At 38.8% G+C, this 123,193-nt stretch overlaps 3 protein-coding genes across 5 annotated transcripts; all 3 read right to left on the bottom strand.

The window, feature by feature from the left end:
* Window positions 1-7,378: 7,378 nt before the first annotated feature.
* LOC145799013 (epoxide hydrolase 2-like) lies at window positions 7,379-19,421 on the bottom strand. Its single transcript, XM_082888561.1, has 4 exons — window positions 18,957-19,421; window positions 8,705-8,872; window positions 8,380-8,615; window positions 7,379-7,968 (listed from the first exon to the last, which is right to left on the bottom strand). The coding sequence occupies exons 1-4, from the start codon at window positions 19,239-19,241 to the stop codon at window positions 7,719-7,721; spliced, it is 939 nt and encodes a 312-aa protein (XP_082744687.1). The 5' UTR covers window positions 19,242-19,421; the 3' UTR covers window positions 7,379-7,718.
* An 11,735-nt stretch (window positions 19,422-31,156) lies between these two features.
* On the bottom strand, window positions 31,157-46,619 carry LOC114277285 (epoxide hydrolase 3). Of its 3 annotated transcripts, none has more exons than XM_082888565.1 (4): window positions 46,294-46,619; window positions 32,669-32,836; window positions 32,149-32,384; window positions 31,157-31,587 (listed from the first exon to the last, which is right to left on the bottom strand). In XM_082888565.1, the coding sequence occupies exons 1-4, from the start codon at window positions 46,444-46,446 to the stop codon at window positions 31,539-31,541; spliced, it is 606 nt and encodes a 201-aa protein (XP_082744691.1). In that variant the 5' UTR covers window positions 46,447-46,619; the 3' UTR covers window positions 31,157-31,538. The 3 variants fall into 3 exon arrangements, with proteins under 3 accessions (XP_082744691.1, XP_082744690.1, XP_028074985.2); XM_082888564.1 differs by having other exon boundaries at window positions 31,157-31,682; window positions 46,294-46,617; XM_028219184.2 differs by lacking the exon at window positions 46,294-46,619 and adding an exon at window positions 34,115-34,458 and having other exon boundaries at window positions 31,157-31,682.
* A 20,144-nt stretch (window positions 46,620-66,763) lies between these two features.
* Window positions 66,764-122,858, bottom strand: LOC114277280 (epoxide hydrolase 3-like). Its single transcript, XM_082888560.1, has 4 exons — window positions 122,423-122,858; window positions 113,029-113,196; window positions 67,654-67,889; window positions 66,764-67,169 (listed from the first exon to the last, which is right to left on the bottom strand). The coding sequence occupies exons 1-4, from the start codon at window positions 122,705-122,707 to the stop codon at window positions 66,920-66,922; spliced, it is 939 nt and encodes a 312-aa protein (XP_082744686.1). The 5' UTR covers window positions 122,708-122,858; the 3' UTR covers window positions 66,764-66,919.
* Window positions 122,859-123,193: the final 335 nt, after the last annotated feature.

The raw sequence follows: 123,193 nt of genomic DNA, 5'->3' as shown, positions 1-123,193 counted from the left end.
GGTCGGAGGTTGATGGTTTGCGAAGGAAGAGTAACAGTGGTGGTTGGTTATGGTGGTCGAAAAGGGGAGCTGGTAGTGAAGGTGATCGCAAGGAGATGAGGGCTAGGCTTGGGGCTTGCTGGTAGAGAAAGGTGGTTGCAGTTTGATGGCCATAGTCGACGGCAATGGCTGCCTCCGAAATCGTTCGCGGTGGCTTTTGGCAACTTTGAATCCGGTTTAAATTTTTTTTATTTTTTTTATTTTTTTTGAAATTACTAACCAAAACGACGTCGTTTTGGTTAGTTAGATTCTCAGCCATTGGATCAATACACTTCAGGGATCACTTCAGGCCAATTACTTCAGAGGATCCTGATACGTTCTTGCAGGCCTTCGGGTCTACTTTTAGGCTTAATTTTGATAATCTGAACCGTTCATATTTTATGATTTATTCAGTATATCATACCTGTAAAAAATCAAGTTGATCGGATATCATAAAGCATATGTTCGGAAAACTGTTTATTAAATTCTTTAAAAAATAGTGTTTAGTTCAATTTTTCAAACACATACTTTTTGATATCCGATCAACTTGATTTTTTACAGGTATGATATACTGAATAAATCATAAAATATAACGGTTCGAATTATCAAAATTGGGCCTAAAAGTAGACCCGAAGGCCTGCAAGGACGGACGCAAGCACAAGCTTGCAAGGAGAGGCTCTTGACTCATTTATTAGAGGTGTTTTTAAGAAGATAAAAGCCTTAATTTAATAATTTTTTAATTATTTAATTAAAATATGAGTTAAAAAATTAATATATTTGAAATGTGAGTGAATTTTTTTTTTTTAACATTTTGTTATGAGTTGTTGACTTTTTAATTTTTTTAATAATTTTTTAATTAAACAGACTAATTCTCAAACGAGGCCTTAGTTAAAAATTAGTTTTTTGATTTTTTTTTTAGATTGTTTTGTCTTTTGGGATTGTTTGGAAAGTTGGTTAATTTTTTTGACTTTTTATTTTTTTTAGTCTCGGATTAAAAGTCTTGTTTAGAAAGAACTTTTTGAATTTTTTGATTTTTTTATAAGAAAAAGATTATAATAATTATGAATTAGATGTAATATTTTATTTTATTAAATTAAAAAATTTATTTTACCTTTTTGTAATTAAAATAGCTCAAAACTTAACCCAATCCTTCTTTCCAAACAAAATCTTTGTGAGTAAATTATATTAAAATAGCTCAAAATCCAACCCAACTCTTCTTTCCAAAGAAAACCTTTGTGAGTAAATTATATTAGAAATAATGTAATCCAAAATAAATTAAAAAGTGAAAAACTAATTTTTAACCAACCTTCTAAATGGACGTCGGTAGAAATTTCGCTCTTTGAATTCGTGGGGCATATACCATTCACTGGTTTTGATAAACTAAATTACTTATTTTTAATTTCTATTTATTTATATTATTTATAAAAAAATTAATTTGATTCAATAATTATAATACTTTATTATATTTATCATTAAAATAATGAACTATACATGTATTTTTTAAAATGAATCATTTATTTTTTTAAAATTAAATGTGGTAAAATAAAAATGATATAATTATCGGATTGATTTAATTTTTTTTTTATAAATGCTATACGCGAATAATCCTAAAAATTAAATATTTAAATTATCAAAACAAGATTCATAATGAGCCCCACAAGTTGAGACAGTGCCTCTTCAATTCAAACGAGGATGGGAGAGATCTCTTTTCCAATTATTGGCATTTAAAAAAAAAATCTCATATGGATAACTTATGATTCATGTGGTTTTTTTTTTATATTTTTAATGTAAAATTATTATATTACCATTAAATAATTAAATACTATAAGTTATTTTAATATAGAAACAATTAAAATAATTAAATATTATAAACTATTTCAATATGAAAATAATTAAAACAATTAAATAGTATAAATATTCATGTCAATATGAATATTATATGGTATAACATTATAAATATTCATATCAATATAAATATTCATATCAATAAATACTATATTCAATAACAGCGTGAATATTTATATCATAGCATAATACTCGCATGATAACTGTGTTTATTATTAAGAAAAAATTAGTAGAAAGTCCATTTTCAAAAACTTGTTTAGTCATAAATTCAATGGAAATACTTGTGATCCGATAAGTCTTATATATTTGAAATTGTATTCTGGAATATCTTTTTTTTTTTAATTAAATGTTTTTCCATGACAGTTTTATCTTTGTGTTCGTCAACATGTTTATATGGCAACATTTTCTTTTATATTTTAAAACTTTAAAATTCCATCATCTTTAAAATACATTTCAATTTTTTATAAAGATTTTTGAAAACTACTGACCGAGATCTATTAAAACAAAATCTCAATTGAATATTGTAAGAGTGGTTAACTTAAGTCCACTAATTAATTGGGCCCAATCGGAGCCCAATCGAAAAGCCCAAAATTAGTGCGTCCAGAGAAATTATTGCCAAATGGGCTCAAGTGAAATCCATTGAACGGGCTCACGAGAAAGCCAACAAATTAGGCCGAGAAAGACACATCAAGTAGATATCTCTAAAGAGAGTCCAACAAGCCTATTCGAGGAGGCCCAGATCATATGGGCGTTCCAGAAGGTTAAACATTACTTTCAGAAGAGATAAAACCCTCGGGGGAGATCCATTCTCCGAGGTATTGGCTTAGTCTTGAAAGGGTTCGGAACCACGAACTTAGAGATCTATTTGAGCTCAGACTCGAAAGGGTTCGGATCCACGAACTTAGAGATTCGAAGCGCTTGGCTTCGAACGGATTCGAATGAAATCTAGAAGTTGCTCCGTTAATGAGTCCCAGAACACTTGCGGACTCAGAGCTTTTCGGGATCTATGCACCAGAACCATGAGCGTGTTGGAGTTCGAACAAAGGACCTGATCCTGAGGACGGTGAATGGAGATAAATTCACTCTTCGGTTAAACTAGCCTATACTCGGGTCGAGGTGGCATGATCTAGGGGGTCCTTGAGACTCGACAATATTTGCGGTAGGGCGTCCTTTGGGAGTACCCCTGACCCTTTAGGATGATCGGGGATTATTGGTTAGGTGTGGCTAAGAAGAAAGGTTCACCGAGAGGTTGATCTTCTCTTCGAGGATTTTTCTCATCTTTGGAGAGGTTACCTCGTCGGATAAGGTGGTTAGAGAGAATATTCCTCATGTGCCTTGCACATGGGCTCCATCCTACATCATGAGGTGCCTATAAATAGCACCCACCCATAGCTTTACAAGGGATGGATTTTAGAGAGATAACTCTTGGGAAAGAACTAATTTCCTTTCTCCATTATCAACCTCGAGAGTGAAAGTGAGAGATCTATGGGAGAGCCATGTCATTATTCTCTCTCTAATTACTTTGCCTTCTTCTTCACCAAATCTCTTATCTTCATCATCTCTTTGCTTTTGTGTTCTTAGTTGTGACTATTGAATAATCTAAGCTTCTCATCATTTTTCTAGAGAATTCGAATTTTTCTTCAAAGATCTTCGAATTTTTCAACGATATTCTTGAACCCTCTCATACAAATATAAATTTATGTACAATGAAAAAAAAAAAATTTTACTCTTTTTTATTATTATTTGGAAGTGTAAAATTTTTCCACTTCTAAAATTTCATTGATTGAGAAATGTTTTTCTCATGAGGCTCTTCTTCTCTGCGTTTATAAATGTATTAGTGTGAATTTTCTGTAAATGTGAAAATTATAAATATGAATATTCATACTTTCAATTAATAAAATATTATGAATTTTTGAAAAGTATAGAAGTTGGTGTGAATATTCATATTTTTTAAAAGATATTAATATTATTCTAAATTATTAAAAATGTTAATATTTTTAATTTTTAAAATTTTACATTATTCTTATTCATAGAATATAATATGAACATTCACATATTTTTATATTATATAAATATATCATATATACTTACATATATAGATACCCTTGTTTTTTTTATTAATATAGATACTCTTGTTGGATTCCAAAAAAATGAGGGATACTCAACATTTTGTTCTACTGGCTAGGTATATTTTTGAAATGGATAATCCTATTTTAACAACACATTCATGGACAATCTTTAATTTAATCTCAACTAATATTATTAGACAGAGCATTGCTATATCTATCGAATTTGGACTCGTTTGAATTACTCGAATTTGTGTATGCGAATCATTCGAGAGGTCATCTGGTTGGTCATCCAATAAGATGCCGGTTGACATACTAGTAGACAAAGGTGACAATCACGGTTATCGGTGTGTCAAGGGTGACAACCGTGGGTTGACGAGGGTGATGTTGATCATTCGGGAGGTCATCCAGCCAAACGTCCTGCTTATATAATTTGGGTGAGTTCAAATTCGATGAGTCAATCATTTTTGTATTAGATATTAAGTTTAAGTAAGAATATATATGTTTAGTTATTACTATCTATATAATTGGTGGCAATAGGGATGGTAATGGGTTGGGATTTTTTTGGGTTCCACGGGTGCATTGTTGATTTTAAGCTCAACTATTTAACTAATACAATTTCATATTTTACTCTAACTTGAAAACTTTAACCTACATATCCCTATACTTGACCCGACCCAATCAATACTCTTCCAAACCTTTTTTTTAATCTAATGTCCTTATCCCATTTTTAGTAATGAAAAAGGTCCACAATATTATTTTGTGATATCTAAGGTCCCTCAACTCCAACACTTTTATATCATAGAGAAATTTGATTCCCTCAAATCAAACTGGCCTCTCCCTCTCTTCCTTTCTCTCTGCTCTTCTCTCTCTGACGAACATGAAGACAATTCTAAAAACAACTCATTGAAGACAATTCTAAAAACAACCCATTGAAGCTCAGAGAAGATGTGAATATGTAGATTAATGAGGTTGTTTGGATCAAAATACTCCATGAAGCAACTGTGGATTTGGGGTTTATCAACAACCCACAAGGCAAAATCATGATTTCATACCACCAACATTCAAAACACACGGAAATGCAGCTCAGAATCGCTAAATTCATGAGTGATTTCCAGCCTCTGAGACACTCCATAGATTGCCCACCCCATGTTTGTTTATATGTTCGAGAGAAAATTATGTATGTGATCAATAAAACAATGAGGTTGAGGTTAAACAAAACCCCACCAAGAGCAATGCCTTTGATTCCAAGAGAAAGATTGGAAACAAGAAAATAATTGATAGGTATGTGAAGAATCGTTGTTAGAGTTGCACAGATTGTTACAGGTGAGCTTATAGATTGTGTTCGATGATAGATTCATAATGGGTGAAGAATAGATTGAGCTAAGAGGTTTGGAAGTGAATACAAAAGGTATGATTGGGCTTTTGAAGCTATAGACTCATCTTGACCACAAAAAAGTAGAATTGTCTTCATGAGTTTTTTTGGATTTAATTATATGGATGATTCTCTGTTCTTTCATCTCACATTTCTCTACGATTAATTAGGTTTCTTTCATGCCTTTGTTTTTTCTCCATCCAAACTATAATCTTGATTTTTCTTGTTCTTGGTAGAGAAATTTTCTAGTTTGAACCTAGAGAAATTCTTGCGAAAACCAGAGAAATTCTCCTGTTAGTGAGTCTCTCTCTCTCTCTCTCTCTATATATATATATATATATATGTATATTGTTTGTTGTTGCTTATTTGGGTGATCGATTTGTGTATTGTACATCATGATTGGGAAGGCAATCTGGAGAAAATCCAAAGAAAATCTCTAGACTAGAATCCAAAGAATTTATTTGGCCTTCTCATAAATTCTCTGGAGAGAAATTTTCTGAAAAGTCCAAAGAAATTCTCTAGATTGATGTTGAGGGACCTTAGATATTATGAAAATATTGGATGCCATTTGAGCTATAAAATCTCAATACCAAGGACCTTAAAAAAAATGTCCTATTATTATTATTAAAATCGATTTGAAATAAATACAATCGGGTCAGGTAAATTTGCCATTCCTAGGTGGCAATAATGCTAGTTTTAATAGGATTAAATGGGACATAAGTCTCCTAAATAAAATTTACTAAGAAATATCCCTTTATAGTATTTAATTATTTTCAGATTGAAATATTTTATTGTATTTATTTATTTTAATTGTCTTATTTAATTATTTTCACATTGAAATAATTTACACTAACCCACCATCACTGTCGCTCTCCCTCTCAGTCATTCATCAATGTCGCCACCCACAAAACAACCCTAGAGCCCTCCCCCACGATGCTCATGTTTGATTTTTTTTTTTATTTGAAATCATTCCGCCTGGTTCGAAAAACCAATACCAAACAAATGGTGGAGATTCGGGTGTAAACTACTGAACAAATGGTGATAGTTTGGTTGAAGACCGTCAAACAAATGGTGGTGGTTCAACCCTAAACTACCGAACCTAATGAGAGAATACAATTTGGTGCAAACACAAGCAAGTCTAGCCTAGTTTCGAGGATTGTCTTCAAGCACGAAGAAAATGTTGAGAACGTCCTTGAAGAGCTTTGAAAACACTATATTGGTCATTTTCGTTACAAACGGAGAAATGGGTATTGATACAAATCTTCAATTGTTCTGTTTTTCTAATCATCCTCCTGCTCATCTTCTTCTCCTCCTCCTCCTAGAATCCCAACCCTAGATCTAGGATTTTTGATCTAAAAGCAATAATCTGCGCTAGAGGTAGAGAAGTGGTGATTGCTACTCTCTTTCTCTCCCTCCCTCCCTCAATGGCGGTAGTGAGGGGGCTACAAAGGTGGTGGTGGTCACGATGGTGACACATCGGAGGAAGTGGTGGTTGCAGCGACTAGGGGCTGCTGGATGGTGGTGACTGCGGGAGGTGGTGAGGGATGAGATTAGGGTTAGGGTTAGGGTTTGGGTTTGGAAAATTAGGGTTAGAAGATCAAGGGTAAGGGTAAAAATGAAATTTTATATTTGGACAAAATTAGTATTTAAAAAAAAATGGAGGTAATGTAGGGGCATTTAGCAACCCTCTAAGAATATGAATAGGGCCAAATGAATCATAAATCAAACATATTGGATTACACAAAAATGCCCCCAAACAAAAAATAAATTTTAATAATGAAATCAAATAGAAGCTGTGAAGTTTTTTTAGTAAGTGATTGTACACTAAACTTTCATTTTTTTATTTTTATTTTTATAGATAGGCACTAAACTCTCATTATCACCATGAAAATGGACGCACAACTAGGATGGTTATCACAGGCAATTCGTCCATCAAATTGGTACCAAAAGTGCCAACAATTGATAATACCAAACAAAGTTATTTACTGGGTCATTTCTTGAAATTTGGCAAAAAAAATACGAGAAGCTCCATAATTGACATAATTACACTAATCATCCTTTTAATAAAGTTAAATGGACCAAAACGAATGCAAATGGTATGAAAATATAAGGATCAATAAAGAAAAATATACATTTTGGTGTAAAACAAATGACAACATCATTTCCCATCATATTACTAACGATTTATAGATGAAAAGGGGCGAAACCATTAAAAAGAACTCAATGTAATTATTGCAAAACTGTAGAGCTTGTGTTTTCTCTAAATCTGAGGGGAGGTTGGTGTAATTTACCTTTAATTATTCATGTCACAAATTGCCATACTAATATGTGACTAAACAGTATTCCTGAGCTCCAAACCAAACCTTTCAACACACTTCAAATGACAACAACAAACCAACCTTCAATGTTTGAAATCAACAACTATGCTTACTGAGGAAGGTGAGCATGAGCTGGTTCACCTGATCGGGGAATTGCTCCTGAACAAAATGGGTTCCTTCTGGCAAGTATGTTATCTCCAAATCAGGAACAAACACTTTCACCTTTCCACTCCTTATGTAGTCCTCTATTCCTGGAAATTTGAAAAAATAATCCTTCTCAGCCATGATCAGCAATGCTGGAGCTTCAACTTTTGTATTTGGTAAGTTGAACACTTCTCCAAAAGACCTGTAAAATGACATATCAGCAAAGCTATATTATTAGATGGTGGCTTTAGAAGTTAGTTGGCCAAACCTATTCAAAAGTTTCAATTAGCCAACCTTTTGTTCAATCAACATAGTATACAAAAGGACAGGGAAGGAAGATTGGCAAGGGCCTTGTATTAAGTACTTAACTAACGTGAAGACAGGACTTGAACCAATGTTTGGTTTAGTTTTTGAAAATTATTTTTGATTTTTTTTTTGTTTTTTTTTTTGTCTTCAATGAATTTTTTTCGAAGTTCTTCACAAATATTTTACTTATAAGTGCATCAAAGAAGTTAAAAAAAAAAATTTGACTAAAATATACAAAAAGTTCATTAAAAAAAAAACATGGAAAACAAAAAGCCCGAAAACAATTTTTGAGTTTGAAACTATTTACCTGTAAGGAGTTTGCATGGCAGTGAGGACTCCAGATTTCTTGTACAAAGCTTCATAGTTTTCAAGATCTTCCTCTGTGAACCAAGGGGGTAGAGGAGTAGACGGTTCCGCCAAATCCATGATCTCTTGGTTTTCTCCCGCTATTGGTATTTCACTTTTGGAGAAGAGAATGTAGATGTTCCGCACAATTGTTTTAACATCAAAACGGCCAAAATCAGCTTCAGCTCGTCCAGGTTCCTAGTATTGAGATTACAAACATCAAATTGCAAGAAGCTAAAATTGTTTCTTCAATTCTAAGCAAGTAAACTGAAAAAGTTACTACTCACCTTCCACCTTGAGATGTAGAAACCTTCAGGTAGGTACTTGTGGTAAGTAGAGGGACTTGGGGGCACAAATGGCACACCCAAAGTTATAATTCCCGAGACCCTCTCTGGGTAGAGAAGGGCAAAAAAGTAAGTAGGCCGAGCCCCAAAATCTTTAGCAACGAGGAAAACCTACGAATAAAATGTGTGAAAAGACAGGAAAGAGATAAAAGGTTAAATGCTATATTACATGGACTCGGGTACAAGTATATAGTGCTGTGTCAGATCTTCCTAAATCTAAAGATTAGGATGGTGAGATATGCATCAAAACATTAGATTGGGGTACGTGAACACATCTTAAACTATTATACATATTGCATATTATATAATGTTTGTAAATAAGATGCTTTAAATTGTTGAGAAATGTATTTCTCAATGAGATTTAGGAAAAATATTGAATTTATATCTCTCATTAGTGTGGGAAGCTAGATATGCTTATTCACCAATAAATGTGAGCACGTATTGCTCTTCAAATATCATACAGAATTAGAAGATGTCTAAATTAAATCTGGCTGTCAAACACATATCACGTACCCTTCTAGACATGGGTATACCAGGGGAAGTAGAAGCATTCATATAACACAAGTTAAATGGCTTTTGCTTTAAAAAAAAATATTTAATTAATTAAAGGACAAATTACATTAACGGTTCCTATAGTTTTAAACTTGTGTCACTCTGGTTAATGACTTTTCAATTGTGATACATTTGATCTTGAATTTGAATTTCGGTCCAAATAAAGAGAATTGAAGACATAGTTGTTCCATTTCAAGGGCCAATTCGTTGATTTGGTAAAATATAAATTAGTTTGACAAAATAAATGTCAACAAATTATTTTTGAATTTTTAAAAATTATTTCTACCCACTAAAGATAAAATTATATAAAAATGATAAATCTTTTACATTATTATTTTTTTTTATATTTTTTTTACCAACTTAATTTCTAGTATGTGTTTGAATAATGATCATGTAATGGGTGGTTGTTTTTGTTAATATTTTTGGATGGTTATTAGATAATACATGGTTGTATTTGTTATTAATAGATATTTTTTGATAGTTATCGTGTAATAAATGGTTATTAAGTTTTTAATGTATAATCGATATATTTAATTTATGAAATATTTTAAATTTTAAATTTTTTGATTTAATGGATGATTTAATTAATAATATCAAAGTTGTCGTCATGTTTGACTTTTGAAAAAACAAAAAATAATTTAACGAAAATTAATATAAAAAAAAATTATTTTTAAAAATTATTTCTACCCTTCCAAACCAAACCAAGCCTTAAGTCCCATTAAATGGGGTTGGCTACATGAATCCTTCTTCTCCACGCGGCCTTATCAAAGGCCATTTCGTTAGTCAAATTAAGTAGATTCATGTCTCTATTTACAACGCTAGTCAACGTTAATCTAGGCCTACCCCGTCCCCTAACACTCCCATTTATCGTTATAGCATCGCATCTCTTCACTATTACCTCTGTTGGTCTTCGCTGAATGTGACCAAATCATCTCAATCGATTCTCTTTCAACTTATTTTTTATCAGTGCTACCCCTATCCATTCCTGAATACACTTATTCGTAATTCTGTCTTATCTAGTCTTGCCACACATCCACTTTAACATCATCATTTCAGCTATTTCTACCATTCCAAAACATAAAATTATATAAAAATGACGTATCTTAAATTTTTTTTAACAATTTAATTTTTAGTTTCTTAGAAAAAGTTTATGAAAATAAATTCTAATAACCAAACAAAACAGAACTTTATAACCAAGAAAATTTTAATATTATTCATTAAAAAGAGGCCATTACATTTCAAATAACATACAAGCTGATCAATACAAAATAAGTTGTATGACGACTTTGCCCTTGAAATGAACCGTTTGCAAAGGAAACATCTTTGATTTCCTTATTTGGAACAAGATTCAAAATTTATAGTTAAATATATCACAATTAAAAAGTCATAAACCAAAGTGATATAAATCCCAAACTGCAGAGACTGTTAGCGTAATTTGCCCTTATTTAAATAAATGTTATTGTAAATTTTTTCTTCAAACACTTGATATGGAGTTAACTCTGATAATTGACTTTTTCTGTAAATATCAACCAAGGCTCCAATTGTTTCCCCCATGATGTTTAGTAGAATGCAAAAGGTTTCCAACCTAACATTTTCTTATGAGTTTGAGATTGCCTCTACTTTCTTAATGTTTGATTTGATTATAATCATAAAACTGTCATAGAAAACCAATTACATTTCAAGAAAATATCCATGCTACTATGACAAGGTGTATCCAAACAATTATAAATAAAAATTACAAAACTTCAACCATTTTCATATATATATATATATATATATATTTGGCTATAATTTTGTCATTTCAAGTGAAGTAAAATTTCTAGTAGTTTTCTAAATAAACAAATTTATTGACATGTTTTTTATTGTTTCCCAATTTCTTCTTCCCCAATTTTTTGGATGTATTAGAAGAAGAAATTCCAAAACATCCCCAAAAATTTTGCATCTGTTAAAAAATACTCTGCAAAAATAGTCAAAAACCCAATATGCTCAACCACAAATGATGTCATAATCACATCTAAATAAAACAGGGCAGAACGCAGATTCATCCATAATTTAATTTCTTAAAACTAAATTTAGGACAAATATCATCCGTGGTCTCTATAATTTGCCTCGTGTTAATTATAATTGCATCAATTTTACTTCTAATTTTTGGAAAAATAACAACAAAAAAAAAAGTCACGAGTTTGACCCTTGCAATGAGTTTTTAATTTTGTTAATTTAAACTTTAATCTTTTGATTTATTTTTAATTTAAGCTATCTACTTATTTTTGTTATGTAATACTGACAAGAAAAAAAAGGTATTTTAATTATTAAACTCAACAAAAAAAGAGTATTTTAGACATTTTATGTACACTTAAATTGAGTTAAATGACTAAAATATTATTTCTCCATTAGTTTTAATTAATTGAAATAGGCAAATGCTTTTGATTAACAACAAATCAAATAATTAGATAAAAATTAAAATTCTATTATTTATTTTGTTATGTCAAACTCTGAATTTTTATTTTCTAATTTTCACTTAATTTTTTATATTGTATCATTTTAATCAAATTACTAATATATTACTCTCCTCAAAACATTAAAAAATTGACGTACAATTTGAAATGGCAATTCCACTTAGACTTGATCATTTGGCCCTTATTTATTTCTGTCTAATTACACAACTACGCTATTAATTAGACTTAATTCACACAATTTTTTTTAAAAAAATTAAAAATTTAAATTGATGCAATTGAAACTATGGACCAAATTGATAGGCAAAATTACATTTACCACAACTATAATTTGCACCAAAACTTACTTTATTTTCCTTTCCTCTATTTTCTCGGCATCCAAACACAAAGTAACGAAGAAGAGCTTGTTGGGAAAAACTACTCACATTACATAATTTCACATTGCATATCGCAAAATTATGAGATGAACAAAACAAACCTTCAATCCCAAGAAAAATAACAGGCTGAATAAAATACAGATAAAATATAAAATGGTTAAAGGAAGCAAACCGAAGCCTGTGTGATACCATAGTCTCCTTAAAATAGATTCGCCGCCTCACCGTTGGGTGCTGGAGGTACGCCGGCGTCTACTTTCCAGGATACGACGGTTTTTACCAACTACAACAGAAGCACCTTCTGATTAGCTTAGCGAACGGACAACGTCAATACTCTCTCTCAGGAAGAAAATTATAGGAGAAGTAGACTGACAGTGTATGGATGTCAAGGAAAAATTCTATATCTCTTTTCAAGGAATATGGCCTCCTTTTATACACCATGGGGGAGAGGGGAGGAGCCTCTAGCCATCAAGGCTGGCAACTAATGCTAGCAAAACTGGCCAATCAATTTTGTAAAACTGATGAGCCTTAAATGTGTGAGTTATATACACATTTATGAGGCAATTTCTTATTCAACCATTTTTCTCCAACAATCCCCCACATGAATAAAAATTGACCGAATACAGCAAACGCTCAACGTTTATCAACAAAGACTCGGAAAGAGAGAGAGCACATAGACTAACCCTGCATCAGAAAAGGTAACTGTTGGCCTTGAACCTTTCGTAGTGAAAGCCTATCAGATTTACTGGCTGACCAGTGAACGTGATGTCTTGAACTGTACTGCCGTTTATGTAAACCGAGACAATAGACCTCATACAGGAGTTAGTCCAACCATTGTTCTTGTTTTCACTGGTGTATCCGGTATGGCTCTAGACTTGACATAGTCTAGAGAGACAACTCCATTTGAGAGTAGTTGTCGTATGAAATTATGTCTACGACGGATATGTCTAGACTTTCCATTATACATATTACTCTGTGCCCAACCAATCACTGATTGGCTATCGCAATGAATACTGATAGCTGGCACAGGTTTCGGCCAACGTGGAATATCCTCAACAAACTGGCGAAGCCATTCAGCTTCTTCAGTTGCTTTATCTAAAGCAATAAACTCAGATTCCATCGTTGATCTCGAGATACACGTTTGCTTGGCAGATTTCCAAGACACGGCTGCCCCTCCGAGGGTAAACACATAACCACTAGTGGATTTGGAATCTTTTATATCAGATATCCAATTTGCGTCACTATACCCTTCTAGTACCGCTGGGTATCTGGTATAATGCAGCCCATAATTCAGGGTGTAACGGATATATCCCAACACCCGCATAATGCCCTTCCAATGAGTAGCATTAGGATTACTCGTGTATCTACTCAGCCTACTAACAGTGTAGGCGATATCCGGCCTTGTACAACTCATCAGATACATCAAACTCCCAATGACTCGAGAATATTCTAATTGAGAGACACTCTCACCATTATTCTTGGTCAAATATAGACTTAAGTCTACCGGTGTCCTAAACATACTTGTATCTGACTTTCCAAATTTCTCAAGTATCTTATTAACATAATGAGTTTGAGAAAGTACAATACCACCAGATGTTCTGGTGATCTTAACACCCAGAATGACATCTGCAAGGCCCATATCTTTCATGTCAAACTTAGAGTTTAACAATCTTTTGGTAGCTTTAATCATTTCATCATTGCTACCAACAATGAGTATGTCATCAACGTATCGACACAAAATGGCATAACCTTTGTCAGTGTCTTTAACATATACGCACTTATCACACTCATTGATTCGAAACCCATTTGAGAACATAGCATTGTTAAACTTCTCATGCCATTGTTTGGGAGCTTGCTTCAAACCATACAATGACTTGACAAGCTTACAGACTTTCTTACTTTTTCTTGGAGCTGGAAACCCCTCGGGTTGCTCCATGTAGATTTCTTCATCTAAATCTCCATTTAAGAAAGCTGTCTTTACATCCATCTGATGTATTTCTAAACTACGTAAAGCTGCTATTGCGATCACCATGCGAATGGATGTAATCCTTGTCACAGGTGAATACGTATCAAAGTAATCCAGGCCTTCTCGCTGTCTGTATCCTTTGATAACTAGCCGAGCTTTATATTTGTCAATTGACCCATCCGCTTTCATCTTTCTTCGAAAGATCCACTTACTCCCCAAGGCGCTCTCAAGTATGGTTCTGTAAGATGGAGTCAATCTCATTTTTAATTGCTTCTTTCCATAAAGGCCTTTCAGGTGAAGTCATAACTTCATGAAACGTTCGAGGTTCTCCCTCTAACATATAAGTCAAGAATTCTGGACCAAAAGACTTTGTGGTTCTAGCCCTTTTACGCCTTCTTGGCTCATCTATTTCATCAGCTTGATCATTTACTTGATCAGTTATTTGATCAGCTGTTTGATCATCTATGTGATCATCTATGTGATCGTCTTCGTGATCATCTATTTCTTTCATGGAACTCGGAATCCTGTCTTGGGGACGACACGAAAATACATCTTCAAAGAAAGATGCACTTCTAGATTCCATGATAGTATTCTTGTGTATATCGGAAATATCAGACTTGTGTACGAGAAATCTATATGCACTACTATTTTGTGCATAACCAATGAAAATACAGTCCACGATTTTCGGACCTATCCTAACCCGCTTGGGTGTAGGTATCGCCACTTTTGCAAGACACCTCTACATTCGTAGGTATTTATATGAAGGATTGTGACCTTTCCACAACTCATATGGAGTCTTGTCCACTTTCTTCCATGGTATTCTATTAAGAATATAATTCGCGGAGAGAATTTCTTCCCCCCATAAGTTCTGTGGCAACCCAGAACTTATCAACATTGCATTCATCATCTCTTTCAGCGTCCTGTTCTTCCGCTCAGCAACACCATTTGACTGAGGCAAATAAGGCGCTGTGGTTTGGTGAATAATCCTAAATTGAGCACAAGTCTCGGCAAACAGGGATTCATACTCACCACCACGATCACTTCTCAATGCCTTGATTTTCCGGCTTAATTGATTCTCAACTTCATTCTTAAAAAGAATAAATTTATCAATAGCTTCGTCTTTGCTTTTAAGCAAATACACATAACAGTATTTAGTGCAATCATCAACAAAAGTGATGAAGTACTTGTTACCACCACGTGATTGTACAACTTTCAAGTCACACACATCACTATGCACTAAACCCAAAGGCTGGGTACTTCTTTCAATAGAATGAAAAGAATATCTTGTCAATTTTGCTTCTACACAAGTTTCACACTTGTGTTGTGGATTAATCTTGAAAGATGGTATGTGATCTAACTTGATTAATCTACGTAAAGAGTTAAAATTTACATGACCCAATCTACCATGCCATAAATTAGGGGACTCAAGCATATAAGCAGAAGAAGAAGCTTTCTTATTAATCTTAGGGATAAGTGTCATTACATTCAATTTAAACATACCACCTGACATATATCCCTTCCCCACATTGACCCCGTCCTTGGTCAACACGACCTTGTCTGATTCAAACATCATGCGGAAGCCATGCTTGCTTAGGAGAGACCCCGAGACAAGGTTCTTACGAATGTCCGGCACAAAAAAGGACATCGTTCAAAGTCAGTTCTTTTCCTGAAGTCATCTTCAGGATCACCTTGCCTTTACCCTCAACAGCTGAGGTTGCAGAGTTTCCCATAAACAACTTCTCCCCGTTTGAAATCGGTTCGAAAGTTGTGAACATTCTCTTCTCTGCACAAATATGGCGAGTGGCCCTAGTGTCCACCCACCACTCCCTCGGGTTTGACCCCACCATGTTCACTTCTGACACGACGGCTGACAGATGCATGTCGTCCACATCGTGTGACAATTCCTCCATTTCAGCTATATGTGCCCGATTTTTGTGTTGGGGAGGGTTTTTCCTGTAGGGCTTTTTCTTTAGACAATCAACTGCCCGATGCCCGTCACTTCCACAGTTGAAGCATTTACCATCGAACCTAAAAGTAGGCTTCTTTGGCTTGTAGGCTGGCCTTTTGGAGATTCCTCCTCTAGCCCCCAACTTTGAGCTTTTGCCTGTCGGTGGTTTTTTCCTCGCCCCCAAGGACTCGCCATGCTCAACCATGTTGGCTTTGACAGTGGAGGTACTCCCTCCTTTCTTCCTGTTGTCCTCTTCAATCCGGAGCCTGACAACGAGCTCTTCGACTGTCATCTCCTTTTGTTTGTGCTTCAAGTAGTTCTTGAAGTCTTTCCAGCCGTTAGGCAACTTCTCAATCAAAGCAGTTGCCTAGAATGACTCACTTAGGACCATCCCTTCTGCATGTATCTCATGCAGAATCACTTGGAACTCTTGGACTTGACTCAGGACAGTTTTAGAGTCCACCATCTTAAAGTCCAGGAACCGGCCGACGATAAATTTCTTTACCCCAGCATCCTCGGTCTTGTACTTTTTGTCCAAGGCATCCCACAACTCCTTAGCCGATTTCTTTGCATAGAACACGTTGAAAAGCGAATCCGTCAAGCCGTTCAGAATATAATTCCGACATAAGAAGTCAGCTTGTTTCCAAGCGTCCAGAGCCATGAGCTTTTGTTTATCTTGCTCATTCTCCTCTATGGCTGGTATATCTTCACTCAGAAACCTCGCAAGGTTTAGAGTAGTCAAATAAAACAGCATCTTTTGCTGCTATCTCTTGAAATTCACTCCCGTGAACTTCTCCGGGCGCTCATGATGATTAAGCGGTCCTCCCGGAACAGCCGGAGTAACAACAGGAGGATTGACCACAGAGGTCACAGCAGGGGTTGGCAAGCCAGTCACCCTGGGGTTCAGATCCCCACCAACATTAACAGCAGCAGTAGCAGCATCAAAGACAATTGTCATTTCTGAAAAATTACAGCAGAATTTTTACTATTTTGTATTTCCAGAAATCAAACTTAACACTAGAAAATCTCACAATTGGAAATTTAATTCAAAACTAGTCTCACCACGCAACCTAGAATCGAACATGGTCAGGAAAGTTTCCAGAAAGACTGGAGGGGTCACACCGGTCCCACTTAAAATCCAGTTAACCTTAGACAAAACTTTCAAGAGCATGTTGACTCCTAGTCCATGGGAAACAACTTTAAGAATTAAATTTTCCAAGGGATGAACTAGGTTAAACACACCAAGTTCCAAACTGTACAAGCAATTACAACAAAATTGCTACAATAATTACAAGCAAATAAAACGCACTTTACATATTGGTGAATAACCGCAAATGAACACTCAAGCAAACAATTGCTTCAAATATTTAGTTCAAATTAATCCTTTTTCCCATTTCCATAGGTATTCCTGCAATAAAGAGTTAGCAGCAAAATACAACAAAACCTCCCTCAGCTTTTCTTTGCTTTTGGCAAAGTAGTGATTGAAGGGGAGGGTACTAGCAAACAAACTAATAAATAACCGTAAGTAAAGATTAAAACCAATCCTCAAGTTACACATCTAGAATTTAAACTAAAAAAAACTGTAAAAAATTAATTACATAATAAACATGTAATTAACTATATAAGTTACAGACCTAAATTAAATATAATTAAACCATATTTTAAATTGGTAAAGGTTACATATGAACTTATGGTACACTAAACATGTAATTAATTGAGGCAAGTTACAAACATTTTATAACTTCTAAATACTTAAATCACATTACTAGGCAAGAATTGCAAATGACATGATTAACATGCAAATAATTCTAGAGAAATTAACATGAATTTAAATATAGGCAAGTTATAAACTTTACAACTCCACACCTAAATTAAAGATTAATAGGTACAAGTTACATGAAAAATTTACTACCTAATAGACATGCCAGAAATGTAAATTACACTAAAAATTAAACCCGAATGAACATGTAATTTATATTGTAAACTAGAAGCATGTGTACTAGAAGCATGTAAATTTAGAAATACAAGGCATGAACCGGTACACCATAAATTAATAAATTAAGTAGAAAATACAGTGAATTAATGTTGCACCAATGGAACTCTTCTTCCCTATTGATAACGGTGGCCTATTCCATGCCATGGGAAGACCAAACAGTAGCATACACAAAATGGCAAAATCAAAAGCTTAACCCTGTGTACATGCATATAATAAACCAATTAACTCGCTAGTACTACCAGTGGCCAATTACATGCAAAATTATTACACACACCTATGAATCTATTAATCTAATTCTATGATAAACGTCGAATCTATTTTAAGCTTGTTGGGAAAAACTACTCATATTACATAATTTCACATTGCATATCGCAAAATTATGAGATGAACAAAACAAACCTTCAATCCTAGGAAAAATAACATGCTGAATAAAATACAGATAAAATATAAAATGGTTAAAGGAAGCAAATCGAAGCCTGTGTGATACCATAGTCTCCTTAAAATAGATTCGCCGCCTCACCGTTGGGTGCTGGAGGTATGCCGACGTCTACTTTCCAGGATACGACGGTTTTTACCAGCTACAACAGAAGCACCTTCTGATTAGCTTAGCGAACGGACAACGGCAGCACTCTCTTTCAGGAAGAAAATTATAGGAGAAGTAGACTAACAGTGTATGGATGTCAAGGAAAAATTCTATATCTCTTTTCAAGGAATAGGGCCTCCTTTTATACACCATGGGGGAGAGGGGAGGAGCCTCTAGCCATCAAGGCTGGCAACTAATGCTAGCAAAACTGCCCAATCAATTTTGTAAAACTGATGAGCCTTAAATGTGTGAGTTATATACATATTTATGAGGCAATTTCTTATTCAACCATTTTTCTCCAACAGAGTTGTGGGGATGGCTACCTTAGGAAGGCTGAGGGCATCAAGGATAGCGAGGAGGTCGGTGATGAGGTCACCAAAGGAGGCATTTCTGGGTTCGGGTGGTAAGTCGGACAACCCGTACCCTCTGTAATCGGGCGCAATCGCTCGGCAACTAGGGCTGGAGAGGGCGATCATCTGGTGGCGCCAGGAGTACCATATCTCGGGAAACCCGTGGAGGAACACCATAACCGATTGGCCCAATCCGATCTCAGCTACATGGAGCTTCAGACCTTTCACTTCAACGTACCTGTGCTCAATCTCATCCATTTTTGAGTTTTAGAGAGAGAAAGAGAGAGAGAGAGAGAGAGAGTTGAAGTGTGCCTCTCAAATAGTAGTTCTTCAGTTGTTTAAGTGGTGCTCTCCGCTGCTCTTCGTCATCATTAGTAGAGAGAGAGAGAGAGATTCTGAGGTCCGTCAAGAAGTATTTGGTGAGACATCATGTTTGTCCTATCCTCTATGAAAGGAAAATCATATATAAATTAATAATAATTGAATAATGATTAGAAAATATATAAGAGATTCGGAAGAGCTTTTTCGTAGGTGATTTTTGTCCGTGTTCCCGTGATGGTCCGACAACGATCCCGTGAACTCCTTTACCCTTGTAAAATGTCGAGTATATATTTGAATATTTTATGTGAGGAATAATGTGTTTGGATTTTCGACATCCATAATAATTTTTTCTTTTTTCAATCATTTTTTCATGTTGTTGTATGTGTTTTTTTATCTTTAATTCTAGTTTCTGGTAGTGTCTAAAGTTTGACAACGACAATGGCAAAGTTGAGCAGTGACAACAACGACGGTTGGTTTAATACAGATCTTACTTTTTCAAATCACATCCTGGGCAAATTGGTGATTTTTCTTAGATGGTATTTTTTTTTTCAGCTTTATTTTTTTGTTGTTTGTAGTTCTTGTTAAGTTGTTTATTTAGCCCTTTAACGTCTTATTGTTTTTCTTTGCTTGATTTGTATGTTGCTCACAAATATATTTCTTAAGATTTGCTTAAAATACGGATTGTCTTCTATTGTTTGAAAAATTATAAATAATCTCTTGTTATAATTTTTAATTTATAGATTAATTGAAAAAATAATTTTTTTAATTGTTCTCTTATACAATAATAAAATTACATAAATTATTAATTAAATAAATTTCTGACATCATTAAAAGTTATTAATTAACTTGACGATTTATTAATAAAAGAGACTATTCGTTATTAAATTTGAAACTTTAAGGGGCGAGATGTAATTTTTAAATCACAGGAAATAATTTGTATCTAAAACAAATTTCAGGGAGTGTGTTTGTAATTTACTCTTTTTTTTTTTTTTTAATGTAACTTCTTTATATTTTCTCAAAAAAAATATTCAATTTGATTGCCACATTAATAGATCTAAAAAATAAGTTTAACTTTTACCTCAGAATAGCAATGCCTCTCAAAAATTATAAAATCACATGGTCGTGTGCTCATTTCGAGTCATCTAAATTTACTTCAGGAGCATTAAATAATTTCTTTGGAATGAGAGAATGAAATAGTGGTTACTTTTCTTATGGAATGATCATTCGCTTAAAATTATGTAAGATGATTACATTTATATTACATTTGTCATCATTTTGTTAGTCTAACCAAACATGAAAATGAATATTTTGATGAAATGATTATTCCATTCTATTTTATTCTAGTGAACCAAATGCTACCTTATTTCTCTACTATTTTCTTGTTTTTGAGAAATTTTTGTATGCCAAGAGGATATTACATGACACTGGTAAGTGGTATAAATGCATGTCTCTACTATCTCTCAAACACCAAACATAAATGTAATAGACTCCACTATCAAATTTAATCACAGTAAAAGAAAATATTACATAACATCTATCCTCTTGACATCCAAAAATTTCTCATTGTTTTTAATTATTTCTGTACGGGGAAGAAATAATTCTCCTCGTATAATCCTGTTGACTAAGTCCACGCTCCTCCGTACGACGTCGCTTTGTCACCTGAAAACACAAACGTGAGCTAGCCGGCGGGTGTGTGCCGGAAACCTCTCCGATGCCTAAGTCAGAAAACTTGACAAATAGACAAAGCTCAATGTATTCAGGAAGCAAAATTGTATGTTGTGTTATATTACCTCCTCCAAGGTGATGTTTGTGAGCTTTTATAGGTTTCGAGTGGCATAATCCTAGTAGGACTCATACTCCTCCATGCAGAGTCCTCCTAGGATTCATACTCCTGAAAGATTATGCTTATCCTTCAACACCCCCCTCACTGCTTAAACCAAGTGAGATGGTTTGTACCATGGCCGAACTACCACATGACCGAAGTAACACTGGCTGAGCCACAGAGAAGGCCGAACTATACTTAGTTCGGTTTTCTCCTTCTACTCCTTATCTCGGTTTTCTTCCGTTCAACCATGGTGTGTTTAGATCGGGCTTCCGGGTAGCAAAGTTCTGACCGACCTAACCAGATCACGTCATGACCGAACCAACTTGTAGACTGGCCTAACTCCGATTTGTCCAGACCGAAGTAACTTAACATTCCAGAAGGACCGGAGTGACTTTATCCCCCTTGGGCCGGAGTAACTGTACCTCTCTTGGGCCGGAGTAACATTACGGCCTTTTTACACAGTCCGTACTTTGGGCCAAAAAGTCTATCTCACAACTCGGCCCAATTTTCACCAAAAATTACCCTCTCAATTTCCCTACCATTCTCTTATTTTTAGGACCATATAATTCTTAGACATTCTGTAATTTGTTGGACACACTACACGTAACTGCACAATCACGTTGAAATATGTAAGAAAATGGTATAATGCTGTGTTTGGTTAGGGGATTAGAGGAGAGATTTAGAAAGAGAAATGAAAATGGTAGATGAAATGTGAATAAAACATACTTATATTTTACCTAGTTTCACACACTTTTTCCCTTTTCCTTTCCAAATTCCTCCATAAATCCTCCAACCAAATACAGCGTAAAAGTATATAAAAATTTGCATTGAAATGAAATTGTTTCTTTTTGCAGTACTTGATCATTAACCATGAAAATAATTTTGGTTCACACTTTTTTTTTTTTTTTTGGTGCACGTAATTATACATAAAATATGATTAGTTTAAATATATAAATTGAGAGGGTAATTTTTGGGAAAATTGGGCCGAGCTTCGAGTTGGGTTTTGAGGCCCAAAACGCAGAGGACTAGGTAAAAAGGCCGTACTGAATACTCCGGCCTAGAGGGCAAGGTTACTCCGGCCTCGGGGAGACAAAGTTACTTCGGCCCAAGGAGGTGAGTTTATTCCGGCTCAAGAAGAGATAGTTGCTTCGGCCCAAAGAAGAGTAAGGCTACTCCGGTCCAGAGACAACTCGGATTAGGGCCGGTCTTAGAGTTAGTCCGGTCGCAGTATGTTCTGGGAAGACCGGTTTCGGAATTAGTCCGGTCGTGACACAATCTGGTTAAGTCGGTCAGAACTTGTTACTTGGAAGTTTGATCTAAGCACACCAAGGTTGAACAGGGGCAGCCGAAGTAATGAGTTAAAGGAGAAGACCGAGCTAAGGATAGTTCGGCCTTCTCTGTGGCTCAGCATAGCCAGTGTTATTTCGGTCGTGTGGTAGTTCGGCTATGGAGAAAAACCATCCCACTTGGTTTAAGCAGTGGGGGAGGGTGTAAAAGGATAAGCATTATCCTTAGAAGAATGAATCCTAGGAGGACTCTGCATGGAGAAGTACAAGTCCTACTAGGATTGTGCCACGGGAAACTTATAAAAGCTCACAAGCATCACCTTGGAGGAGGTAATTGAACACAATCTTTCTGAGAACTTAGAGCTTTGTCTATTTGTCAAGTTTTCTGACTTAGGCATCGGAGAGGTTTCCGGCATACACCCGCCGGCTAGCTCACGTTTGTGTTTTCAGGTGACAAAGCGACGTCGTACGGAGGAGCGTGGACTTGGTCAACAGGATTATACGAGGAGAATTATTTCCTCCCCGTACATAAATCACATATTCAAAAGTGTAATGATATTAACAAAAAGAATATATAAATTACTCATGTAATTCTTATACTCTATCTCTTATGTAATTTTAATTGACTCGATTTTGATTTTAAATTTTGAATTATGTATCAATTTAATTCAATTAATAACTTTCGATTACATTTTTAATAGAAAAAGTGCATGTGAACAGCACATGCAGTCTTTTTAAGGGCAAAATAATTTATTTCCTCGCACTCCATTCAATTCAGTGGGTCACTAATCTAAAACTGGATGGGTTATTCATAGTGAGTTAACTCACTAAATTGTAACTCGCACACAATCGTACATATAATTAAGGATAAATTACATTTTGCTTCTTTTATATTTATTTATTTTTCTACATTAGTTCTTAAAGTTCTATTATTTTACTTTCACCCTTCATATTTCAGTTTGTTTTCAATTTACTCCAAAAAAATTAAACAGAAATTGACTCATTAACAACCACATAGTACAAAAATATTTTATTATGTATAACTTATATCTCTAAGTCAAATCCAAATCCTAATATGATAATATATTTTTTATGTTATGTGACAATTAACGTATCATTATTCCTCTAATTTTGAACAAAAATTAATTTTAGAAATAAATTGAGAAAATTTTGAAATATGAGAAATGAAACAAAAAAATAAAATAAAATAAAGAATCAAAATAAGAAAATAACTAAACATAAAAAGATCGTGTAATTTACCTATAATTAAATTTCTCTGCTAATATACAGAAGATATAGACAGAGGAGTAAGAGGTTGGAGCTTTGAGAAATCAAATTCCAAAAGCCAATCATATATATCTATATAATAAAGCAGAACGAATTTTGAAAATATGTTAGACACAATTGTCCTACTAGGACATTTCAATGGTTATGATTCATTTGTCTATTTAGATAGATGGCTGAGATGACCCCCTTAATTTGTTTCTAATTTGTTTCCCGTCCAAACACACTCTACTCTCTCTCTCTCTCTTTCCCACGTCTCCTCTCCCTTCCATCTTTATCTCTCTCTTCCTTTCTGTTGCATGTCTCCTCCCATTTCATCCTTATCTCTATCTCCCTCTTTGTTTCGTCTTTGTTCCTCTTCTTTATCTCTCCCTTCTCTCCGACTGCAGAAAAATATTTCAGTTTCAGATTTTGCCTTCAAAGGCTTGCGAAGAAAGCAGAAAAATATTTCAGGTGAAATTCTCATTTCTGTTTATCATCATCTCCCTTCTCTCCGACTGTATCTCCCTCTCCCTCTTTGTTCCTCTTCAGTTTCAGATTTCAATTCGCAACCCTTTGCTTTGAATTGCGATTTCAGATTTTCTTCTTCTCTCCGACTGCAGAAAACCCTTTGCTTTGAATTGCAATTTCAGATTTTGCCTTCAAAGGCTTGCGAAGAAAGCAGAAAAATATTTCAGGTGAGATTCTCATTTCTGTTTATCTCAATCCCTCTTTGTTCCTCTTCTTTATCTCTCCCTTCTCTGCGACTGGCTTCAATTCGCAACCCTTTGATTTGAAATTTTTGAATCATTTTTGTCATGGAAATCTTATAAGCCTCCTCGAGTTCTTGAGTAGTTAACATAGTTGTTTTTTCTGAAATCTATGCTTTCCAGATTTAGCTTATTTTATGTTGTTTATTCTATTTATTTCTTTTGTGTAGTATAAGTTTGGTTGTTGAGAAATTTGGAAGAAAAAAGGGGAAAAAGAAAGAGAGAAATAAAAACTCTATAATTTAGAATTAGAAGTCGCACCCATTAAGTGTTTGTTTGAATGGGTCTGAGAGATTCTTCCATTTTTTAACTGAATCGACAGTTGGGTTTTCTTGAGCTGTCCATTTCATGGGTTTGTGCTGCTGGGTTTTCTGGTTCGGGTTCAAGATTATAAGCCTCATCGAGTTCTTGAGTAGTTAACATAGTTGTTTTTTCTGAAATCTATGCTTTCCAGATTTAGCTTATTTGTTTGATACCAATATGAATGAGTTTATGTTGTTCATTCTATTTATTTCTTTTGTGCAGTATTTTTGTTGCTGAGAAATTTGAAAGAAAAAGGGGAAAAAGAAAGTGAGAAATAAAAACTCTATAATTTAGAATTAGAAGTCACACCCATTAAGTGTTTGTTTGAATATTGGTGTTCAACATGAATACAACTACTATCTAGAAGTGTCAATGCGATTATCAAGGCTATTGGTTTTATGAACCTATTGTTGTTTGAATTATTTACAGTGATAAAGTGTAAAGGCAAAATTAAGAGGTCATGTTTCCTGCAAGAAGGTTGGATTTTCCTCATCTTGCAAACCAGGGCAGTTGGGGAAGTAAAAACACCCCTGTGAAAGGAACTCTTGGAGGGTCATTGGGCCGACAAAAATCTACGGGTGGCAGACCTGCTGAACATTCTCCTTCATCATCACCTGCCTCTGCTCGGTTGTCCCTGAAAGGGAAAAAGGATGCCATGACCAAGCAGTTAGGTAAACCATTATGGCTGGTAGGTTTTGTAATTGAATAAGTGACCTTTTAACCTCCAATCCTTGCAGAGGCCATGGACTTCAGAGATTGGTGTGAGAGTGAGTCTGTCAGGCTTATCGGGACAAAAGGTATTGTATTGTTATTTCCATTGGCATCTCATTTTCCTTGATTTTTTTATTGGTTGTAATAAATAAATAAACTAACACTTAATTTTATTTTAAATAACAAACACACAAAATTAAGTAAACAAACAAATTTAATTTTAAACTACTGAATTTATACACAAAAAAACAAACAAAAGCTTAACAGTAGTACACTTAAAGTGTTAGATGATTAGTCCATAAGATTGAATGTAGTTGATTAGTCTTTCTCCACCAAATACAAAAAAAAAAGGAAAAAGTTATATCAAAAGCTGAATAGTGTTTTCCCAAAAGAGAAGAAAAAGTTTGTGAATAGAGAGGGAACTCGAAAATGGCTACCAGCAGCAGTTGTTTTGTAAACATGGAACTGTACCATTTTGTGAAACGTGGATAGTGGAGGTTATTCAGTTTGTGAATTAATAATTTATCATGTTACCCTTAATTAGAAATTGATATAAGTGTAAAAATAGTACGATTATTTACAAATTTAAGGTCATTTTAGGAGAAATAGGAAAAAATTTCTTAGACAATGGCTTCAAGACTCCAAGAAAGCTGTTCCCTTTTAATAATAGAATAGAAAAAATACTATTAGTATTGTCTATTCTATTTAAAATAAAATATTAATATTGTCTATTCTATTTAAAATAAAATAAATAGACATCGCGTGTATAAATAGTATTTTAAGAACAAGAATTAGTTTGCACAAACCCATGTATAAATTCAGTATTTAAAAAAAAAACATTTGTGGGATTACATCTTTAACATGTCATAACTTTGCACTTGGTAATCTATTTTGGACAAATTTTGTTTTGTTTTGCTGTTTTTGTTTTTAGATTTATGCATATGAAACTACGAAAGGCGATTTTGAGTGATTACTTTCGCCCCAAAAAAAAAAAAAAAATTCAACATTAGTCTTATTTGAAAGATCTTGAAAAAACAAATTTACATATATCAATTTTATTAAGAACAAATTTGTAAAACTCAAGTTATGAGGAGCAACTTTTAATTATTCGAAACGTTCATATTGTAAGGTCCGTTCAGTAGATCATCTATAAAAATAAAAAATAAAAATTAATTGGATATCTTTAGTCCCATGATTAGTTTTTAATTGCTTTAAAATTGCTGAGTACTGGTTGGTGTGCATTATTTGATATTTAATTTTTTTTTTTATATTTGATTTGTTTAGAATTGTTGAGTGTAGTCTATTAAATATATTTTTATAATTGCATTTTCATCTTAAATTTAAATAGTGGTGCGATTACAATTGTATTGTAATCCTAACATTATTTACACCGTGCCTTCAGGCACGGGCATACACTAGTATATATATATATATTATTCAAAGAAATGTTTTTGCCTTACTTAGGTAGCTCATTATAAGGCCTTATTCTTTTTAAGAGAGTCATGTCATTATATATTTTATTAATTACATATTGAGTTCTACACAAACTCAAATCTAATTTAAATTATATTAATTTTACTTATTTTATATGGACTTTATTTGACAAATATTTTTTTTATCATTTTTCATGATAAATTGAGATAATCCACAAACTCAATATCAATTTTACATTTCACATTTTTTTTTTCCTTAATTTTTTCAAGGGTATTAGGATTTTTTTTAATGCTAAATTGCCTTTTTTTTCTTTTTATTTTCTTGTGCATTATTCTATATCCAATATCAATTATATATTATTTTATATTATGGATTTATCTTTTAAATTTTATAGTAATTCTATATATGAAATTATATTTCATTCTTTATATTATTTTATATACTCACAACACACCTGAGAAAAAACCTACACAATAATAATACTCTCGAGAAAGCTGTAAATTTTGGATTTACTACTTGAGTTATTTTTTTATTTGTTAAACAATAAGTTCTTTTATGTTTTGGCATCATATAACAGATGATTAATCACTTCTCACACTGAGGTGTATTTATTGTTCGAATGTTTTCATTATTTTTTCTTTTTGAGTTTAGATGTTGTTATGTGATTCTTTCTTGGTTAGTCGTTATTGAATTTCTTTTATATAGTTATATTTTAATTTAATTAAGAATGTTTATTTTACAATCTTATAATTTAATATATATCATATAAAATCATTATATGATAATCCAACCACAACATATTTATATTTGATTATTTTAATAAATTTTATATAATTTCTATTTCTATATATTTTTATTTTTCAAATGAATATAAAGAAAATTAAATAATTAGAATTACTTTTAATTTTACGTTACTAATTCTTCTTCTAATTAACTATTATTTTTAATATCAAAACGATTATTTATTTTACTATTTTATAATTTAATATATATCATATAAAATTATTATATGATAATTATATTTTTATAATATAATAGAACTAAAATTATTAAAACATACAAATAATTTAACTAAAATTAATATATATAAGTATTCAAGTAACAATTTTGTAGAACGATAATATCAATATTATCAAAATAATTAATTAAAATTATACTTTAATTTTAATTTTAATTTTTAAATTAATATTAAAATCATACTTTTATAACACATAATCAAATAATTAAAAAAAATAACACGTGGATTGTTCGGGTCAACGGCTAATTAACCTCAAATCGTAACAATGTGAAGATCTGGATTGCCGTGCGAAAAAGGTTGTTTTCACCTCAAATAATCTTACATTGTTTTTTGGGAGAGGTCTCCAGTTGAGTTTTTAAATTGGAGGATATTGTTGGGTTTTTGTAGATTTATTATAGAATTCGTATCAATAATCCAAATCGTGAATATATAAAATTTGTTAAGTACTTTATCTTTATAAAAAATTATATTAATTGGATATCAATAGCTATTTGATCAGGTCACATTTGTATCAACAATTTATTTTAAAAATTATACTTATCATTGACATAAATGTGATATAATCAAGTGGCTACCAATATTCAATCAACGTGATTTTTTGTAGGGATGAAGTACTTGACGATTTTTACACATTGAACTGTTTGGATTATCGATAAGGGCTCCATAGTAAGCCCATGGAAGCCCAACAGTAACCTTCAATTCAATTTGAACTGAAGAGAAGCTTTTCCCTAATTTTTTGGGGGTAAATTTTGATTTTATTAGTGAGTTTTGATTTTGTTTTGAATAAATTATACTTTGTCCCTTTTAAATTTGACTTTTTTATTTTTCTCCATCTGGCCGTTACATTTCAAAATTTTCCCAATACATTTATAACGCTAACGTTTGTCAAATTTTGGACAAAAAATGCCACATGGAAGCCATGTGTCATTAAAAATGCATTATTGTATAACCCAAGGGTGATATTAGGGATACAAAATTTTCTACCAAATGTGGGTGTAGAGTCCTCACACTCATGTAAGACATTTGGTTATTTATTTAGTAGAAAATTTGAGACTTATAACATTTTTCTTAACCCAAACCCCCCAAAACCCGAATCCCTAATATCTGTTGCGGTTTCACAATTTTGGTATAATTATATTAAGTTTTCTTGAAATTTTAATTCATAAATTACTTAATTCCTTTTTTATTAATAATTTGCTAGTTTATAGATTAAAACAATGATATTTATTATCCCTTTTACACAAAAATATATACTCATATTATTTATTTTTATATTTTCACGCCATATACTGTACTTTCAGTCGGTTTAACTTTAAAAAATCAGTATAATTATCTAAAACTATAAAACTTATTTTATTTGTTTCAAATTTCTAAAGAGACCAGTATAATTTATCTCTCCTCTTTTTTTTTTTTTTTTTTTTTTTTTTTTTGAGGTAAAAAGCACTTTATCCCATGTAACTTTGGGTTATTGCAGATGACCCCTCTTGAGACTTGAATGTATATAGACACCTCTTTTGTAATTTTGGACTGAATTGCAATCATAATACCGTTAATAGTAAACATTAAAAAGACTAATTTACCCTTAAGCTTCTCTCTCTCTCTCTCTCTTTCTCTTATAATTTTCTATATTAATCACATATTTAACAAATTAAATCATATAATAACTTATACACCCTAATCCATTATCATAAAATCACCTTAATTTCTTATTTAATAATATTTTAAATTATATATACATATATTCATAAATTAATCTAAACAAATTTATTGCCATAAAATCAAACCATAAAATTACTTTAATCTATTTTTAAATTTGTAACCCACTTTTTTTATTTAATAACATTTTAAATATATAAAAAATTAAATCATAGATTAAACTAAATACTCTAATTTATTACTATAAAATTACCTTATTTAATAATATTTTAAATTAAACATATGCATATATAAATTATAAATTTATCTAACTTCTTTAATTTATTATCATGAAAATGCCTTAATTAATTATTAATTTTTAACTTCATTTCTTATTTAATAACATTTTAAATTATATATACAAACACCTTTTTTTTTTGTTGATTTCTTTAATTTTTTTTTACTCTATTGTGCAATTTGTTAGGAACATTACAATATCTACTATTGGTTGCCTCTCTTTTTTAAGTTTTAATTTTAATTTTTTTGATTTGATTTTATGGTAATAAAGGTGTTTAGATTAATTTATGATTATATATATATGCATATATAATTTAAAATGTTATTAAATAAGAAATTAAGTTAAAAATTTAAACTTAATTAAGGTTTTATGATAATAAATTAAGGTAGTTACATTAATTTATAATATAATTTGTTATACATATAAATATATGTATGTTTAATTTAAAATACTATTAAATAAGGTAATTTTATAGCAACCAATTTTTATGATTTAATTTGTTATATATATATGTTTATTTTAAAATATTGTTAAATAAAAAGTGGGTTGAAAATTAGATTAAGGTAATTTTATGATTTAAACAAAAAATAAACCTAAACAATAAAACTAAAAAGTAGAAAAGAAAAAAGAAAAAAAGACAGTCATCTACTAGCACAACAGAGTAGAAGAAAATAGAGTGGAAGACAAATTAATATTTGATTAAATAAAAAAATAAATAAGAGATAAAAATATATAAATAAAATAATCAATTTGGGTTTTTGTGGATGTTTTAACACCCATTTAATAGTATTGTCTTATATAGTGAAGGGTAATTTTGGTCTTTTGGACAAATCATTTTTGGACGAAAATTTGTCAAACAGAGCAATACTTACAAATGAGACAAGTGCAATCCACTTACCGTTTGTTTGGATGAAAAAGATAACAGTTACAGATCAATCCAAAATCATAAAGGAGATGTCTATATATATTCAAATCTCAAGGGATCATCTGCAATCGGCCAAAATCACATAGAGTTCAGTGCATTTTACCTTTTTTTTTTCCGGGTTAACGGAATTGCTATCGTAACCATTCAATGGGCGTTGAACATGTAGTATATCATTTTATTCATTTAGTAAAGTTTACTTTTTAGTTTGTAGCAAATATTAATGTGCTTATATTTATTTTTGATAAAAATAAAATAAAAAAACAATTTAGTATGCTAGTATTTTAAAATTTTATTTTTGAAAATAAATGAAAAATATTATTTGCAAGAGCTAGTGGATGAAGGTGGTTGCCACTGATGAAAAAGCTAATTTATCATGGCAGATTCTTTACCCATAAAAAAGAGAAAAAAATGATGCACAGCTAGAATGAATATCACAGGAAATTCGTCAATCAACTTTGTTGCAAAAGTGCCATCAATGTCTTACACATAAATTACAAGACATACAAAAGAACTACAAACGCCTAACATAGTTAATTATTCATGTCACAATTGGCATATATTAATGTGACTTCAAATTTCTCATAGTATTATCTTGAGCTCCAACCAAACCTTTCAACACACTTCAAATGACAACAACAAACCAACCTTGAATGTTTGAAATCAACAACTATGCTTCTTGAGGAAGGTAAGGACTATTTGGTTCACCTCATTGGGGAGTTGCTCCTGAACGAAATGACTTCCTTCAGGCAAGTATGTTATCTCCAAATCAGGGACAAACACTTTCACTTGTCCGCTCCTTATGTAGTCCTCCACTCCTGGAAATTTGAGAAAATAATCCTTCTCGCCCATGATCAGTAATGTCGGAGCTTCTACTTTCATATTTGGAAAGTTGAACTCTTCTTCGACAGACCTATAAAACAACACATAAGTGAAGCTATATTATTATTATTATTATTATTATTATTATTTGAATAGATGAAGCTATATTATTAGATGGTAGCCAATCCTGTAAAAAAGTTTCCTTTAGCCAACCTTAATTCAATCACATAAGTTATATACCATGATTTAACACGCAGGCGATGAGATATGATGAGATTATTGATAGGATTCTAATGAATAAGTTATACTATGGATTGAATAATGATAGAATTATGGAGATAAGTTACAGATAAGCGATTGGATATAATAAGTTATTAGTAATAACCTTTTTTTAACAAAAACATGATTGCTATCCACATTTTAACGTAGTTTGTGAAATAAGTTTATCAACACACTAACTGTTTAATTTTGAATAAAAAGAAATATAATCAGGTCAAACAACCAGGGCCTAATATTAAGTACTTGACTAATGTGAACACAGGACAAATCCAATTTACCTGTAAGGAATTCGCAAGGCAGTGAGGAATCCAGATTTCTTGTACAAAGCTTCATACGCTTCAAGATCTTCGTCCGTGAACCAAGTGGGCAGAGAAGTAGACGGTTCCACCAAATCCATCATTTCTTGGTTTTCTGCTGCTATTGGTATTTCACTTTTGGAGAAGAGAATGTAGATGTTCCGTACAACAGTTTTAGCATCAAACCGGCCAAAATCAGCTTCAGCTCGTCCAGGTTCCTAGTATTGAGATCACAAAACATCAAATCGAAAGCAGTTAAGATTGTTTCTTTAATCCTCATAAGAGGTAGCTCATATGATCAGTAGCCCAAGTTCTCATCCAGGAGGTCTGAGGTTCAACACCCCTCCGTTTGTCCAACTCATTGGTTCATAGGCTTAGGGGATGGCCTTTGAACCCCTAGTTTACACACCTGGGGTGTGTCCAAAAGACCCTGACTAGGCGGAGTTCTCAATCATAAATAAAAACTTAAAAAAGAAAACAAATTGATGAAGTTACAACACACCTTCCACCTTGACATGTAGAAACCTTCAGGAAGGTTTTTGCCGAATTCAAAGGGACTAGGGGGAACAAATGGCACACCCATAGTTATGATTCCCGAGACCCTCTCTGGGTAGAGAAGGGCAAAAAAGAAACCAGTTCGAGTCCCAAAATCTTTAGCAACAAGAAAAACCTGAGAATAGAAACAGGTTTGATAATCAACCTTTTTGTGTAAAAATCAATCGAGGCTCCAATTGTTTCCCCATGATGTTTTGAACAAAGAAACAGGATTTGGCCTTGAAACATTTTCCTATGAGCTTGAGATTGCTTCTACTTTCAAATGTTTGATTATAATCGCAAAAACAGCTTGGAAAACAAATGCAAAAGGTTTCCAGCATCGAAATATTTTCTGGTTGGTTGGAGATTGACTCAAAGTTTCTTAATGTTTGATTATAATCATAAAAATAGCTTGGAAAATCAATTATCTGTCAACAAAATATCCAGGCAACTATGACAAGATGTATATCCAAACAATTGTCAATGGAAGTTGCAAAATTGAAACAGAAATTTCCTTCAAATATATATATATATTTTTTTTAGCTAAAAGTTTTGTTATTTTTAAGTCAAGTAAATTTGCCACTAGTTTTCTAAAATAGATAATTGGCTAGTCTAGGTCTTGTGTCGGCTGGGGCGTGCTTGGGATGAGATACATATTTTTAATATATAGTGCCAATCCAACCCAATCCAATGTTTGTCCACCCCTACCACACTACTATCGACACTCTCACCTCTACCACCATATCACCACCACCAAAACCAAATGGTAAATTATTTTCTTCGAAAAATATTTTGTAAAAAAATTTCCGTAAAAAATATTTTCCCTTAAAAAATATTTTCGGCTCAAACAAACGGAAGGAAATTCTATTTCCACACACCATTTACTCTCTATCAACACACTTAATGAATTTTTTTTATTACATTTTTGTTCTAAAATAAAACTCCCAAAATACCCCTTTCTCCTTCAATCAAAACCCTAACCCTCAATCAAAACCCTAGTCACTACCTACTACCAGTAGCCATCGCCGACCACCACCCGCCACCTCTACATGGATATTTACTGATTCTGTTGTTTCTTTCTTCCCGTAAGGGCACTGTATTTTGAGAAAGAAGCAGAATTGTATTTATTTGGAACTTCAATTTTTGACAGGAGCATTATATGAGCAAGCACAAGCGATGTTTGACAATGCCATATACACATGGTTACTAGCAGTTGTACATATGGCAGTCAAACAAGCCAAGTTTACAAATAACAACTTTGAAGCATTCAACCCCAAAATCACTGAAACCTCGACTGCCACTGTATTTCTTTTTCCTGGCCATAGTATACAATGTTATAAAACAATATAACAAAACATAAAACATTTTTTGTGCTTTATCTTTTTTATTTTATTTTATTTAGAGAGAACATAACTTGAATTATTGAGTTGGTCCGAGTTTCCACCGCAGATGAATTCTTGATGATGAAATTCCAGCTGCTTTTCTCCAGGGACATATTCCACCTGTGCAGCGTACTGTTCTAGAAATCTTACCATTGTTACATCCGACAGAGCATCTTTCGTCAACGTGGTCTTTCTTTCTAGGGGAACTTTTGCATTACCTTCCAATTTCTAATTCTTCTGTACAGAGTGTAGAGGACAAGCCAGAGCAAACCAGCACTGCACACCATATTCATGGTACAGAATTGGCACCTGACCTAATAATGGTGGTGCTGCGTCGCCGCCGACTAGGTGGTTGCTGGATAGGGTTAGAGTTTGAAAGATGAAGAAGATAAGGGTGTGCACACATTTTTTATTAAATAGGTATATTTGGAATGTGGGGTGTGTGAACTGAGATAAATACCTAAAAATCAAATTATAAAGTGAGTGGAGTGAGAAATGATGTGCAAAGAGACAATGTGGTGTGTGGAAATAGAATTTCCCACAAACGGACTATAAATTAAACTGACACAATGTAAAAATGGTAAATTACACTTCTAAACTAATTTCTATTAAAAATTAAACAAAAAATGACACAAACAATCACGTGGTATAAAAATATTTTATTATATATAATTCGTACATCTGACATAAACTTAAATCCAATGTAATAATATATTATGTTATGTGACAGTTATTGTGACATTTTCTATCTAATCTTAAACAGAAATTAATTTTAGAAATAAAACTTAGAAAAACTTGAACGTGAAGGGGCAAAGTGAAAAAAATAAAAATATTAAGAGTCAAAATAAAAAAAATAGCCAAACATAATAGGGGCAAAATGTAATTTACCCATGTACAAAATTAATAGGTAAAATTGATACGTTGTAACTGGGTAATTTTATTTCCACACACCAATTCTCCTTAGTTCACACACTTAATGAAAATTTTCATTAATACAATTTTGTCTTAGAAAAAAAAATACTATAATACCCTTATCTTCTTCTACTCAAACCCTAATTCTAAAAAATCACAACCATTTTTTATCGCCAGCCCCACTTCTCTCATCTGCCATCCCCTCCCATCGCCTCTTTCCCTCTTCGCATGCTATCACTTTTTGCCACGAATCATACACTTGCACAAGTCTTCCACTGCGAATCACTCACAGGTTGACTGTTGAGGGCTAGGATGAAGGGGGATGAGTTAGAAGTGGCGGCGGCGATGGAGGGTTGAAAGTGGCGACAACGGCAATAAAGGAGTGGGTGAATAAAAAAAAAGAAAGACTATGTTTAATCTAGTTTTAGAATATATTTTCAAAAATAATAAATAAAAACTTCTCATTTCAATATGGTTTTATCTTTCTAGGAGCAAAAAAAAATTAAAATTAAAAAATATTTTTTTGCTATTTATTTTTGTCAAATTAATTTATAAATTTCTCAAAAAAAATTCAAAAAATTGATTCAAACATTGAAACCAAACATAGCCGTAAGGTAATATTGGAACATAAAAATGTATACTAAGAATTTATAATTTTATAACGTATATTGAGAAAGTGTTCATTAAATGTGTACTGAAAAGAATTAGTATGTGAAAATAGAATTACTTGTTGTAATTACATGAACCAAACTTGACACAAGAGGCTATATAATTGACCACTAAATTTACTTTATTTCCTTTCTGTGTGGGCATATTTTTGTGATTGACAACACGTGGCCAAGGTAGCATCGAAGTGTCAGCCGAGGTGCCACGTGTCTTGGTCATGGCACCGAGGGGATCTCGGCTAGGCATAGGTTATCTACGGAGATACTGGAATCTGAGGTGAACGGATAAGCTATAAGAGTCCTAGAGTGGGGGAGGACCTCAGCCTGGATAAGGATAAAGCTTCTAGGAAGTTTATCCTTATCTATTGGAGAGTCCAGGATGAGCATTGAGCCAGAGTCTAAGAGAAGCTAAGCTTCTATAGAGATCAGGTTAGTGCTGGCTATAAAAGTAAGGCACCCTCATGGGTCTAAGGTACGCTTTTTGTATCCTGGCTAGTGAGTTAAAGCACTATTTGCTATCTTTGAGAGATAATTGAGTACTAACTTGATCGTCGGAGTGCCCCCAGGTGGACGAACCACCGTCGGAGTCTTATTTTTCGGTGATAGGTTGTTTGGATGCCATCTTTTCTGCCGGTGTTCTCCAGCTGAGTACTTGTTTGGCAGTGTGGTCAGAAATCAACACCTACAATTTGGCGCTGTTTGTGGGAAAGAAAGGAGAATAGATGGCCAACGACGGACAAAAAGAGAAGATTGGAGACGACATTCCTACTGGAAGTGGTAAACACATTGACCCTAACGTAGAGGAGGATAACTGCAACGAAGAAACTCGAGATAAGAATCCCGGAGAAAAAGACGTCGGCTAGGAAGGAGACATACCAAAGAAGGCAGACCGATGTGAGTATTATAATGAGAATGACCTCCAGGAATAGAAGGATAGATGCCTGCGGAGGGACGGCGAGATGAAGGGAATGGCGAACAAATTGGCGGACCTGCAATCGGTTGTTAATTTCATGATGCAGAACAACGTCATGCAGCCACCGTTTCCGTTACAAGACACGCCGATTCCAGCGGCCAAGAACGATGCCCAAAAAGGGGGGCAGAAAACAGTTCCTGCAGTCCCTCAGCATACCAGGACCAAGGAACACTCTCGCTAGCCTTCACGGAAGCACTGTGCCTACCACAATAAGGATGGGCATTTGACTCAAGGGTGCAGAGCCCTAAAGGCACATCTGGAAGACCTGGTAAGACAAGGTCATTTAAGGGACCTAGTAGATGAGGCCAGGATAAGGGGAGAACAAGCAAGACTGCCCCAGCACCAACAGCACCACCTCCACCAGCACCACAACCGCAAGTAGGTGGATCTCGAGTGATTAATGTGATTTACTCAAAGGTCAATGAGAACGAGATACGTGGGAAAACTCAGAAGGTGAAACACTTACAACATGTGTATCAAGTCCGGCACAAGAGACCTAGGGCAGACGAGTGCCAGGGACCAATGGTGTCCTTTACTGAGGACGACCTAGAGATGGTGCAACATCCACACAACAATGCCTTGGTAATATCCCTCAAGATTGAAGAGTGCCAGGTAAAGCGCATTCTAATCGACTAATGCAGCTCTTGTGACATCATGTAAGTCAAATGTTACAAGGAGCTTGGCCTTCACCAAGATGATCTGGAACAATCCAATAGTTTAATGGTTGGGTTTAACGGAATGCCAACATGGCCCTTGGGAGTAATAAGTTTGGAGGTGCAGGCTGGCACCAAGAAGGTAAATACAGAGTTCAAAATAATTGGCACCCCTTCCCCTTACAATGTTATCCTGGGAAGGCCATGACTGCATGCAATGGGGGTTGTTTCCTCAACACTGCACCAGCTGTTGCGATTCCCAACAGAACATGAAATTGAGTATATTAGAGGGGATCATGTGTAGGCAAAGAACTGCTCCATGGCAGCAATGAAATCCACTTGCAATATACGAGAAGTAGAAACAGTAGATATTGAGGATGAAGACATGGAGGTCCTTGAGGACGTCGGCAAAGAACCGGCCGAGAAAAGTGAGGAAGCCCTGAAGAAGATCCTAATCCAGTAAGGGGATGAGGAGCACTTCTTTCTTCGCGGCTTAGGCTTGTCCGAGGAAGAGGAAAAGGAGTTAGAGGCGTTCTTAAGAGCAAACATTGAGGTATTTGTCTGGACACCATACGAGATGCCTGGCATTGACCTCGAGGTCACTTGTCATAGACTGAATGTGGATAGGCCGGCCAAACCTGTCATCCAGCGAGCAAGGAGGCCTACGTTGATGCATGTTGAGGCAGTAGAAGAGGAAGTGGATAAGCTCTTGGAAGCTAGAGCCATTCGAGAGGTAAACTACCTAACATGGTTATCAAACACAGTTGTTGTGGAGAAGAAGAATGCGAAGTGAAGGGTCTGTGTGGACTTCATCAGCCTGAACAAGACTTGTCCTAAAGACAGTTTTCCACTCCCCAAGATTGACCAATTGGTGGATGCCACTTCAGGGCATGGAAAGATGAGCTTCCTGGACGCTTATAGGGGGTACCATGAGATAGCCATGTACCCCCCGATGAGGAAAAGACTGCATTCATCACCCCAAAAGGGCTGCATTGCTACAAAGTGATGCCTTTTGGGTTGAAAAATACAGGAGCAACTTATCAGAGATTAGTGACTAAGATGTTCAGACATCTAAAAGACAAAACAGTGGAGGTATACATTGATGACATGGTCGTGAAGACCAAAGAGCCTGGGGATCATCTGGCCGACCTGAAAGCAGTCTTTGATATCTTGAGGACATTTCGGCTCCGACTCAATGCGTCAAAGTGCGCATTTGGAATTGGGTCAGGAAAGTTCCTGGGATATTTGATTACCAGAAAGGGCATTGAGGCGAGCCCGGATCAGATCAAAGCCATCTTGAACTTAAATAGCCCAACATCGGCAAAACAAATGCAGATATTGACTAGAAGGACTGCAGCCCTGAATAGGTTCATAAGCAAAAGTGCTGACAAATGTAAACCTTTCTTTAGTTTAGTGAAGAAAGCCACAGACTTCTTATGGACAGAAGAGTGCGAAGTCGCCTTGGCCGACTTGAAAAAATATCTGACCACAGCTCCAGTTCTCTCAAATCCAGTACTTTGAGAGGAGCTGTTCTTATACTTGGCGGTTTCAAAGCATGCAGTAAGTGCAGTGGTAATCAGAGAAGAAAAAAGAGAACAAAGGACAGTTTACTATGTGAGTAAAACCCTAGTAGATGTAGAGACCGGATACTTACCCTTGGAGAAACTAACACTGGCCTTGGTAATGGCCTCCAAAAAGTTAAATCATTACTTTCAAGCCTACAAGATTGTGGTATTAACTGAGCATCCTTTGAAGTCCCTGTTGCAGCAAGGAGATTTGACAGGCATGATAGCCAGATGGGTTGTGGTGTTGGGCTAATACAACCTAGAATTCAGACCCGGAACAACAATCAAAGGTCAGGTTTTGGCCGACTTCGTAGCCGAGTTCACCCTTGGCGCCATCCCACGTGGGATTGGGCTCCGTTGAGTCGCGGTTTAGGATGGCCAGGTGAACAAGAAGAAACCTAGCTGGGGATAGCGGAACAGAAGGAAGAAGAGAAACTCAGGCCCTACGATATTTACATCGGTGACTCCTTCCGCCTGTTTGTTGATGAGAGTTCAAATCGTCAGAGAGTGCGGGCAAGAGTAGTGCTAGTATCACCAGATGGGCGGATGTTGAAACAATCTATTCATTTGGGATTTAAAGCCTTAAACAACGAAGCAGAATATGAAGCATTGATCGTAGGATTGAGGTTGGCAACAACAATAGAAGCCGACGAGGTGGTGGTCTTTAGTGACTCCCGGCTTATCATCAACCAGGCAACAAACGAATATGCAGCCCAAGATGAAAGAATGATGGCCTATATAAAATGGTTGTCAGACTGGTAGCCTTATTCCAGGATTGCCGACTACTGCAAGTTAGCCGAGATGACAACAGCCATGCTGATGCCTTGGCAAATCTGGCCAGTGCAATGAAATCATGAGAGGCAAGGACAATAATGGTTGACTATTTGTCAGGCCCAAGCATAGAACCACTTAACACAGAGTATGAAGCAATGTGTGTGGAGATGAGACCAAGTTGGATAGATGCGATAGTAGTGTTCCTTAGAGATGGGAAGTTACCAAATGATCACAAAGAAGCACACAAAACCAGACTGAAGTCAGTAAGGTTCAGTTTGACAGCAGAAGGACATCTCTACAAAAGGTCTTTTACTGGTCCCCTTTTGAGATGTGTGCATTCTTCATAAGTTGAAGACTTCCTGTATGAAATACACGAAGGAGTATGCGAAAGTCATGCAGGCGGCAGGTCACTTGCTCATAGGGCCATTACTCAGGGGTACTGGTGGCCCTATATGCAGAAAGATGTTGAAGCTTATATCGGAAAGTGTGAGAAGTGTCAGAGGTTTGCACCTTTGATACACTAACCAGCAGCGGATTTAAACCCAATGTTCAGCCCTTGGCCATTTGCCCAGTGGGGCATAGATCTTGTTGGACAACTACCTTAAGCGACTGGACAAAGGAAGTTCCTACTGGTGGCAACAAATTACTTCACCAAGTGGGTAGAAGCTGAACTCCTTGCAAAGATTCAGGACATTCATGTAAAGAACTTCATATGGAAGAACATCATCACTAGGTTTGGGATTCCAAGGGCAATAATAGCAGACAATGGTACGCAGTTTGACAGTAAGCTAATCAAGAGCTTCTGTATAAAGTATAAGATCAAGAACTACTACTCCACTCCAAGCTTGTCTTAAAGCAATGGTCAAGCAGAAGCATCCAACAAAACTATCTTGAATGGGATTAAGAAGAGGCTGAAAGCAGCAAAGGGGAAGTGGGTGGAAGAGTTGCCCAATGTACTTTGGGCATATCGGACTATACCGAGAAGATCAACTAGGGAATCCCTATTTGTCATGGTTTATGGCACAGAGATAGTAATCCCATTAGAAGTCGGCATCCCAGGGATCAGAACCCAGGAAGTAGAGAATGAGACTAATGAGGCATTTTTAGCCCCGAGATCTGGACCTATTGGAAAAAAGAAGAGAGAAAGCAGCCATTCGGCTGGGGGCATACTAGCAGCAGCTTGCTAGGGCTTACAATAAGAAGGTCAACCCACGAGAGTTTCAAGTTTGAGACCTCGTCCTGAGAAAGGTCGTTGGTAATAAGAAGGATCCCAGAGAGGGAAAGCTTGGCCCAAATTGGGAGGGACCTTATAGAATCATCTCGGTCACCGGCAATAAGGCATACAGGCTTGAAGACAGCGAAGGCAAAGAGTTGCCAAGACCCTAGAATGCTTGCAACTTGAAGTTTTTTTATCATTAGATTTTTAGTTTTTTAATTAAAGTTTTTTGTTATTAGCCGAAGTAATAATAAAATTTTAGCTTGATTTTTAATTTCAAACTTGTGTAATACGACTAACCAGTCTCTTGGCGATGTTTCTAAGTGAAACATGACGAATAACTTAGACTTATTATATGGTAGAGTTGAATTATACTTGCATATAATAGAGTTAAACTAAGTTGGTGATGTTTCTAAGTAAACATGACGAGTAACTCAGACTCATTATATGGTAGAGTTAAATTATACTTATATATAATGTAGTTGAACTAAGTTGAATTAACTTGGGCTTGCCATATCGGCAGAGTCAAACTCAAATTGGAACTAAGTACATTTGAGTAAGATTAACAGAGAAACTAAGGTTGAAAACCTCGACTAGTCTCTGTTTGAATCTAACTTCGACAACAAGGTCATAGCCACATGCTTAATGAGAACCTAAGTGAAATTTAAGTTCACATTAGGGGGCAGAGAATTGGAGAATGATGAGAAAGTTCAAAGTGCTTAGGGACTTGTTGAAATTTTATAGAAAAATTTACAAGTTAAAATCAAGCCGAGGTAAATTCGAAAGACTTGGAAAATATGAAAGACTGAAGTCTTGATAGAAGACAATAAGTAAAGTGATAAGTTCTAGATAACACTTGTGAAAATATTTTTTACAATGTTTTCAAGTGTTAAGACAAGGCTGAGATAAACAAGTTAGAAGTTACGTCCGAGATATTTTACTCCGAGGAGACTATATAGCTAAAGGAATAAACTGAAGGCATGCAAAATATTCTAAGTATGGAAACAGTGAAGCATACAAACATACAAACACTTGGAAGAAAATGTAATGACTAACATTCAGATAAGAAAGTTGTTCAGATACAAAAAGGCACTTTGGCCTGCAGAAGGATTACTTGTTCACGTACAAAAAGGGCACGTCGGCCAAATATGAAAAGTAAAACATAGTTCAAAATGTAAAAAGTACTAAGTACAAGGAAAAAGCTTATAGTCAGACTACTCGGCGTCAGTGGTAGGCTGTGTCCCGGCCTCAGAAGACAATTGGGAAATTTTCTCGGCGACATTCTTAGTCTCAAGCTCGGCGTCAATTTCTTGTAGAGTTTGATCGAGGCTCTTCTCGGCGATAGGCACCTCGGGCATAGTCTTCTTGGGGGAGGCACTTTTGGAGACTTCGTCCTCCTCATCCTGAGTCAAGTCTAGGACTTTCTCATTCAGAGTTGGGGACTTGGCCCCAACAAAAACTTCAGCATCAGCTGACACCTTGGCCTCTTCGTTTTCCCCTCCATCTTCTTCATCTCCCTCTTCCCCCCTAACCTTAGCCTTAGATTGGCTTGAAGCAGGAGGAAATGACAGTGCAAGTCACCTTCATCTTTGAGAGGAGAGTCCTCAGGAACAGCCAACTCCTTCTGAGCAGCCATCCAACCAAGGGTGTAACCCTTGTTGTATGTCTGTCTGACTTGTTTCTTGTACTCCTCGCGGACGTCGGCTGTCCCCTCGACATAGGCCTTTTCGTCTGCTGCTTTGATCTTGGCGGCTTTTGTGGCCAAGGCATCTCGGAGCTCGGCTTGGGCTTCGGCAATTTTTGCTTCGGCCTTTTTTTTCTCGGCTTTGAGAACCTCAGCAACAACCTCTGCAGTATCTGTCTTTTCCTTGGTCTCGTCTTAAGCTTGCTTGGCTGCCTTGGCCTGATCTATCAGCACTCTTATCTTGGCCTCAACCTTGTTTAAAGATTTGAGCAAGCCAGCAGCTTCCTTGGTCTTGTGGACCAACTCCTTCTTTATGTCCTCAGCTTACATCGTAAAGGAGTGGGCGTGCTAGATCGCCTAGAAAAAATAGAATAAACAAAGTTAGTAAACTTAAGTTTAAAAACAAAGAATGGAGAGTACCAAGTGTTAGGGATTGACCAGTACAGAGTGCTGCACCATCAAAGTGAAATTTTTATATTCGCTGACCTCGGCCATATGGTTAAGGTCATTGGGAAGGAGCAACGCAGTGGAGAGGGCAACGCCAACCTCAATATTAGAGGCGCTATCGCCGGCTCTGACTGGCTTTTCCTCAATCATAATGGAGGGGGCCCAAGGGTCATCGGATTTAAGAGAACCTGAGGTGGCTGCAGAGTTCGACCTCAGCTTTTTTGACTTAGTGGATTCGGAGAGGTTAGCCTCAGCGGGCCTTTTCTCGGCGGTAGAGGAACTTTTCTCGGCCTCGGCCAATTTCGAAATCTGCAAGGTGTCCTCAGAATCGATCTGAGTCACCGTTGCATTTACTTGGGCCTTCTTCAGCCTCTTTGGCTTGGCCTTTGGCTGGGACTGTGATGGGGAAGATCGGACTGTCACGACGCCCGGGATGTCAGCCAAAAGGTCTTCGATTATGGCCTTGCTGTGACCCATTTCGTCGGCGGTGGCGGCAACTGTAACCTTGGTTCCAAAGTGAATTGCTGGTAGTGTAGTCGGTAGGTTTGTTGGATCGTAAGTTGACGCCTCAGAGGATTGGCGTTTTCGTCTACGAGTTCTACCTATAAGAGCAAAGATAGGAACTCGACGACAGCGTTGGCACAGAGAAGGTGGAATAAGTTGTGGAGCAGAAGTTGATGGCTGTTCTGCTGGGTCAAATGTTGAGGCTTGGTCAGGCCGTGGTGACGATGTGGTAGGTGGAGTTGTTACTAAGGGTGGTGACTTGCTTTTCTTGGGGACGTCGGGCAATGTGGATTTATAGGTCGGGATGTAGTTGAGCAGCAAAGGGGCCTTGTGCTGATTGACAAGCAAGCCCAGCAGCTTCTTGAAGTCTTTGCTGGGATAGAAGGTTTTGCGGAAGTCCTTTGGAGGTTGAGGTAAAGTTGCAAAGTAAAAACAGACATTAGAACATACAAAAATATCAAAGTAATAAAGACCTGAAAGTAAGTAAAGTGACGCTTGGTTCTTACCATTACCCTCTTTAAAGGCTGATCGGCTCTAGGGGTAGAGATGGAGGTCATTATCTAGTAGGAACTCCTAGTTACCCGAGACGATGAAGTAATCATCTCTAGTACCTTTGTTGGAGTCTGGGAGGTCGGCAATAAGTTTGTACTCAGTCGACCTCGGCTTAAGGTAATAGATGTAGCCTTTTTCTGATTTAAGGCCACGCATGGTATAGCAGTATTGGATGTCGGCTAGTGTTATCCTAGCGTTTTCTCAGCTAGCTAGGGCAATTTTACCGTTTATGACTCTATAAGAGTTAATGGCCAATTGCATCGGGTTGAGCTTATAGTAGTGAAGGACTTCTCGGAAAAGGATGTTTAATGGGAACCTAAGTCCGTACTCTATAAAAACGACTACTAGAAAGGGCATGAAATTGTCGTTGGGCATGATGGAGTCCTCCTCCTTAGCCAACCTAAGATGGACGTCGACAGGGATGGAGAACTCCTGCCTAAAGCATTCAAGCTTCTCTGGGGTATCTACCCTCCACCTAAACATGCCCATGATATCAGCTAAGAGGGGCAAGGTGAGAGAATTCAGAAGAAAGTGGTTTGTATGGGTTTGAGAGACCTCGGCTAAACCTAAAACAGAAATTGGGGCAAGGGTTTTTCAAGATCAAGGGGAGATTGTTATAGTTTTCTTAAAGTTTGTGATTTCTCTACCAAAACCCAAGCCTAAATCTACGGAAACAAGATTTGAGGGCAAGAATCTGGACAATACAGCAAGAAAACAAAAAAAAGAATACGATTCAGACTCAAGAAGAAAATAGGAAATCAAGAAACACTAACGAAGTGTGTGCAGGAGTGCAAGGCCAAGAACAGTGGCAATGTAGCAAGTGTGTGAGCAATATGTGTATATTTATACCCAGAAAAAGATTGGATACAAGCAAGATCACAAACAAACATGATGAAATTTAAAACACAGACAAGGGTTCGAGAACATGATGGATTCACAATGGCAGTATACAAAGCGAAATAAAGTTTGAAGTAATTCTAAAAAGAGGGGGAAACAGTGGCTTACCAAAGAAAATGATGCCGTATAAGGTCGCCGAAGTCAGGCAATAATGGTAGATGCAGCAGAATGGTAGATGGTTTGCCAAAAGAAGGTGAACGGAGTGGTTGTAGGAAGCTCGAAATGGCAACAATAGAGGTTGGGGATTTTTGTTAGAGAGAGAAAAACTAGAAAACGGAGGGAAAACGAGGATGCAAAAGTCAAGAGACGGAGAGAGAGTGTGATGTTTTGTTAAAACACGAAAAGGCGGCAAAGTCATAATTAGTGTGCCTAGGATGACGTGTTTGTCAGGCGGCGTACGCAGAAACGACGCGACCTGATGGCGCGTGCCAGGTACAGATCAATAAGGAAAAGACACGTGGCGGAAACGGTTGAGAAACCGTGCGTGACAGCTTATGTGCATATGGAACTCTTGGAGTTCTTGATTTAATAAAGCAAAGACCTCGGCTAGGGGGACGATCTTGGTGAAAAAAAAAAAAAATTGGTTCTTGGTTCTAAGGCATTGATAAAACACACTGTAGTCTTGGTCATATAGATCTGACGAGTGATGACCTCGATAACGAGGATAGAGCAAGTTATAGCCAACGTGCTATGTGGTCAAGAGATATAAGTTCCATCACCTCAGGATGCCGAGGTAATAGAACATAGGAGGCAATTGTGGGGGCATATTTTTGTGAATGACAACACGTGGCCAAGGTGGCACCGAAGTGTCAGCCGAGGTGCCATGTGTCCTGGTCATGGTGCCGAGGTGATCTCGGCTAGGTCGAGGTTATCTGCGGAGATACTGGAATTCGAGGTGAACAGATAAGCTATAAGAGTCCTAGAGTGGGGGAATACCTCAGCCTGGATAAGGGTAAAGCTTCTAGGAAGTTTATCTTTATCTATTGGAGAGTCCAGGATGAGCATTGAGCCAGAGTCCTAGAGAAGCTAGGCGTCTATAGAGATCAGGTTAGTGTTGGCTATAAAAGTAAGGCACCCTTGTGGGTCTAAGGTACGCTTTTTGTATCCTGACTTGTGAGTTAAAGCACTATTTGCTATCTTTGAGAGATAATTGAGTACTGACTTTATCGTCGGAGTGCCACCGGGTGGATGAACCACCGCCGGAGTCTTATCTTTCTGTGATAGGTTGTTTGGACACCATCTATTTTGCCTGTGTTCTCCAGCTAAGTACTTATTTGGCAGTGTGGTCAGAAATCAACACCCACACTTTCATCTACTATTTTCTTTGTAACCACACACAAAGTGACAACAAAGAAGAGTTGTGGGCTACCTTTGGAATGCAGAGGGAGTCGAGGATCGCGAAGAGATTGTTGATAATGTCAGCATAGGAAGCATTCTTGGGTACAGGTGATGGGTCGGACAACTCGTACCCTGTAGAATCCGGGGCGATCACACGGTAACCAGCGTTGAAGAAGGCAATCATCTGGTGGCGCCAGGAGTACCATATCTCTGGAAACCCATGGAGGAAGACCACAACCGATTGGCCCAACCTGATCTATGCTACATGGAGCTTCAGGCCACTCACTTCAATGTACCTGTGTTGAATCTGATCCATTGACTTTTAGAGAGAGTGTGAGAGTTGAAGTCTATATGAAGTAGTTTTTCTTTTGTTTTTAAGTAGTAGTTCTTCAGTTGTTGAAGTGGTGCTTTCCTCTGCTCGTTATTTATTTATTAGCAGAGAGAGATTATGTGTCGGTCACCACCTCATTGGTGTGTCGAAATTTAAAAAATTGTCACAGTTTTTAAAACGTTTTTAAAAGGGTCGGGTTTGTTTTTAGTTTATTTTGTAGGTTAGACAGTATTGATGGATTTATGGAGTTTATCACGAGTTATTTTGATAATTCAAATTATTAATATATAGAGTTTGTCAAGTATTTTATCTCTATAAAAAATTACGTTGATCGGATCAGATTTTTATCAATAATTTATTTTGAAAATTATATTTATTGTTGATAGAAATCTGATTCGATTAAGTAACTATCGATATTTTATTAAAATAACTTTTTACAAAAATAAAATAGTCGACGAATTCTATATATTGAACGATTTGAATTATCGAAACATGATTCGTGGTGGACTTCCACGAATCCAATAACACGTTTCAGTCTGAGATCATACTAGAAAGAAACCTAATCCTTTTTAAAATTACTCCATATTTTGTGATTATTTTTTTTCATGTTCCATTTTTATTGGCGGAACATACTATTAACGTGGAATTTTATATCCATGAATAACTTTTTGTTAGGGAGGCAGTTGGGAAGGAGTAAAACTTCATGATTATATGGGTGCAGCTTTGGTTGGGTGTAATCTCTCCAAATCTCAAGTTTAATTTTCACTATCGTATTTGGAATTACATTGGCAGAGATTTTCCTGATTTATATGGAAAGACGTTTTATATAAATTTTAAGATTAGTCGAAATAGGAATAAAAAGACTTAAATATCTAATAATAATAAAAATAATAAATAATAAGATGATAATACTAATCAAATGAAATTATCTAGATCATTCCAACTTTTTCTGAAAATATGGCATAGATTACTTCAGTAGCACCTAGCACATGATACTCCAATTTATCTAGATCGTTCCAGGGCTGGCCCTGAGTCAAGGTCATTGAGGTCTGTGTCTAAGCTCCAAAAATTAGGTTAAAAAAAAAATTCTTAAATTAATTATGTTATAATTTATCAAAAATTTAAAATGATCAAAATTTGTTTAACTAATTTAGGCTATTTTAAAATGCCTTTAAAGTTCTATTTGGCCCAATTGATAAAAGGTCTAGTTAAAAAATATTTATAAGTGTTGGTTGTTAGTCCAATTAAAAAAATAAAATATAAAATTTATGTATATGTCTGTGGGGCCTATTTTTCTTTCTTATTTTTTTATGGCCCAATTATGTGTTTTTTAGTGTTTTTAAATATTTTACGCAATTTTATTTATTTATTTTGTAGATACATCTAATTTAGATACACTTAAAAATTATAATATTTGTGTTTTTTTTGCGAAAAAAAAAGTTGCCAAATACAAAAAATATAAAAAAATACGAATTGTAAACTTAAATAATTATTTTTCCAAATTCTAAACTGTGATTTTTATTTTTATTTTTATTTTTATAAATATCTAAAAGGCTCCAAAAACTTATTTTGTCTTAAACCCCAAAAAACTAAGGGCTGGCCCTCGATCGTTCCAACTTTTTCCTGAAAGTTTGATATATACTTCAGCACCTAGCGCCTGGTACAACATTAGCTCTAGACATTTTCTAAGTTTTTTTCCAAATTGGATGGTACAAATCCAAAATAAAAAATTAAACAAAATGGAGTTGACTAACAAAAGCAAGGAGGGGATAGGACCAAAAATGTTTAAGAGTACTCAAATAGAGCTTTAATGGGAGTCCTATTTATGTGGCAGTTGGTCTCATTTATAAATGATTTGATGTATGTTTTTTTTTTTTTTTTTTTTTTTTTTATCACATCATTAATGTCATTGTTAAAATTCTAAATTTAAAATTATGAATTATGAGTAATACTATAGACCCCAAATATTCTACCAAAAGTTTTACCAAATGTCTCACATGGGTGTGGGACCCACACAATGTGGGTCTCATGTGGGTCCCACACCCATGTGAGACATTTGGTAAAACTTTTGATAGAATTTTTGGGGCCTCTAGCATTTTTGATGAATTATTACTCGGGATATGACAAACCTGGTGCCTAATCTCCTCTCTCTCTCTCTGTGGTGCCTGAGGAACTACTATTTAGAGTCGGCCTGAGGTATTAGGTTATGGCGAATTTTTTAAATTGTACCATTTATATATTATTATTTAAAAAAATATTTGGATAAAATAATAGTAAGACATAAAAAATTATTATAAAAATTAGGGTAAATTATACTGACATTTTTTAAGATTTTTGTTTAATATAGTTTTCCTATTTATATTTGAAAAATTACACTAACCTTCTGTCAAATTAAAACCATATGTTTATCCTTTAGTTTTAATACATATAAAGTAATAAAATAATATAGATATTTTATTCATATCATTTCAAGAGAAATAACAATCATCTTATTTGATTTAACTCACACACACAATAAAATTTCTTGTGTTTTTTTATTTTTATTTAATTTTTTTATATATTTTAAGTAATTTTTTAATTTTTTTTTAGATACACCTAATTTAGATATGGTTAAGAAGTATACTATTTTGTGATTTTTTTTTTTTTTTTGTAAATTCACCAAATACAAAAAAAAAACTATAAAAAAAATACGAAAATTCAATACATTATCTTATTTTGATGTATTCAATGAATTTTTTTTTAAAAAAATTTTTGTATAAATTTTATAATTTTAAAATATATCTAGATTAAATTGATCTAATCTAAATATAATGGGGAAATAAAAATGAAAAATTATATTCATATATAAAAATTTATACAAAAAATATCATAAAAATATTATGATAGTGATATTATTGTAAATATAAATCATGTTCATGGGTATTTTGTTTTAAAGTGAAATGTCACTATTAAGTTATAACATTGTATTTGAAAATTCTATATAAAATTTATATTTATGTATCATCACTTAATAAGAATATGTTCAGGTAGAATTTAATGATTAAAAGTTGTAGAATGTAATCATGATAACAGGAATAAGAAATGGTAGGAAAAAGGGCAAGATAGTCATTTAAAAAATTTTGAGCCATGACATCAACAACCCGGGGGTAATTTGTAATGAGATTACAAATCTTAGAAAGGGAAATATAATTTTTTTAAATGTAAGAGGGATCTGTATTAAACAGAAACTCAAGGAGTGTTAGTGTAATTTAACCTAAAAATTTGAAAGGATAAAAGTATAGTCACACTGCTTTATAATTTAACAAAATTTAGACCAAAAAAATAATTAAACTTTAATTAGTTGAATTGAATCTTTATTTGTTAGCATACCAATGTTATAAAAACTCAATTTAATTGTGGGGGGTAAGAATGAGAATTTTTGACACAACTCAAACAATTTATAAATTGTTGAAATTCATTTTATCCTTTATGATTTAGGCCCGAAGCACTTTACTCCTGTAGTTCAAATATAACTAGAAAGTTTTCATGTGATTTTGGATTAAAGTGTCATCGTTACTTTTTCCATCCAAACTAACGGAAGGTGTATTGCACAACATTTTTTATAGTGGGTTTTGTTTTATGAAAAATTAGAATGAAATCAATATAACAAAGAACAATTTTACCCCTGTTTGTTTCCAAACCTAAAATTAAATTAATATATTAATTAAATTAAATTAAATTACAATATAATTAATAACTGATCTAAAATATATAATATAGTTAAGAATTGATTGAAAATTTAATTAATTAAAATATAAAATAAACAATAATTAAGAATTGATCTAAAATGTAATTAAATTAAAATTAGATTAACATGTTAGAAATTATAATAAAAAATTAAAAAATTACAATTAATTGTGACGTAAAATATAATTAAATCAAAAGTTAGTAATTATAATAAATAGTTAAAAATTTAGGATTAATTGTGATATAAAATATAATGAAATTTAAATTTAAGAATCACAATAAATAATTAAGAATTTATAATTAATTGTGATTTAATTGAATTAATACTAGATATTATAAATTAATTTGTATGAAAGATGAGAGAGAAAGAAAATAATAAAAACTACATAATTTGAGAATATTATAGTCATTTAACATCTATAGTTAACGGTTACATTTTAGTCCAAAACACATAAAGGGCATATGGCTATTTTAAAAGACAAAGGGGTAAAATGCAATCAAGCCAAGGGTTGGGTATAGGGTTATCTGAACCGCACAAATGTTTCAACCTAAACCAATCTGCATACAAATAGGCAGTTTCGCAAACACAATGCGGGCGGATGCGATTTGTAATATGGCATTATTGTGTGTTGCGGGTTTACCCGCACCTGAAAGAACCTACCTGAACTTAGACTCTTTTTTTTTTTATAAAAAAAAATTGGACCATTGATTTCATTCATCCTATCCTAGATATTTTTGAATTTTGAATGATTTTACTTTAATTGTATTGTTGGGTAGTGAATAATTTTGTTGTAGGCCGAAAGGTACTACATTGAGGTCGTTTAAGTTACATTTATAGTCTTTCAATTTTGTTTATTTGGTGGAGATGATGCGTTTTGTGCACTTGTATAGATTTGGCAGGAAATATGTAAATTCAATCGAAAATGGTGCAAAAGCAGATTCTTGGTGCGAGAAGTGAAAAATCCGAGCCTGCCACTTCACCTCACGTGCGACCAAGCTCCACTGCATGTGCGGCCCACCACCACTTGAGCGGCCCACATGGGCGCTCGAGCAACCCACCTAGGGATTTGTGCTCGGAATAAAAAGAGGCTAAAAAAGGGTTCAAAAATATTTCAGAGATAAGGGAGAAAGAGGCTAGGGTTTGAAACAAAAGAACTTGAAGCTTGAAGAATATCTCCCATGGTGGCTTCTTATTCCTCCACCTCTTTCCACTCCTCCATAAGTGGCTAGTCTTCCAATTTTAGGGTTTTGATGAAACCCTAGCCATGTAAAAGGATTTTTCTTAAGTTTTGATTGTGAAGCGGTTTAAATAAATGTATGGACATTTTAGAAGTTTATAATAATTTTCTTTTTCATAAAATAAAATAAAAAAAACAGTATCTTAAACCCTAATTTCAATTGTCAATTTAATTTTTCAATTTCATTTAATTCTCGTTTTGTCATAATATGTCACGACCCGACCCCAGGGGCTTAGGGTTGGAATCGTAACTTACTAACTTATTTTATTTGTATCAAATTAAATTGCGCAAGCAGAAATAAAAATAAGTAAACATAAATTTTACTTCATTTTACTATTTAAGAAAAAGAAAATACATTTATAGGGCTCTAGTTATTTTATTATTCAGTGGCCGGCCCCGAGTAGAACAAAAGGGAGCGATACAAAAAAAAAAAAAAAAAAAAGAGATAAAAAAACAAGTGGTTTAACAGCAATCCGTGAGCGGGTTCCACTTTGTGGGGTTATGGGTTTCCCCTACATCTCGTCACCTGAAAGAGTAACAGCTATAACCACACAACAGAGTAAGAACTATTATGTCAAGAGTATAGGGAATACAAAATAACCATGAATAGTTAGTTAAGCCAAAACAGTTACATAACTTAATTAGGTAAATAAATCATTTAGGTGGTAGAAACTGAAATACATAAATTATGTAAATAACTATCCATAACCACGATACAGAACAGAACAGAACAGAGGTCACAGAAGTGACAATCAGAACAAAGGTCAATGGATCCATGACAAACAGATGACCACAAAGTGGCCAAACAGGAGCCAATGGTTATTTAAGTCCCCCAAGGCGTGGGACTCCCGTGGTGGTACTTACAAAACATAATTGTATATAAGGTCATAATCAAATATTCTTTAAAAGTAAAACAAACATATCCATCGGTTTCCTTTTAAGCAAATAGGATTCAGAAATAATCCACATAACTGAAATATTAATATAGTTTATAATAATTTATAAAACATAAATTGTATAAAATAAATATGGTAAGTTAAAACATACATAAAATACATTATGGTGACTCAAGGTATAATATAACTCACCTTAATATTGACTCTTAACCTTTTCTATATATATTTTGTTTTGCTACCGAGGCTCCTTCCTTCTTCTCCCCCTCTTTCTTTTCTTTTTTTTTTTTCCTTTCTTGGCTGATCCTAATTCCACAGCACCTTCTTTTCTATTTATACACACGGCTTGCGGTGATGACTCACCTATCCATGATGGCCTATGTGATTCATCACCTATCCATGATGGCCTATGTGATGAATCACTCCCCTCTCCTAGCCTCGATGTACATATGGCATCCTTTTATTTCTTTAACAATATTTATAAATCTATTCATTAATGCTTAATATATTTGCAAATCTATTCCTAATTATTCAGATTCGGAAATCCAATATCGTCATTAATTAAAGATCTGATATCACTTATACATATATATATATATATATATATATTATTACATTTATTATATTTATCTATTTATTTATTTACTATTTTTAACTTTAATTTGACCCAACTAGTATTATAATTTCATATTTCTGTTAATTTGGCTCCAAATAATAATCCCTAATTAATCCCATATAACCCAGTGCCAAATTAAATTCCATATTTATTATTAATTATTTAATAATATATTATCACATATACCCACAATTATATATAACTATAAATATTTATGCGGTGTTTAATTAAACATTCAGGGTGTCACATAACATCCCTAAATCTTTTTATCAAAATTAATTTAGGAATTTAACAATTAAATTAGTTTAATTTCCCGTTTGTTGCTGTGGATCGATACCTGGACTTACCATTATTCTAAAGAATTTAGTATAGTTTAGTGTTTCTATTTAGTGTGTGAAATGACCCACCAAATTTTGGCGCCATTGCCGGGAACTTCTGGCTAAATTAATTAATTTAAAGTCACATTCTTATTTTAATTTTTAGTTTAGGATTTTATATTTTAGTGTTGCTAAGTGTGCAAAGTTTTTGCTAGTGGACCTATCACCTAAGTACAAGCGGAGCGCAACCGAGCTTTAAAAACAAACTGTAGCACTAAAGTGCTAAAAAGCAAATACTCGCAAGCAAATAACCAAAGTGCTAAAAAGAAAGAAAGAGCACAAGTGGAGGTTGGAAACAACGGTCTACACAATAAGCACCTGCAAGACGAGTAAAGCATTTTTGTTAAGCCGCTGTGAGTATTTTTCCCTTTGGTATTTTGTTTTCATAACTTAGTGCACAGAGTCGGAACTTAGTGTGTGTGTGTGTGTGTGAGTAGTGTATGCACGGGCGCCGTTCTTATCGCCTTGAATTGTGAAATTTGGACCTTGAACTAGAAAGGACTATTAGGAAACTTAAAGCATCTTCCTGTGTTCTAAGGCTTGAATATCCATACCCATACCTCGAACCAATTGAGATGGCGAACCTGAATGGCCTAAATGTATTCAACCGGACCCTTAAGGATTACTTCACACCCACTGCATATACATCACCATCATGCATTCAGTTACACGACACCACTGCTGCTCATTATGAGATTAAGTCCAATACCATCCAAATGGTCCCATCATTCGATGGACTAGCTCATGATGGCCCTTATAAACATCTACATGAATTTCTAGAAATTTGCTCTACAGTGAGGATCCAGAATTTCACCAATGAGGCCCTAATGTTGTAACTGTTCTCATTTTCACTAAAGGACAATGCCAAACATTGGCTAAACTCTTTACCTACTAATTCTGTCACGACATGGGACCAATTATAACAAAATTTTTTGAAGAAATACCTTCCCATTGGTAAGACCAACCAACTTAGGTGAGCCATTACCAATTTTGCTCAAATTGATGGCGAGGAATTTCATGAAACATGGGAAAGACTTCGTGACCTTTTCTAACAGTGTCCTAACTACCAAGTGCCTAATTGACAACTTGTTCAAACCTTTTACTATGGCTTAATTGAGCCTCACCGCCAAATGGTGGATTCTTCTTGTGGTGGGACATTTATGTCCAAAAATGACATCGAGGCATTGCAATTATTTGAGAACTTAAGTGATAATTCCCTCTACCATGCCTCCGCAGCTCGGCAAGTCCGACAACCGGTAGCTGGAGCCCCGAAAATTAGGGGCATCATGAGGTAGGGCAAAACCTAGAGTTAGCCCAACAAGTAGAGGCATTGTCCCAAAGAGTGGACCAATTATTAGCTGCGAAACATGCCTCTACACAGCAAAATCAGCCTCAATTTCATGAGGCATGTGCTATTTGTGCGAGCCCTACTCATGACTTGAGTGAGTGCCCTTTGGCATCACCATTTCCGAAATTAGTCCATGAGCATGTGAATGCAGTTCAAGGATTCTCCAACCCAGGTAATGACCCATATTCTAACACATATAATTTGGGACGGAGAAATCACCCCAATTTTTCATGGAGACCTCCTTCACAAGGCACTTCTTACAACCCCCCACCACCAAGGCAGAATTTTAATAATTTTGCCCACCAATCTTCTTACTGACCACTACAACCTTACCGAACACCACCAAATTTTGCCAACCCCACAAACCCACAAACTCATCAAACCCTACCATCACCAACTTCTTATTCCTTCTTCCTTCAACTTTTTCTTACCACCACCTTCTACCGGAGCATCACCATCTTTTCCAATCGGCGACCTTCCAGCGGCTTTTTTTTCCAGCAGATCTACATCTTCTTCTTCCTTTCTTTTCTTTCTACTTTTTTTTTTTTTAAGGTAATCACCCTCTTTTTGTTTAGATTTCTTAGTTTCCACTTGTAACATAGTAGTTTAATGGTTGTTTTTTAGGCTTATTCATCATCTTGTTCATCATTGTCATCCTCACATACAAAAAAAAAAAAAAATTGCTGTCGTAACCAAGCAACCAACCACCGCACGTGCGGCCATCTTCGGTGCGCGTGCGGCCCAAAAACAAAAAAAAAAACACTCATATTTCCAACCCTAGCTCCCTTTTTAACCATCACTTTGCTAACTACACTCTCTTTATACCTCTCATCATTATCTTCTTCTTCTTCTTCTTCTTCTTCTTCTTCTCTCTCTCTCTCTCTCTCACAACCCCCGCCTGTTCCTCAAGGCAATTCTGCCTTTGAGACTTAGGTGTTGGAAGCTCTTTCAGAACTTAAGGGGGTTAGCACCAGTAGTTCACTTCCATACTCACTCCATTGCCAAGATAAAGGCCCAATTGGGTCAAATGGCTAATAACATGAATAAGAAAAATGAGGGAAAATTACCTAGTCAGATTGTGGCCAACCCTAAGGGTCAATATGGGGCAAAGGGGTCGAGTGGGAATGGAAAGCACCATGAACAGGTGCAAGCAGTGATTACCTTGAGAAGTGGGAGGGAGTTAGAGCCTCGGCCAGTTGCGTCTGATGTAACTAAGGCTAAGAACGGTGACCACAGTGGTAAATCCAAAAGGGCGAAGGGTGAGGGAGAAACACCTAAAGGGGATGACTTAGTCCCTAGCACTTATGTGCCTAAGGCACCCTTTCCACAATGCCTTGATAGACCGTTCCCTTTTAATAAGAAGGCGACATCCATAGAAGCAGTGATGGAGGTCTTTAAACAGGTGAAAATCAACCTTCTCCTGTTGGAGGCAATTAAGCAAGTAACCTCCTATGCTAAATTTTTGAAGGACCTTTGTATGCAAAAACGTAAATCTAGGACACATGTGTCCCAAAAGGTCGTACTCACGGAGCAAGTAAGCTTCATTTTGTTGAATGGCACACCCCCTAAGCTTAAAGACTCGGGTGCCCCAACCATTGCATGCATTATAGGGGATCATTTCATTAATAGGCTCTTGTTAGATTTAAGGGCTAGTGTCAATTTGTTGCCATACTCTATGTATGAAGAATTCGGGCTTGGCGAGTTGAAGCCCACTACTGTTACTCTTCAGTTGGCTGACTAGTCCCTCAAAGTGCCACGTGACATGATTAAGGATGTGCTAGTAAAGATTGATAGGTGTTATTTTTCTGTTGACTATTTGGTTTTAGATATGGAATCGGCAGCCAGAGCTCTAGAAACAAATCCCGGTAATCTTAGGCCAACCTTTCTTGGCTATAACGCCCCCAAAATAAAGACAAGAATCCAACTCTAAACTGTAATAACCCCATCGTGTAATACTTTATATTTAATTAATGACGAAGATTTGACTTTTTTTTAATTGTCTACTATTTTGATTTAATTTGGAAATTCTAAAAATTATGAAAACTAATTCGTATACGATTCCATTGAAGATTTATTTGGAATTAGAAATTGAAAGCTTGATTGGCTCAGGAAAAGATAAGTAGCGAGTTGAATTATTTTAATTTCGAGTATCGAACCCTATGGTGGTTTAATTAAATATTCGATTCAGATTTATAAAATTGAGATTTGATTAATTGGGTCCGAACTGGAGTTAATTATGTTGTGAGGAGTGGGAATTAAGATTATTGCGAATGAAATTTATTTATGAGGTATTCAATTTATGTATGTAATTTATTAATGGAGACCTTGAGTTTGACCTACAATTGAGGGCCTCACTAATGTGAGGAATCACAATTGATGATGGAAATAAGTTTAATTTGATATTTGAAGCCGTTTGAGAGTTTGATTACAAATCTGATTCAGATTGATAAATTTAAGTATAACTAATTGGGCTCTAATGGAAGTCAAATTAGGTTAATTAAATTATGTGGGACTTGTGATTAGTCATGACTGTAGCAAGCCCGCGGGGGACCTCGCCACAACTCGGACTCGACATTTGTCACGGTTCTAAGTCTGAACCAAAGAGTCCAAATCCGGCAAATCGTTTTGAGAAAAACAGATTTTTGAAAGAAGTGCCAAACATGGACTGCTTTGCCAGATACAAAGTCGCCACCTAAATATTTTATTTTGGGAAATTTAGGAAACCCTGACTCGGTGCCAAAAGGCCACGTGTCCGTCATCACCAAAGTTGCCTCGGCTCGGGAACTTGGGTACGATTGGGGAAGGTCACTTCGTGAGCACCCCCGCTCGCCCGGTCATAGACCGGCCTCTACTAACCATGATATCTATTTTTGAAAACATTGTGAGTCCTTATTCCGGTTATTAGCCTAGGTTACTATGTGATGCACACAACATATAAGCATAGACTGGGTCGCCCGAATTGGAACAAAACATTTCATGTTTGTTTATTTGAAAGTGGTTTGATGGTGCTACCCGCAAGTAGGCTAAGACGTGGATTTGCCACCCTCGGGTGGGCTTAGAAAACATGATTTTGCCACTATCTAGTGGGCTTAAAACACACATTTGATGAATTATTCCAATTCAAATAACCCAACCTTTACCCACAGGCATTCAGGTAGTTATATCACATAAGCACATAGCCTCATGGTAAGCATGCTATTCATGGCAGTCACCCACACGCATGCGAGGATGCTAAAGCATAGAACTTACCGAGTACTCCAAGCCAAAATAGGAACTACATTAGAAATCATGCATGATCCTAAGTATACAAAAATGCTTAATGCAACACATGCAAAAATGCAAACTATAGCAGGCTCGGCTATTCTAAGATGGCATATGAAATGCTACAACTATCATGTATTCAATTTGGAATTGAAAGTACAATGTAGTTAGTATGATGCGCCGAGCCCGGTGCATGCAATACAGATGAATGAATGCAAACATGCTATCATACTGTATGTTAATTGAAATATGCCCTAATCTAACCATCATAAGCGGATAAATAAAAGGGAGAAAGACGTGGGGTTGGAAGACATACAACACACACACGCACACTTATTACAGTTTTGCCCTCGCGCAGAGGGTCCGAATAAATAATACAGTCCCAAATAAAAGAATATTACAGTCCAAATATTACAGTCCAGATAATATACAAATTCCTAATTAATTTACAAATTAACTAAGAAAGTTGTAAAGCTGGCGTGCAAGCCAGGGGCTGCCTTGCTTTTGATGAATGATGCATGTCTGGGCTGTCTTGCGCGGAAATCCACCGGGATGCCCCAATTAGCCTCTGTTTAGCAGTTATTCTTGGAAAGCGTGCCAAACTCCGGAAGTTTGCTGATTCTTCATTTTGCTGCAACAGAGAGCAGGAAAGGGGCATAGCAATGTATTTTCACAGATATATGCATACCTCGATCCTCGTGCCACCAATCACGCATATCGATGCATGATGGCCGAGGAGCCGAATTGCGCAATTCAATGTAGAATGAATGCACATGAAAACACAACAAAACCTAACTCCATCATGGATGATCCGGAGTGTCGGTGACTGGGAATTGAGACGCGTTCCGTCACTCGGAGTACGGAACGCACCTCATTTCCCGCGCTCGGGCTAACTCCTATTCCGAACACAATGCAATATGCATGACATGCATGAATGCAACTAAGATACAGCCTAGCATGCACAATGCTATGAAAATGAGATGCCTCGAAATGCGTGCACACGGGCACGCAAACTGAGAAAATGCATGAATGCGATCTAAGATACAACCTAGTATGCACTATGCTGTGAAAATGAGATGCCTCGAAATGCGTGCACACGGGCACGCAAACCGAGAAAATGACATACGCAATGCAAATGACATGAAAATATGATATGGGCATACACTAACATGAGAGAGCCTCAGCCACACTCACATAAGAGGCCGATGGATGAAAATGAAGTGCCTCGAAATGCGTGCACACGGGCACGCAAACCGAGGCAATGGCATATGCAATGTAATATAGCTAAAATGGCATATAGAATGCAACATGGACTTATGCTAACATGAGAGAGCCTCAGCCACACTCACATAAGAGGCCGATGGATGAAAATGAAGTGCCTCGAAATGCGTGCACGCGGGCACGCAAACCGAGGCAATGGCATACGCAATGCAATGGCATGGAAATGACATATAGAATGCAACATGGACTTATACTAACATGAGAGAGCCTCAGCCACACTCACATAAGAGGCCGATGGATGAAAATGAAGTGCCTCGAAATGCGTGCACGCGGGCACGCAAACCGAGACAATGGCATACGCAATGCAATGGCATGGAAATGACATATAGAATGCAACATGGACTTATACTAACATGAGAGAGCCTCAGCCACACTCACATAAGAGGCCGATGGATGAAAATGAAGTGCCTCGAAATCCGTGCACGCGGGCACGCAAACCGAGGCAATGGCATACGCAATGCAAATGACATGAAAATGACATATAGAATGCAACATGGACTTATACTAACATGAGAGAGCCTCAGCCACACTCACATAAGAGGCCGATGGATGAAAATGAAGTGCCTCGAAATGCGTGCACGCGGGCATGCAAACTGAGGCAATGGCATACGCAATGCAATGGCATGGAAATGACATATAGAATGCAACATGGACTTATACTAACATGAGAGAGCCTCAGCCACACTCACATAAGAGGCTGATGGATGAAAATGAAGTGCCTCGAAATGCGTGCACGCGGGCACGCAAACCGAGGCAATGGCATACGCAATGCAATGGCATGGAAATGACATATAGAATGCAACATGGACTTATACTAACATGAGAGAGCCTCAGCCACACTCACATAAGAGGCCGATGGATGAAAATGAAGTGCCTCGAAATGCGTGCACGCGGGCACGCAAACCGAGGCAATGACATACGCAATGCAATGGCATGGAAATGACATATAGAATGCAACATGGACTTATACTAACATGAGAGAGCCTCAGCCACACTCACATAAGAGGCCGATGGATGAAAATGAAGTGCCTCGAAATGCGTGCACGCGGGCACGCAAACCGAGGCAATGGCATACGCAATGCAAATGACATGAAAATGACATATAGAATGCAACATGGACTTATACTAACATGAGAGAGCCTCAGCCACACTCACATAAGAGGCCGATGGATGAAAATGAAATGCCTCGAAATGCGTGCACGCGAGCACGCAAACCGAGGCAATGGCATACGCAATGCAATGGCATGGAAAATGATATGCAAGCATGCTAATGGATTTTCAGCAATGAAATGTGGGGGAAAACAGCCCCGAAATAAGGCGAAAACACACCCGATGCACGGAATAGTCCCGAAGCATAAATTTTGGGACCCGAAATGGCCTATAGCTATACCAAACATGCACAATATGGATATGCAATGAATGGACAGAAGCAAGGCAGCCCCAAAATTAGAATTTTACTAGTACAAAGCATGGCCAAACAGCAAGCAAAGATAGGGCAACAATGGCATGCAAAAATGGCCCTAAACATGAGGTTATGAAGCAAGTGGTATATGTAAAGCCCAAAATGAAAAATTCCCTTCTACAACATTGAAGAGGGACCAAAAATAAGCATATTTACAGAACTGTACAAAACCCAAAAACAAACATAGACATGGCTAAGCTTTTATGCAAGAAAAAGGGCCAAAAGGTGGCCAAAGAGGCAAGTGGTATATGCACAGCCCAAACTGAAAAATTCCCTTCTACAACATTGAAGAGGGACCAAAAATAAGCATATTTACAGAACTGTAAAAACCCAAAAACAGTATACAAACATGCTAGAAATGCAATGCAAAATAAGGCTCAAAAGAGGCTATAACATGAGGTATGCAAAATATTCCACAAATGACCAAAGACCCTTAATAAAACATGTAGAATGGGCCAAAATAAGCACTTTTTCAGAACTGTAAAATGGCCAAAAACAAAAGCATGATAGGCTAACTAAACATGCAAGAATGGGGAATAAAAGAGAGATATAACATGAAGTGGCATATGGAGGCCCCAAACCATGAAAGGACCTAAATGAAACATGAATAATGGACCAAAATAAGCACTTTTTCAGAACTGTAAAATGGCCAAAAACAAAAGCATGGTAGGCTGCCATAGCATGCAAAAATGGGACTAAAAGAGGAGTATAAAGGTAAGTACAACATGGAAGTCCCAAATGGTGTTGAGCCCTTCTTCAATGTTGAAGAGGGGCTCAAAATAAGCCTAATATCAGTTTACAACATGCTCAAAAACAGATTACTCATGGGCCAAAAATAGCATGCAAGATTATGACATATAAGAGGATCAATGAAGCAAGTGCATCATGGAGGGCTCAAACAGGGTTGACCCCTTAATGAAGAATGAAAATGAGCTCAAAATAAGGCCACTTTCAGTTAGGGCCGGAGCTTGAAACAAAAAGCATATGGGGCTTACAAATGGATCAAGAAAAAGGGTCAAAAGAGGAGAAGTGTTACTCACCCTTGAAGATCAAAGCTTTTGTTGCTTCTTGGATCAATTTGCAGCTCCTTTAGCCTTTGATAAGCCTTCCTTGTTGCTGGAAATGAAGTGGTGATGGTAGAGCTTGGTGGTGTAGAAGAAATGGTGCTTAGGGACTTAGGAATTTTCAAGGAAATGAGAGGTATAGAAAGGGATTTGTGTATGGAAGCTTGAAGAACAATTTTCCCAACCCCTACAAGTGAAGCCACCAGCTGGTTATAAGGGCCAAAAAGGGGGTGTAAAGGTGGGGGAAAAGGAGAGCAACTTTCCCCCACAAAATATCCCCCGGATAAAGATATTTTCTGGGGGATAAAGCTCCACAGCTGTAAAGTGCACAGTGCAAGGAACTCGGCCGGCCAGTTACTTTTGCTCCAGGTGGCCGGCCGGCCACACCCCCTAGCCGGCCGGCTAGGGGTCAAAAGGGTCAAGCAGATTTAGTGGCCGGCCACCAACTGATGGTGTCCTCCTATCTGTGTACAACACAACCCTGTGGTTAGAAGTCCAAGAAAGTGGGTCCAAGGGGTTCAACATTAGCTCGGAAAGAGGGGTTCAAAAGGGTCAGGTGGAATTACTGGCCAGCCACCAACTTTTAGGGTCCTCCCATGTGTGTACAACACAAATATGTGGTTCAAAGTTCAAGAAAGTGGCCCAAGGGTGTTCAACATTGGCTCGGAAGGAGGGGTTCAAAAGGGTCAAGAAGCATTAGTGGCCGGCCATGAACTTTTAGGGTCCTCCCATATGTGTACATCACAAATATGTGGTTTGGGTTTGAAGAAAATGGCTCCAAGGTGTTCAACATTGGCCCGGAAGTGCGAAAAACGGGTGTCGGAGGGCGCCGGAGGAGTAAAGAACTGGTTGTTGAAACAATTGCTGGCCTCCCACCCTTCCATGACCTTCCTAGTGATGAAACAGAGGTACCTGCCAAAAACGAATGAAAATCGATGCAAAACGAATGTTCGGGGGCCAAAACACGCAGTTCGGGGCCCCGGAAACTGCCCGTTAAACACCGAAAGTAGCGTTCGGCCACGAAGTGGGTTTCTCAGACCCCAGTGTCCCTCAAAAGGGAGAAAATAAGATGTATGCCAAAAATCAGAGCAAATGGAGATGGTTAAGCGGTCCCGAACCGGGGCACATGGCCAACGATCCCGAAAAACCGAAAACCGGACTCCGAAATGGGCAAAATGGCCTGCGGCCACAAAATGTAGCCCACAACCACTGAGAGATGGTCTACGGGACCTCTCCTTCCCCTCAGGAAAAGAAACAGAGAAAACCGAGTCTGGTTCGCAAACCGAGGCAAGGCACAGAAGAGGGTTCGGAAGTCCGGAGGCAGGGCTCGCAGCCGCGATTCTGAGACTTCTGAACAAGCACAACATGCAATATCACCAAGTGCTCAACTGGTGACGTCTGAGTCTCAAGGTCGGTCAAAAATGGGGTGTCTACAATGACGTTATGTTGTTGATGTGGAATTGCATGTTTAAGGATGTGAATTATAAGGATTTGAAGTTATATCTGTTAATTGTAGAAAAATTTGTTAGAATTACAACTTTAAACGGAAAATTGAGAACCTTAAAGGTGTTAGAAAACAAAATCGATTAAATATTTATGATCAGCATGATTTTTAGAGTAATTTGGAAAGTTTAATTGAAATTTGATTTTGGTTGATTCGTTAAGTCATGTTTGGCTCTTATTATTGGAGTAAGCTTCTGTATCTTGATATTTATTAGACAAGTTATAAATATAAGTGTATTGAGCTCATATTATGCTCATTCTTATCTCCTGGGAAGAAAAATCTGGAGAGAGAGAGAGAAGCAAGAGGGAAAGAAGAAAAGCTCATGATTGAAGAAGAAACATGGGAATTTGAAGGAATTGAAGTAGAATTCAAGAGATTGACTCAAGGTATGTAGAAATCAACTTAACTTATTGAGATCAACGCATTATTTGTTTGAATTTATGGTTCAAGACGAAGATTAAACACCTAATTGAGTTAGGGTTGAGAAGTACAAGTTTAAATGGGCTCTCTTCATGAAATTGAATTTTGATTCTTTAGATTTGCTTGATTTAAGAGTTAATTCCCTTATATTTGCTTATCTTGAAGTTGATTGTGAGAAGTTGAGCCATAATCTTGAGGTTTTGTGTGGTTTGAACTCATAAAATTATATATGAAATGTAAATGTACGTGAATTTGAAAGAAGAAGTTCGGAAAAGAATTGAAGCTAGAGTTTTGATCTTTCAAGCTTAGAATCCTTCATGTTTTGATGTTTTGATTTAGAAAATCATTATAATCTCATGTTTTTCATTGATACTATATTTTGGGAGTGATTTGGATTGAACACTAGATGGAAAATGAAGAAATTCAGCTTAAACTAAACAGGTTTTCTCGGACAGATTTCCTCACCTAGCGCCGCATGTGCGACATGGCTTCTTGTACGTGTGGCTGTCCATTTCCAGCATGTAAATTGATTTTAAAATAAAAGTACTTGCCCCTGCACGTGCGGTTTTGGTCCCTCACGTGCGGAACCCCCTTGTTTCAGCCCAACTTCGGATAGGCATGTCTTTTTCATCTGGACTCCGTTTTAAGTGATTCTTGAGCCTAAATTCATGCCCCAAAAGTCTAGTTTCCAATGGTGTAGTCTTACATCCAAATTTCGAGTACACAAATAGATATGTCCAAATTAGTGAAAGTTGTTCACTTTCTATCTACTCGTTTCATGCTATTTCTTCTCTTAACCCAGTTTCATTCCGTTTCTTCCTATTTTCCTTGATATGAATTATGACCCATTGAAGACTAATGAGTTTAGAACCAATACAACTAATTGGTTAAAGAACAAAGTAAGGGATTTGTTTATTTGATTAAGAAAGATTAAGAGAAGTAACTTTGATCAAGAGAGTAATTCTATGTTCGATATTTTGTGCTATGTAATTGTGTTTGTAGGTCAAGTCAAAGACATCGCCCAACAGCTACCAGAAGCCCATCAATGTGAGCAATAATATTGTAAAGATATGTTCATTTATATTTATTTTGATACATAAATGTTGTGATGTTCTGGAATTATGTTTTATGCGAATGAATGAGTTACAAGAACTGTGATATGGAAAATGGATATGAAATGTGAATTGTTGGTAATATGATATGGTGGGCCCAAGGCCGTTCCATTTATGCTATGACATGATATGAATTGTTCAGTCTTTAAGACCTATTGATTGCTGGTATGGAACAAAGTGTTGTACGGAACTAAGTGCTACAATGAGAGTCATCTCTAGAATCCGTATAAGTCACTTTTTGGGTCCATACATACATGAATTGGGCCCAAGGAGAGGTGGACACATGTCGATGTTCCATCTACTCCATGATAAGATACAGTGATACGATATGAGAGGTGGAGACATGTCGATGTTCCATCTACTCCATGATAAAACACAGTGATACGACATGATATACTTGGACCTATGGTCGTTCAAAAAATATGATATGAATACGAATGATTTTACATCGCTATATGCTCATGTTTACGAAGTGCTATTTTGTATGAATGAATAGGTGTCTTATTTTGAAATGTGATTCTGACCCTTTGTATAAGTGGGTGTACCACGCACCACGTAAAATGTTTTGTAATGGTTTCAGATATGTATTCCATTTGAAAAGCATGGATTTTGATATGAAAAATGTTTCAGAATTGTGACATAAGTTTTCCTAATGTTAAGGACATCATTCATTAACCTCTTTACTTTATTAGGCATTAGCTCACCATTCTCCTTTATATATATATATATATATGTAGGTGAGCCATCGAAGGATCAGCATTAGAGTTGTACCAAAGTCCACCTCTTTGTCAAGCCACCCGGGTTACGCCTCTATGTCGAGGCTTTAACTTTGTATTGTAGAATTCTGTATTTCATTGAGTATATGTGTGTGAGATATATATGTGTCTAAATGGTTTAATTATTTCAGGTTATCATGTATGCACAACTCAATGGACATTTATTATTTTTGGTATCTACTTCCGCTTAAGGCCCCGATATGATTTGAATATTTTTAAATTTTGTCTTTGAGGCCTGAGTGCACAATAAAACTGAAAACTAGAAAAGAAAAAAGAAAAAAAGGCAGTCATCTAGCACAATATAGTAGAAGAAAATAGAGTGGAAGACAAATTAAACAAATCAATATTTGATTAAATAAAAAAATAAATAAGAGATAAAAATAAATAAAATAAATAAGAGATAAAAATAAATAAATAATATAATCAATTTGGGTTTTCCCGGATGTTTTAACACCCATTTAATAGCATTGTCTTATATAGTGAAGGGTAATTTTGGTCTTTTGGACAAATCATTTTTGGAGGAAAAACTATCAAACGGAGCAATACTTGCAAATGAGGCACATGTAACCCACTTGCCGTTTGTTTGGATGAAAAAGATTGCAGATCAGTCCAAAATCATAAGGAAGATGTCTGTATATATTCAAACGTCAGGGTCATCTGCAACCGGCCAAAATCACAAAGAGTTAAGTGTATTTTGCCCCCTTTTTTTTTTTTTAACTTTTGAATTGCTATGCTAACCATTCAATGGGCGTTGAACATAGTATATCATTTTATCCATTTAGTAAAGTTTACTTTTTAGTTTGTAGCAAATATTAATTTGCTTATATTTATTTTTGATAAAAATAAAATAAAAAAATAAATTTAGTATGCTAGTATTTTAAAATTTTACTTTTGAAAATAAATGAAAATTATTATTTGCAAGCGCCGAAGCGCTGGTGGACGAAGGTGGTTGCCACTGATGAAAGCTAATTTATGATGGTAGATGCCAGATGTTCTATGGATACAAGTTAGCCAGATTTCTTTCTTTCATTATCTGTTGCAAAAGTGCCATCAATGTCTTACACATAAATTACAAGACATACAAAAGAACTACAAAGTGTTGATAACGCCTAACATAGTCAATTATTCATGTCACAATTGGCATATATTAATGTGACTTCAAATTTCTCATAGTATTATCTTGAGCTCCAACCAAACCTTTCAACACACTTCAAATGACAACGACAAACCAACCTTGAATGTTTGAAATCAACAACTATGCTTCTTGAGGAAGGTGAGGACTAGTTGGTTCACCTCATCGGGGAGTTGCTTCTGAATGAAATGACTTCCTTCAGGCAAGTATGTTATCTCCAAATCAGGGACAAACACTTTCACTTGTCTGCTCCTTATGTAGTCCTCCACTCCTGGAAATTTGAGAAAATAATCCTTCTCGCCCATGATCAGTAATGTCGGAGCTTCGACTTTCATATTTGGAAAGTTGAACTCTTCTTCGATAGACCTGTAAAACATATTAGTGAAGCTATATTATTATTATTATTATTATTATTATTATTATTATTATTACTATTTTTTGGAATAGATGAAGCTATATTATTAGATGGTAGCCAATTCTGTAAAAAAGTTACCATTAGCCAACCTTAATTTTATTCAATCACATATATACCATGATTTAACACGCAGGCGATGAGATACAATGAGATTATTGATAGGATTCTAATGAATAAGTTATACTATAGATTGGCTATATGATAGAATTATAGAGATAAGTTATACAGATAAGCGATTGGATAGAATAAATTATTAGTAATAACCCTTTTTAACGAAAACGTGATTGTTGTCCATGTATTAACATAGTTTGTGAAATAAGTTAATCAACACACTAAGTGTTTAATTTTGAATAAAAAGAAATATAATCAGGTCAAACAACCAGGGCCTAATATTAAGTGCTTCATTAATGTGAATGCAGGACAAATCCAATTTACCTGTAAGGAATTCGCAAGGCAGTGAGGAATCCAGATTTCTTGTACAAAGCTCCATACGCTTCAAGATCTTCCTCCGTGAACCAAGTGGGTAGAGGAGTAGACGGTTCCACCAAATCCATGATTTCTTGGTTTTCTCCTGCTATTGGTATTTCACTTTTGGAGAAGAGAATGTAGATGTTCCGCACAACAGTTTTAGCATCAAACCGGACAAAATCAGCTTCAGCTCGTCCAGGTTCCTAGTATTGAGATCACAAAACATCAAATCGAAAGCAGCTAAGATTGTTTCTTTAATCCTTATTAGCTCATGTGATCAGTCGCCCAAGTTCCAATCCAGGAGGTCTGAGGTTCAACACCCCTCCTGTTTGTCCAATTCATTGGTTCATAGGCTTGGGGGTTGGCCTTTGAACCCCTAGTTTACACACTTGGGGCGGGTCCAAAAGACCCTGACTAGGCGGAGTTCTCAATCATAAATAAAAACTTAAGAAAGAAAGCAAATTGATAAAGTTACAACACACTTCCACCTTGACATGTAGAAACCTTTAGGAAGGTTCTTGCCGAATTCAAAGGGACCAGGGGGAACAAATGGCACACCCATAGTTATGATTCCCGAGACCCTCTCTGGATAGAGAAGGGCAAAAAAGAAACCAGTCCGAGTCCCAAAATCTTTAGCAACAAGAAAAACATGAGAATAGAAACAGGTTTGATAATCAACCTTTGTGTAAAAATCAACCAAGGCTCCAATTGTTTCCCCATGATTTGAACAAAGAAACAGGATTTGGCCTTGAAACATTTTCCTATGCGTTTGAATTGCTTCTACATTCAAATATTTGATTATAACGGCAAACACAGCTTGGAAAACAAATGCAAAAGGTTTCTAGCATTGAAATATTTTCTTGTTGGTTGGAGATTGACTCAAGTTTCTTAATGTTTGATTATAATCATAAAAATAGCTTAGAAAATCAATTATCTGTCAACAAAATATGCAGGCTACTATAACAAGATGTATATTCAAACAATTGTCAATGAAGGTTGCAAAATTGAACCAGAAATTTCCTTCATTTTTTTTTTAATTAATTTTTGCTACAATTTTTGTTATTTTTAAGTCAAGTAATGTACGGGAAAGAAATATACCTTCTCGTATAATCCTGTTGACCAAGTCCGCGCTCCTCCGTACGACGTCGCTTTATCACCTGAAAACACAAACGTGAGCTAGCCGGCCGGTGTGTGCCGGAAACCTCTCCGATGCCTAAGTCAGCAAACTTGACAAATAGACAAAGCTCTGTGAATTCAGAAAGCAAAGTTGTGTGTTACCTCCCCAAAGGTGATGTTTGTGAGCTTTTATAGGTTTCGTGTGGCACAATCCTAGTAGGACTTCTACTCCTCCATGTAGTGTCCTCCTAGGATTCATACTCCTGTAGGATAATGTTTATCCTTTAACACCCCCAACTGCTTAAACCAAGTGGGATGATTTTTACTATGGCTGAACTACTATATGATCGAAATAACACTGGCTATGCTGAGCCGCAGAGTAGGCCGAACTATACTTAGTTCGGTTCTTTCTTTTCTACTCCCTATCTCGGTCCTTTCATGTACAAACCATGGTATGTTTAGACTGAGCTACCGAGTAGCAAGGTTTTGACCGTTCTAACCACAATACACTATGACCGGACTACCTCTGAGACCGGCCTAACTCCAAGTTGCTTCCGGACCGAAGTAACTTTACAATTCTTGGGCCGGAGTAACTTAATCTCTCTTGGGCCAGAGTAACTTTATCTCTCTTGGGCCGGAGTAACTTCTCAGCCTTTTAACCCAGTCCTTCGTACTTTGGGCCATAAAGTCCATCTCATAGCTCGGCCCAATTTTCACCAAAATTACCCTCTCAATTGCCCCTTAATTCCATCTGCACAGCGTGATTGGGATTACCTGTCTACCAGCCGAGCTGAAGTTTTCAAGCCTTTCCAGCCGAGCTAAAAGAATCCTTTAGCCTCCCCAGCCGAGCTAAAAACTCTTTAGTCTTCCGACCGAGCTTATTTCACTCCGGGCTCTACTTGTCCGGTCAAAACATCTCTTCAATCACAACGACTGTAATGCTTCCTTTTCCAATGACACGTGGCAGGCTCTGATAGGCTGGGGGCAGCTGTCACGCCGCCCTCGTACTACGAAAAATTTGAACAGTTCCCGCTTTTTCTCTTTCGTCCCTTCTTTTACACAAAACACCTTCTATACTTTGGATTAACCACTCTACTATTACATCTCTTCTCCTTCCACCCTGTGTTCTTGCTGTTCTTCCGTTGCACTTGAAGAGACTGTGACTTTGCTGCCATTTTTCCATCTTCAGTGTTTCTACATCTTCGTTTGGTAAGCAACTGGAATCTATCTATCTTTCTTTGCTTTTATTTACTTCCATGTAGTTTGTTTCGTGTGTTTTTGCAAAACATATTCTTTCCATTTGCTTTGCCCTGTACTTTACTGGAAAGAACTTTAACAGTAGAACGTATAAGTATATGATATATCCTGTAGAAAACTAGCTTTTGATCCAGAATCTGGTCCCAACCGAACTAGGAGACTGTTTGTGCTATATATGTAGATCAATTCAGACAATAATCGAACTAGAATTCGTAGAAATAACAGTAGTTTCAGCAAGTTACCAACTCCTGATTCACTTTAGCCGAGATAAACTCACCGAACGAAGTTTGAACTTAGTAAACTAGGAACCTCGGCCTTCAACCGAGCTAAGCCTTTGGGGCTAAGCCAGTGTCACGACCCAAACCCGGCCCTATGGGTTTAGCACCGTAACCGGCCAGTAATTCGAGATTACCGAAGGCCTGCAGAACAGTAGAATAGTAAAACAGAGTACAGGGCCTGGCGGAAGCCAAAACAGTAAATAAACAATGTCCAATGAGCTGTGACAGTCTATATGCAAAAAGACTTTTCATACATTTGTACGCAGACAGTGCAGAACAGTATGCACAATATTTACAATCATTCAGACTAGGGACTTCATCTCTTACATAACAGTACAGTAACATGCAGTCTATACAATCCATTCGGTCATTACAAAACAGTAAAACAGTACAGAAGGGGGAATTGTAAAACACCCCTAAGCCTTAACACGATAGGCTCGGAACCTCGCAGTGAGGCACATAGGCTGGCTTGACAAAACTGGAGTAACTCTGACGCTCCTAGCCGCGGTCTGGTGCCTGAACACCTACATATATATATGAGCAGTGAGCTAAAGCCCAGTGAATAACATAATGCGCAAAGAGGTTAAGAATGAATGTCGTTACAGTATGAAACAGTTCAATTAAACAGTATTTCAGTTGTTCAGTCAGCACAGTCATATGTGGTACACCCATTAGCATAACAGTACAGTAAGCAGTAGGTCTTAAAAGACCGAACAGTAATGATGGCCATCAGTCAGTAAACAGTAGTGGTTCCAACAAGGGAACCGACAGAGATTTCTGTCACAGTAACAGTAAACAGTAGGTGCTAAGGATGCCACAATACAGTTCAGAATATAGGACATACATTCATTCAGTTAACAGTATCAGTTCAGAAAACAGTATAGTTCAGTTGTTCAGAAGATAATCATTTGTGAACATATCTTTACACAATCGTTACTCACAGAGTTCTGGGTTATAGTAAGCTAGAGCGTGCCTCCCCAGTCGCCAACCCTACACAGTTAACAGATTGAACACACTAAGCTACACAGCTGGGAAAGATAGTAACTTAACCCCTAATGCCTCGGTGTGTTCTACATCTATATCCTCAGTAAGATGCCTTAAACTAGGCCTAAGAATGCCTAGAATGGGATGAGGATGCAAAGATGTACTCAAAAAGCAGTTTCAGAAGTTTCAGAAAAACAGAGTCCCGCTCGAGCGCAGGTTTACCCGCTCGAGCGGACATGCAACAAAGGTACACGCTCGAGCGTCAACTCTCCCGCTCGAGCGTACTGTAAAAGTACTGGATGGGTGAAATCTCCGCTCGACGGGCGCTCGACGCCCGCTCGATCGTGAGACACATGCCTCCGCTCAAGCGCCCAATCCTACGCTCGAGCGGACTATAAAACAGTGCAGAGAAATACTGGATGCTTGGATTCCACGCTCGAGCGTCATTATCCCCGCTCGAGCGGAAGTGCAAAATCTGGGAATTCCAGATTGCACCTCCAAGCCAAAACCAAGTTCAAATGCATCAAAACCGATCCTCTTGGGCTGAATTTCCTGGAAAACTCTTATAAACTCATAGTAAAACATGATTCAAAGCTCAATTTGAGAAATCAAAGCCCAAGGGTGTTTAATTCAACTCAATTTCAACCAATTTTCATGAACAAGGAGAGTATGGAAACATGCATGAATTCAAACCAATTCAAAGCTTCAATTTCATGCTCCAGTGAGCCAAATCTTTCAAAAACATGATGAGTTCATGGTCTTTTGTAAAAATATGGGCATGCATGTACAATTTGATGATAGATAACTTCAAAACTTCAAAATAAAGGCATGCATACTTGAGCTAGGCTCCAATTCAACATATATGGACCAATTCAAGGCTCAAATCACTAGAGGCTCAAAAACTAAGCATGAACAAGTTCAAATACAGTAATAGAAGGTTAAATTCTCTTACCTAAGTCTAGTATTCAAGGCAAGGAAGCTTAACTATGCAAATCTCCTACAAATTCTTCAAGTTTCTAAGCAAATTGTGAAGAACTCAAGCTTTCTCTCCCTCTCTCCCTCTCAAGTCGGCAAGAGCAAGGAAATGGCTGAACAAAATGTTGCCTACGTGTCTAATAAGGCTCAAATATATTGTATTGAGTGGGCCACTAAGGGTTAGTTTAGTAAATAGGGCCAACTTAAGCAATTGATCAATATTTAATCTAATTTAATCATACCTAATCAAGTTTTCAGACAAATACACCATAAAATCACATTAATTATGAGGATCATAAAACATCAATCAATTCCTGGTTCGGCCACCGATAAGGCCTTCAATTAGCAGTTTAAACATAAAACGTGAACAGATCAAGTAAACAATCAAACAGATAGAATACAGATTAACACACATACTCAGTCAATTCAGTTCCAGTTTTCAGTCAGTCAGTTCAGTACTTTAATCAGTTCAATTATCAGTCATAATCAGTTCAGTTTGACGGTAATCAATTTTTATCGGTAAGCAGCGATGAGGGTTATTACAGCCAACTTCCTTAGTTTGTAAACCAAACTCAGAAAGCTGCCCCTAGAGGCTCAACCGAAGTAACAAAACCCATAGTTCAAACCGAGATAACCAACCTTATACAAAAACCGATCTTGCGAACCATATGCTCAATCCGAGCTACCAAGCATTTTGCTGAACCGAGATAGAACCAGTCCACAAAGCCGAAGTAGGGCTCTTTTACCTTGCTTTTAATTTGTAGCATGGTCCAATGATCTGTGCTTAACCCCTTTGTTTTCTACTTTGCAGACTTAGGTTGCCCAGGCACTCCTCTGCGCACTCAATCCGAGCTACTGAGCACATTCTTCCGACCGAACTAACTTATTAATAACTTATACCATAGATGGGGAAGTATAGGTATCTAGTAAATACTCCGAGCGGCCTAGTCGAATTCAGAAAAGACTACAATATACCTGATGACGTCCACTTGATTTTGGCCGAAAAAGACGTCATTCCCTGGGGTAATGAAGGCTTTGTCCCCTTCACCCTCTTGTCCATAATAGAAACCGGACTACGATTTCCAGTCCAACCTTTAATTTGCGAGTTTCTTAGGCAAACCAGATTATGCCCAACCCAACTATCCACCAATTCCTACCGCATCATAATGGGAATAGCCAAACTGAACCACCAAGCCGGACTAAACCTTGGCCTGGCCGAAATCTTCCACCAATACTCCATTGGTTCAAAAGAAGATGGGTGGGTCTATTATTTAAGAATACGTCGTCGCCGTGAGAAGATAATAAAACATACACCGGATAAAGACTTGAACGACGACGACTTTTTCTGGGTATCTGGGAATTTTGAGGATCATCAAGCCCAGATTCCTGGCCGACGTATAAATTGGAAAAAAGGAGAGCCCGGTAAATTTACTTCGATTTTTCTTGCGTGCTATTTTATACTTCGATTTTTTTAATCTTTCAGCCGGACTAACAGTTCTTCTTTCGCAGATTCTGCCCACCTTCATTCTTTATACAGCTACCCAAACCTAGTTACTTTGCGCGCCGCACTACGGTATCCGGAACGTAGTTGGGCTAAGCTGTTAAAGTTCGAGCCGACCTACAGATACAGCGGTCGCCGAAAGGCAAGAGTGACCGACTTTCTTCTTGAGGAGGCCTCAGAACCGGACCCAAGCTTGCCCGAAATCAGACTAATCCCACTCACAGCTAAAGAGGAGATGGCTAAAAAGAACAGAGTAAGGGCCCTTTTGACCGAGACCAATAGGGCCGAAGTACCACCATCAAGTCAAACCCAAGAAACGGTGGTGGCCCTTCCTATTCAACAACTGTCCTCATCCCGCCGGACCAAGCACGCCCGGACTGCCGAAACTGAACAAAGTTTGGTTGATGAAGAAGAAACTGCTCTTCCACCGAGCCTGCCACCGAGCCCCCAACCGGATCCTTCTAGCCGAACTAACACTAACTGGGTACCAAAACTTACCTTCAACAACCGAGACATCCAAGACTCTGACTCGGTTGTTGCTGAGAAGGATCACCAGTTGGCCTTCAACCTGGCCAAGAGTGTGTGCCTCCCCAAAGATATGGAGCACCACCAAAAGCAACTAAACACCGAGTTGAAGGCCATCCGGTCTTCAACAAAATCCATGATCCTGGTAAGTAGCTCTGTCCGTTTTTCCGTCTAATTTTTTTTAACTTTCACTTCGGCTCAAGGGAAGTCTTTGTTTTGTCAGGCCATTCAGAAAAACAACATCACTCACAGGAAAGTGTTAGAGCTCAGGAAAACCACAAGGCAAGCCGTGGCAGAAGCCGAAGCAAAGACGGCCGAGCTAGAGGAGGCCAGAAAGCAAATGGCCGAGCTAAGATCTGAGAACGGCCGACTGGCCGAACTGGTTAATTCGGCCGAAGCAGAAAAGCAAAAGGCCACCATTTTGCTAAAGGATAAGTATCTGCGCGAGCTGGTGAAGCTTGAAAAGAAGAAAGATACCGAGATAACCCAGTTGAAGGAGAGCGCAAAAGGAGCCAAAAAGAAAGGCTTCAAGAAGGCAGAGGATGCTTATGTCAAGCAGTGCGAAGCCGCCAAGGAGCTCTTCTTCAAGTGCGGCTGGAGGGCAGCTGTTGAGAAGCTCGGTTACGATCCACAGACCGAGGTTTTCAACCCTCCAGCCTACTTCATACCGAACTCCCTAGTGGAGTGTGCTGATGCCATGCAGCAGCAATTTCTTGAAGGATCAAACTCTGATGGAGACTCTGCCTCTGAGGATACTCCGGTTGTCAATGTGGACCAGTCAATTCGGTTGGAGCCCACGGTGGAAGACCTGAATATTGAACTACCAGGTGAAACTGTGGTTCCGACCGAAACCACCCTTGAGAGCGAGCTCCCGCCTGAAACCGGTCTCGTGTTGATGCCGATGCTGCGTTTGATGCCGAAATTGATGATCTTTTCAACTGATTGTCTTTTTTGTTACTTTTTGCTTTTGTAACCGGGCTATGGCCCCTCCTTTGTATTTGTTTTCTGATGAATGAAAATTTTCATCATCTCCTACTTCGGTTGATGTGTATGTTAACAATTCCAACTTTTATCTCAGTTTTTGCTGCTTAAACTAGCTATGCTTACCAGCCAACCACTCTTTAGCCGACATAATTACTTCGGCTGAGGAGTATTCAGAGTTGGTTTAATCCAGCCAACCATTCTTCAGCCATACCCTTACTTTGACTGAAGAGTATAAAGAGTTGGTGTAATCCAGCCAACCACTCTTCAGCCATGCCCATACTTCGGCTGAAGAGTACAAAAAGTTGGTTTAATCCAGCCAACTACTCTTCAGCCATACCCATACTTCGGCTGAAGAGTACAAAGTTGGTTTAATCCAGCCAACCACTCTCCAGCCATACCCATACTTCGGTTGAAGAGTACAAAGTTGGTTTAATCCAGCCAACCACTCTTCAGCCATACCCATACTTTGGCTGAAGAGAACAAAGAGTTGGTTTAATCCAGCCAACCACTCTTCAGCCATACCCATACTTCGGCTGAAGAGTACAAAGTTGGTTTAATCCAGCCAACCACTCTTCAGCTATACCCATACTTCGGCTGAAGAGAACAAAGAGTTGGTTTAATCCAGCCAACCACACTTCAGCCATACCCATACTTCGGCTGAAGAGTCCAAAGAGTTGGGTTAATCCAGCCAACCTCTAAGTTAGTTTTTCCAGCCAACTTAGAATAATGTTTGGTTATTCCGACCAAACGTCCTGCAGCCTGGATCCTTATCCTGGGCTTAGGAAGGGTGTTGGTTTAATCCAGCCAACCTCTAAGTTAGTTTTTCCAGCCAACTTAGAATAATGTTTGGTTATTCCGACCAAACGTCCTGTAGCCTGGATCCTTATCCTGGGCTTAGGAAGGGTGTTGGTTTAATCCAGCCAACCTCTAAGTTAGTTTTTCCAGCCAACTTAGAACAAAAATGTTTGTAATATTCCTAACTTCACTAAAGCTAACTTTTACAGAGAACAACTCATGCTGAAAAGAATCGATTGTTTTATTGAAGAAAAAGGAATTACACATGTTTGAAAAGAAAAAAGCTAAAAATAAAATAACTTGAGATTGGCCGTGTTCCATGGCCTGGGGATTGCTTTGCCGTCCTTGTCTTCTAAGTGGTATGCCCCTTTGCCTGCTAACCCAACCACTTTGTAAGGACCTTCCCAGTTTGGCCCTAACTTGCCATCTCCTGGTATCAAGGTGTTTCCCATCACTTTGCGCAGTACCCAATCTCCAATCTTGAATTGTCTTCAATGCACCGCTTTGTTGTATTTTCTGGATAATTCTTGTTGGTATGAGGCAATGTGGACTAGTGCCTTTTCTCTTCTTTCTTCGGCGAGGTCGAGCTCAAATGTTATGGCCTCGCCATTTAAGTCGGGGTCAAAATTTTCGCTTCGAATTGTGGGAAGGCCAATTTCCAGTTGGATTACCGCTTCTATTCCGTAAGCTAAGGAGAATGGTGTTTCTCCTGTCGATCGCCGAGGTGTGGTGCGGTAAGCCCATAAAACATAAGGAAGTTCGTCCGCCCACTTGCCTTTTGCCTTCTCTAACCTTTTCTTTAATCCATCCAAGACGACTTTATTTGATGCTTCCGCTTGGCCATTTGCTTGAGGATATGCCGGTGTAGAATTGTAGAACTCTATCTTGTACTCTTCACAAAAGCCTCTGAAGATTCTGCCGTTGAACTGGGTGCCATTGTCTGAGATTAGGGCTTTTGGTATGCCGAATCGAGTGATGATATTCTGCCAAACGAACTTCTTCACATCTTTTTCTTTGATTGATGCCAATGCTTCTGCTTCCACCCACTTTGTGAAGTAGTCTGTTGCTGCGAGAAAGAACTTCCTGTTGCCGGGTGCTGTTGGAAGTGGTCCTACTATGTCCAAGCCCCACATTGCGAAAGGCCATGGGCTGGTTAATGGTAGGAGTTCTCTTGCTGGTTGATGTATTTGATGTGCGAATTTTTGGCATTTCTCACACTTCTTCACATATTTCTCTGAGTCTGCCTGCATGTATGGCCACCAGTATCCTTGTGAAATAGCCCTATAAGCAAGCGATCTTCCTCCTTAATGGCTTCCGCACACTCCTTCGTGTATCTCGTACAAGAATGCTTCCACTTTGCTGGGGTGGACACACTTTAGATAGGGTCCTGAGAACGACTTTTTGTATAATGCCAAAGATGGGGAGAGCCAAAATCGCTGTGATTTTGCTCTAATTTTGTTGGCTTCTTTCTTTTCTTCCGGTAGGACGCCATCTTTTAAGAATAGTATGATGGGATCCATCCATGAGGGGCCTAGTTCTGCACAGCATACTTCTTCTGCTTCTGGGTCTTCGATGCTTGGTCTTGGTAAGTAGTCGATGAGTAATGGATGAGGGATGGATGTATCTGCCATTGAGGCAAAGCCTGCTAGTTCGTCTGCTCTGCTGTTTTCCTCCCTGCCGATTTGCTCTATCCTTACTACTTCAAACTTCTTGATCTCTGTTCTGACCAATTCTTGGTACTTGGCCATTCTATCATCCTTTGCTTTATAGTCGCCATAAATTTGGTTTACCACCAGCTGTGAGTCGCTGTAAACCATTAATTTGGTAGCTTTCATGTAATATGCTGATTTAAGTCCTGCGAGAAGCGCTTCGTACTCCGCTTCATTGTTTGATGCTGGGAAGCCAAGGTTGATTGCTTGCTCTACAACCAGGCCGTCTGGTGAGATGAGGACTATGCCGAGTCCTGCACCATGCCGGTTGGATGCTCCATCCACAAAGAGCTTCCACATCTCACCAACGAACAACTTCCAGCAAGTGGAGGGGTCAGATGATGTCGTGGGGTTAAGAATGTTGCTGGTGCTTTCTTCAAGGTCAATGCTTGCTGTCTGCCCCTCGCTATCTAATTGTACCAAGTCTTTTTTTGTTGGAGAGGCTTGGTTTGGTGTAGCTTCTGCCTTGCTGTCTTTAGTCTGGTCTGCCTTGGAGTCTGACTGAGTACCTTCTACTAGGGGTTGCGCTATTCTGGCGTCAACTTCCATCCCTAATTCGGTGGTGTCAGTTAAGTCGACTAGGCAGATATGATGACTTCCAAGAGTGAACTCTGCGACGAAGTTTGCCAAAGATTGGGCTTTTATTGCGGTCCTGGGTTGGAACTTGATGTCGAATTGTCCCAACTCTACTGCCCACTTCAAAATTCGCCCAGAAAAGTTCGCCCTCTCAAACAAAGCTTTTAGTGGGAAAGCTGTGAGGATGACTATGGTGTGGGCGTGAAAGTAGTGTGCCAATTTCCTGGAGGCCATCATCAAGGCTAATGCCAGTTTTTCTAGTGGCAAATACTTTGTTTCGGCTCCCAGCAATGTCTTGCTGACATAATAGATGGGCAAGTGTTGGATTCCTTCTGCACGAACCAACACTGCACTAACTGCGTGCTGAGAGACTGCCAGGTACAAGAAGAGTTCTTCACTAGGTACTGGGGTAACAAGCAGTGATGGGGAAGACATATATTCCTTCAAGCTTTCCAGAGCTTAGTCGCATTCTTCATCCCACTCAAACTTGGCCTTTAAGGCATGAAAAAATGGTCGTAGTCTGTCTGATGACCGGCTGATAAATCGGTTGAGTGCAGCCGCCATGCCGGTGAGATGCTGCACTTCTTTTACTGAGGCCTTGTTTGGGAATAGACTAATTTAGTAACTTTTTGGCTATTTGGCTAAAAAGGTAGGTAAAAAAAACTTGTATGTTTGGGATGACTTTTTGGCTAATTACGAAAAAATGTGTAAAAAGTAGAGAGAAAAGAGAATCTTTGACTTTTTGGTATGAGTTGTTGGCTTTTTGGCTAATTTAGTAACTTTTTGGCTAATTGGCTAAAAAAGTAAGTCCCCAAACGGGGCCTTAGTTTGGTCTCTCCAAATCCTAGATTGCTTTGATCTGAGAGGGATCTGTTTCTATACCTCGGTTGGTCACAAGGAAGCCCAGGAATTTGCCAGATCCTACTCCGAATGCACATTTGGACGCATTGAGGCGCAATTTGTGCTTCTTCAGGATTTCAAACATCTCGCCTACGTCCTTAAGATGGTCATTCTCATCCTTGCTCTTGACCACCATGTCGTCGATGTAAGCCTCCATTGTTTTGCCTAACAATGGTTCAAACATCTTGGTGACCATCCGTTGGAATGTTGCCCCTGCGTTCTTCAGGCCAAAGGGCATGACCTTGTAACAGTATAGTCCTCTTGGAGTTGTAAAAGATGTGACCTCCTGATCTGGCTCATGCATGGCGATTTGGTGGTAGCCTCTGTATGCATCCAGAAAGCTAAGTCGGTTGTGCCCCGCCGTTAGGTCCACCAGTTGATCTATCCGTGGTAGAGAAAAGTTGTCTTTTGGGCATGCCTTGTTGACTGTTTTGTAGTCGACGCAGACACGCCATTTGCCATTCTTCTTTGGCACTACGACCGTGTTGGAGATCCATTTCGGGTAGTGCACCTCTCTAATTGCTCCTGCCTCCAGCAGGTTACCTACTTCTTCCGCCACTATTTTGGCATGGTGAAGTGCCGATCTGTGTGTTCGTTGGATGATTGGTCTGGCGGATGGGTGGACATTAAGTTGGTGACTGATGAAGTTTGGATCAATGCCTGGCATGTCGTAGGGTGTCCAAGCGAACACTTCGATGTTAGAGGTCAAGAATTCCAAGACCTCTAATCTCTCAGTGCTGGACAACGACGAACCAAGCAAGAAGAACTTATCCGGGTTCTTTTCATCTATTTTTACCTCCACCAAGTCCTCCACTGCTTTCTGATCAGCCTCTTTGCCGACATCCGCGAATAGTTCATTGCTTTCAGGTTCTTCCACTGAATGAACGTATCCTTTGGCAGCGCGGCTGCCATTCACCGTGGTGAAACATTGCTTTGACATGATCTGATCCCCATAGACTTCTTCAATTATACCGGTGTCATTGGGGAACCGCATTACTTGGTGGTAGGATGACGCCACTGATCGCATGGCATGAAGCCATGTTCTGCCCAAGATAATGTTGTAAGTGGAGGGGACCTTCAATACCCAGAACTCCACTTGTTTTGTCACGCTTCCTGCTCTAACTGGAAGAATTATCTTACCGACGGGCCATTCTGGCATGGAGTTGAATCCAATTAGGGGAGATACAGCAGGCACCAAGTCTTTGTCTTGTAGCTTCAGTTGTTTAAATGTTTCGTAGTACATGATTTCACATGAACTACCCTGGTCAATCAGAATCCGCTTGACGTCAAAATCCTTGACTCGGAGAGTGACGACCAGGGCATCATTGTGTGGGCAATATATCCGTTCTAAGTCTTTATCTGAAAAAAACATGACGTTTGTTGCCTCTGTCTTCCCCTTCTTTGTGGCAGGTTGGGCACTTAGCACCTCTCTTAAATGTTCAGCCTTTTTGATTGATCCTCTGAGCTCGCATACACGCTCAGGTTCAAAGACTCCATGTATCACATTGATAACGCCTTGAGGCGGGGCGTCGACTAGCATCCCGTTGGGGTTATTGTGATCCTGGGGGGCTGGTTGCGTCCCTCCTTCAATGTACTTGTCCAAGTGGCCTGCTGCCACCAACTCTTCCAGGTGTTGTCTCAATGGTGTGCAATTCTCAGTGCGGTGTCCTTTTTCTTTATGGAAGGTGCACTGTGATCTTTCGTCATAGTCCTTCTGAGCTTCCCTTAATTTGGCTGGCCACTTGACGAAAGGCTCATCTCTTATTTCGCTAAGAATCCGATATATCGGTTTCTTGAACACCGTGGTTATGGCAGTGCGGATTCTTAACCATCTTTTATCCGGGTCTTCTCCGTTATCTCGCCTGCCACGTCCGTTTCTGTTACTTCGATCTACTGTGTTGACCTTTGCTGAGGTCTTCTTTTCTGGTACTGTGGTTGCCCCAGATTTTGCTTTGGCGCGTGCGCCATCCTCTTCTACCCTGATGTGCTGATGCACTCTTTCCATCAGGGCTTCCATGGTGAGGGGTGGCGTCATGGTGATCGAGTCCCTTAGTCTGTTCCCAACTGGAAGGCCTCTTTTATATTGAGCAATGGCGAGATTGGTGGGGCAGTCCCCAATCTGATTGAATGTCTCCCAGTAGCGACTATTGTAGGATCTTAGGGTCTCTTTATCGCCCATGTCGATGGAGAGTAGCTGGTCGATCTCCACCGGGATTTTAGTGTTTGTTTGGAACCTTGTTACGAACGCTTCCGCCAATTGTGCCCAGGAGGCTATGCTGCCCTTTGGATGTTTCTCGAACCAAGTCAAGCCTAGGTCGCCAAGGCTTGATGGGAAGAGTATACACATTAAGGCCTCGTTTCGCCTGTACACAACCATGACCTGGCGAAAATGGCTCAAGTGTGAGTAGGGATCCGTCTTTTCTTCATATGTAGCGAATTTCGGCTGAAGGAAGCCTGATGGTAGGGGCGCGTTTTCAATCGCCGGAACAAACGGCGAAGTCTGCAACCTCGCTAATGCTTTGTCCGTTGGTTCGTAGGCAGGGCGTGGTATTGGCATTCCAACCTCGACGCTTCCATGCGTCCGAGGAGCTAACCGCTGTAAGGCAGAAACTCTGTGTGGATCCCGTGTCCTGGCATCCTCCTTGCATCGTGCTTTTTCTTCGAGCACGGTTCGTAAGTCGGATGATCTGGGTAACTCCGTCTGTCTAGATCTGGTTTGGTGCGTATGTGAGGGCCAATATGTGCTTCCTTCAGTGTATGATCTTTCAGACCTCGTCCTCTCAGACCTGGAGTGACGAGTTCTGGAAGACCATGATTGAGTATCGTCTGTCCTGAGGCTTCTACTCTCTCCTTGTGAGGGTGTAGTATTCCTACTACGATTTTCTGAGTGGCGAGGGGGCGTCTTGTTTTTGCGCCCCTCTCCTGTCGCCACTTCTTTATTCTTCATCTAGCGCTTCAACGCCACCATGTCAGCTGCCATCTTCCTTATCAATTCGTCTTGTTCCTTCACGCGGTCTTCCAGAGTTTGATCAATCCTCCGTCTTTGCCTGTCAGGACTTTGCGAGCGAGATTGACGGGGGCTAGGAGTTCGTCTTCCCCTAGTATCTCTCCTGGGATTATGCCGTTGGGGCTCCAAATCTGCCATGGGAGGGATAGAAGGTAATCCTTCACGCCTTACTCCCCCCTCTGGAGTTTGTCCGTCGATGGCGGAATGTGGCAAGTCTTCAATGTGCACCATTGTTTGTAAAGAGGAGAAGCTTTTAGTCAAGAGGTTTTGTTCTGTCTGTTTTTCCCACAGACGGCGCCAATTGTACGGGAAAGAACTATACCTTCTCGTATAATCCTGTTGACCAAGTCCGCGCTCCTCCGTACGACGTCGCTTTATCACCTGAAAACACAAACGTGAGCTAGCCGGCGGGTGTGTGCCGGAAACCTCTCCGATGCCTAAGTCAGCAAACTTGACAAATAGACAAAGCTCTGTGAATTCAGAAAGCAAAGTTGTGTGTTACCTCCCCAAAGGTGATGTTTGTGAGCTTTTATAGGTTTCGTGTAGCACAATCCTAGTAGGACTTCTACTCCTCCATGTAGAGTCCTCCTAGGATTCATACTCCTGTAGGATAATGCTTATCCTTTAACACCCCCCCCACTGCTTAAACCAAGTGGGATGGTTTTTACTATGGCTGAACTACCATATGACCGAAATGACACTGGCTATGCTGAGCCGCAGAGTAGGCCGAACTATACTTAGTTCGGTTCTTTCTTTTCTACTCCCTATCTCGGTCCTTTCATGTACAAACCATGGTATTTTTAGACCGAGCTACCGAGTAGCAAGGTTTTGACCGTTCTAACCACAATACACCATGACCGGACTACCTCTAAGACCAGCCTAACTCCAAGTTGCTTCCGGACCGGAGTAACTTTACAATTCTTGGGCTGGAGTAACTTAATCTCTCTTGGGCCGGAGTAACTTAATCTATCTTGGGCCGAAGTAACTTTATCTCTCTTGGGCCGGTGTAACTTCTCGGCCTTTTAACCCAGTCCTTCGTACTTTGGGCCATAAAGTCCATCTCATAGCTCGGCCCAATTTTCACCAAAATTACCCTCTCAAGTAAAATTGCCACTAGTTTTCTAAAATAGATAATTGGCTAGGTCTGATGTCAGTTGGGGTGGCATGGGATGCGGTACATATTTTTATTATACAGTGCCAACCCAACCCAACCCAATCCAATCCAATCCAATGTTTGTCCACTCCTACTACATTACTGGCGTCACTCTCACCTCTACCATCACACCACCACCAAATAGTAAACTATTTTCTTCGAAAAATATTTTCGATCCAAACAAATGGATTATAAATTAAACTGACACAATGTAAAAATGGTAAATTACACTTCAAAAGCTAATTTCTATTAAAAATTAGAAACAAAATAACACATAAACAATCACGTGATATAAAAATATTTTATTATATATAACTCGAACATTTGACATAAACTTAAACCCTAACATAATAATATATTATGTTATGTGATAATTATTATGACATTTTCTATCTAATCTTGAATAGAAATTAACTTTAGAAGTAACTTGAAACGTAAAGGGGCAATGTGAAAAAAAGGGGGGGGTAAATTACAAATGCACCCTGAGATTTGATTAAAATACAAATCGCTCCTTGCAGTTCTGAAAATTATATTCCACCCCTTAAAGTTTTTAATTTCATAACAAAGCACCTCTTTTATTAATAAAGCATCAAATCAATTAATAGTTTTTAATGATATTAGAAATATATTTCAATTAACAATTTTGGTAATTTTATTATTATATAGGAGAGTAATTATGAATTTTATTTTTCTAGTTAATTCTGTTAAATAAAAAATTTTAACAAAGAATATTTGTAATTTTTCAAATTACAAGGACAATCTGTACTTTAAGCAAATTTTAAAAAGTGTAGTTGTAATTTATTAAAAAAAAAATCTTTACGAGTCAAAGTAAAAAAATGACCAAAGATAATGGCAAAATGTAATTTAGACATGTAAAAAATTAAAAGGCAAAATTCATACCGTTGTAACTACATGAACCAAACTTGACACGAGAGGCTATATAATTGACCCCTAAATTTACTTTATTTTCCTTTCATCTACTAATTTCTTTGCAACCAAACACAAAGTGACAACAAAGAAGAGTTGTGGGCTACCTTTGGAATGCAGAGGGAGTCGAGTATCGCGAGGAGATCATCAATAATGTCAGCATAGGAAGCATTCTCGGGTACATGTGGTGGGTCGGACAACCCGTACTCTCTGGAATCCGGGGCGATCGCACGGTAACCAGCGTTGGAGAGTGCGATCATCTGGTGGCGCCAGGAGTACCATATCTCCGGAAACCCATGGAGGAAGACCACAATCGATTGGCCCGACCCGATCTCTGCTACATGGAGCTTGTTAATGCTGTTCGTCCCAGTGAATGGATCAGACAAGTCTAAGCTCCTCCAACCCGTATCCAAATGATCAAGCCCACCAGATAACCTGTAAGCAAGTTCAACGGGGAACGGAGTAGTCCCCCAGCGAACTCTCCGACGAGCAAGTCAAGAAGAGAAGCAGAGTATATGGGAGAGGATTCGAGATAGAGAACTTAACCTTTTTTCTTGTCTACAACATTTGCTTATATCCTTTGGCAATCATTTCACTGTCCCTTTCGACCTGCACTCCTTGCCGAAAGCCTATGCTGTAGCTCGCCTTGCTTAGGGTAAGGGGTTCCTGTTCCGGCAGAGAGGTGTTACCGTAATAAATGCTGTGATGGGCGGCATTAATGGTGATGTGCAGTGTCAATAACTTTGCAGGTCTTTGTCTGCTGATGTGGTTCATCCTTCTCTTGCCGTGTGTCTGAATGTCATTGCCATGTTGGACTCCAGCTGTCCTGGACCTCGTCAGCTGGGTTATGCATTATGCTTCAAGTGATGGGCCGTGGGTGGTTCATGGCCTTTATGGGCTTATACACATCAGTAGTCCCCCAGTCCCGAGTGCAGCTTTAGTCCAATGAAGGGATTATGAGTGACATAGATGAGTGTGTTAGGGATTGGCAGGATAGAGGTCAACCGGGAAAAAGGGGGGGCTGACCGCGATGAGGGCCGACCGCGATGTGGACCGACTGGGAGGCCGATCGTGAGGAGGGCCGATCGGAGGGCTGACCGAGGGGAAGGTTAACCGCGGTGTTGGCCGAGCGGGAAGGCTGACCGCGGGGCAGGCCGACCGCGACGAGGGCCGACCGGAGAGTTGACCGAGGGGAGGGCCGACAGCGGTGTTGGCCGAGCGGGAAGGCTGACCGCGGGGAAGGCCGATCGCGATGTGGACCGATTGGGAGGCCGACCACGAGGAGGGCCGACCAGAGGGTTGACCGAGGGGAGGGCCGACCGCGGTGTTGGCCGAGCGGGAAGGCCGACCGCGAGGAGGGCCAACCGGAGGGCTGACCGAGGGAAGGGCCGACCGCGGTGTTGGCCGAGTAGGAAGGCTGACCGCGGGGAGGGTGAGGTGGAGGGGCGTGGGGCTCGAGACGTGGCGGGCCACGTGGTGAGTTGAAGTGGAAAAGACAAGGTAAGGGGAGGGGGCAGTGGATCGTGGATGTACACGTGGCCACATCCCGTAGGGGGGAAGATTAGGCGTTGGATCAGAAATGAAACCGTAAGTCATTATGGTTGTTGAAGAGACAGTTTTGGCGGATGATTTTGAAAAGTTTTCAAACTGGCGGAAATTAATTGGGATCCTTGGAATACGGGCAAACCGTGGGCTTTTGGCATTATTCGATTTACCTACCTAGTTACGAAAAATCAAAATATTCCAAGTGTGAATTCCTTTGTTGGTCACAATACACCTCTGCAACACTTTTGCGATTTCCTTGCTCCTGCTGCCGAAGCAATTCACAAATATACCACAGAAATGGCCGAAGAAGGGAGGACAATTGTTAGGGTGGACCCGCTTGGGGATGACGATGCTGTGGAGCTAACAGCGCAGTATAGGACAAAGAGGGTAGGGGAGTTGGTGGTACGACCCCGCGGTTCCACCATGATAGCGGCGCCAAAGCCAATCAGCCAGGCGGAACCAGATCATTGGCATACGAAGGCTGACAAATCCACGATTACTGGGACGGAGTTGGAGGTTATCCGCGAAAAATACCAAATCCCTGGGAAAGTGGAGCGATTGCTGCCGACATCAACGGAAAGGCCGTCCGACGCTAGGCCAGGGGAGTTTTCTCTGTATGAGGAAGCGCTGAAGGGTGGGTTGAGGTTGCCGCTGCCGCAAGTGGTGGTGGATGTGCTCAACCGTTTGGAGGTAGCACCGGGGCGGCTAATGCCCAACGCATGGAAGATCCTGCTGGCCTGCGCAAGTGCCTGGCCGAAAGCGAATGGTGGGGAGGCCATGACAGTGGACGAATTCTTTGCATGTTATAAGGCCTCGGGGCAGCAGGAGACGTGGGTCACTCTGCAGGCATCAGCGGGGAGAGGGTTGGTGGTGGGGTTACCGTCGTCGATCAAGGGGTGGCGACCACGATGGTTCTACGTGTCTGCCAATGGGAGGCTGGGAGTGCGCACCGTTTGGAAAGTACCCATCCGGTCGGTGGAGCCGAAACTAGGGACAGCTGCAAAGGGGAGGGTGAAGAGGGTGAACGAGTGGAGGGAGAAAGAAAACGCCAAATGGGACGAGCTCGTGCAGCCGTCGGCATTGTTTGAGATGGGGTTGGGGCCGAAACCAAGTAGTGGGGACCTCGACCGAGCAGAGTTTGAGGCGAGGAGAAGGGCTCAGGAGGCAGAGGATCAGGCCATTCTGGCAAAAGCCCAACAATTCAAAGAGTCCCAGGCCGACCGACCACTAAAACCGGTTGCGAGGGAGAGGATTCAACCTCGCCCCAAACTCTTGGAAGAGAAAAACTTAAGCGATTTTGTGCCACGGCCGCCCCCAACAGACCTTTTGAAGGAGAGGTCTTTAAGGGAGATGGAGGCGTTAGGCGTGGGGAAGAAGAAAAAGAGGGTGAGGTGGAGTGAGGAAGTGCCTGCCCAGAAGAGGAAGAGGGAGACAGGTGCAGAGGAAGCCAGTGTTGGTAAGGGGGGAGAAGTGGAAGGGGTCCCAGGGAGGGTAGGTGGCCCAGAGGCGGTAGGAGTTGGTTCAGAGGGGATGGAGGTTGTGCCAGTGGTGGCGACGATCGCCGTAGGGGTCGCAGAGGCCGCCCCAGAAGGGCAAGTGGGGGATGAGGCAGCTGGCCCAGAGCCAAGGAGGGAAGAACAGCCCGAGGGGGGTCCTACACCTCAAGTAGGGGGGGTCAGTCTAAATACGGCGATCTACCATGCTCGTGCAGTGGCGGGGCGGCTGGAAGGGGAAGAAGGCCCAGCCAAGGCAGGAGCAGACCGCTTGGTAAGGGTGGTAGAAGAGGCAGCCTTGCGCTCGGCATCCAGATTCAACGAGGCCGAACTGCTAAGGGGTTTGTACTCCGCTCAAATGGAGGTAACCACCTTAGCGGGGGCTCTGCTGAGGAAGGCGGGAGCTGCCAAACTCAAGGCAGATGAGGCCAGGGCTCAGCTTGCCAAGTTAAAGAAGAAGAGTGCAAGTTGGGAGAGTGCCCATACTGAGTTGCAAGTAGTTAAGGTGGAGCTGGAGGACATACGCCGCCAGGTTGTGTCGCTCAAGTTCTAGCTTGCTGGCGAGCAGAAGAAGGTGGAGGAGGCCCAAAGAGCTTGCGCCGTCGCGGTCGAGCAACATGAAGAGGCCATGAGTAGTAACGAAGAGCTGGTCAGGCAAAAAGATGAGGTCGATGGCAAAGTGGGCGATCTCCAGAAGGAGCTGGAGGGAGAGCGCGCCAAGGCAGTGGAGGAGAAGGAGAGGCTTCAGAAGGAGTTGGAAGTAGAGAGAGTGCAGCTGACGGCCGAGAAGGAGAGCCTGAAGAAGGAGTTGGAGGCAGAACGGGCAAAGGCTGCGTCACAGAGGTCGGCCCTGCAGAAAAAGCTGGACAAAGAAAGGGTAAAGGCAGCCTCTGAAAGGGCGGCTTATCCCGATCTGTGCGTTGCAGCGGTGGAGCAATTCAAAGGGTCGGCCAAATTTCAGACGGCGGTTGATGCCGCGGTTGCGAGTAGCCTGGCTGGGCAAGAATCTGGGGGGGGCGGGCCCATCGAGGACGACCGCTGGAAGCAGAACTGACGCAGAGGTTATTGCAAGCTTCCAGCAGTCCGACTTTTATAAGCATGAAATGGCTGAGTACTGGGACAGTGGTTGGAAGATGTTCAAACATAGAGCCGAAGAGCTGTTCCCAGGCTTAGACCTTAGTAGTGTAACGATTGGTGAAGACGATGTGGCCCAAACCCCCCTGGATGAGGGCATTGAAGAAGAAGACCTCCTCTCTAGTGGGGAGGAGTAACTAGGGAGAAAGAGACACTTTGTTGTTTTTGTTTTGTTTTGTTTTTTTTTTTTTTTTTTTTTGTAATGAATATTTGTACATGAACTGCTGTAATGAACTTTTACACAAAGTTGTGAATGAATAAAATTTCATTTGATTGTCATTTGATTGTTTCTGTTTGTGTATCTGAGATGAATGAAGCGTAGGCGTAGTGTGCATAGAACTCCTGGTTAATAAGAGTGAAATTTAAACTTGTAATAAAGACTGAATGCAGACTAAAGTTAAGAACGCCACAATGAAAAGTGAGACTTAAAATGATAAGCCTGTGAAATTTTTTAAAAAAAAATATTAAAAAAAAATGATAAGAACGTCTTTGGAATTTGGCTAAGTAAAGAGTGTTGTGAAGACTTGGACCTGGAATTGTGACTAAGTGTGACTATTAATTCCACACGTGTGAAGTTTTGCATGGGTGGTTTTGACCGAGCTCAATTTGTTAGGCCTGGCCGAGTGCTTCACGCTCAGTCCGGATGGGGTCTTCAACGCTCGGTCTGGCTGAGTGTATTAATGGTCGGACTGCCCGAGGCGGCTCTTGCTCAGTCTGGCTGAGGCATTTAGTGCTCGGTCTGGCTGAGGCGTTAAGTGCTCAGTCTGGCTGAGGCTTGTAGTGCTCAATCCGGCTGAGGCTTGTAGTGCTCAGTCTGGCTGAGGCTTTGAGTGCTCAGTCTGGCTGAGGCTTTTAGTGCTCAGTCTGGCTGAGGCTTTAAGTGCTCAGTCTGGCAGAGGCTTTTAGTGCTCAGTCTGGCTGAGGTTTTTAGTGCTCAGTCTGGCTGAGGCTTTAAGTGCTCTGTCTGGCAGAGGCTTTTAGTGCTCGGTCTGGCTGAGGCTTTTAGTGCTCTGTCTGGCAGAGGCTTTAAGTGCTCTGTCTGGCTGAGGCTTTTAGTGCTCAGTCTGGCTGAGGCTTTAAGTGCTCAGTCTGGCTGAGGCTTTTAGTGCTCTGTCTGGCTGAGGCTTTTAATACTGTAAATAAGAATGTTACTGAGACAACATATAGATAATTGAGATATATAATCAAGAAGTTACATTGCGTGGGGGAATATCAAGAATGTGTGAATTTCCCGAAAAGAAAATGCAATAACTGAACAATATAAAAATAAGAGCTTATTGAAAGTAGCGTTTAAGGTGTTCGGCGTTCCATGGGTGGGGGAGGTCTCGACCTTCCATGTCCTGAAGTCGGTAAGTGCCTGGTCGGGGTCGGGCTTTCACAATGTAGGGTCCCTCCCACTTGGCTGCCAATTTACCCTCAGCCGGATTTTTGGTAGCGAGAGTTGCTTCTCTCAAGACAAGATCCCCTACAGCGAACTCCCTTGGTCGGACCTTGCGGTTGTAGTGTGTTCTCATTTTCTGTTGGTATGAGGCCAAGCGGACAGCGGTGGTCTCTCTGAGTTCCTCAATTAGGTCAAGGTCAGCCCGACGAAGTTCTTCGGTTAGTGCTGGATCCGGATGTGAAACCCTGGGAGTAGGCAAACCGACTTCTACTGGGATAACCGCCTCAGCGTCGTATGTTAAGCGGAAAGGGGTCTCCCCAGTGGCGTTCGAGCTATAGTGCAATAAGCCCAGAGTACATTCGGTAGCTCCTCAGTCCAAAGTCCCTTAGCAGCTTCTAGCTTAGTTTTGATTATCTTCAGGAGAGAGCGGTTGGTGACCTCGACTTGGCCATTGGCCTGGGGATGACCAGGGGATGAGAAACAAGGTTGAATCTGGAGGTCGGCGCAGAACTTCCTGTACTTGGCGTTGTCAAATTGTTTACCGTTGTCAGAGATGACGGCCTGAGGAATGCCGAACCTGCAAACGATCGACTGCCAGATGAACTTGGTTGTGTTCCGCTCGGTAATGGTGGCGAGGGGTTCTGCCTCTACCCACTTGGTGAAGTAATCAATGGCGACAATCGCGAACTTGGTCTGGCCTCGGCCAGTAGGGAGTGGTCCGACCAAGTCGATCCCCCATTTGGCGAACGGATAAGGGCTGCAAAGTGTGATCAACTCTATAGGGAGTGCATGGGGGATGTTGGCAAAACGCTGACACTTATCACATTTGAGCACGAAATCGGTCGCATCTCGATTAAGGGTGGGCCAGAAATAACCGGTACGGAGTATCTTGTGGGCTAGAGACTTACTGCGCGAGTGATTGCCACAGATGCCCTCATGAATTTCTTGCATCACATAAGTTGCTTGAGTCGGATTGAGGCACCGCAGATAGGGGCGTAAGAAACCACGTTTGTACAAGATGCCGTCGACGAGGATGTAATTAGACGATCGTGCCCTGACTTTGGCGGCATGCTGGTGGTCATCCGAAGTTCCCCCGTTGTCAGAAATCGAAGGATGTCCGATGCCCAAGGGATGGGCTCATTTTGGAGGAATTGTACTTCATGCGGATCGGGGAAAATGGCGGGGTAGGATAAGTATTCGAGACGGATGCCACTGCTGAGGGTGGACTGGTCTGCGGAAGCCGGCTGGGCCATCTCATCTGCCTTAGAATTCTCTGCCCGGGGAATGTGCCTGATCTGGAAGGTGTTGAAAAGGCGAACCAGGGGAAGTGCAAGATCCCTATAAGTCCGCATTGTGCCTTCCTTGGCGTCGAATTCGCCCGTGATCTGCCCGACGATGAGCTGAGAGTCGCTGAGCACTCGGGTGTAGCTGACACCAATGTCCCTGGCTAGGCGAAGACCTGCTATCAGTGCCTCATATTCGGCCTCGTTGTTACTGGCCTCAAACAAGAAATGGAGTGCACATTTGAAATAACCACCCTCAGGGCTGGTGAGAATGAGGCCAGCTCCGCTACCTTGCCTGCAGGATGATCCGTCGACGTTGAGAGTCCAAGAGTGAGGGTCTTCTGGCTCGATGGGAGCTAGCAGGGGTAGAGGGGCAGTGGTTGGGGTAGGATTAGTGAATTCCAAGATGAAGTCGACGATAGCCTGTCCCTTAATTGCTGTTCGAGGGCGGTAAGAGATGTCAAACTGTCTGAGTTCCACAGACCATTGCATAAGTCTGCCGAAAAGTTCTGGTTGCTGCATGACCTTCTTCAAGGGTTGGTCAGTGAGGACCACTATGGAATGGGCTTGGAAGTAAGGACAGAGTCGTCTAGAGGCGGTGACCAAGGCTAAGGATAATTTTTCTAACAGGGGGTAATTCTGCTCTGCTCCCCTGAGAGCCCGACTGATGTAGTAGACCGGTCGTTGGACAGAGTCGTCTTCCCTAATAAGAGCTGCACTGACTGCGGTGTTTGAGACGGCCAAATAGAGGAAGAGGGACTCGCCCGTGATCGCTTGTGAAAGGAGGGGTAGATTGGCCATGCACTGCTTTAACTACTGGAAAGCCTCTTCAGATTCAGTTGTCCATTCAAAAGTTTGCCGAAGAACCTTGAAGAACGATAGGCACTTATCTGGTGCGCGAGAAATGAACCGGTTAAGGGCTGCAACTCGGCCAGTGAGTCTTTGGACCTCCTTGACCGTCCTGGGAGACTGCATTTCAATCAAGGCCTTGATCTTTTCAGGGTTAGCTTCAATGCCCCGCTGACTGACCATAAAACCCAGGAACTTTCCAGATCCTACGCCGAAGGCGCATTTCTCTGGGTTGAGCTTCATTTGGTACTTGCGTAGCGTGGCGAAGGTCTCCCGCAGGTCGGTCAGGTGATCAGTGAAGAGTTTGCTCTTAACTAGCATGTCGTCGACGTATACTTCCATATTCCGACCTATTTGGTGATGGAAGACGGCATTGACCAACCGTTGGTAGGTGGCCCCAGCGTTCTTCAATCCGAATGGCATTACTTGGTAATGGTAGGTACCTCGGTCGGTGATGAAGGATGTATGTTCCCGATTGGACGGGTGCATGAGAATTTGGTTGTAGCCGGAGAAAACATCCATGAAGCTGAGCATTTGATGACCAGCCGTGGCATCGACCAGCAGATCTATGCGGGGTAGAGGATAGCTGTCTTTGGGGCAAGCTCGGTTCAGGTCAGAGTAATCGACACAAAGTCACAGTGAATGGATCAGACAGGTCTAAGCTCCTTCAGCCCGTATCCAAATGATCAAGCCCACCAGATAACCTGCAAGCAAGTTCAACGGGGAACGAAGTAGTCCCCCAGCGAACTCTCCGACGAGCAAGTCAGGAAAAGAAGCAGAGTATATGGGAGAGGATTCGAGATAGAGAACTTAACCTTTTTTCTTGTCTACAACATTTGCTTATATCATTTGGCAATCATTTCGCTGTCCCTTCCGACCTGCTCTCCTTGCTGAAAGCCTATGCTGTAGCTCGCCTTGCTCAGGGTAAGGGGGTCCTGTTCCGGCAGAGAGATGTTGCCGTAATAAATGCTGTGATGGGCTGCATTAATGGTGATGTGCAGTGTCAATAACTTTGCAGATCTTTGTCTGCTGATGTGGTTCATCCTTCTCTTGCCGTGTGTCTGAATGTCATTGGCTCTTTGTGGCATGTTGGACTCCAGCTGTCCTGGACCTCGTCAGCTGGGTTATGCACTGTGCTTCAAGTAATGGGCCGTGGGTGGTTCATGGCCTTTATGGACTTATACACATCAGAGCTTCAGGCCACTCACTTCAATGTACCTGTGTTGAATCTGATCCATTGACTTTTAGAGAGAGTGTGAGAGAGTTGAAATCTGTTTGAAGTAGTTTTTCTTTTTTTTTTTTGTAGTAGTTCTTCAGTTGTTGAAGTGGTGTTGTCCTCTGCTCGTCATTTATTAGCAGAGAGAGAGAGAGAGATTACATGTCGGTCACCAAAGTTTTTAAAAGGGTGAGGCTTGTTTCTAATTTATTTTGTAGATTGAACAGTATTGTAGGATTTATAAGATTTATCTGAAGTTTTGTTTTGATAATTCAAATCATTTGATATATAGAATTTGTCGAATATTTTATTATTATAAAAAATCATTTTGATCGGATATCAATAATTACTTGATCGGATCAAATATAACTATCAATATCCAATTAAAATAATTTTTTACAAAAATAAAATATTTAACAAGTTTTATATATTAAACAATTTAAATTATTAAAATATAACTGTGATGGGTCTCCACAAACCTAATCCTTTTTAAAATTACTCCATATTTTTGTGATTAATTTTTTTCACGTACTATTTTTATTGGCTAAACATGCTATTAACATGGAATTTTATATCTATGAATAACTTTTTGTTAGGCATTTGGGTTGGAGTAAAACTTCATGATTATATGGGTGCAACTTGGGGTTGAGTGTACTCCCTTCCGGATCAAGTTTAATTTTTATTAAGTGTCATCAATTATTTGGAATTATATTCACAGAGATTTATCTGCTTCATATAAAAAGGTATGTTTGTATAATTTTTAAGATTAGTTGAAATACGAATAAATTAATTTGAGTATCTAATTATAAAAAACAATAAATAATAAGATAATAATACTAATCAAATGAAATTTATCCAAGTCATCCCAACTTTTCCTGAAAATATGACATGAATTACTTCAGCACCTAGCAGTGATAATCCAATTTATCTAGATCGTTCCAACATTTCCTGAAAGTATGACATAGATTACTTTCGCACCTTGTACCTGGTACTCCAACATTAGCTCTAGACATTTTCTAAGGTTTTTTTTCCAAATTGGATGGCTGTCCAAATCCAAAATAAAAAATTAAACAAAATGGAGTTGACTAACAAAAGCAAGGAGGCGATAGGACAAACCTGGTGCCTAATCTCTCTCTCTCTCTCTCTCTCTCTAATCTCTCTCTTTTCTCTCTCTCTCTGGTGCCTAAAGAACTACTATTCAGAGGCAGCCTGAGGTATTAGGTTATGGCGAATTTTTTGAATTGAGCCTTTTATATATTATTATTTAAAAAAATATTTGGACAAAATAATATTAAGACATATAAAATTGTTATAAAAATTAAGGTAAATTACATTGATAATTTTTGAGATTTTTGTTTAATATAGTTTCTACTCTTCTATTTGAAAAATTACATTTATCCTTTGTCAGATTAAAACGATATGTTTTCCCTTGTAGAGGGTCAGAAATTAAACCCTAAATTAAGTATGGGTCTAAGTGCTGAGGTCGCCCTACTGAGGCGACTAAGAATAAAAAAGGAGCACGAACTAAAAGCCCAATGGAAGTGGGCCAACAGTGGGCCGAAGCAGATCCAACCCGCCAAGGGTCCAAGCAGATTCCACGAAGGAAAATGCCTAAGTCAAGTTGTAGAGACAACACTTGCAGCGGACTCCACGAAGGAAAATGCCTAAGTCAAGTTGCAGAGGCAACACTTCCAATGATCAAGTTGCAGAGGCACTTTGCTTCAGCACTGCCATTCACAATATTGTCGGCTCCGCCGCCCTCTAAAGTTGCTGAGGGAAAGAGAAAGCCAAAGCAACTAGGTTGCAGAGGCAGCACTTGCGACGGCCAAGTTGCAGAGGTACTTTATCTCAGCGCCGCCATTTCAAGTATTGTCGGTACCATTGTCATTCCAAGTATTGTCAGTACCGTAGCCATCTAGAGTTGCTAAAGGAAGGAGAAAACCGAAGCAACTAAGTTGCAGAGGTAGTACTTACAGTGCCCAAGTTGCGGAGGTGTTTTGTTGGCGTCGCCATTTCAAATATTGTCGGTTCTTCCATTTGAACTTGCCGCAGGAAATGACTGTCGTAACAACTACAACCGCCACAACTAACATGCGAAATGAACATCCCGCCAAGGTGATAGCATTCTTTGGGAGAAGCTTCCCCTTTGCAAGTAGAGGGTAATGCTTGGTACTGATAGAAGATCCCAAAGTTCATTGACTTGGCGCTGATAGCAGGCCCTAAGACTTATTGGTCGGAGCTGATAGCAAGCCTAGAAATACTAGTTTACTGTGGCAATCCCGTGAAGATGGAAGCAAGGTAGTTCGCGTGTAAGGGACTCCCTTTCCATTACCCAGGCCATGAACCTGCCTTAGTCGCACTCTAAAGAAGCCCCCTTGGGCTTGGTACTAAGGTACAACATGGCTAATAGCAGGCTTGGTTGTGCCCATCGCCTTGGGAAGTCGAGGAGTTTGTGATTAGGTGGTTAAGCGTGAAGGTTTCGCGGAGGTGAACACGAACATAGCCGATAGCAGACTAATGGAGTCTTGAGAATGCATGTACTGGCTAAATAGAATTGAGAAGGCAAGTATAGCAGTAAGGTTTACCGCTGCAAGTGCACTTGCTGAGTTTCGAGCTGAGAAGGCAAGTGCAGCTGCAAACACTCCCGCTGCAATTGCACTTGTTGAGGCTCAAAAGGGAGTTGCAGTGCCAAACACTCCCGTCGCAACGACACTTGTTGAGGCCCAAAAGGTAGTTGCAAAGGCAAATAGATAGTACATAGTATATGCAGAAGGACACGAGGCACCTTCAGCCTGGTGGCTCAAGGCAAAATATTCTATGTGATCCGTAGGGACACCTGTCTTCTCTCTATTTGGCCACTTGGGGTCCTCTTGGTACCAACGAAAAACCTATAAATAGGACCCATTTCCCAAGGTCCATGGAGAGGAATTTTGAGGATTTGGAAGAGATGCTGCCTATTTGTGTACTGCCATTCATTTCTGGTTAAGTTGCTTGCTGCTCCCTCACCTAGCTACTCATTCTCCAGTCCTTCCACCATTGTTAAACCATTAACATAGTTTTGCCTCTCTAATCATGTTCCTAACCTTAAACCCCCTACATTTCTAACGACTCTGCTGGGAAGGCTGCTTTGTTGATGGTTCATACCCGCAGTGGCTTACATACTTCACTGGAAAAATGGCAGAGGATGAAGTTCAGCAACCCCCACGGCAGCAAGGCTCTTCCCATGGCGGAGCAGCACATGCTGAGGACCATAACCACAGTGTTGTGGTTAAGGTGGTCCAGTCACTTCAAGATATGCAGAGGGAGATCCTAGCTGCTTTGCAAACTCTCACCAAGGCTATTATGGCCATGGCTTCTAGACCAGCTCCAATGCAAGAACCTCCGTCTGTAGCAGTCCTAAACCTAGTGCCTAATCTGTTCCTTGGGAATCAAGCTCCCATCCAAGTACCTCCGGTGGTACCCTAGGCAAACGATACGGCTGCTGGTTCCGCTATCCAGGAGCAGACTGGACCATTCCAACCCACTCACTTTGTTACTCTAGCCAAAGTACAAGCTATGCTCGAGCAAGAGCGTAGCAAGAAGCAACTACCATCTCTCCTCGACTCAGATGTGAAGCCCCCATACTCTTAGGAGATATTGGTCAAGCCATACCCAACTGGGTATACAATACCCAAGTTTATCAAGTTTGATGGGAAGCAAGGCAATACCAGAGAACATGTGGTGAGGTTCATTAAAACTCTTTGTCGTGACCCGAACCCGCCCCTTTGGATTAATTTCATAACCGGCCAGTAATCATGAGATTACCTACGGCCTCAAACCGAGTAAAACATATTCCAACAGAGTTAAGGGGCCAAAACGGAAGCAAACTTAAAACTTTTGTCCAATGAGCTATGCTTACATGGCAAATCAAAACATTTCGCATATACTTAATAATAACTTACACCACATATCAGTAGTTAACATCTTGTATGCCCAGGATCATTCAAACACATAGTCAGCTAAACCAAAAGCTTATACACATAAATGGTCTATTATGACCAATAGAAATAGCAAAAGATCATAAACAAAGCCTCTTGCGTGAGGCACTTGGGCTGACTTCACAAAACTTGGGTTCCTTCTTAAATTCCACTAAGGCTGGGGTTGAACGTCCCTTTGCTCACCTACACACATGTAAATGAGAGTGAGCTAACGCCCAATGAATAATATCAAAATAAAGAGGTTAATGAATGAGATTCGTTCATAAATAAATCATACTTATAACATACATATTTGAACCACTATTCTCATTCATACCAGATTTACAAATCCCAACAAAGCAAAACGACCTTAGGTCTAACACATCATATCCATATGCAAAACGACCTCAGGTCCAATTCTTATATAAAACAATGCGACCTTGGGTCCATCTATATGAAACGACCTTTGGTCCAACCAACTCTCTATTCGAAACGACCTTTGGTCTAATTTGAACATATCGAACGGCCTTGGGCCCGATTCAACATATCAGGCGTATCAAACGGCCTCGGGCCCATTCTCTTTATATTCATATCCATACGTATTTCATATTTATGATCATGATCCATTTCATTCAAGCGGCCTTTGGCCCATCACGGTATTCTAACATATCAAATGACATATTCAAACGGCCTTTGGTCCATCTTTGCATTCATGTCTAACGACCTTTGGCCAATCGTTTATATTCAACGGCCTTTAGCCCAATCATTCATGTCCGACGGCCCTTGGCCTAATCATTTATGTCCAATGACCTTTGGCCCAATCATTCATGTCCAACAGCCTTTGGCCTACTCATTCATGTCCGACGGCCTTTGACCCAATCATTCATGTCTGACGGCCTTTGGCTCACTCATTCATATCCGACGGCCTTTGGCCCAATCATTCATGTCTGACGGCCTTTGGCCCAATCATTCATGTCCGACGGCCTTAGGCCCAATTCAGCTATATCAAACATATCAACAGCAAACGGCAAACGGCAAACAGCAAACGGCCTTAGGCCCAATTCAAATATATCAAACGACCTTATACAAAATTAGGCATATAGAATACTCATTCATATTTCAAATCAACAAATCCATGAAGCTTATACAGAAGTAGCATTTGGAAAACAACATATTTGAAAATATCTTTACTAAGATATTACTCAATTGCCCTAGCCTCCAGCAAGTTTTTAACCTCTTCTGCCACAACCTCGGCATGGTGTAAGGCTGAGCGCCGAGTTTTCTAAATGACTGGTCGTGCGTTGGGAAAGACATTCAATTGGTGGCAAATGAAGCTAGGGTCGACGCCAGGCATATCGTAAGGCGTCCACACAAAGACTTCAATGTTAGAGACCAGGAAGTTGACATAGTCGGTGCTGGACAATGATGAGCCCAAAAGAAAGAATTTACTCTAATCGTTCTTGTCAATCTGAACCTCCACCAAGTCTTCAACTGACTTCTCTTCGATTTTTCTTACCACATCTTCCAAGACTTTCTTTCATTTTGGTCCTTCTATCATTTAAACAAAGCCTTTGGCAGCCCGGCTACCATTTACTATGACGAAGCATTGTTTTGCCATCACTTGGTCCCCCAAAACCTTCGACTTGCCCGGTTTGAGTAGGAAAGTGCATGACCTGGTGGTAAGTCGATGCTACTGCTTGCACGGCGTGCAACCAGCCTCTTCCCAAGGTTAGGTTGTAGGTCGATGGGACCTTCAGCACCCAGAACTCCACTTGCTTCGTGACTAACCCAGCCTTGACCGGCAATATGATCTTGCCAATCGGCCATTCCGGTTGAGAGTTGAAGCCGACCAAGAGAGACATTGCTGGAGCCAGGTCTTTGTCCTCCAACTTTATCTGCTTGAATGCATCGTAGTACATGATCTCAATCGAACTCCCATGGTCGATCAGTATTCTTTTGATGTCGAAGTCCTTGACCAAAATGTCACAAATAAGGCGTCATTGTGAGGTGTTTGAATTCTTTCCAAGTCCTTGCTTGAAAGAGTCAAGACGTCTTTTATCTCGGTCTTCCTTTTCTTCATGGTGGGTTGAATATAGAGCACTTCCCTCATGTGCTCGACCTTTTTGATCATCTCTCTCAGCTGGCAAATTTGCGCTAGCTCGATGATGCCATGAATGACATTGATTACTCCTTGGGGTGCTATATCTAGGATGGCTAGGCGATTTGGCTCGACTTGCCCTTCTGGAGCAACCCTCATACCCCTGTCTATGTATTGGTCCAAGTGTCTAGCCGCCACTAGCTCTTCTAGGTGTTGTTTTAACGGCACGTAGTCCTCCGTTCGATGCCCCCTTTCTTCATGGAAGGTGCAACGGTACCTCGAGTTGAAGCCCCTCTGTGTATCCCAATTTTGCCGGGCAACGGACGTATGGCTCACCTCAGATTTCACTGAGGATGCGATAAATTGGGATCTTAAAGACTGTGGTGATTTCGGTTTGTGCCTTCAGCTTTCTCTTGGTATCTTCTTATTCGTTGCGAGGAGCGTTAGCTCGGTCATTCGCACGGCCTTTGTTCCTATCGTTGCAGTTAGCACCGCAATGTTATTCTCTAGCTCAGTTATTAGGGCGGTTATCCTCCTATCCCACTAAGTGAACCTTTCCAGTCACACATCTGTCCATCGCAACCAGATTTGCCTTCTCGGTTGTGGTAGTTGTTGTGGCATCATCCTCAACTCGGATGTGCTCATTGATTCGCTGCATAAAAGATTCCATGGTTGTGGGCTGATGCATCGTGAGCGAGTCTCACAGCCTATGTCCGACTGGAAGACCTCGCTTGTATTAGGCGATCGCCAAATTGGTGGGGCAATCGAGGATCTCATTGTAGGTCTCCCAATACTTGGCATTGTATGCTTTCAAAGAACCGCCCGACTCCATCTTGATACTCAGGAGGTGGTCAACCTCCTTCGGTGTTCGAGTATTGGTCTTGAATCTGGTGACAAAGGCTTTCGCTAGCTGCTGTCATCCCTCGATACTCCCCTCTAGGAGCCTTTCGAACCACTTCAAGCCCAGTTCTTCTAAACTTGTTAGGAATATGAGATACATCAAGGCGTCGTTATGTTGGTGGCCAGCCATTACTTGCCAGTAATGACTAATGTGTATGTATGGATCCGTTTTGCCGTCGTACAGCGTGAACTTAGGTTGGTGGAATCTGGCAGGGAGTGGTGTGCTCTCGATCTCTGGAGACAGTGAGGTAGCGGTAAGTCTTTCCAGCTCTTTGTCCATCTGTGCTGCAGCCACCACTCTAGGCGCCGGCATGGCCACCTCTTCACTGCAACGGATTTGGGGGCTCAGCCTTTGCAACGCCGAAACTCTTTGGGCCTTTTTGCGGTGAGCTCACTCCTCCAACACATCCATCAGGTCCCCCGAACGGAAAAAGTAAGAGTATCTCGACGTCGTCGATGGATGTAAAGGGCGGTAGCTACTGTCGCGTATGTAGGACCTCTCCACCGGTGGGTCGGAATCGCCAACTCCATAGCTTCTGGTGATGGAGAGAGAGGGTGCCCTATGTTGGCAATGACCGTCAGAGCGACAGGGTTGGGTGCGCTCACTGTGGTTGCCCACTCCAGAAATACCCTTCCCTGTGATTTGTCGCTTCAATGTCTCCATCTCAGCCGCTATCTTTTGAATGAGGGCGTCTTGGTCTCTAAGTTTGTGCTCCAGGCGCTGAACATGCAATTCTCCTTGCCGTCGGCAACCCTCAGGACTCTTTGAATGTTCAGTGCTCCTCGCGCGTTTGTCTCGCGCATCCCTAGGCTGCCCTCTAGAAGAGGTCTCTAGGCCAGCCATAGGTGAAACGGCAAGAAGGCCGTCTCTCCTTCGGATCGACTCTGGTGCGATGTCATCAACGATGGACAATGGTGTTTTATCGTTGTTTGCCATGGAAAATGGTTGAAAAAGCTTGGACAGTAAGGTTTGTCTGTCAATGACTTCCCATAGACGGCGCCAATTGTACGGGGAGAAATTACTCGTCGTTCTCCGTACTCCTTGAGTCCACGCCTCACGTAGCGTTGCTTAACCTGAGAACAGAAAGACAGTGAGCTGCCCAGCGGTGTGTTGCCCGATAAACCCTCTGACAATCAAGTCAGCACACTTGGAGAAGAAAAAAGAAAACAGGGCACTTTCTAAAGAGAGAGTATATCAAAAATAGTTTACCTCAAACGGTTACCTGCTCCTCATTTTCAAGACTGGCCATGTAGCCTCAGAGATTGTGGGCATACTACCTCTGCTGTCTTTTCCTGGACAAACAGCTGTGCGTCCCTCTACATTCCTAACACGTGTAGAGACCAAACCTCCAAATAGTTTGTGGCACCACCAAACGATATTGATGCATACTAGGAGTGGATTCCCCTCTTCTCGTCATTAGTCCACGTGGGATAATGAACTGATCTATTACTTGGCATAAACATCACGTTATACTGCTTAATGTCAAACCGGTCCAAACCGACCTATCAACGCCCCCCACTGTTTGGTATCTCGGCTACGCACTGCGGTCTGCCTTCACAACTCCAACCCAAACCGTCCATAGCTCGGCGCTCGCCTTTAGCCTGTTCGGCCAAGTCTGGTCCCACACTGTAATCTGCGTCGATCCGACATCATGTTCTGTGAAATCTTAGCTCGGCCCAGTATGTCCCGAACAACCCTAATCCAACGGTGCACCATATTTAGTGCGAATCCAATTCGGCCTCACAACAGACTCCAAGTCCTTTCACGACCCAACACTATATTCCGCGTTGGTGTAGCTCGGTCCATTGTTCGGCACAAATCTCCCTCTTACCCTTAACTTTTCAAACTAGAAATCCACACCCACCCCAACCACCACTTTTTATCACTATAGTCACCACATCCTCCACATCTGGCCATTTCCATCTACACCTTGCAACAACCTCTACAGTCCTACTTTACTTTATAACCACCACACTTCCAAACCTTTTTCACCCTGTGATCATTACCTTGTAGCCTCTTATTCTAATGACCAACACCTCGGCAACCTCTCTTCTCCCACTCTTTTTCTGCTTCTCAAACCTCCCCTATAGCTCCATTCACACCGCTCCATACACGCATGTGTGAAAAAAAAAGGGAGAGAGACAGAAAATAAAAAGAAATCTAGAGTTTCAAATTTAAGGTAATGTTTGGTAGAGTTCTAGAATTATGATTTGAGTATGGAATTGTATTTTGAATTTATGAGTTTTTGAATTATGATTTGAAAAGGGAAAATTTGTTTGGTTATGAATTTTGAATAGAATTTTGAAAAGAATTTTGAATTGAGTTTTGAATTTTTAGAATAAAATTTTAAATTAGAAAAGTTGTTTGATTCAACAATTTATAACTCATAGCTAAACACACAACTCAAAATTTTATTCAAAATTCATAACCAAACTCTTTTTAAAATTTAATTCAAAAAAATAATTATTGATAAAAATAATTTTTTTATTTAATTTTTTTTTTTAAATTCCGAAAATATTTTTTATGTAAAATATAAAAAAAATATATTATTTTTTGTTAAAAAAAATCAAAAACAAATTCCCATTGCCCACCAATTACCCACCCAAAAAAAAAACTGTTTCGGTTAACCGGCCGGACGTCTGGGGAGATGACCGGGTAAACCCAATTTGTTCTTTTCAAAATTCAAAATTCAAAAAACTCTCTGCTCTCCAAACATGATTTGAAATGAGATTTGAAATGTGATATTGAAATCAATTTTTGAAAACTTTAACTAAACAAAGCATTGAAAAATGTATTGGAATCATGTTTTTAGAGCTGTTCCAAACACAGCCTAAGGTTTTCAAAAAAAGAATAGGTGGCAGAAGCAATGAGACTAGAGGTGGCAGTAAAGGGAAGTAAATGGTGATTGTGAGTGGTGGCGGTGACGGTGAAGGTGAAGGTGGTGTTGGTTAGATTTAAATGGTGGAAAATGGATAGATGGAATGAGAACTAAGGGTTTTAATTTTTTAGAGTTTGAATAATTTTTTTGGTAATTTTAGATAAAGATAAAATTATAAAAAAAAAATTAAAAAAAAATGAGGTGTAATGAGATATTTTTACTGTGTAAATAAAAACACATGAAATCTCCTTTATTAAACAAACAAACAAACTAACTAACTAAATTCGCTTTCATTTTCTTTGAATTTATCAAATTGTCCATTTTTTTTTTTCCTTCTTCCACCCTCTGCAACTCTAATGGCCGGCACCACTACCATGGCCTGACCAGCCACCCTCAACTCCTTTCCCACCATGACTATCACTACCACCACTTTGTCGCTCTCCCATCACTCCCAACTCTTCTCTCCCCATCAAACAACCCCTTTCACCCAATCCCTAGTTATCATAACCACCCCTTCTCCTCAATCCCTCCCGCCACGACTCTAAACCCCTAACTCTCTTTTTTACGAAGTACAATTTAATGCGAGTGCTTCTTATGCTTGGTGCAAGTATCACTTGTTTAACGAATAATAAATAATAAATTGCGTCTACACTCTATGGTTTAATGAATTTCACTTTTATTCTTCTAGTTTACATTTTGCACTCTCCATCAATTAACGTTAACATATGAAGGGAGAACACTATTTTTAGTGTTCCTCATTTTTAAAACAATGTCAATGCTTTGTTTTCTTAAATCTCATTTTATTTAAGTGTATTATACTTGAAAGAGAAATTGAGAGAGTTGAGAGAGTAATATTGAAAGAGGTTTCTGTATTATTAACACTCTGATTACAAACCAAATGGAGGCTCCATTATATAGGAGAGCTGAATACAAACATCATTATGGTCTACATCACTAAAATAAGAAAAAGACACACCGAAAGGAAGTGGGCGGCCGAAAGAGGAGACACGCCGAAAGCATATTACATATTATATTATATACTAATTACATACTATATTATATTATATACTAAAGCTGTTAGAGTATAATAATATATACATATATTAATAAGTATATGAATATTATATACATATGTTAATATATTAACAGCCCCCCGCAAACTCAAGGAGGAGCAACCAACTGGAGTTTGGAGACAAGTTCAACGAAGCGGCCAGGAGAATGAGCTTTGGTGAAGATATCAGCAGGTTGATCAGCAGAGGAGATGGGAAGGAGATGGACAGTACCACGAGTAACGTGTTGACGAATAAAATGACAGTCAATCTCAATGTGCTTGGTGCGATCATGAAAAACATCATTGTGAGCTATTTGAAGAGCACTGTGATTGTCACAAAAGAGGGTAGTAGCACCAGAGGGGGAAACACCCAAGTCAGCAAGAAGCCAACGAAGCCAGAGCAGCTCCTGAGTAGTATCAGCAAGAGCACGATATTCGGCCTCGGTACTAGAGCGAGCAGTAAGAGATTGTTTCTTGCTGCGCCAAGAAATAAGAGAATCACCCAAGAAAAAGCAGAACCCGGTAGTAGAGCGTCGGTCAGTAGGGTCCCCAGCCCAATCAGCATCGGAAAAAGCACGAAGCTGGAGAGAGGACCGGGCGGAATAATGAAGTCCATGAAACAAGGTACCTTTGAGATAGCGAAGGATACGGACTAAGGCAGCATAGTGAGGGGTACGAGGAGCTGACATAAACTGGCTGACAATATGAACGGCATAGGCAATATCAGGACGAGTAACAGTGAGATAGACAAGGCTGCCAACCAGCTGACGATATAAGGTAGCATCAGAGAGAAGAGTGCCATCAAGAGGTGTAAGACGACTTTGAGGCTCCAGAGGAGTGGAGGCAGTCTTGCAATCCGTAAGACCAGCGCGGGTGAGAAGATCAGAGGTATACTTAGCCTGAGAGAGAAAAGACCCCGTGGAATCATGGAAGATTTCAAGACCCAAGAAATAGCTGAGAGGACCAAGATCTTTCATCTCGAAATGATGGCTAAGAAACTGTTTAAGGCATACAATACCATCAAGATCGTCACCGGTGATAATCATATCATCCACATAAAGGAGAAGCAAGGTGGTCCCTTGAGCAGTGTTGCGGATAAAAAGAGCAGTATCATAAGAACTAGAGGTGAAACCACAGTCATGAATAGTGGAGCTGAACTTGGCAAACCAAGCGCGCGGAGCTTGTTTGAGACCATACAGAGCACGCTGAAGTTTGCAGACTTTATGAGGGGGATAATTAGACCCAGGGGGAGGTTGCATGTAGACCTCCTCAAGAAGAACACCATTAAGGAAAGCATTTTTCACGTCCATTTGATAAAGATCCCAGTGTCGGGAGGTAGCAACCGCAATCAGGCTGCGAACAGAGGTGAGACGAGCAACAGGAGCAAATGTCTCTTCATAGTCAATACCATACTCTTGGTTGAAGCCTTTTGCAACAAGGCGGGCTTTGTAGCGCTCAATAGATCCATCAGAACAAGTTTTGATTTTGTAGACCCATTTGCAACCAATGGCAGTCTTGCCAGGAGGAAGATCAACAATGTCCCAAGTGTGAGTTTTGTCTAAAGCCTGCAATTCATCAGTCATAGCTTGCTGCCAAAGAGGATTAGAGCGAGCCTCACGATAGGAGGTCGGTTCATAAGTGGAAAAAGCAGTAGAACCAACAATAAAGTCACGAAGACGAGTAGAAGGTTGGGTTACCCGGTGTGGTCGAGTAGAGGCAAGAGGAGCCAGAGGGAGAGACTCACCAGGAGAGGAGGATCCCGAGGAAGCAAGAGCAGGACCATCAGAGTGAGCAGGGGCATGGGACAGACCAGAAGGCAAGACAGTCTCGAGAGAGGCCGGTAGGGGTGGTGGAGAGGCTGGCAAGGGCGAGGGAGGAAGGTCATCAGAGAACAGATCCGTGGAAGGGTCAGTAAAAAACAGAGAGGGTGAGGGAACAGACAAACGGAAGAGAGAGAGAGAGGAAAACATTTTGTGTTCCCAAAAGACTACATGACGAGAGATACGGAGGTGCTGGGAGAGAGGATCCCAACAACGATACCCCTTGTGTTCAATACCATACCCTAAGAAGCAACAAAGGCGAGAACGTGGTTCAAGTTTGGTACGTTCATGAGGTTGGAGAAGAACAAAACAGGCAGATCCAAAGACCCTAAGGGTGGTGTAAGGGGGACGGGTGCCATGCAGACGCTCATAAGGAGTGTGATTATGAATGACAGGTGTAGGGATACAATTAATAGTGTAAGCAGCAGTGAGAGCTGCCTCACCCCAAAAATGTTCCGGACAAGAGGAAGACAGAAGGAGAGCGCGAGTAGTGTCAAGGATATGTCGATGTTTCCGTTCAGCACGTCCATTTTGTTGAGACGTACCGGGACAGGAACGATGAGGTTGAGTACCATGATTCTGAAGAAAGGAAAGAAAGTCAAAATCTTTGTATTCCATGGCATTGTCGGAGCGAAAAATCTTAATATTTTTAGAAAATTGAGTTTTAACCATTGTAGCAAAATTGTAATAAAGTTGTTTGAGCTCAGAGCGATTTTTCATAAGAAATAACCAGGTAAAACGGGAAAAATCATCTATAAAAACAACAAAATAGCGTGCGCCTCCCATAGTAGGAGTAGGAGAAGGTCCCCAAATATCAGAATGAATGAGATCAAATGGTGCAAGAGAAACAGAGTCACTTTTATTAAACGACAAAGCAGGTTGTTTGGCAAGTTGACAGGACACACAATCTAACACATCAGAACTTACATGACCTAAATGACCACTGGAAATTAGAGATTTTAAACGACCAATAGAAAGATGGCCTAAACGATAATGCCAAAGCTGAAAAGGAGATAAAGGAGGAGCAGTGGTAGCAGTGGTAGTAGTGGTAGTAGTGGCAGGAGCTGTGGTAGTAGTGGTAGTGGTAGGAGCTGTGATCGGAGAGGAATCTGGAACGTGAAGATGGATGAGTTCGTAGAGACGTCCATGCTTACGGCCTATCCCAAGAGTTTGCCTCGTCCGAGGGTCCTGCACCAAACAACCAGTACGGGAAAAGGTAACAGTTAGACCATGCTCACATAATTGACTAATGGAGATAAGATTTAAAGTATGAGCAGGCATAAGATAGACATGGGATAAAGATAAGTGAGAGGTTGAAACAGAACCAACATGACTTACAGACAGAAGAGACCCATCAGCAGTATGGATAGAAGGAACTTGAGGAGGAGAAGATAGAGGAGTAAAAATAGTAGGGTCAAAGGTCATGTGATTACAACAAGCGGAATCAAAGTACCAAGAAGTGTTACCTGCGGTGACAGATAAAGCAGTAGATGGAGGAGTACTGGAATTCTGCAAAAAATGTTGAAACATGGCTGCGACATCGGTTTGAGAGAAGACGGGAGTGGAAGGGTCTATAAGGACAGAGGAAGGTAAATCCTCGGAGGCAGCAGCAGCAGTGCGTTGAGCAGGTATTGGTTTAGACGGAGTCCCAGAACGGTGAGAGTGGCTGCGAGAAAAATTCCCGGTGGAAGGACCATTGCGAGAGGCACGGGCGGGATTGCGGAAGCAATCTTGCTGGAGATGACCAGGGCCAGTCTTGTTGCAAAACCGACAAAGACGAACTGGACAATTAACCAGAAGATGAGTCGATGGAAGATTGCGGTTGTGACAGTAATTGCAGGCATTGGACCTCTGTGGTGAAGGTAAGGAAGGAGAACTTCGAATCTGGGGAGTGGCAAGAACAGAGTCCACAGGGTGTGGATGGAGAGTACCAAATCTAGTTTCCTCGGACAACAGTTCTGAAATTGCTTGCTCAAGAGTAGGTAAAGGAGTTCGATGAAGGAGAGATGCGCGTACTGTCTCAAAGCGAGGAGTGAGAGCCATGAGAAACTGAACCAAGCGCTGTTGGTCACGGTAAGTAGTAAACAAGGTAGCATCCTTAGTACAGCCCCATGGAGGTTCAGAAAGAGCGAGCTGATCCCAAGCATAATACATTTGGGAGAGAAAATCATTGATGGTTTGAGTGGTTTCTTGGCGCATACCGTGAAGATGACTCAGAAGCTGATATTGGTGAGCAAGGCCAGTAGTCTGATAGCGTTCGTGTAAAAAATCCCAGATAGCTTTGGCAGGAGAGGAAGCAGAGTCAAGTTAGAACCGACCAAACTGAAGGCTGATAGATGTAATAGAAGTATTGCGAAACCAAGTGATGATCTGATAGTTTTTACTATCCCAATCTTCCAGTCGGTCGATATATTTGGCAGCGGAGTCCGTGGCAGCGGAATCTGTGGTCTCGGGAACGGGTTTGCACACATCCCCAGTAATGATGCGCCAAAGTTTCTTTCCTTTGAGGAAGCCAGACATAGCTTGTGCCCATAGGACATAATTAGTCCCGTCAAGAATAGCGGAAATAGGGTGGGTAGTGGAGTCTAGGCGATCCATGAGAGAAAAATAGCACAAATGAGGTAGAATCTGGAAAAACTGAGGTTACCAGTGAATTCAGAAGGTCGAAATTAGTCAGAAAAGGAGTGAACTGACCAAAAATATGACCAGAAAGGCCGAAAATGGAAAAGTCAACGAAGTTGGTCAAACAGGATAGGCGCGGCGCACGTTAGCAGAGAGTGGCGCGGCGCACGTTAGCAGGCGAGAGACACACGGCGCACGGAAGCAGCTAGGGCTGACGTCGGCTGACGTCAGAAACACGCGGCTCACGTTAGCGGATGAGGCCGGGGCGCACAATAGCACCGGACAGTGTAGGAGGCGCGTAGAGCGCGTCTGAACCGAGTGAGCGCGTGGCCGAACGTTCTGGCGGCGCGTGAAGGCGCGTGCGGCGGCAGATGATGATGAATCTGGTGGCGTTGGCTTCGTCGTGAAGAGACGAAGGTGATGGTACTGTCCAATCTGTGTATTAGGTAAGGACGAGGTACGCAGTAGTGATGCAGAGACTTAGGACACACACCTGTGCTCTGATACCATGAAAGAGAAATTGAGAGAGTTGAGAGAGTAATATTGAAAGAGGTTTCTGTATTATTAACACTCTGATTACAAACCAAATGGAGGCTCCATTATATAGGAGAGCTGAATACAAACATCATTATGGTCTACATCACTAAAATAAGAAAAAGACACACCGAAAGGAAGTGGGCGGCCGAAAGAGGAGACACGCCGAAAGCATATTACATATTATATTATATACTAATTACATACTATATTATATTATATACTAAAGCTGTTAGAGTATAATAATATATACATATATTAATAAGTATATGAATATTATATACATATGTTAATATATTAACAATACTCAATAATTTTATTTTAGTAAGTCCCATTTTAAAGCATTAAAACTATGTAACTGCGAGTGAGAGCAATTTGTGATATTTGTATGATTATATCTTTATAGTATTTTTCCCTTTCTTTATTTAAAACATAATAATTTTATCAGATAAATTACCCTAACCTCACTTAAATTATAAATTCGCATAATAAATTGATCTATGTCATTAAAGATCCGATGAAAAGGCTACAATATTTACTGATGTTACACAAAATGTTCAATTAAATAACCACTTTAAACTTTTCTTTATTTAAAACATAATTAAATTGTTGTATTTGTTTATTTAATATAACAAAAATGAAAGGAGAGAGAAGGGAGATAGGGTGAATCAAGGGAGGACGATAGAAGGGGAAGAGATGCAAGAGGGAGAGAGTGGAGGCAAAGATGGAAGGGCTATATAATGGAGCCATTGAGGGGTTGCGGTGGATGGGTTGTGCGGTGGAATAGTTATGGTGGAGGGGTTGTGTGGTGTTGTATTGAAGAGGCATAATGTCTATTTGGTGGAGGTGCTGTGTAGTAAAGAGGGTTGATTGATGGTGTTGTGTGGTGTTGAAAAGGAACGAGAGGTAGGGTAGCATGTGGTGTTAGATAAGGGAAAAAGGGGAGCGGGGAAGGGCGGAGGGATACGTTTTTTGTGGTGTTGGAGGGAAGATGGTGAAGTAGCGGTAGTGGCGTGGCGTGATGTGGTTGGAGAGAGATGGAATAAAGAGAATAGAGACATAAGAGAAGAAAAAAATAAAAAAAGATTTAATGGGTAAAAAAGTTATTTGACACAAATATATAATTAATTCTATTTAAGACAAATATTATTAGAGGATGGTATGTGTAAATTATGTTAAAATTATGGAACTAACGATAATTTTTTCAAACCTTATGGAAAGACGTCAATTTAATTTTTCCAACCTAGTTTGACACAAATATGATACAATGATGGTAAATAGTAGTATTAGGGAGATAAACCTAAATTGGCGTAGACTAATATAGTAAATAGAGATATAAATCTCCTTAATTTGACTAACGAAATGGTCTTGGATAGAACTGAATAGAAGAAAAATTCATACAGCCGATCCCATTTGATGAGACTTAAGGCTTGGTTTAATTTAGTTTAGTTTGGTTAGTTTGACACAAATATACAAGGCTAAATAGTAATTTGACATAAACATGTAAGGGTAAATAGTAATTTGATGCCATTCATTAATTCTGTTAACACCTCTGTTACTGGAGGGAGACATGTATAATTACGTTAAAATTAATTATAATTTTTTCAAATCTCACCCAAAAATGAAAGTTAGAAGAGCTTGCTATATGTGTTAGCAATTGCTTATTAATTGAAAAAAAGCTAGTTTATGATGGCAGATTTCTATGGTTCAAATTTGATTCCATTGAAATAGCTTTTCCAGCAAATGATTAATCTGCCCTAATATATAGTAAAGTGCAGAAGCTAAAACCACCACTCTCTCCCCTTCCCAATAATCTGTTCTCTTTTTTTAATTTATTTTTATCTCATGAGCAGTAAATAAAAATTGCAACAAATACACTGGCACAAATTTTCAAAGCAGAAAAGAGCTATAGGCAGCTCCATAAGCTGCACCAAACATCTTGCACATAAATTTCAAGACATACAGAAGAACTACAAAATTATTCTTCCTTTGATAATGCCCAACATAGTTAATTATTATTCATGTCACAATTGGCACAATTGTGACTTCAAACTCCTCAAATGTATTCTTGAGCTCCAAACCAAACCTCTCAACACATTTCAAATTACAACAACAAACCAACCCTTGAATATTTGAAATCAACTATGCTTACTGAGGAAGGTGAGGATTAGTTGGTTCACCTGATCAGGGATTTGATCCTGAACGAAATGGGTTCCTTCAGGCAAGTACGTTATCTCCAAATCAGGGACAAACGTTTTCACCTGTCCGCTCCTTATGTAGTCCTCGATTCCTGGAAATTTGAAAACATAATCCTTCTCACCCATGATCAGCAATGCCGGACATTCAACTTTTGTAGAACTCTTCACCAAGCGACCTGTAAAAGAACATATCAGCAAACCTATATTATTAGATGGTAGTTGGTTAGAAATCAGTCAGCCAAACTGGTTCAAAAGTTTTAATTAGTCGAACTTTTGTTTGGTCACATAAGTTATCTATATACCATGGTTTGAACACACTATAAATAGTTAAGTTGAAGGTCTTTGGTGCTCAATACATTCATGGCTTGTCAATATATCATAGTGTGTAAACCATGTGACGTGTAGTGTTGATTGGTCTGGGTAGTTATCAAGGTATGACCTAGAAAATCTTTTGTTTTCAGTATGTTGATAGATACTATGAAGGAGCATGAAGAATGAATGTTTCAGACTCAGATTTGATTGTTACCCTGTTGTTGATTAGTGTGGTGATCTTGATAACTGCCAGTCTACATTCAGGCTACGGAGCACGGATACAAACACACGACACAACAATTTCCAAAAAAAATGTAAGACACATCACGTGGGGGGACAGACAAAATATATAAGTTTCTATATTTATTATATATCATATTTACAAATATATCTTTCAAAGATAATAAAAAAAAAAAATGCAACATAACATTAACTTTTACAAATATACATGTTTTCTTTTATCTTTGTTTCCTATCTCCGAAGTATATTGTTCAAACTTATATAATTAATCTATGTGTGTTCAAATGATGGACATGTGTGCCCTCCTCCAAGTGTTCAAAGAGTGTTCAGGTCTAATTTTTTTTTTTCAAAAATATGAATGTTTTGGATAAGTGCAAGTGCTGGACACAGACAATCCACGAACACATAACCCTCTTAGAAGTGTCTGTGCTTCATAGACTCTAGGTTTCGTGCTCTTATGAGTAGAAGGTGTGGCATCCTAGTCCAGTTGATGCCCTGTTGATACAGCCATAGGCTTTAGCTCGCATTGTAGACAAAAGGGGAGTGAAGGAAGACGGCAGGGGCCTATATTTTCTTGACTAATGTGAACACAGGGCAAAACCATTTTACCTGTAAGGAACTTGCAGGGCAGTGCGAAATCCAGATTTCGTATACAAACCTCCATAGGCTTCAAGATCTTCCTCCGTGAACCATGGGGGAAGAGTCTGGTTCCACCAAATCCATAATTTCTTGATTTTCTCCAGCTATTGGTATTTCACTTTTGGAGAAGAGAATGTAGACATTTTGCACAATTGTTTTGGCATCAAGACGGCCAAAATCAGCTTCAGCTTGTCCAGGTTCCTAGCATTGAGATTACAAACATCAAATTGCAAGCAGTTAAGATTGTTTCTTCAATAACCCAGAGAGGTAGTTTGGATGGTCAATCGCCCAGGTTCCCATCCATAAGCTCTGAGGTTCCAAATCCCCTCGCATTTGCCCAGTTCGTAGGCTTAGGTTGGGGGTGGCCTCTGTACCTCGAGTTTACACACCTGGGTTGGGTCCAAAAGACCTTGCCTAGGCTGAGTTCTCAGTCATAAATAAAAAATAAAATGAAAGGATTGTTTCTTCAATTCTAAGCAAGCAAACTGATGAAGTTACTACATACCCTCCACCTTGAGATATAGAAACCTTCAGGCAGGTGTTTGTCGAATGTAGTGGAACCTGGGGGCAAAAATGGCACACCCATAGTTATGATTCCTAAGACCCTCTCTGGGTAGAGAAGGGCAAAATAGTAAGCAGGCCAAGCCCCAAAATCTTTAGCAACGAGAAAAACCTATGAATAAAATGCATGAAAGAGACTGGAAGCAAAAAAGGATTAAATGTTATGTTACATGGACTTGGTATAAGTATCGAGTGCGAATGCATGTCCAAACATCAAATCTTCCTAAATCTAAAGCTTAGAATCGTGAGATATGCATCAAAACGTTAAATATGGGTATGGAAACACGTCTTACACACTTACATATATTGCATCTGTATAATGTTTTTAAATGTAAATTATTAAAAAATGTATTTCAAAATAAGATTTAGGGAAATATGGAATTCCTACCTCTCGTTTGTGTGGGAAGTCAGAAATGTTAATTTACTAATAAATATGAGCATATTCTTCTTCAAAAGTCACAGAAAATTAGAATATCCAAATATCTAAATTGAAAACAGGTGTAACATATATCCCACACCTTTACCCCAATAGACATGGGCACACTAGGGGAAGTAGAAGCAGACATATAACACAGGTTACACTTGATGTGGAATTAACTTTTGATAATCATCCCATGATGTTTGGTAGAATGCAGAAGGTTTCTAGCCTTTAAAAACATTTTCTTATGATTTTGAGATTGCCTCTAGTTTCTTAATGTTTGAGTACAATTATAAAAATAGCTTGGAAAGCCAATTATAATTGAAGAAAATATTCAGGTTACTATGACAAGATGTATATCCAAAAAATTGTGAAAGAAACTCCATAGTCCTGTAATTTGTCCTAGGGATTTTTGGCCATAACTCCTTCCTAGAGACCCTTTTTTCTTGAAAAGGACAAACTCTAATTTTTTTGGTTCATAAACTCCTCCAAAATAAAGAAATCTTGTAAGGACAAAAAAATTTAGATTTATACTGTGTAAGAAATTTACCTCTTCACACACACACACACTCTTTCTCTCCCTCAGTCTGTCTTAACTCTCTCTCTCTCTCTCTCTCTCTCTCTCTCTCTCTAAGAACTCTCTCCACCACCACCATTACCATCTCCACTACCACGACCACTATTGTTCCACCACCTCCACCGTCTCCACCATCACTGTCTCAACTACTGGTGCTGCTTGTCACCACCACCACCACCACTGTCTCAATCACCGCTGCCATTCGATGCGACTATACAAAAGAATGAAAAGAATTATTTGGCTTTTCCATGAATGAGGTAGAGACCATGTATATACTATGTTACACGGACTCTTTAAAATAGATCAAATACCCGTGTCGGACACCCGACACTCGGACAAGGGTATGGGATATGCTAGGAAGCACGGATACGGATACGGGATATGGATACGATACGATACGGATACGGCGATACGACAAAATTTGAAAAACTAGGATACGGGTACGGCAGGGATACGTTCGTAAAAAATATTATTTTAACAATTTTTAGTAATGCAGTATGCATAAAAATAAAACCTAAAGCAAAAGATAACTTGATAAAGAAGAACGATTCCTATAAAACTAAGAGTCTTCAAGGTCAATAGTTTCAACTTGTTCCCCTTCATCATTGAATATCACAAGACCTTAACTAAAACCAAAAAACCATTCTTAAATAAAAATTTCAGCAAATATACTTTTTTAAGTCATCAATGGTAGCCTAGGAAGCACGGACACGAATATGGTGATATGGGGATGTGGATATGGCGATATGTCAAAATTTGAAAAAGTACGATACGGGTACAGCGGGGATACATTCATAATTTTTTTTTTTTATATAATTTTAATAATGTAATATGCATGAAAATAAAACTTAAAGTAAATTAATAAATAAGGAGAGGGATTCCTATTAACCTAAAAGTGCTCAAACATTCATAAAACATGCAAAACTAAAAGCAAAAGTAAATGCAAATGCAAATTAAATATCATCCTTACATGCCAACACCAAAAAAAAAATGAGAGCAGAGAGAAGAAACGTGAGAGAGTGAAAAAGCGAGAGAGAAGTGAGAGAGATAACAAGGATACATCAATTTGACAAATTCTATTACTTTAACTCTCACTATATTGCTCTTATCAAAGAACTAAACAAAATATTATAAGTAATATATAACTTCGAGTATTCGATACTTCAAAATTAATAAAAAATTAATTAAGAAGTATCTGATACTTTTAAGAAGTATCCGATACGTATCCGCGAGTATCCGAGGAGTATCGGTATCCGATAAGTATCCGATACGGATACGTCACCCTTTTTGAAGTATCCGTGCTTCATAGGGGATATGTGTCGGATACTTTTCAATGGATACTTCTTATATAATTATATATAACACAATTATTATATGTGCATATTATTGTATAATTACTATAAATGTCATTTTGACACTATAAGTTACATATAGTACCATTTTATTTCACATATTAGATTAAAAATAAAAAAATATAATTTTTTTTTTCGAGTCCGCGTACCCTTAAACTTAAGATTTAATAAGTCCGACCTGTAGATACATACCCGCACCCGACACCTATACCCGAGTCTATGTAACATAGTGTATATATATAATAGATTCATGATACAATTTAGGAAACGATATAAATAAGGAAACGACACTAAACCAGTGATTGACACAATCATAGATTATATACATAATATTAAAAATAAAAAGATTCTATGTACTCTAATTTCTATATTCAACACTCCCCCTCAAACTGGTGTGAAGATATTCAACAATCACAGCTTGTCAACAGATGACTGGAAGAAGCCGAAAAAAACTCAACGACTAGTCCAAATAAATGCTACCAAACAAATCTGGTAGTCCACTAAATAAAAAAGGCCAAAAAGTGCTTAATACATTAGCACCAATGCCAGGAAAAATTCAACGGCTAGTCCAAATAAATACTACCAAACAAATCTAGTAGTCCACTAAATAAAAAAGGCCAAAAAATGCTTAATACATCAGCACCAAAGCCTGAAAAAAAACTCAACAGCTAGTCCAAATAAATGCTACCGCACAAATCTGGTAGTCCACTAAATAAAAAAGGCCAAAAAGTGCTAAATACATCAGTATCGCACTCTAAAAAGGGAAAAAATAGAGACTGAACTGCCATAGAAGAAACTAACCAGAAAGGGAAAGTATTATGCATATATCATGGTGATATACCATGTGAACCACCTAGCCCCATCTGGCACACAACCCAAGTGGCCCCCTTGGCGCACTTTCTAATAAGCCGCCCTGTAGCGCACTCAGTCATCTGTTGCCATCATCGTTTAGCACCACGTCATAAGTTATATGTGTGCCACACTTGCTAGTTCCTGCAACGGTCCGGCATGACCCCTTAAACTATCTCAACATTGATTCCGGTTGATCTCTACAATGGTCCGACATGACCCCTTAAACTGTCTCGACATTGATTCCGATCAGTTCTTACAACGATCAGGCTAGGAACTGACCGGAATCAATGTCAGGACAGTTTAAGGGGTCATGCCGGACCGCGGCAGGAATTGACAAGAATCAATGTCAGGACAGTTTAAGGGGTCATGTCGGCCAAGGGGGAGACTTGGGTTGTGCGCCAGATGGGCTGGCTTAGGTGGTTCACATGGTATATCACCATGCTCACCATGATATATGTATAATATCCCCCCTCAAACTCAAATAGGTTTGAAGATAGGAACCTATTTGAGGTTGAAACAAAGGGAAAGACAGAGTGGAGCATAAGCACAAAAAAAAAAGAATTACCAGTAAAAAAAAATATGATTGAGATATCTGGGATAGGAATAAACTAGTAGATAGAGGAAGAGATCACCACGAAGTGATACTGAAAGAAAATATAACAATGGAATGGGTTGAGGTCTGGCGGGCGGGCGGTGGGTGAGCAAAATTACTAAGTACTTAACCTACCTTTGATATCAAAAAGAATGAAAAGAATTATTTGACTTTCCCATGAATGAGGTAGAGACCATGTATATATATATATATATAATAGATTCATGACACAATTTAGGAAACGATATAAATAAGGCAACGATACTAAATCAGTGATTGACACAATCATAGATTATATACATAATACTAAAAATAAAAAGATTCTATGTACTCTAATTTCTATATTCAACATATACCACCGGCAACCGCCATCGTCATCCTTCGCTTCCAAGACCTCAAATCTGAGATTGATGACCTTAGATCTGAGATCTATCATCTCAGATCTATATTCTCTCCCTCTCTCTCTGTCTCCTTATAATGCTCTATTTTTCAGACAGTAAAATTTTACTCTAATTTGAACCAAATCTAAGGCAATATATGTGCTCTCTCTATCTCTCTATTTCTATCTCTCTATATGTATATATTTTTATTTTAGTTTTTTTTTTGTTGTCATTATCAGTTTGAATATTGATTTTGAGATCTCAAACGAAAATCTTATTTTAGTACGTTCAATAGTGAAATACTAAAACTTTACTGTTAACGATATTAATTCGATGTTCTGACTGATTACTCATTTAATATCTATATGAATAATGGTAATAATTATAGTAAATGTGGTCATCAGTGATAACAATGGCAAAAATTCACTATTTATATATTTAAAGTAAATAGTAAAATTTTATTGTCACCAAAGAATCGTGCCTGAAAATTTTTGCCGACCGACAGTGGTCGCAGGAAAATTGTCGCCAACCAAGGTGATCAACGGTGGCCGGCGGTGGACGACAATGGTCAGTGGTGGTTGTGGTAATCTAAGAAAATGAGAGAAATTGAAGGTATCATTGTCATATTTTTTAAATATTTTGAACTTTGTCCTTAAGGAATTAAATATTTTTAGCTTGTCCTTTTGGCAATGAAATTTGAAATTGAGGGACATATTACCAACAACCCCTTTGTCTTATGTGTCAATTTGATCATTGTAATTCTAATCGCATCAATTTTACTCCTGATCTTTCACATTGTGTTAATTTAATCAAATTGATAACTTATTTTAGAAATTGTACTGAAATCAAGGATAAAATAATCCATTTACTCTTTTCAAAGTTTTTGATTAGCGAGTAGTTCTATTTCCACACTATCATCCCACTATTTTTTTTTATAACACACATTTAATTTTTTTCATAACACATTTATATCCCTTGATCAAATTACTATTTCAGACACCCTACACACAACCAGCCACTGTCGTCCTTCCTCTACCGCCCACTCCCCACATCCAGCTGCCGTCACCAGCCACCTCCACCTCCATGTCCCCCCTCCCTAACCACCATTGCAGCCTCCATAGTCCCCATTGTAGGGCCCCCCAACCCTGCTGCCCCACCACACCTCGCCCTCGCTATCACTACCTCCACGTCCCACCACCGTTGAAGCCCAAATCCCTTGCAACCCCCTACTCGTAGTCAGAGAGAGAGAGAGAGAGAAATTGAGATCAAGGGTTTGGTTTGAAGGTGAAGGTGAGGTGGAGGAAGAAAGAGGAGGGGGTAACCGCGGGTTGGGGAAGGTGGAAGAGGGGTGGGGGATGGGTTGGAGAGGGGGGACGACAAGAAAGGGTGGCCGCCAACGCCAACGGTGGTTAGGCTATGGTTAGTTAGGATTTGCAAAATAGAGAAGATGAGGGTATTTTGATAATACAGAAAATTAATAGTGTAGATTGAGAAGAAAAAAATTAGAAAAATTCAAATTGAGTGTGGTTTGAGCAATTGGTATGTACAGGGTGGGCATTGGTCCGTTGGCCCGGTCGGCCCGGCCCTATTTTTTTAGGATTTGGAAAGGTTGTTTTAGCCCATAGGACTAGAATGGGTCAATATTTTCAGTCCAATATATTAATGGGTTTAGTTTGGGATTTATACTTCTCGGCCCTACCCGTTATTAAATTAATTAATTATAATATACTAATATATATTTTTTGTTGGGATTTGAGTTTTATCTTTGTTGATTTTATTGAAACTCACATTTGTGGTAATAATATATGTTATTATTGTTGATGACATAAATTTTTTTTGACTTTTTATATGACTTCTTAAAATTATGTAAGTTCTGTTGGTATAATATTATATTTAAAAATATATCACTATTATTTTTTTGAAAATAAGTATGATAAAATCATACGACTAAATTTAATATATAAATTTTTTTCTTCATATATGATCTATAATAAAGGGGCCTCAGCATTAGACACAAAATTTTTTAATTTATAATGATATTAGTATAATGTGATTGAATTTAATTATAGAATGTTTTAAACTTTTTTAGGGAAATTTATTAGAAAATCTTCTTTCAAATACTTGTATCTCAATTAGCCCATAAGATATTCTTATATTCCAATAAATCCTATTATTTTAAACATTTGATTCACCAAATCCTAATTCTCATATTTAAGGTAATTTATAGATAATTTTACCATTACAAATATTTTTTAAACCCTTAGCAACTTGGTGTGCACTATTTTGGACTATTTTGAATGTTCTATGATGAGAACATTTACATTAAATAAATTTGACAGTGTGAATGTTTACATCATGGAATATTTAAATTGTCAATGTGAACAATAATGCGGATTTCACCATATTATTATTAAGAGTATTTTGATAATAATGTCACCTATAGGAATTATTGGAACATGAGAAAATAATTTGGACCAAGTAGAATATAAGTATGTGAAGAAAAATTTATGAATAAATACCCTTTTTTTAGGGTAAACTACCAATAGATCCTAATAGTTGGACTTAATTCCCATAAAGTCCTATTAAAAATAATTTCTAATAAAATCGTCATTAAAAATAATTTTTTATGACGATTTTTTTACACATATCGCTAAAAATTGACAATTAGTGTTTTTTTTTGTTACGATTTTTATAAATTGTCACTAAAAATTACAATTAGTGACGTTTTTCTTGACAATTTTCAAACTATCGCTGAAAGTTGAAAATTAGCGATTTTTTTTGTGACGATTTTTTAAACTGTCGCTAAAACTTATAATTAGTGACATTTTTGTGACAATTTTCAATTTATTGCTGAAAATTAACAATTAATGAAAAATTTTAATAGTGTTTGATGAAAAATGTCATTAATTATTATAAGACCTATTGGACAATAAGTCTACCAATTAGGACCTACCTGTAAGTTCTCTTCTTTTTTTAATTGATTTCATAATTTGTTTTTTAAAATAAAAGGGGAATTTATTATAAAATCCTCTTTCAAGTATTTGTATCTCAATAAATTTTATTATTTTGAACATTTGATCCACCAAATCCTAATTATCATATTTAAAGTATTTTATGGACAATTTTACCTTTACAAATATTTTTTAAACTCTTAGCAATTTGGTAATATGAACATTCATATTAAATAAATTGGCAGTGAGAATGTTCACATTGACAACGTGAATGTTGCAAGATTGGAACATTCACACTGTGAATATTAATGTGTTCCACCCTATTATTATTAGGGGTATTTTGGTAACTATATGTCACCTATAGGACTTATTAGATTATAAGAAAATAATTTGGACGAAATGTAACCTAAGTAGGTGAAGATAGATTTATAAATAAATGCGCTATTTTTTTTTTAAACATATAGCCCGATACTTGAGATTTATAATTATTTTTTGAGTCAGGCTTGACAGATCTAGAGACCTTATGTTAGGACCGGGCCGGCCTTACGCAAACACAAATTCCCTTATAAGGAACTTACCAATAAGCCCCATATACAAAGTTCAAAACTCATCTAATCCCAAAACAAAATACTAGTACCAATTAGTCTTATATATTTTTAATTGTTACCAAAAAATCCTTTTTTTTTTTTTTTTCTTCTTTTTAAATTTACAGATGCTGTTACATCAACTACCGTCGGACTTCCGTCAGACGGTCACTGAAGACTCACCGGAATGTTCAACATCACCGAGAAGTCGCCAAAGTATCGCTGGAAAGTCGCTGGAGTATCTCCGGGAAGTCGCCGGAAGTTCACCGGACTGTATGAACGCCAATGGAAGTCACTGGAATGTCCAGAACGTTCGCTGGACGTTAAGAACATCATTGGAGACTCATTGGAATGTCCAGAATATTACCCCAAAAAAAAATAAATGGAGAAATTATAGCGAAAAAACATAGTAAAATGTGCTAAATATTGATACACTAAAAAAGAAAAAAAATGTAATGACAAAAAACAGCAACAATGGGAAAAACATATGTTATTTTTCAATTTTTGTAGGGTTTAAGCAAATAATCTCCAATATTGATCAAGCTGAAAAACAAGTTTTGAAACTGTAAAATGTTACAGTTTTAGAGCAAAAATCTATTAAGTATTTATCCTTATTAATCAAACTAAAAAACATGTTATGAAACTGCAAAATTTTACAGTTTTAAACCATGATTCATTTCAGCACCAAAAAAAAAAATTGAAATTGCAAAATTTTATAATTTTTACCGCTTGTAACTAATACTCGAAAATAACTTATTTAGAATTTGAAAATTTTCTCCATTAAAACAGAAAAATAGACTTGTGTAATAGAAAAAAGGTAGAAAAATTGAGAAATCAAAGAAAAGAATAGATATAGAAAGAATATTGTACTCCGGCAACTATTTTTTGTTTAGATCTAGTCGGATCTCATATAGATCTACTCATCAGATTTGAGTAGATTTACTCATCTTCTTCGCTGCCGATGAGGATGAAGTCACAGGTTGATGTTGATAGTTGGTGGTTGCCGGTGAACCCCAATCAATGGTGATCGTCGGTCACCGGTGACTATATATTAGAAAGAGAAAGTGAATAAGAAATGTGTGATCACCGGTTGTCGTCCATGTCAAACAGAAGGAGAGGAAAACGCAGAAAAAAAAGAAAGAGATGAAAATGTAAAGAACGAGGCAAAAAGCAGAGAGAGAGAGAGAGAGGAAAAGTAGAACTTTTGGGTCCACTCAAAAAGTTGTTGGATTAAATAATGTACACATATTTCAAACAGGACTTGTGGGTAATTTTCCCTTCCCTTATTATGTATGTCGGCCCAGCCGGACAAATGCCCACCCATTACTAGAGTAGTGAATTTCCCTCGAGTGGTTGATGATGTCTAACTTGAAATGATATGTATATCCCCCATTTCAATGAATCATTTTATTTTTAATTTCCATCAAATTTCTTATCCGAGTTTATCAACTAATATAATGTAAAATTTAAATGACAATTAATAAAATTGAAACTAGACCAAATTAACATAAGATACAGGAACCACGACTATAATTTGCCCCAAAATTTACTTTTCTTTTCCTTTCCTCTACTATTTTCTCTGCAACCAAACAAACACAAAGTAACTGACAACGAAGAGGAGTTCCGGGATACCTTTGGAATGCTTAGGGCATCAAGGATCGCGAGGAGGTCAGTGATGAGGTCACCCAAGGCGGCATTTTTGGGTTCGGGCGGTGGGTCGGACAGCCCGTACCCTCTGTAATCGGGCGCGATCGCAAGGTAACCGGCGTTGGAGACGGCAATCATCTGGTGGCGCCAGGAGTACCATATCTCAGGAAAGCCGGGGAGGAAGACCACAACCGATTGGCCCGACCCGATCTCAGCTACATGGAGCTTCAGACCTTTTACTTCAACGTACCGGTGCTCAATCTCATCCATTTTTGAGTTGAAAAATGATTTGGACCACTAAAAAAATATTTCTAATGTACTTCTAATTTGTCTTCTTCTTCTCTTATTTTTATCTTTTACTTCACTATTTTTTTTTTTTAATTTCCGGACAGCTCATTAGAGCTGTACGGAATGACCTCTAATCAAAGGTGTGTAGCAAGATTGTTTTGAGTTTGAAAGAGAGAGAGAGTAGATACGTATAGTGAGAGAAAGAGAGTGGAATTCAGCAGAGAGAGAGATTCTCAAGCCAGGGACGACAGGTTTCTTTCAATTTTTTATTTTTTATTTTATTAAATTGGTTCAATGATTATGGACATTTTTTTCAAAAATTATAACTTGTGATTCATGGTCTTTTTTATATTCTTATAATTTTTTTAAAATTATCTTTAATGTAAAATAATTATTACTTTTATCTTCTTTTTTCTGTAAGTTGTTTAATATAGAAATAATTAAAATAATTAAGGTATTGTTTGGCAT

The sequence above is a fragment of the Camellia sinensis genome, chromosome 9 (genome assembly GCF_055761805.1).
Source record: "Camellia sinensis isolate YWXY chromosome 9, ASM5576180v1, whole genome shotgun sequence".
In the NCBI taxonomy this organism is placed as follows: domain Eukaryota; kingdom Viridiplantae; phylum Streptophyta; class Magnoliopsida; order Ericales; family Theaceae; genus Camellia; species Camellia sinensis.
Note: the sequence above shows the minus strand (reverse complement) of the source record. Positions and strands in the feature narration are given on the sequence as shown.

Excerpts from the sequence above, each read along its gene's own strand:
- LOC114277280 (XM_082888560.1), bottom strand. The coding sequence starts at position 122,707 with ATGGATGAGATTGAGCACCGGTACGTTGAAGTAAAAGGTCTGAAGCTC. Across the intron at positions 113,197-122,422 it reads ATGCCCTAAGCATTCCAAAG|GTTTTTCTCGTTGCTAAAGA; the intron begins GTATCCCGGAAC and ends TTTTATTCATAG. Across the intron at positions 67,890-113,028 it reads TCTATATCTCAAGGTGGAGG|GAACCTGGACGAGCTGAAGC; the intron begins GTATGTAGTAAC and ends TCTCAATACTAG.
- LOC145799013 (XM_082888561.1), bottom strand. The coding sequence starts at position 19,241 with ATGGATGAGATTGAGCACAGGTACGTTGAAGTGAAAGGTCTGAAGCTC. Across the intron at positions 8,873-18,956 it reads ATGCCCTCAGCCTTCCTAAG|GTTTTCCTCGTTGCTAAAGA; the intron begins GTAGCCATCCCC and ends TTTTATTCGTAG. Across the intron at positions 8,616-8,704 it reads TCTACATCTCAAGGTGGAAG|GAACCTGGACGAGCTGAAGC; the intron begins GTGAGTAGTAAC and ends TCTCAATACTAG.
- LOC114277285 (XM_082888564.1), bottom strand. The coding sequence starts at position 46,446 with ATGATTGCCTTCTTCAACGCTGGTTACCGTGTGATCGCCCCGGATTCT. Across the intron at positions 32,385-32,668 it reads TCTACATGTCAAGGTGGAAG|GAACCTGGACGAGCTGAAGC; the intron begins GTGTGTTGTAAC and ends TCTCAATACTAG. Across the intron at positions 31,683-32,148 it reads GCCTTGCGAATTCCTTACAG|GTCTGTCGAAGAAGAGTTCA; the intron begins GTAAATTGGATT and ends GTTGTTTTATAG.